This window comes from Cryptomeria japonica, chromosome 5 (assembly GCF_030272615.1).
Source record: "Cryptomeria japonica chromosome 5, Sugi_1.0, whole genome shotgun sequence".
NCBI classification, from domain to species: Eukaryota; Viridiplantae; Streptophyta; class Pinopsida; order Cupressales; family Cupressaceae; genus Cryptomeria; species Cryptomeria japonica.
The window spans coordinates 149,002,375-149,146,553 of NC_081409.1; positions in this window are offsets into that span (position 1 = coordinate 149,002,375).

Below are 144,179 nucleotides of genomic sequence, written 5' to 3' on the forward strand. Positions count from 1 at the left end.
TTAATCTTCCTTATGTTAGTTCAATCTTCTTCATACTGGGTGACACACTTCTATCGGTAGCCTGCAATACCGGTTGACATAAATGATAACTCAATGCCAACAATCTCCCCCTTTGGCATTGATGTCAACATTGTCTATTATGGTTTCTCTCCCCCTTTGACAACAATGGCAAAGGGAACTTTAGTCTAACACCAATAATCTCTTTCTTGACTACAGCCGGTTAGGACACAATCTCCCCCTATGTCCATGCTTCATGATTCATGAGTCATAAGGTAGTAACAATGGTTGACTCCCCCTGAATCATACATCCTCCTATGCATTTAAGTGTTGCCAGATGGTGGGACAACTCGCATATTTTGTCTCAACTACTCAAATGAGCCCAAAGGAAGTGGTTTGGTAAATATGTGAGCAATCTGCTCACCAGTTGGAACATATTCTTCTATGACCTCCTTGTTTGCTATCTTCTCCCTCAAGAAGTGATACTTGATTGCAATGTGTTTTTTGCCTGAGTGCATTACTGGATTCTTGGAGATGTTCATTGCACTTGAGTTATCACACCGGATTGGAATAGGTTTCAGTATCTCCACCTGTATGTCTTTCAGTGTCGACTTCATCCATAAAACTTATGAACAACATGTAGCAGCTGCTATATACTCTGCCTCATCGGTAGATATTGACACTGAATCTTGATTCTTATTGTGCCATGATACTAATCGGTCTCCTAAGTAGAAAGAACCTCCACTTGTACTCTTCAAATCATCAATAATTCCTGCCCAATTTGCATCAGTATAAGCCTGCAAAGAAAAGTCTCCTTTCTTTGGATTCCATAGGACATAGCTAATAATTTCTTGCAGATACCTAAAGATTCTTGTGATTGCATTTAAGTGAGTCTATTTAGGAGCAACTTGGAAGCTTGCAACCATGCAAACTACTTGTACAATATCTGATCTAGATTCTATTAGATATAATAGACTACCAATCATAGACCTATACAGTGTTTGCTCAACTTTAGGTGACTCATCTAGTTTTCTAAACTTACAACCGGTAACCATGGGAGTACTGACTGGTTTGATGTCCTCCAATTGAAATTTCTTTAGCATGTCTTTCCCATACTTGGTTTGGGAGATAGCAATTCCTTTCTCCTACTGTGATATCTACAAACCAATAAAATAGGACAACTCACCCAGCATGGATATTTCAAACTCTGTCTTCATTTGATCTACAAATTCTTGGCACATGATATCCCTTTCTCCACCAAATATGATATCATCCACATACACAACAACTATGATCACATGGTCTCAATTAACCTTGATGTATAGGTTGCTCTCTGTAGTCCCTTTCTAGAATCCTTGCTCCTTTAGGTGTTTGTCTAACCAGGAACCATGCTCTAGGAACCTGCTTAAAACCATACAAAGCTTTCTTTAACTAGCATACAAAACTCTCATATTCATGCAACAAGTACCCTTCTAGTTGTTCCATATACACCTCTTATTCAACATTATCATTGAGAAAGACAAATTTTACATCCATCTGATACACTTTATATCCCTTTTAGGCTAAGAAGGCTAAAAACATTTGTATTGCCTCTAACCTAGCAACCAGTGCAAAGGTTTCTTCGAAGTCAATACCTTCAACTTGAACATACCCTTTGCAAACTAACCTTTCTTTATGTTGGATTATCTTGCCTTCTTCATTCATATTATTCTGGTAGACCCATTTGGTACCTATGACATTCTTGTCTGCTGGTCTAGGAACAAGTTCCCAAGTCTGATTTTTCTCAATTTGTGCCAACTCTTCATCCATGGCATCTACCCACTTCTCATTTTTGCTAGCATCATCAAAAATTTTGGGCTCTACTTCAGTCATGAGGGATAAATTTACCTACTCACTTTCTCAAGATAATCTCCTTCTGGTCTGCACACCTTCATTCCTATCTCTTATGATATGTTCTTTTGGATGATTCTTTTGCACATACCGGTTGGGGATCTTGTTTAGTGCATCTTTTACCAGTCCATTTACAGATTGTTCTTCATATTCAACATCTGAATCATCAATGTAAGGTGTCGGTGTAGATTTTCCTCTATGTGAGTCTTCATCTATTCTCACATTTATACTCTCAACCACCTTTCTCAATATCTTGTTTTATCATTTGTAGGATTTACTATTGGTTGAGTATCCCAAGAAGATTCCTTCATCACTCCGGGAATCAAAACTTCCCAATCCATCAGCATCTCTCTTGATGAAACACTTACTTCAAAACACTCTGAAGTGCTTGAGTGATGGTTTTTTTCATACCATAACTCATAAGGAGTCATTCTACTGTTCACTCTTAACTGTACTTGGTTTAATGTGTAGACTGCAATATGAACTTCTTCCTTCCAATATATATCTGATATGTTGGCCTCATTCAACATTGTCTTAGCCATCTCCTTCACTATCCTATTTTTCCTTTCTAGCACCCCATTTTGCTGAGGTGTCCTTGCAGCTGACTACTATCTTCAAATTCCATGTCTCTCATAGCTGTCAACAAACTCATTGGAAGAAAATTCTCCACCCGAGTCTAATCTTAAGCATTTTATCGGGTACCCACTTTCATTTTCTACCATTTTCTTGAAAATATTGAATCTCTCAAATACTTGTGACTTATCATGCAGGAAGGTTACCCAAGTCATTCTTGAGTAATCATCTATAAGCAACATCAAATACCTTTCACCGACCAATTCTCTTGTCCTTGTTGGCCCACATAAGTCTGTATGTATCAATTCCAAAGGTCTTGAGGTGTTATATTCCTTTGTCTTAAAGCTAACCTTTGCTTTCTTACCTCTGACACATTCATAACAGTATGTGCTTGCGGGTTTTATGATCCGAGGTATGTTTGTCACACACTAGTTCTTGCTTATCTTAACCAAATTATCAAAGTTCACATGGCCTAATCTTTGGTGCCACAACCAACTTTCATCAACCTATCCCATCATGCATTGGAACTCATAACATTCCTTCAGACTATAGACATTACCATGTTGTCTTTCCTTTTGCCACAACCTGACCAGTACTCTGTTTTCTTATCTACCAACCAGTAGAGTCAAATGTAAACTTGTACCCTTTCTCACACATTTGACTTACACTTGGCATGTTATGCTTCAGTCCTTCCACATAGTACACATCATGAGCCTTGAGCTTTCCATCAATACTCAATGTACCCCGACCTTTGATCTTGATGGAGGAATTGTCACCAAACCAAAATGAACCACCATTCCAATCATCAAGCTTGATGAACTTTTTCTTATCTCCAGTCATGTGATTTGAGAAACCACTATCAACTACCATAGATTCCTCCTTTCAACATGTAGAGCAGTCTGCACAATCATGCTAGACTCTGTCTTTTTTTTCTCCTTCTCTACCCAAAATTGTTTCTCTTCTTTCTTTTCCTCTCTAGTCACTTTATGTTCCGGTTTTATTTCTAACTTCTCATCTAGTACTATTTTCTTTTGCTTGCCAGTTCTCAGCTTACAATACCTTGCTATGTGACCAAATTTTTGACACATAACATTTACATTAGAAGTGTAATATGTACTCAAGGCATTCTTGTAGCACATTTACATATTACTCCTACATTCATAACTCTTGTGAAAAAAATCATTGCAATTATAACATGTGACATTTGTACTTTGTAATGCAGCAAATGAGTTTCTACTTTCAAAACTAGGGTTTTGATTCATCTTCCTACAATCTGCCATTTTATAACCAAATTTATTACACCGGTGACAATAACCATAGAAATTTGGAACATACTAGTTAGGTTGTCTTGAACCTACAAACAACTACCTCACTGGGGGTCTTCCTTTCATGCTGCTAACTCTGGTGAATCCTTTGTGATCAACACTTGCATTTCTCCTTGGATCTGCATGTCGGTACATTGAATATGGTCTTTGGTTCATTGATTGAATATACCAGTTTGTGTGGCAGTTTCTAGCAACATCTATATATGTGTCCTTGTTGGTATCCTTGCTTACCGTGAATGTCTTCTTCTCTTCACCTTCATTTGAAGAAGTGAATTGTATCTCCTTATCGGATGTGTCTTTGTTGTTTGAAATTTGACCTTCTTGAAAACCTAAGCCACTAGTATCTTTAGATTTCTTCTGTTTTCTCAACATCTTGTCCAGGGCTTCAGTGTTGCCTTCATATTTACTTCTCACTTTTATTTCTTCCTGACTTTTCTCTAATTCCTTCCAGAGTTTCACTATTTTTGCTTCCATATTTTGATGCTCCTTTTCCTTTTCAATCAGACCAGTACTAGTAACTTCACAGATCCTCTTGGCCTCTTCCAATTGAAGTTTTAGATCTACAATTGTTTTCTTGGATTCTTCAAGAGATTCTTCCAACATTTCTTATTCTTCCGTTGTATCCTTTTTCACCTACTTCAGATATCTTATTGTTTTCTTCAGCTCTTCCAAGGTGCTGATGAGATCTACTTCAAGATCTACTTCTCCTTCTTCAGGTACCGAAACCTCTTGAGCCATAAAAAGGTTTTCTTTGAATTTATCTTCACTGCAACAGTCATCTGAGGCACTTTCCTCATCTGTGGTATCATTTTCATGTGTGCAAAGACTGCTCTGATTTTGGTAGCCTCTTCTACCATACCAGTGGACATTCTTCTTCCTATCCTTACCATATGATCTACTACCACTTGATTGATCATATTTATTCTTATCACCATAGGGACATTTAGCAAAAAATGTCCAATCTTTCCATAGTTGAAACATTTCAAAGGCAGCTTGCCTTTGTATTCTCCTGAACCCATCTTGAGTCTTCTGACAAATTTTTCCATGATGTCATCAGAGTCTTCATTGGTTCCATCATGTGAAGACTCTTCTTTTCCTTTTCTTGATACTTTGAATGCATCTTCTTTCTTCACAGCCTCAGTACCAACAATCCTCATCTCATAAGCAGTTAGGGAGCCATACAACTCATCCATTATAAAGACTTTAAGATCTTATGCTTCTTCTATTGTTGATACCTTTGTATCATACTTAGACGTAAGAGATCTAAGTACTTTCTTCACTACCACCTCATCTTTTATTTCTTCTCCAAGCCCTCTAATGTTGTTTGTTGTTTCATCATTCCTTTGTAGATAGTAAGCAATCTTCTCTTCAACTCTCATCTTCAAACCCTCAAACTATTCTCTCAATGTCTGTAACTTGGCTTCCTTGACTTTAGCATCACCTTCAAATATCTTCTGCAACGTATCCCAAGTTTCTTTAGCAGAAGAGCAATACATGACTTTAACAAACTCATTATTAGATAACCCATTAAGAATGACATTTTTAGCTTTAGCATTGTTCTCATATTCTTTCTTATAATCTGGATCAGTAGGGGGATTATTAGGGACTGTATACCCATTCACAACTAACATCCATACATCACAGCCTAGAGAGGACAAATAGGTTTCCATTCTTCTACTAAAAAATGTATAGTTCACACCATCAAACATAGGGGCTTTTGAAGAGGTGAATTCATTTCTTGCCATTGTGAACACTTGACAGGATCTACCCAAGCTAGAGAATGCTTTGACAAAATAGTATACCTAGGCTCTGATATCAATTGTTGGACACAATGGATCACTAAGAGGGGGGTGAATCAATGAATTTACCACTTTTCTTCAATAGGGATATACCAATAATATATAAAACAAACTGAGTGCTAACCGGTAGATCAAATAGTGAAAACTAAGTGTGTGAAAGGATTTCCTATAAGATCAACATAGATCATACACAAGGATGCATCACACAACACCAGATATACGAGGAAAACCCAATGTGGGAAAAAACTCGGTGAGAATAGCTGTTGGATATCTTCCGCTCCAATCCAGCCTCACGATGTAAAAGATCTAATTACAATTTTAGGGCACCAACCCAAGGAGCATCAACCCCTGATTTATGAGCACTAGCCCCTGCATAATTTTTAGGCTACAACCTAAAGGAGCTACAACCCCTGCACTAAGCACCAACTCAGTAAAAACAATATAAAACTCAGTTATATAAATGAGATCCCTGTTGCAAAAGAAGTTTTACAACCTTACAATATTCTTCTCTGTCGGTTTCAACCTTACCAGTCTGTGTTTCCTCCACACACTCTGCAACTTTTCTTTGCTACTAATTCTAACTTTTCTAAGTCCCCTCTCACAATATCTTTTCAATTAAACTCACACTGATCACTCTTTATCAGATGTTGCTTCCTTCAGATTTTCACCTCTACATCCTATGCTAACTCTGTCGATTTGTTCCTTACACCTGTTTACCCTTCTTTTCCTTACAAGTAACGTCTTTACTCATAAACACTTCAATTTTTTTTCTCTTCAACTCTCAAACAACAATTTCACACTTACCTTCACTCTTTAGCAGCACCAGTCATAGTCTCAAGTCATCATATTTAATCTTGAGTTTTCCCGCCAAGAATCAATTCAAACTAAGGGCGGTTAGATTTTCCTTCTCCCAACCAAACCTTCATCATATTCGATCCAATCTACCTTGGATCAATCACCTATATTGGAGGAATGCATCTGTACGTGTTTTCCATCATCCAATGCATATTTGCTAAAGATAGCAATCCCGACCATGATTTTCGGCCTTGAAATTTGTCGACTCATTTATGACCCAGTTGTTTCCTTCTCAAGGTCCTCCTACAATCTGATTTCTTTGCTTTGATCTAGGTGCCAACAACTCCTTGATCTTTCTCTATCATTCATGCTTTCTCGAGCTGCATCAATCTGTTACTGACCCATGATTTGTGGTTGTTTCATTAATGTCGACTAACTATTCCAACAACCATGTCAATGGAAACTTTACCGACCTCTGCATGCTTGCCACCTCAGTTCCACATGGCATCACATTAGCATACACTCAGCTCACCCACAAGGTTAGTTTACACTTAAACATTCAACAAAACTCATACTAGCACAAGCCCTCACTAGTGAGACCTTCTCCTACTGCTAACCAATAGTGCACACTACACCGGTAACACAGACCTCCAGTGGTTTGTGATCTCTTCGTCCCTCTACTTCTTTAACACAAACATTATCACAAGCAAACAACCTACCTTTATATTGGTTACAACTTGACATGCCAACACTCAACTTCATATCACCTCTTACTAGTGATGCTACTGACAGTCGCAATACCTGCTTGTCTTCCACCATACTTGTTGATATACCTATATGTTAATTTTCCTTATGTTGATTCAATCTTCTTCATACCGAGTGACATACTTCTACCGATAGCCTACAATACCGGTTGATATCAATGACAACTCAATGCCAACACCCTTAGGAAAAATTTTATCAACTAAGTGTGCAAAAAAAAATTAACTTTATGACATACTCCCCCTTCGCACTTTCATGCTACTACAAAATTTTGACTCTCTACAAATTCTCCCTTTACTTTTACATACAAAATTTTGACTGACTCTTCAACTATTACTCCCCCTTTGAGCCAAACAAAGAAGTAAATACATGAAAGATAAATACATTTATATAAAAATTTCATCAAAATTGCATAACATATATAAATATAGGAGTTCAAAATTTTTTTACAATGCAATCTTAGAAAAATCATCACTAAAATGTCATTTCAATTGTGTCAAATCATAATGCTAGGTCTCCAAAATAGTGCCAGTTATCTCCACATGTGTCTTTATCTATCTAGCAAACTCCTCCATGGCATCTATGGTACTCATCTTTGGTGTTTCAAGGATAGCTTCAGATCTTTATAAGCTCTCTGCAAGATTTCCAACTTCGGTATCAGTTGTGTTTGTAATTCCTACAGTGATATGATCCTCTTAATCTGTTCATTTTCATAAGCTTTCAGCTTGTGCTGAAGTTCAACAACCATTTTTCCAAAATTGATAGCAGATTCATTAAGGGGATTGAATGACTCACTAAGAACTTCAAGTTCTTTCTCTACTTCCTCGTTTTTTTCAAATCAGCACAAAACAGTGAAAATTTAGAAATAGTTGAGAGTATTTTACCTTCGGTCTCAAGTCCTTCTATCAAATAGTCCTTATTTATAGTAAGAGCAACTTTCCTTTTATCAATTTCAGTCATTAATTGCTCAGTTCTTTTCTCCTTGTAATATTTCTCAACACTAATATAAGATGCATCCTCAAATGATTTCATCTGTTCTCTGGCATCATTAACAATTTGACCAAGCTTGTCAATAGGAGTAACAAAATTATCAATATCAGTTTCCTGTAGGAGACTAGATAAAATCTCAACATCAATATTTATTATTTATGCCTCCTTCTGCTGTTCTTTCATCCTCTTCTTCTTGGCCTAGGATTGCATGGTAGTTGGAATCTCCATCAACTCATTTGAGCTCAAATTGTCCATGTCTAGTAGTCCTTTGATGCTTATAGCATCATCATCATCTTCATCAACAATTTTCTTTTTAGAATTAAGTGACAAAGGTGTCACTTTAGGTTTAGCATCCTCTATTTTCTTTTCTTCAATCTTCTTTTCCTTTGTCTTCTTCTTTGCATCTTCAGGCTTATCTTCTGTCACTTCCTCTTTCTTTTCACTTTCCTTATCCTTTTCAATTTTCTGTACCAGTGGGGGATTTTATCAACAATTTGAGTCAACACCGGTGGCTCCTCATCTTTCTTTTCTTCATGTCCTTGTTCTTGTTCATGTTTCTCAGACATTTCAACATCATGTACATTTACATTATTAGTAGCATCAACATCATCATTATTACCGATATCATCATCATCAAGGATATTCATAGGTTTATTTTGTGTGTTCACCAGTTGATCATCCAACACAATTTCATTAGGCTCAAAAATCAGTTATTTTAACACCTTTCTGAAGATATTCAACTTCAAACCTTTCTAGCTCATCTTCCTTAACTTCTTCCTCTTTATATGGAATTAAACCTAGTACCTTTAGTCTCCTCATGGATTGATTGGGTCTCACCAATTAACATTCTTGTCAACCTTTTCTTTGACTTAAAAGATGACTTTGCCTTAGCAAAAATTTCATCTATCTCTTCCCTTGTATCTTTAGGTTGCAGATTTTTCATAAAATATTCAATAAATTCTCTATCTTGTCTCATGGCTAACTATCATCTAGCATCAATTATATTGTATAATAAATTTGGAATATTCCCTTGCAATTAAATAAGGGCCTTGTTGTGTTTATTCATCATGTAAACAATTGCATCTTCTATCTGCCTTTGTTCATCCTCACTAAACTTATCATAGAGTTTCTTCATACCAGTCAATACACCAAACTCTTTAATGTTTATTATTAAATTTTCAAGAGGTGTGAGATTGATTACCTGTTCCTTTGAAGATTTCATAGTTGAAGTACCAACACCCTTTGACCTTTTTTCATTGGCCCTTAGGGATTTCTTTTCTCCTTCGGACTCACTCTCTTCTTCATCAACATCTATCGGTTTTTGTGCTTGTTATTTTTTCCTTTTACCAGTCTTAACCGATATAGTAGGTGGTTCAGCAATCTTACCTTTTCTCCAAAACTGAATCTTTGTGTTAGACAACTCAGATAACCAGAGGACAATTGAGAGGGGGGGGTAAATTAGTTGTCAACAGATTATAGAACTTTAAGCATTCAAATCCTTATTACTAGAACAGATAAACTCAATACCGGAATGCATAAACTAAATACCAGAATAACTGACATAGGAATTAACCATAAACATAAATCAAAGAATGGTTACCATCCATCCAGAACACATGACACCAAGATTTGTACATGGAAAACCCAGTAAAGGGAAAAACCATGGTGGGAAGCCTACCCACAATTAGATAATACTTCTACAGTAAGTATGTGATTACAAAATGAGGGGATTGCACATGCAGGAAGGCCAATAGCCCAAATCACACTTCTCATTACAAAAGGAGCCTCACTGACTACAAAATAAATCCATACTACAATCTCGAAAGAAGAGTGAACTAAAAAGATAGCATCTCCTATGCCTAAGTACAGTTCTAGTTAAGCTCAGTACCATAGGTCTTATACCTCTCTTACCAACCAAATTTGATCAGCTATGATCGACCAAAAATCCTGCATATGAATACAACATTATTCACACAGGTAATCGCATAACCATCCCATAACCATAATATCATTACCATGATCTACAAAGAGATCTTACATCATATTTATACCAACTCGAGACCTAAAAAATTAGGTCAACCAACTAAAATATAATACAATAAATAAACCCGCAATCTAATGATCAACCAAGTTGGCCTAAGACCGAATCAATGAATCCATCTAGTAACACATTGGGATCACCCATCAACACGTTACATAACCCAATCCATAACCTAGATAGCACCGGATCCAAAATAGGTCGCAATAAACCAAATGCAACACCACCGATGAACAAGAACATGAATAAAAAAACTAACAACATCCTAAAATCCATCTAGAAGCTACACCAACACCACTTATCATGTGCATCAAAATATCTTCAACAAAGCTCTACCAGTATAACCCTTATCGGTGACCAAAAGGCTTACTAGAACAAATGATAGTATATGAGTCATCAAATCTTGAACCAACTAATTGTAATACACATCTGAATAGCATGAATGATAGATCCAAATCAATTCCACAAACCAAAGCATACCAAAGCATTATGGGATCAATATCATAATCCAACCACTCTACCAAAACCAACCAGAAATCGATAAACAACCAAAATAGTCGGTGTTGCCATCAATGACAAAACATCAATGTGACACATAATCAATTGCTCCAAATTACCAAAAATCTCCCCCTTTGGCATTGATGGTAATAGTAGATGTGAAAAATACCCAAGTGACAAGAAATGCCAAACAAGTCTCCCCCTATAGAAGACAACCAATAATCTCCCACAAAATGATATAGCAATGAAGCTCTGAACCAAACTCCCTTAATGAATATATCTCTCCCTTATGTTTTTCATAAGAATAACTCTCCCCCTTTGATATCAATGCCAAAGATCTAACATAAATATCAAAGAAAAATCATAAATCCTCTGATTCGTACAGCTGACTACACCCCTTGAGTAGTAGCACCACCACATCAATCCGAAATGAGTAATAGCTCTGATAATGCATACCGGATTGATGCCAATCAACATCACTCAAGTCTCTACCAGAGGGGCAGAAACCCCCAATCTATCTCTGAAGTACTCAATTGATTCTTTAGGCAAAGGTTTAGTGAATATGTCTACAATCTCCTCTTTAGTGTTCACATAAACTAGTCTGACTTCGTTTTCTTCTACCTTCTTCTTCAAAAAGTTATACTTGATAGATATGTGCTTTATCTTAGAATGAAATACCAGATTCTTTGATATATCAATAGTAGCAAAGTTATCGCAGTCATTAACTACCAGTTCATTACAATCCACCTTTATATCCTTCAACATTTTCTTCATCCATAGAACTTGTGTATAGTTAGTAGGAGCAACAACATACTCAGCTTCAATAGTAGATAAAGAGGTACATGACTGCTTTTTGTTGATCCATGAAATGAGTTCTTTCCAAGAAAGAAAGCTCCACTGAATATTCTCTTATGATCATCAACATCTCTAGCCCATTCTGCATATGTATATGCATATAATGTAAATTCATCATTTTTAGGATACCACAAACCATATTCACTTGTTCCCTTCAAATACCTGAAAAATCATTTTAACCGCACTCTGATGATTTTCTCTAGGATCACTCTGATATCTTGATATAATACAAACTATATTCATTATATCTAGTCTAGTCTAAGTCAGATATAAAAAACCTCCAATCGTAGACTTGTACCTTATAGGATTTACTGGTGTAGATACACCTTTCTTTGACAATTTCTCACTTGTAACCATCGGAATACCAACCAGTTTAGAATTTTCCATAACAAATTTCTTCAACAACTCCCTAGCATACTTAGTTTGACAGATGAAAATACTTTTATCAGTCTAATTAATTTGCAAATCTAAGAAAAAAATCATCTCCCCAATCATAGACATCTCAAATTCATTCTTCATATTGTTAGAGAATTCCATATACAACTTATCTTCACCTCCAAAAATAATAGCATCAATAAAGACTTCAATGATCAATATGTCATTATCATTGATCTTATAATATAAATTCCTGTAAGCATTACCTTTAGTGAAATCAAGCTTCAAAAGATATTTATCCAGTCTTCCATACCAAGCTCTAGGGGCTTGTTTCAATCCAAATAAAGATTTCTTTAATCTACAAACCATATTTTTGTCATCTGAAAGTGAAAATCCATTAGGTTGCTCAATATAAACTTCCTCTTCAAGATGTCTATTTAGAAATGCACACTTAACATCCATCTGATAAACCTTGTCATTTTAATGTGCAGCATAAGCAAGAAATAATCTCACAACTTCAATCCTAGCTACCGATGCAAAGGTTTCATCATAATTAATTCCTTCCTTTTGAGAATATCTTTTACAAACCAATCTAGCTTTATTCCTCACAATTTGTCCATCTTCATTCAATTTATTTTTAAAAACCCATTTAGTTCCAATAACATTCTTATTTTTAGGCCGGGGAACTAAAGTCCATGTGTTATTCTTTTCTATCTAATCTAATTCTTCTTCCATAGCTTTCATCCAATATTCATCTTTACAAGCTTCAATTACTGATGTTGGTTCATCTTGAGAAATTAAACATACCTCATTAACTTCCAACCTTCTTATTGTCATCACTCCTTTTCTTTTGTCTCCAATGATCTGATCTTCTTAATGATTCAACCTTACATACCTAGGAGTCTTCTGATTTTTTGTTCCTCTGTCCTTTTCTTCAGTTACTGTTGAATTTTCTAATACTGTTAGATTAACTAGTTCAACATTTCGTTTCAGTGTAGGTGCTACTGGTATAGTTATGATCATTTCCATTGTCGGTTCTCTCTCATAAGTTCTAATTTGACTTTTGTTCTTCTCATCCACCTTGACATTGTTCCTCTCCACAATTCTCTGCAATCTTTTGTTGTAACATCTATATCCTTTACTTTCATTAGAATAACCAAGAAATATTCCTTCATCACATCTAGGATCAAACTTTCCAATGGAATCATCTCTTTTGATATAGCATTTACTACCAACGATTCTAAAATAATTAACTATTGGTGTATGAACAAACCATAACTCATAAGGTGTCTTATCGGTATCTCCTTTGATATGAACTCTATTGAATGTATATACTGCCATGCTTATAGTTTCTCGCTAGTAGACATGAGGCAGATTAGCTTTCATCATCATAGTTCTAGCTACATCCAAGATAGTTTTGTTCTTCCTTTCTGCAACTCCATTTTGCTGAGGTGTTCAGGGTGCAAACAAGTGTCTCCTTATTCCATTCTCCTCACAATAGTTATTAAATTTACCGGATGTGAATTCTCCACCTTGATCTAACCTTAAGCATTTAATCTCCAATCTTGTCTCTGCCTCAACTTTAGCTTTAAAGATTTTAAACTTTTCAAATGCTTCAGACTTCTCCCTTAGAAAAGTAACCCACATCATTCTTGAATAGTCATCAATAATTAGCATGAAATATCTATCACCTTGAAATGTTTTGATTCTAGCAGGACCACACAAATCAGTATGAATAAGATCAAGAACATCATTAGATTTGTCTTGTATACTCTTAAAAGAAGTTCTGATTTGCTTTCCCATTTGACATTCCTTACATACCCGATTATAGGGCTTTACAATCTTAGGTATATCTCTAACTGCTTTAGTAGAACTGATCTTCATAATGCAATCACAATTCACATGACATAACCTCTTATGCCATATCCAACTCTCATTAATCTATGCAATCAAGCATGTCTTCTCACCAGATTTCAAATGAAAGATTTTACCTTTAGTCTGTATACTAGTTGCAATCTCCAATCCAGATCTGCTGATAATCTTGCATTTTCCATCCTTGAACTGTAATTGAAATCCCTTATCCACCAGTTGTCCTACACTCAAAATATTATGCCTTAAACCTTCAACATAATAAACATTATCAATGTTATTATTACCATCCAATGATATTGTTCCTCTTCCCTTAATTATGCATGCTTTGTCATCTCCAAATCTAACCAAACCACCATCAAATTCTTGCAAAGATAAGAACTTCCTTTTATCTCTAGTCATATGAGATGAACATCCACTATCAATTACCCATTCATTCTTGTATTCAATTTTAGAAGCAAGGGCCTTCTCTTCAGGTATGAGATCATCTTCCTTGATAGCCAAAAATACCCATTCCTTTCCATTGTCAAATCCACTAGCTGAATCTTGTGTCGGTTCATCATCAGAATGTGTCACACCTTCCTCATCAACAAAGTAGCATGATTTATCTTTGTTCCTCCTGTACTTATGCTTGTTTTGATAATCATGGTTAGGCCTAAAATATCTTCTATCTCTTTCTTCAAATCTTGAATTCCTTTCAGGACATCTAGATGCAAAATGACCTATCTTATTAAATGCAAAGCATTTAAAAGGTAATTTTACTTCATACTTACTTCCTTCCAGTCCTTTGGGTACTCTTCTAGCAAATAAGGCTTCAAGTTTCTCAAACTGTTCATCTTTTTTCTTCATCTCCTCTAGTTCCTTCACATATAAAGCTTTCCAATCACTCCTGCTAATAGATGATGTAGATGCATAAAAAGCAGGCTCAGATTTTACAGCTCCTGAAAGTCTGAATTCCTCAAGTTCAAAAGCAAATAACTTCCCAACCAAGGTATCCCTATTAACATAGGTGTTTTCCATAGTTCTTAGCTCATTAATTTTAGTAGTTTGTTAGATAGTTCAAATAACTGAAAGACAACTGAGAGGGTGGGTGAATCAGTTGTCTGAGATTACTAGAACCTTAAGCAATTAAAAATTTAATACCAGAACCCAAGAGATCAATATTGGAATTCATAAACCAAATACCAAAATAGCAGATAAACCAATTAAGTAAAAACGACAATCAAATAATAAATACCATCCACATGACACCAAGATTTGTAAGTTGAAAACCTGGTAAAGAGAAAAACCATAGTGGGAAGCCTACCCACAGTCAGATAATACTTCTGTAGTATTTATATGATTACAATTGAGGGGCCTACACTTGCAGGAAGGCCAAGAGCCTAGAGCACACTGCTCATCACAAAAGGAGTCTCACTGACTACATAAAAATCCAGACTACAATCCAGAGGAAAGAATAAACTGCAAAGATAGCATCTCCTATGCCTAAATACAGTTCCGGTTAAGCTCAATACCAAAGGACTAAATCCTCTTACATAAACCCAACTCAATCACCAATGATCGACCAAATCCTCTACCTGAATGATTATTACATTATTCACTCATTACATCCTCACATATGATCTACAATGAGATCTTACATCATATATATACAAACCCTCGACCACAAAAAATAAGGTCAACCACCAGACAATAAATCAATTACATAATTACAAAACATGGCATCTAGAGACCAAACACATAATATCCAACCCATAAGAGATCCTAGAAACACAATGAGAAGTCCAATCCACATGTTACATTAAGTTAGTCCATAACCTAAACAATACTGAGACCCAATTTAGGTCCACACACACTAAAGAAATGATCCCAATCAACCAAGTCTTGAACATGATCACCATCAGCATCCCGAATCTCCACTAGAAGTCACACCAACACCACTTATGCATATCAATAAATATCTTCAACAAAGATCTATCGGTGAAACCCTTGCCGAAACAATAAACCAAGCTTGCAACCATATAGGATAGCATCCGATCACCAGATCAAAACCAACTTACCGAACATGAATCTGAGTAGCATGAATAAGCCAATTCCATAAACCAAACATACCACAACATATCACATCATCATGATCTAATTCAACCAGAAACCAAGCAACTTACCCGGACGACAAGGATACCGGTAAAGCAGCCAAAATAACTAGTGTTAACATAAATGACAAAACATCAATGCAACACATAATCAATTCCTCCAAATGGCCAACAATATCCCCCTTTGGCATTGATGGCAACACTAGATGTGAAAAACATCCAAGTGCCAAGAAATGCCAAACAAGTCTCCCCCAATGGAAGACAACCAACAATCTCCCACACAAAGATATAGCAATGAAATTTTGAAGCAAATACTAAACTCCCCCTGTGATTGATATCTATGTAAAGCTCTATTTTTCACATATATCTCTCCCCCTTTGATATCAATGCTAGAAATCTGACAAAAATATCAAAGAAAAAAAAAAAACCACTAAATCACAAAGCTAAATACTCTCGCTGAGTAGTAGCATCCCCATATCAATCCAGAATGAATGATATCTTTGATTATGCATACTAGACTGATGCCAAATAGCATCAATCAGTTCTCTATCGGGGGGGAAGATACCCCTAATATGTTTCTGAGGTACTCAAATGATTCTTTAGGAAAAGGTTTAGTGAAAATATTTGCAATCTTCTCTTTAGTGTTCACATAAAGTTGTCTAACCTAATTTTCTTCCACCTTCTCCTTCAAAATGTTATACTTGATAGATATGTGTTTTTTCTTAGAGTGAAATACCATATTCTTTGATATGTCTATAGCAATAAAGTTATCACGGTGAAGAACTACCAGTCCAATGCAATGCACTTTAATATCCTTCAACATTTGCTTTATCCATAGAACCTATGTACAACTAGTAGCAACAACAACATACTCAGCTTTAGCAATAGATAAAGAAGTATATGATTGTTTCTTGCTGATCCATGAAACCAACTTCTTTCCAAGAAAGAAAGCTCCACCAGAAGTACTTTTCCATTCATCAACAACACCTGCCCAATCTGCATCTGTATATGCACATAAAGTAAAGTCATCATCCGTCGGGTACCATAAACTATATTCAGATGTACCTTGCAAGTATCTAAAAATTCTTTTCACCGCACTCTCATGATTTTCTCTAGGATCCCTTTGATATCTTGATGCAATGTAAACAACATTCATTAAATCAGGCCTCGTCTGAGTCAAATATAGTAGACCTCCAATAATATACTTGTATCTAGTAGGATTTACCAGTGCAGATTCATCTTTCCTTGACAATTTCTCACTTGTAACCATAGGAGTACTTATCGGTTTAGAGTCTACCATACCAAATTTCTTTAATAATTCCTTAGCATACTTAGTTTGATAGATGAAAATACCTTTGTTAGTCTGAGTAATCTGTAAACCTAAGAAAAGTTTCATTTCCCCAATCATACATTTCAAATTCTTTCTGAATATTCTTAGAAAATTTCATGCACAACTTATCTTCACCTCCAAAATGATGTGATCAACAAAAACTTCAATAATCAATATATCATCATCGGTGACTTTATAATATAGATTACTATCAACATTACCTTTAGTGAAACCAAGCTTCAAAAGATATTTATCTAACCTTGCATACCAAGCTCTAGGTGCCTGTTTCAATCCATATAAGGCTTTCTTTAATTTGCAAACTATGTTTGTATCAAATAAAAGTGAAAAACCCTCGGGTTGCTCAATATAGACTTCCTCATCAAGATCTCCATTCAAAAAGACACACTTAACATCCATTTGATAAACCTTGCAGTTTTTATGTGCAGTATGGGCAAGAAATAATCTTATAGCTTCAATCCTAAGTACAGGTGCAAAAGTTTCACCATAATCAATTCCTTCTTTCTGAGAATATCTTTTACAAACCAATCTAGCTTTATTCCTCACAACTTGTCCATCTTAATTTAACTTATTCCTAAAAACCCATTTAGTGTTGGTATTATGGATTTGTTGCATTGATTTTGTCATTGAGGTCAACACTTGTGAACACTTAATAGCACTGAAGATCTTTGGTTATGTTCACCGGCATGTTTAGTGACTTATGCACAGTCACCGGTATTTGGTTCACCGACAGGTTATATTGTTCACCAGCACTGAGAATGATCTATTATCATCTAGATATTACTTTGTTATGTCAAAAATATTGTTTGGACACTTGGTTTTGGTGATTTGGCTATTAGTCTAATCGAGTTTGCATATTTGTTGTTACTGGCAAATTGGTCTAGGTTATGGACCGGCAAGCATTATCTATTCCAGATCAGCACGACACGTTATGGAGATGTTTTATTGATTGGTTATTATTGTAAATGCATTGAGCCAACATGATGCATTGCATATTGATTCATTTGTAATTGATTTAATTGTAATATTCTTAGTGAACCGACCTATACATTTGGTCTTAGGTTTTGGTATATATGTAAAATCTCATTTGTGAGTTTAATGTAGAATAGAGAAGGTGTGAAAAAGGATTGTAATAGGGTATATGTGAATATAAGTAGAGCTATATATGCAGACATCATTTGAAGATTCAAGGAAGGTATGAAGAAGACAATCAGAACTTAACCAGTACTGAATCCAGCATATGAAGATGCTATTTTTTGCAGTACATTATCATTGGATTTAACTATCCGATTGTAGTCAGTGTGACTCCCATTTTGTGATTAAGCAGTGAGCTCTAGGCAGTTGGCCTTTTTGCATGTGTAGACCCCATTTGTACACACATACTATCTGTAGTAGTATCATTTGATTATGTAAGGTTTCCCATCGTGGTTTTTCCCCTTACAGGGTTTCCATGTACAAATATTTGTGTTATGTGTTATGGATGTTATTTGTCTTTCTGTTTCATGCATTAAACTTTACCGATACTGTTATTAACTGTTAAACTGTCAACAAGCATTAAGTTTGGTTTACCGATATTATGCATTAAGTTTGGTTAAGTTATATTTGGGTTGAAATTAATTGACAACTAATTCAACCCCCCCCCCTCTCAGTTGCCTCCGGGTCCTAACATTTAGTTCCAATAACATTCTTATTTTTAGGTTGGGGAACTAAAGTCCATGTGTTATTCTTTTCTATCTGTTCTAATTCTTCTTCCATAGCTTTCATCCAACATTCATCTTTACATGCTTCAAAAACTGATACCGATTCAACTTGAGAAATTAAACATACCTCATTAGTTGCCAATCTCCTTCTTGTCATCACTCCATTTTTTTTATCCCCAATGATTTGATCTTTTGAATGATTCATCCTCACATACCTAGGAGTCTTTTGATTCTCTATTCCTCTTCCTAGTTCTTTAGTTACTATTGAATTTTATGATACTTCCAGAGTAACTGGTTCAACATTCTCTTTCAGTAAAGGTGTTACCAATTTAGTTATGATCATTTCCACTGCCAGTTCTTTCTCATAAACTCTGATTTAACTTTTATTCAACTTAGCACTCTCCACAATTCTCTACAATCTCTTGTTATAACATCTATATGCCTTGCTTTCATTAGAATAAGCAAGAAATATTCCTCCATCACATCTAGGATCAAATTCTCCAATGATATCATCTCTCCTGATATAACAATTACTACCAAAGATTTTGAAATTCTTAACTGTAGGTGTATTGCCAAACCATAATTCATAAGGTGTCTTACCGGTTTCTCCTTTGATATGAACTCTATTGAATGTATAGACTGATGTGCTCACTGCTTCTCTCCAGTAGATATGAGGTAGATTAGCTTCCATCATCATGGTTCTAGTAGCATCCAAGATAGTTATGTTCTTCCTTTCCACAAATCCATTTTACTGAAGTGTCTAGGGAGCAAAAAATTATCTCCTTATTCCATGCTTCTCACAAAAGTTATTAAACTCACTAGATGTGAATTCTCCACCATGATCTGACCTTAAACATTTAATCTTTAATCCTATCTCAGTCTTAACTTTAGCTTTAAATATTTTAAACTTTTTAAAAGCCTCATATTTCTCCCTTAGAAAAGTAACCCACGTCATTCTAGAATAATCATCAATAATTTGCATAAAATATCTATAACCTTGAGAAAATTTAACTCTAGAAGGGCCACACAGATCAGTATGAATAAGATCAAGAACATCATTATATTGTCTTGTATAATCTTAAAAGAGGTTTTGTCCTATTTTCTCATTTGACATTCTTTACATACTGGATTATAGGGCTTCACAATCTTAGGTATATCTCTAATTGCCTTAGTTGAACTGATCTTTCAATGCAATCAAAATTCACATGACATAGCCTTTTATGCCATAGCCAACTCTCATCAATTTCTCCAATCAAACATGTCTTGTCATTAGAATTCAAATGAAATATATTACCTTTTGTCTGAGTATAGGTTGCAATCTCCAAACCAGATCTATTAATGATTTTGCATTTTCCATCCTTGAATTGTAATTGAAATCCCTTATCCACCAATTGTCCTACACTCAAAAGATTATGCCTCAAATATTCAACATAATAAACACTATCAATATTGTTCTTACCATCTAATGATACAGTTCCTTTTCCCTTGATCATACATGTTTTGTCATCTCCAAATCTAACCAAACCGCCATCAAATTCTTGCAAAGATAGAAACTATGAGGCCCTAACCTGACTCAGTCTAGCATTTCAGTGATTTTTATGTTGCGGCTATTATGGATGCTTTATTTTTATGCATTATGGATTTAGAACTTATATGATTCCATGATTTGGATAACATTTATATATGTTGATGCTTCATTTATATGCTTTATGATATAGAACTATACATGATTTTTGAATAGGATGAATTTGTGATGATATATGTCGTTATTGGATTTGCAAGACTTTACTATGATGATAGAAATAGGATGTATGTTTTATGTGTGGATCAAAATGATGAGAATTATGATAATTGCTTATGTGGATTTGTTGGATATAAGGTGTATTGATTTGATTAAGTGTATATTGGTTGTAGAGTGTTTGATGTGTATTCTTATTCATGTGTTTTATATTATATGAGGTTATTTGAAATTACTAATGTGTAATTGAGATGCGCAGGAAAATTATCCATGTGACCATGGAAATATTATGGAGAACCAAACTTAGACCTATGCGCGTTCGTAAAACCAGGGTTTGTCTATTTGGAGAGACAACACCCCGTTTGTACTGTATTTTATTCGTGAAAGTGATTGTTGCATGAATGTTAAATTGGATTTTGTTTATTTGTGGAAATCCAACAAGAGACAAGATTTCATGTATAATTTTGTAAAAGTATTTTCTTTGTGTCACTTGACACGTGTTGATTTATGTTTGAGTTTTTAAATTTGTCTCTTGGAGGGAGTTGTTTAACTACAACTTTTTCAATTAATTTAATGTGAATCCATAATTGCCTTGGGAAAAGAATCTTTGGGATGGTCAACTTAAGTTTGACCCGAAAATTAACTTCAGATGGGTTTAAAAAGGGTTAAATGGACACCTAGGGGTAGTTTAATAGGGTTTCCTAAAGCCCATAAGGTATACCTAAGGGTTAGGAGTAATTTTAGGCATGTGCCAACTCTCATGTGACCATTTAGACACCCTAAAAAAGGGACTTTTCTAAGTTGTGCGAAAATTGAAATTAGAAGGATCATCTAAGTTGTAAACTTTCCTTTTGGATGTGAGATCCCTTTCCCATTTTCTCCTACCTTTCCTTTTTAGTTTTAGAAACTGGAGAGAACTCTCACTAGGGTCTTCTTAAGCAAGAATGAGAGATTTTGTGGGTAATCACCCACTCTCCATTTTTGGAGACAAGGAATTTTGAAAGGAAAAAGATAGATTTTGAATTAAGAATTTGGCTAAGTGAAGAAAGGAAAGACTTGTGGAATTGGGCTGCTCATCCTCAACAAAAATAGCATACCCTTGGGCAGTTGAAGGTTGATTTCACCTTACTTGTAATGTGTTTTCATATTGAATGTTATATTGAAAGAATATCTTGTGTAAAAAGTCTAGTTTTCTTGCATGTTTTCCCTTCGAAAATTATTGTGTTTTATGTTTTACTTTTGTATGGCATTTTATGTGCTTTGCGAGTAATCAAGGCCTCCTACTCTTGGGAGAGAGGATGGTCTTGTGGGTGGTAGAAGTGACAGCCCTCGAGTGAGAGGCTCTCGTTATGAGAGTGATCGCAAGGGATTTTATGTGACCCTTGCTGCATGGCTTGTTTATGCATTTCGGGGTCATAAGGAGGGAAATAAGGCATGAATGCCTTGGGGGGGCATAAGGATGTGGGGTTGTTATACTTATGATGTATTTAGTTTGCCATGAGGTGGCTTTATGTTTTACCATACTTGCAGTCTCCTCAGGGTACTTGGTCCACTACCACCCTTGAAAAGACATCACAATGTGTGGTGCAGTGTAGCCCTGGGTTGGGAATGTGTTTGTGGTTGTTTTCCCCTTGTTTACTGTGTTTGCATGTGTGTAATCCTATCTAGGGTTTGGTTCTCCAAGCTCGGGGGTGGCTACTAGTTAGCCTGCACTCCATGGTCATAGCCTATGTTTTATTTGTAGGTTGTTGGAAGAAAGGAAAGAGGACAAGTAGAGGTTGCTGGTTTTATTTGTTACAAAAAAGATTTGAGAATGGAAAGTTTATGTTTTTATGTTGCAGCAATGTAATAGGTAATTATGTCATATCTATTTTTTTGAAAAAGAAATGTATCAAATGTTTTTAAGATCCTCATTTAATAGAAATGAGAGATCCATTTGTATTAAAGGTTATATCGTATTTTAAATGTACTTTAAAGAGATGAAATATTGTATTATGCTATACTGTAGAAAAGAAATGAATATTTCTAGATTTAGTTCCTAAAGTTTTGAAATTAATTCTTTGTTGAGTATTTAATATTTCGAAAAGCAAGATATTTATTTTATTCTTTTATCCTTATAAAATTAAATAGGAAAATAATGCAATAGTTTAGCATGCAAGTGGAAGGCTGGGAACAAACAATTAGATCTGTTTATGGAAGTGCAATCTTAGTTTATTTAAATATGTGATTTTTTTTTAATTGCAGAAAATAAAGTCTAAAGTTAAAATAACCATCTCTATAGTTTTAATTTAATAATTTCTAGATAAATAAAGTTGTTGTTAGAGTTTATTTAAATATTGTCATTCATTTATATGCAAAAAATAAAATCTAGGGTTAAACAGATTATTGGAAAATAAATAATTTCTAGATCTAAATAGTTGCGTTTTAAATTTATATACTTATGTCAATTTTAATTACTTGGAGAAGGTAAATCTAAGGAATCAACAAACTATCTTATTTAAATTTTAGCTGCTTGGCATTTAAATTAAAAAGATGTATATACATTTATTAAAATCTGAAGCCTTTGATTTATTTGTTAAAATGGATTTCAAATATACAGAATAACAACATAGATTTTCAAGATTGCTCTAAATTTAATACATAGCTAAATTATAGGTATTTAAATATATATATATATATATAAACAAATTTATATTCATTTATTTAAGTTTAAATGAATTCATTTTTTTTCTTTTCTAAAAATATACTTATATATTTATATAATATATATTTTTATTAATCTAAGCATTTTTTTTTTAAATATTAAAAAATAAATAAATAAACCGAAGGGCTAGGGCTCGGGCCGAACCCACTGTGCGAAGCACAGTGACCGATAGGAAAGCCAAACCATTGTGGTTTGCATAGTGACGACGTGACCTACAACTGCCATTGTGGGAGACCACAGTGGACGGCGCCACTGTGGCGTCCATAGTGGACTGCTCGAGGGTTGCCACTGTGGGCGGCCACAGTGGTCGCCGCCACTGTGGAAACCCACAGTGAATGGCACCTCCGTGAACGCTGCCGCCCACCTTCGCCCTTTGCTGCCATGGCCGTTGCCCACCTGTCGCCATTGCAACCTTTGCCCTCGCCCTAAGACATGGTCACCGCTCCACTGAGAGATCAGTTCGGCCCCCTGCATAACACCATATAAAAAATAAAAATAAAATAAAACCCTAGCCCGGCTAGGGCTAGGGTAGTATAAAGAATAAGTAAATTATAAAATATGGGGTATTTTATAATACAAATTCCTAGTTAGGGTTTGCATGGTTTTGTTTTTATAAATTTGGGGAAATTGTTATTATATATATATATATAGAAAGTTTGTGAATATAAAAGAATAAGGTAAATTTTAGATTTAAATATTTTATTTAGTGTTTGTAAATTTTAGATGACTTAATATAATCAAGTGGACAAATATTGATTTTTAATCAACCTAAGGGTATTTAAAACAAAAAAAGAATGAAGTTGAGATTTAATTATTATACTTGGATATAGGTTTTTGGGATTAAACCTTATAGGACGATTTTCGTCATGGACTTAATTGAACCTTAGTTAATTTAATTTAAGCACTTTTTAATTATGAATTAAAATGAATTTTCGATAAATTATAACTATATGCCGGGACTATTTTAATTAGTTTCTAAAATCAATTAATGGCTATTGAAGATTAATTTTGTCTGCACCAATTAATTGATTAAATTAGTTGATTGATTAAAATCGAGACAATAAAACTATTCATTTAGTATTTCACTTTTAATTTTAAATTTTAAATTATTTTTGAAAATTTGAGTTAGTAGATTAAGTTAACTTTAAACATAGTTAAGACAAAACAAGTTAGAGCATTTCTTTGCTAATTTAATGTTTTAAGTTGTGATTTTAAAAAAAAATTATCCCGTTCTTGCCCAAAATTATGGGCATGACAGAAACTTCCTTTTATCTCTTGTCATATGATGTGAACATCCATTGTCAATCACCCATTCATCCTTATCTTCAACTTTAGCAGCACATACCTTCTCTTCAGGTATATTCTCTTCCAGTACCAAAACATCTTCTTTGATAGCTAGGAACAACCATTCCTTTTCAATGCTGGAACTACTAGCAAAGTCTTGTGTTGGTTCATCATCAAAATCAGTCACACCTTCCTCATCCACTAAGTAGCATGATTTGTCTATGTCTTTCCTACTTAAAAGATCTTCTAGATCTTTTTTCAAATCTTGAATTCCTTTTAGGACATCTAGATGCAGAATGACCTATCTTATTACATGCAAAATATTTACAAGGTATTTTTCCTGCATACTTACTTCCTACAGGTCCTTTAGGTACTCTTCTAGCAAATAGGGCTTCAAGTTGCTCAAATTTTTCATCTTCTCTCTTCATATCATCCAATTCCCTTGCATACAAATCTTTTCAATCTTTCTTGCTGGTTGATGATGTAGATGCATGAAAAGAAGGTTCAGACTTCACAGTGATGGTATGATGAAAGAATAAGTATCTGATAGAATACTAAGAGGGGGGAGTGAATCTGTACACTAAAAAACTGATACAAAATTCCCAAACTCAACCTCATTCAAATAAAGTAATCATATCTCATTCAAGATCAATATTCATAAGAATACTTGACATCAACCAGTTTAACTGTTATGACAACTGTAACAGTAAACAACTTCAATCTTGTGAATATCAATGATACTTAATCATAACTCAACAGATTCATCTCTCAATGCTTCTACTTAACATGCCTTATCAGAGATTAACTAAATCAACAAATAAGATCACAACCACAAAAGAATTCACCACTTGACACAAATGTTTATACGTGGAAAACCCAAATAGGTAAAAACCACGGTGAGATGAGACTCACAAGGATAGCTATCTAAACTCTTTTGAAGTTTGCCCTGTTAGGAGCCATATCCTATTAGAGCTTTACAATAAGTCATGTTAAGAACTAATTCTGGTTAGGAATCACCCGGTTAAGGGATTTTACAAATATCCCTTGTTAGAAGAACAATACCTTGTTAAGAGTAACCTCGTTGGAGGATTTAAGAATCCAAGCTAATGGACTACCTTGTTAAAGGATTTTATGAGTAACCAAGCTTGTTAGAGCTTACCCGATTAAGGGATTTAACTTCTGTTGTAATTGTTAGAAAACAATAGTTTTGTTGATCTATCTGAATAGCACTACTTTTTCTTGATTAGATCCTTCTATAACCTTCAGTCTGCCTTCACTCAAAGTGTAGATCCATTCACCGGTTTGGCAACTACACACTCAACAGGTTTTTTACCAACCTTGCCAACAACCTTAACACACAACTTCATCGACCTTAAATAGAAATCAATTAGGTCGGTAACACAACAAAAACCTAATTCTCATCATCGAGATTACAAACAAGTTTGTACAATCTTGATCGTTAGAAATCATGACAATCTCTTCACATTCTTCAAGACAATTTCAATCGCTCCATGATCACTACTCTATTGGACTTTGTAACTCATCACACGTTGTGCATTAGATGCAATCCACTTTGCTGCTTCCATAGACAAGAACAAATGCGCCAAAACAATTTGAATATCTCCTTAATCAAATGATCACACGTGTCTCCATCATTACTCCTTATCAGATAATAAACCATCAAACTTGGTTGGTTAGGGTTTAACAACTGATAGGGTTTATCAGTTACATTACATAGAAAGGTTTAACCATTTTACACCAGTTCAACTCACAAACTTAACATACAGGTTTACAACATCTTCCACAAATCTCTTCTTACCGGTTACTAGCCAATATCAAAAACAACAATATCAGCAATAACATGAATACCATTTAACGATTCAATTGACAACAATGACAACATATCATTAATGCAATCTTGATGCAAAATACCAACAAACTCAAAAAGTGAACACACAGCTCCAGAAGCTCCAAATTCTTCAAGCTCAAAAGCAAATAGTTTCCCAACCAAGGTGTTGGGACTCATTAAAATTGAGTCAATTTTAGAGGCCCATTTCAAAATTTTTCTCTACATGTTAGAAAAGTACCTAAATGAGTCAGTTTGAATGGCCTAGTTAGAGAGGGTAAAGTGGAGCCAGTTGATTTTCAAGGGGTAACGCTTGGGATTCATGTCCTACACCTTTCATTTGGCCTATGCAGTGATGTGAAACTTTTAGAATTCAGTTTCGATAAGTTTACAAGGTACCCATTTCAAGGGTTGAGCTGAAAGTGCATTTTAGGTGCAAATGCAGATTTTACCAAGTAGCCTTCTTTGAGCATTTATATATTTTGTCCTGTTGATCATCATGAAGAAATTCAAATTGGATTGAATTTTATGTATAAAAGTGTGCCTCTGTGCAAAATTTCAAGTCTTCATGAATCCATTTGCTTAGTTTTCAAAGCCAAATCAGTTTGCAGTTTGTGTGGTTTGACAAGTCCCTGTTTCAGCGCCTAGTCGGAGCCCTATTTCGCATAAGTGTAGAAGTTGCCTCAGTGAGTGTTATACTAGAATTTTCATTCTTGGTTGTTGTTGGTATAAATGATGAGCCATGTTTCAAATTTCAAGCCTCTACCAATCCGTTTAGTCAGCTTTCAAAAGGGTTCATTGAGTCATCATTTTTAGTGATCCGTAATTTCAGTGCTATATCAGTTAATGTAGCCATTTTCATGAGCGTGCCATTTGCACCCAGTCAGACTTTTGATCCAACTGAGAATTCAAAGATTTAATATGTACTTCAAGGTACCTATGTTTCAAATTTGAAGGTCTACGGAGGTTGTTTGATATTTTTGAGAAAGGCATCATGTGTTGCCAGAACATTGACTTCATCAAGTCCGCAGTGTCGACAAAGCCAATTGGTCATTTTCGGCAATTAATATCTCTTCACTCGGGACTCGTCTTGAAAAACCGTTTGGTAGAGTTCATGCTTGTATATCAGAGTACACGTCTGTCATATGGCGAGGTCCAGAAAGGTGTTTTGACCGCTTTGAAAATTACGTCTTCGCAATTAAATGCGAAAATGTGGAGTAATTGCCTGAAGGTTGCAAAATTCAGTTTGATGATCCGAAAACAATGCCGATCATTTCTAGAGGTGTGTTTAAGGTTCCTGAAGCATTTCAGAGGTCAATTGCATAAAAACAAAACAAAAATTAGTCGGACCTACTTTGGGGCCCGACCTGACTTGTTGCTTCACGATGTTGTTTGAATCAAGGTTTAACAATATAGCTCAAATGAAGGAGATCATTGTCATATCGATTTTCATGGTCTATAAAGACATGAATGATGTGCATTGGGTTCTCTCTATTGTCATGATTTCATTCCTATCTGGGGTTTTGAATCTTAGGTCTGCATTGTTTGTATTCCATTGATCGGGTGTTATATCTCCACGAGCCAATTCACAATCCCTAAGAACCATTAAACAAAAGCTATAATATATAGAAGAGATAGTGAAAGTCTAATGATTGTTGAGATTGTGTAGTCATTTTGGATGAGAGCAGTCCATGATTGTATATCTAGAAAAATAGTTCATGATAGAGAATAATGGACAAGGATTGTGCACATTACTCATTATATGAGTTCACTGTCAAAAGAGTAGAATCATCATCACAGTTACAGCAACCAAATCCTACACCTCACGTGACCCTGTCAGATCCTCTAATTGGAATTATGTGAATACCTTTCTGAACAGCTGCTTGGATTTATAAGGATTTGGGTTACAAGGCTTATAAAATTCGGTCTATTGAAGATTTGTCAAATCCATTTTATCCATGTAGTTTGGTGTAACTTAGGTGTGTTGGCTATCAACTTAGGAAGAGAGTGATCTCATCAATTCCTTGTTCAAACTCTGCAGGTATCCTCCCTCTGCGTGGCAGTTTGAAATGGGTTAATTTAGAAGTTCAACGCACCTCTTGCCAAAGACTCCCCTACGTGGTAATAGAAGAGGGCAAGGAATCATTTAAATCTTTGAAAAAAGGCATGGTAGCAGCTACAATTAGTAATGATCCTCTGTGTGGTATGAAGGTTTGGAAGACTGTTAGAAGCCCCAGCAGATGATTGAAAACCAGTCAATGCCTCCCTTAGACGTGACATGTGGTAAGTGGGAAACCCACGTGAGGTGCAGGCCAAGTGATGCCTTTGTTGGGGAGAGTGGGGAGGTAAAAACAAATCGCATTTGGCAGGTGTAGTACCTTTGACCTCCACATTTCCTTTCTGGTAGCATGGCATATTGAAGGCGTTGGAAGCATGTTTCAAAACAAATGCAGCTTTTGCAAAATCGTTTCACCCCTCCAATCTCCTTCTGCATCCTCCCTTCCTCCATGTGGTGTTGTGGGAAATGATTCAGTAACTGCAGTCCATCCTCTGCGATGTGCCAATGAAATGGCATTAAAATGTTCAAAGGTAGATTTCCCCCATTTTGGTGTGGTGTGGTGGAGGTTCAAAAACCCAAGCAAATGCTATGGCATGCATCCTCTCTTTCCTCACATGCTAGGGATTGGGCGTTGAAGTTTGCAGAGGCTACAAACTCCTTGGCAAAAGAATGGCACCATTAAAACTCTCAGGAAAAACTTTGAAAATGTAGTCCCAGGCTTGATGTATTATCCCACATTCACTGGGAAGTGAACTTTTCTAATGTTTATAACCAAAACCATACACATCTAATATGTCAAAGCCATCAAGGCTTTTGACGGATGGTGCCTGTTGGGTGCCCAAGCGGACCCCACGTGCATGGGCATGGATCCCAATGCGATCAAAAGAGCTGACAGATGGCAACAAGTGGACCCCAAATAGGCACAGTTCTCGAGGCGAGCGAAATTTTGCAGAGGAGTGAGTTGAAGACCCTGTAGATTCGAAAGATCGGACGGCTCGTGCGACTTCACAAAGGGGAGATTCATGCGATTTAAGGTCTACGAAATGGCGAAAGCCAGGTGGTGCATAGGTGGCAGTATGACATGGCGGTCTAGCAGGTGGGTCCCGTCCCAGTGGCGCATAGGTGGTGGTGACGTGCCGCACACATGGCATATAGGTGGATAGACAAGTGGCAATGACAAAGCAAACACATGACAGTGATGAGGTGTCATCCTGGGTGGTGCCCAGTGGATCCCATCAGCCAATCAAGTACCACCACGTGGCAAGGCGTCAGGCTAAAAAGGAGGCCAAAAATCAAAATTAAAATCAGTTAAATGTATAGTGCAAACTATATTTAAAAAATGAAAAATTTAAATGATTGTGCACACATACATGATTAATTCGCCCAAAGGTCCATTTTTGGTCAAAATGGCAAGTATTATATATTGCCGAAAAGCTCTCGAGATGAGGAATGTAGTTATGAAGTTTGTTTTAACAAAGATTGGATCTTTTGAGAGCAGTTTCCATGAGAAAGAAGAAGAAAGTGAATTCAGTTGGAAAAGAGACACTTGACAATTTCAGTTGCAGACCTAATTTGTTCCCTCTTCCTTCTTATTCCAATTTCTTCTCAGTTGTAAGGGTTCCAGAAATTTAGAGAATGGCTCCATTTTTTCATGGTTTCCAATTTTGAGTATTCTTGAAGATTGTACAGGGCAGGGCTTTCCTTTCAGTAATGGAGTTCAATTCTTTGCTATATGTGTTCTTAGTTGTAGGTTCTTGTGTATGTAAGGCATGCACAAATTCATACATAATTTGTCTCTGAAATGTAATCTCATTTTATTCAAATATGATTCTTAAGGAGGATCAAGTTGGTCATGAGCAGCTATGTCTGTGAGTGTAATGTTTGTTTGTAGGTAATGTTCAAGGAAGATTTTAAACTCTATGAGCAAACATTAATAAAACAAGGTTTATGTTTCTGGATCTGATATTTTCTGTGGATGAGCTGAGTAATGCATTTATGCAAGGCATTAAATGCAGGAATACTTAAGAATTAAGATGGATCTATAGTAAGTTTTCATCTATAGTTTGGTTTGTGACTCTATAGCCCTTAGATAAGGCACAGATCTGCAATTAAGGGGATTCTCAAACCAATAAAAAATCCAATGAGAATATCTTTAGTTTATGTTATGTTTTGAAATGTTTCATATATCTTATGCTCAAACATAGATGAGTTTTATGTGTAGATCTAGCCTATCTATAGTAACCCACTTGTTGTTGAGCCCTGGTGAGATCTATCTGCTTCTGTTGATGTTGTCATAGGTGTGTAATGAGTTTAATTTTAAGCATCAAAGGTGCACCTGCCTAGGTTTTGCAAAGCCTGAAGAGTAGAAAGATTCATATCCTTGTCATGTTGTCCAAGCCCTGAGGTTCTTCATAGATTGAATTGGCTACTTCATAGATCAATTGTAGGTGTACTTGGGTTAATCAATTTTGATGAACAACAAAAATGGTGACTCTGCTGGGGAAGTGTTGTAATAATTCATGTTGAATCGAATCGCATGAGTCTAGCAAAAAATCATTTGGGGAAGAGTCTTAGAAGTTTAGAAATCTGAAAGTCATTTTCAGATTTGAAAGTGTGTATCCTGGAAAGTCTTATTGCTTTGAAATTTAAAATATTATGTGACTCTATTGTGTGTGGTGAGACCCAGAGATCTGAAAGTGTTCAGAGTGAAGATCAGTGGTTAAGTTTTATTCCTCTTCAGGGAGGTGGCGACTCTATAAGAATGAACCTGAGATTTGGAGGAGATCTTCAAATTTCCAGTCAGAAGTGAAGTGAACAGTAGTAGCAATTTTTTCTCTAGGTATTCCTCAAAGTATTAATGAGACAATTCATGTTCCTTATGAGGTGAAAAAGTCATCGCTAAAAGGAAAAGAAGTTTACAGTATGCATACTTCATGTTTTTGAAATAAATTTCAGTTAAATGATCAAAGAAGTATGTAGTTCTGAAGTTAAAGACTACAAGGTTTTAAAAGAATTTATAAAACAGTAAGATGCATGATAATGGTTCAGTGAATGCTATAAAACTGATGGATCCAGATGTAGTTCCTAGATCCAAGAATCCTTTGTCAAATCTGACAGAGATCAATAGAGAAATTATAATATGTCTTCAAATGATCCAAGAGAGATTTGTCTGGTTGTTAAAAACGAAAGTAGGGACAAGAAAAAAAGAAGAATCATCATATGTTTTTTATGGAAGATTTTTAGCTGCATCAAATGAGCTTTCAGCTAATGCTAGACCCCATGAGTTTGTTTTGATTGAGTTATTCTTAGAGCTTTATGAGCTTGACTCAGTTAATTGGTCTACTGCCTTCAGAGAAGAATGTGTTGAATGTATTAAAGAATGGATAGATAAGATTGAAAGAATTCAATCTAAAAATATACACAAGATTAAAAATAATGAAGGAGATGAGCCCCTTAGTGGATGTACCTCCTATGATGCTGAATGTGATTATTCTCAGTATGATAGTTTAGATGCGTATTAAGAGCGAGAAGAAATTTGTGAGAACAGAAATTGTTCAACTAATCATGAGCCCGTTGAGGTTTTAGATGCTAATGATGTAGATCATCTTGTTGTTGATTTCAATCCACAAAATGTTGGCAAACAAAGTTGTGAAACTATGTTGCAACATGTAGCAACACATTATGAGCAACATGATAAAGGATATGATGCAGATACAAGTTGTTGTGATGATGAAATAAATGAGCATAGAGACATGAGCACTACAAATCCAATACCTTTATCAGTTGGGGACAATGTTTACAGCTCAAAGGCTGAAGCCAGAGAAGATGAAAATGAAAAAGGTTCACTATGTAGTGAGAAAATTTCAGAACTCTTAGCTACTGATTTTCAAAGATATGGATTCAAAAATGTGCCCAATCTTTCATACCCATTTAGTATATGTTTTGATACTGATGATGTTTTTGAGGGTGTAAAAAATGATACATATGGTGTTGATTCTCTTCCTATGTTTGATAGACAAAATGATAATGCATATATGGTTGATAGGTATGGTGATGTAGATTCATATGTTGATATGAACTCTAGCTTTGATATGCATTATATGGATCTACCTTTTCAAAGACATGATAGATCTGAGGTATTTTTCTCAAATTTGCAAGGAGGAAATGAACCATTGGCAAGTAAAAATCATGTATTTTCATGTGTGCAAAATGCTAATAGTTTTTGTGATCAGCAAGTTGAAGTGCAGTCATGTTATGAAGAAGTTTTCCTCTCTAGTTTGCAGGATATTATTGTAAAAGAGTATTTATTATTTCAGCAAACTAGCAATAAGGATCTGTATGATATTCCCAACTTTCAGAGGGAGTCAGATTACTTCTCATTTCAGCGGAGAAGTAATGGTAAAAAATATGGCACTCTTTGGTCACCTAGTGACCAATCCTCTTAGCATGTGTTTGATTTTTAGAGATATCATGACTATGAACATGTTGCTGATTATGTTTTACATGCCTAGCTGATCAGAAGTAGAAGTGTTTCTAATCAGGCAGATTGGAATGATGATCTCAACTTACCTCCGGTTTGTGGAAAAGAGAATCATGTCTTTGACAGAGGTAAAAGTTGATTTCAGTTTTGATGGCTCCGGGCCATTTATAAGTTGTATATTTTGTACAATTGCTTTGCTTTAGTTGTGTGGCTTTCAATAAATGCCCTACTATTTGGGTAGAATAAGGAAGCCTTGTTTTAGAGAAGAGAAGAGAATGATCCATTTTTTGGTGGTCTGCTTAAACATAGATATTTGGATTCTTGTGTTGATATTGTAATCAACCATACCCAGTCAGAGCCACCATTGGGACTCATTAAAATTGAGTCAAGTTTAGAGGCCCATTTCAAAATTTTGCTCTGCATGTCAGAAAAGTACCTAAATGAGTCAGTTTGAATGGCCTAGTTAGAGAGGGTAAAGTGGAGCCAGTTAATTTTCAAGGGGTAAGGCTCAGGATTCATGTCCTAAACCTTTCATTTGGCCTATGCAGTGATGTGCAACTTTCAGAATTCAGTTTGGATAAGTTTACAAGGTACCCAATTCAAGGGGTGAGCTAAAAGTGCATTTTAGGTGCAAATGTAGATTTTACCAAGTAGCCTACTTTGAGAGTTTATATATTTTGCCCTATTGATCATCATGACGAAATTAAAAATGGATTGCATTTTATGGATAAAAGTGTGCCTCCATCCAAAATTTCAAGTCTTCATGAATCCATCTGCTTATTTTTCAAAGCCAAATCAGTTTGTAGTTTGTGTGGTTTAGCAAGTCCCTGTTTTAGCGCCTAGTCAGTGCCCTGTTTCGCATAAGTGTAGAAGTTGCCTCAGTGAGTGTTATACCAGAATGTTTATTCCAGGCTATTGTTGGTATAAATGATGAGTCATGTTTCAAATTTCAAGCCTCTACCAATCCATTTAGTCGGTTTTCAAAAGGGTTCATTGAGTCATCGTTTTCAGTGATCCGTACTTTCAGTGCTATATCAGTTAATATAGCCATTTTCATGAGCGTGCCATTTGCACCCAGTCAGACTTTTGATCCAACTGAGAATTCAAAGATTTAATATGTACTTCAAGGTACCTATGTTTCAAATTTAAGGGTCTACGGAGGTCATTTGATATTTTTGAGAAAGGCATCATGTGTTGCCAGAACATTGACTTCATCAGGTCCGCAATATCGACAAAGCCAGTTCGTCATTTTCAGCAATTAATATCTCTTCACTCGGGACTCATCTTGAAAAAAAGTTTGGTAGAGTTCATGCTTGTATATCAGAGTACACATCTGTCAGATGGCGAGGTCCAGAAAGGTGTTTTGACCACTTTGAAAATTACGTCTTCGCGATTAAATGCAAAAATGTGGAGTAATTGCCTGAAGGTTGCAAAATTCAGTCTGCTGATCCGAAAATGATGCCGATCATTTCTAGAGGTGTGTTTAAGGTTCCTAAAGCATTTCAGAGGTCAGTTCCATAAAAACAAAAAAAAAATTAGTCGAACCTACTTTGGGGCCCGACCTGACTTGTTGCTTCACGATGTTTTTTGAATCAAGGTTTAACAATATAGCTCAAATGAAGGAGACCATTGTCATATTGATTTTCATGGTCTATAAAGACATGAATGATGTGCATTGGGTGCTCTCTATTGTCATGACTTCATTCCTATCTAGGGTTTTGAATCCTAGGTCTGCATTGTTTGTATTCCATTGATCGTGTGTTATATCTCTAAGAGCCAATTCATAGTCCCTAAGAACCATCAAACAAAAGCTATAATATATAGAAGAGATAGTGAAAGTCTAATGATTGTTGAGATTATGTAGTCATTTTGGATGAGAGCGGTCCATGACTATATATCTAGAAAAATAGTTCATGATAGAGAATAATGGACAAGGATCGTGCACATTACTCATTATATGAGTTCACTGTCAAAAGAGTAGAATCGTCATTGTAGTTACAACAACCAAATCCTACACCCCGCGTGACCCTGTCAGATCCTCCAATTGGAATTATGCAAATACCTTTCTGAACAACTGCTTGGATTTATAAGGATTTGGGTTACAAGGCTTATAAAATTCGGTCTATTGAAGATTTGTCAAATCCATTTTATCCATGTAGTTTGGTGCAACTTATGTGTGTTGGCTATCAACTTAGGAAGAGAACAATCTCATCAATTCCTTGTTCAAACTCTACAGGTGTCTCCCTCTGCATTGCAGTTTGAATCAGGTTAATTTAGAAGTTCAACACACCTCTTGCCAAAGACTCCCCTACGTGGTAATAGAAGAGGGAAAGGAATCATTTAAATCTTTGAACAAAGGCATGGTAGCAGCTGCAATTAGCAATGATCCTCTATGTGGTATGAAGGTTTGGAAGACTGTTAGAAGCTCCAGCAAATAATTGAAAACCAGTCAATGCCTCCCTCAGACATGACATGTGGTAAGTGGGAAACCCACGTGAGGTGCAGGCCAAGTGATGCCTTTGCTGGGGAGAGTGGGGAGGTAAAAATAAATCGCATTTGGCAGGTGTGGTGCCTTCGACCTCCACATTTCCTTGCTGCCAGTGTGGCATATTGAAGGCATTGGAAGCATGTTTCAAAATAATGGCAGCTTTCGCAGAATCGTTTCACCCCTCCAATCTCCTTTTGCATCCTCCCTTCCTCCTTGTGGTGTTGTGGGAAATGATTCAGTAACAGCAGTCCATCCTCTGCGATGTGCCAGTGAAATGGCATTAAAATGTTCAAAGGTAAATTTCCCCCATTTTTGTGTGGCGTGGTGGAGGTTCAAAAACCCAAGCAAATGCTATGGCATGCATCCTCTCTTTCCTCACGTGCTAGGGATTTGGCATTGAAGTCTGCAGATGCTTTGAACTCCTTGGCAAAAGAATGGCGCCATTAAAACTCTCAAGCAAAACCTTGAAAATGTAGTCCCAGGCTTGATGTATTATCCCACATTCACTGGGAAGTGAACTTTTCTAATGTTTATAACCAAAACCTTACACATCTAATATGTCAAAGTGATCAAGGCTTTTGACGGATGGTGCCCATTGGGCGCTGATGGGATGGGGTTTGGGATAGACTAGCCTAGTCTATGCTCTTGGATCCTTTCCTTGGATCACCAGGTGTCCCAACCACACCATAGTGTCTTTAGGACTTCCCTTGCTTGTGGAATCCCCTGACCTTGCCCAATCCACCCACCAACAAGTTGAAAAACTACTCCTAAGGTCTCACGTACTCATGAGATTCAAGAACCCTTACTTAGGCTTATAAGGATTTGGCTTGCTCCACACCTTCCTAGGTCTTAGCAAGGATAGGTCAGGTCTAATACAAGGTTTTTCCACCCATTCATGTACCTCCAAGAGGTTTCAAGCTTCCTACCCCTTACCAATTTCACAATTTTGTCTTTTGCCTACCAAACAGGGCTACAAGGATTGTGACCAATGAGGCCTCCTACCCGGTCCTTTAGGGCTCCCCCTTGCAAATGATGCACTTGCTTGTAAAACTTCCTAAAATACCTGCTATTCATTTGGCAAGGACTCAAGGATTTTTCAGGTTTTAGGCCTCCATGTGTCTGTACACTACCCTAAGTGGATTTTAAGGGTTTTAAGGGTTTTTGAAGAGGGTTTTTAGGCCTGCCAGGGTCACAATGTAGGTTTGGTGCTCTTGCCACCTTGTCTAGATTGGTGGAAGCTCCTCCTTCACACTAATGGTTCTTTACTCACCCCTCTACAACTCTTCCAAAGGGTGCCTCCTCCTCTGACCTTCCTTACTCTCCAAGACCTCTGCATCTTAACCCTTCCTAGCCGGGCACTGTTCAGTCTCGCCTAGGAGTGGGTCTTTAGATGGACTCCTTACATTTTCAAGGGCCCTTCTTGCTGTGAAGTATAGTATAGGGTCTGTACTCCCATTCCCCATGTTTTCATGGTGATTCCACAATGGGGACTTGAGTTATCAACCCATTTTCTCAAAACAGTCCAAAACTGGATAGTGAGAAGGCAATTTACAAAGTATTTACAAACACACCTCACTTACAAATCAAAACCTAATATAAATTCTTAAAATGAAAGTGAATACACCAAACAAGACACTCCACACAATTTTGCATGAGAATCAATCCATTAACAATCTTCCTTTACTCCATTGGTGCCGACTGGCAACAAAATTGCAGTCACAGTCAAGTCACTTTGCTTGGGTCGTACAACATCTGACATCCAACCCATTAACTTAGGGTATGAAACTACTTATACTACCCTTTCCTTGGTCTATGTTCCCATATTAGGGTTTTCCACGCTAACCTAAGGATTTTGACCTCTAGGTGGAAAAAGTTGCTTGACAACTTTTAAAAGTTGTCATGCAACTTTTGAGCAACTTTCTCAATGTTGCTTTTCCTAACTCCTAGGCCCACATTGGGCTAACCTAAGGACACCATCATGCTATCAAGGACCCCTAAACACCCCAAAGACAAACATACCCTCTATTTTCAAGAAAATCTCAATCTTGACTTATGACCCTAAGACCTTAACTAGGACCCTAACTAGGACCAATGAGCACATGGCTCTTTATTTTATATACAATGGCCTCATAAAGAAGCAAGAACAAAATCAAAAACAAATGGTGTGATCCCTTTGAAGGGTTCTCCTGCACCATACTCCCCCTCTGCAACAAGCTAAGGAATTAGGGGAGTGAGAAGAGCCGGATCAATGCCAATCTTCTTGAACTTGCTCTCCTCCACCCAAGTAGCTTCAGAAACAGGTTGGCCTACCCATTTCACCAAATGCTCCATGTAGACCTGGTGTCTAGTAGACTTCTTCACCCTTGACTCCAAAATCTCCTCTGCTATAGGCTGCTTCACTTGAGGTAAGACATTCACATCCAAGTCTTGTAGTACCTTGGCTTGGTTCTCAGTATGCCCTTCTATCTCACCCTTGTACATGATCAGATCAGGAACATTGAAGACTGGTGAAATGGCTAAATCTAAAGGAAGTTCAACCTTATAGGCATTCTCACCATATTTTTCCAGAATTCTACAAGGTCCTACCCTCTTCATTTGTAGTTTAGTAGGCTTGCCACTTTGCATTCTAGCTTTGTTCAAATGGACCATCACATAGTCACCCACCTTGAACTGAACCTCTCTCCTTTTCTCATCCATTTTGGCCTTCAGTTTTTTAGTGAATTCAAGGATGGCTTTCTTAACCTGCTCTTGGACTTCCTTGATGGTTTGAGTGAAGTCCTCTGCTTGCCCACTCTTCATCTCCATAGAACCAAGTTCCCTGAGTTCACACACTCCTCTTGGATGTCTACCATAGACAACCTCAAATGGACTCTTTCTAGTGGTCCTATTCACACTATAATTATATGCATACTCTACTTGAGGAATGATTAGGTCCCATGTCTGCCCATACTCCTTAGTTAAACACCTCAACAAGTTGCCTAGCACCCTATTGATGACTTCAGTTTGACCATCAGTTTGTGGATGGTAAGCTGAGCTAAATGAGAGATTAGTTCCAAGTCTCCTCCATAATGTTTGCCAAAAATGGCCCATGAACTTGTTGTCCCTATATAAAATAATGCTTAAAGGGAGTCCATGAATCCTAACAATCTCCTTAAAGAAGAGATGTGCAAGATAGCTAGCATCATGTGTAGTTTTACATGGAATGAAATAGCTCATCTTGGAAAATCTATCTACTACCACATAGATGTTGTCCATACTTGTCTTTGTCTTGGGAAGTCCTACTACAAATTCCATGCTTATACATTCCCAAGGCCTATTTGGGACCGGCAATGGTTGATAGAGACCAACATTGCTTGATCCTCCTTTTGCTCTTTGGCACACACCACATTGTTCTACATATCTTTTCACATCTCTTGGCAACTTTGGCCAATAGTAGTACCTCTATACTAAATCCAAGGTTTTGTCGACTCCAAAGTGTCCACTTAAACTACCATTGTGTTTCTCTTGGATGAGGTTTTCCCTCATGGATCCTCTTGGCACACACAACTGATTACCTGTGAACAAGAGACCATTTTGGAGAGTGTAATCTACATAGTCACCATGGAAATGGTTCTCAAACTCCTTGCAAACCTTGTAAGCTGATGAGAAGTCTTCATCTCCTTCATAGAGGTCTTTGAAACCTTCTATTCCTATGCTCTGCAACTGTAGTTCTTGAACTGTCAACAAATTCCTACTTAAAGCATCTGCCACCTTGTTGAGTTGCCCCTTCATATGCTTGATGGTGAAGGTGAAGGATTGGAGGTATTCCATCCATTTCAAATGTCTATTGCTAAGCTTCTCTTGGGTGTTAATGTAACTCAAAGCCTGGTTGTTTGTGAACACCACAAATTCCCTTGGAAGTAGGTAATGCCTCCATTTCTTAAGAGACTGCACTAATGCATACAACTCTAGGTCATAGGCTGAGTACTTCTTCTTTGCTTCATTGAGATTGTCACTGAAAAATGCCACAGGTCTTCCCTCTTGACTCAATACACCACCTACTACAATTCCACTTGCATCACACTCCAATGTGAATAGCTTGTCAAAAGTAGGTAGGAGTAGGATAGGTTTTGTGGCTACTTCTTGCTTCAATAATTGAAATGCTTTGTCAGCCTGCTCAATCCATTTAAACTTAGTTTTAAGGCCTCCTTTTATGGTGTCAAGGACTGGTGCACATATGCCACTGAAGTTCCTCACAAACTTTCTATAGAATTGGGCTAAACCATGGAAACTCCTAACTTCAGTCCCTATTCTAGGTTCAAGCCAATTCAAGATTGCCTCCACTTTGCTTGAATCCATCTTCAAGGCTCCCCTAGACAACACAAATCCTAAGTAGACCAGCTCTTGCTTCAAGAAGTCACACTTCTCTAGGTTGATGGATAACTTCTCCTCATGCAACCTCTCTAAGACTAACCTCAAATGCTCAAGGTGCTCCTCTTTGGTTCTGCTATAGATGAGAATGTCATCTAGATACACCACTACAAACCTGCCTGTGAAGTCTTTCAACACCTCATTCATCAACCTCATGAAGGTGCTTGGGGCATTGGTGAGTCCAAATGGCATCACAAGCCATTCATACAATCCCTCTATGGTCTTGAAAGCAGTCTTCCACTCATCTCCCTCCTTAATTCTAATTTGGTGATAACCACTTTTAAGGTCCAACTTAGTAAAATACATAGAACCTCCTAAACAGTCCATCAAATCCTCTATTCTAGGAATAGGAAACCTATACCTTATGGTGATCCTATTGATTGCCCTTGAGTCAGTGCAAAGTCACCACTTGCCTCCCTTCTTTGATGCTAGCACTATCAGGACTGTACATGGGTTGATGCTCTTCTTAATTAGTCCTTGTTCCAATAACTTCTGCACTTGCCTTGCCGCCTCCTTGTTTTGATCAGGTGTGAGCTTATATGCAGCTTTGTTGGGTAGGGATGCACCAGGAACAAAGTCTATTTGATGGCCTATAGACCTTCTTGGTGGGAGTGTTGCAGGTGCTCCATCACTCACTATGTCCTTATACTCTTGCAACATTTGCTTCACCTCCTTGGGTACTTTTGCCTGCAACTTGTCTTCTTCCTCCTTTGGCTTCACAAAGATGGCACACTTCACTATCTCCTCCTCATGTAGCAAGTGTAAGAACTATTTACCAGTAGCCAATAAGACACTAGGTGTTCTTGAAGTTCCCTCTTCATTCTCTGTCAAGGACTGAATCTTGAAAGTCTTGATATCCTTCTTAAAGGAAATGGAGTTCTCCTCTCCATCATAGATTACCTTCCTATCAAATTGCCATGGTCTAGCTAACAATAGGTGACAGGCATCCATGGGTAACACATCACAAAGGATCTTATCCTTGTATCCTCCAATAGAGAACTCTACCCAAGTCTGTTCATTGACAAGCACACTCTGCTCATGATTCAACCATGTCACCTTATATGGGTTAGTGTGGGGTATCCTTGTGAGTTTCAACTTCTTGGTTGCCTCCTCTGATATTATGTTATCAATTGACCCTGAATCAACTATCACCTTGCAAACTTTACCAAGGATCTTGCATCTCACCCTAAACAATGCTCTCCTATGCTTAGCCTCATTCTTGATTGGTTGTCTTATCAAGACCCCATTGAACATTAGATTTTCTCCAATCTCTGATTCAATATGGTCCACCTCAGGTGTCTTACTGCTTGAAGAGTCTTCATGTGCATAAGCAACCCTCTTTCCACTGTTTGATGATGTAGGCTTGTCAGGGCATCTATAGGCTGGGTGTCCCAATTGCCCACAGTTGTAACATTTCATAGTTGCAAAGTAGGAGTTACCCCTACCGGTACCTCTACCCCTACTTGGACCACCTTGTGCACCTCTTCCTCTAGAATGGCCCCCTCTAAGATTGGCTTCACTGCTATGCTCAGTCAACTTGGCTTCTCCTTGGTTCCTTTGCTCATTTGCCTTGCTTTGGTAACCACCTCAGTGATTCATTTGTTCTCTACCTCTGCCTCTACCCCTGTTATTAGAGTCTCCTTTCCTTTTGTTTCTCTCTTCCACCTTGACAGCAAGCTGATGACATTTTTGAACAGTAGTAGGAGTCCATAGGCTTATCTCCTCTTGAATGTTCCACTTTAGGATGCTTAGATACGTAGCCACCTTAATAGATTCATCTTCTTGGACTTTGGATCTAAGACAAAGCTTTTGAAATTCTTCGATGTAGGAGGTCACATCAAGGTCTTTTTGCTTCAATCCCTATATCTTCTTATGAAGTTGGACTTCATAATCCTCTGGTAAGTAGTTCTCTTTGATCTTTCTCACCATGGCCTTCCAATTGGCAATAGGTAGCTTCCCCATGCTAACTCTCTCTTCTTGCAAATACTTCCACCATGTTAAAGCTGCTCCCCTTAATCTTGATTTGGCAACCTTAACCTTTTGAGCCTTTGTCACTCCCTCACACTCAAAGTGGTTTTCCATACCCTCAATCCATTCCATGACAGTGTCAATGCCCATCCTTCCAATGAAATGTGGAAATCCTTCAAAATCTTTGGTGTTCAAAGCCTTAATAGCCTTTACAAAAGGTTCTTCATTAAACAAGGGATCTGGTTCAGGTATAATGTCATCTATGTCAATGGTTTTCTTGCCTTTATCCTTGGTGTCTTCACCCCAAGGTCCTTGTGTCATCTGATCCACCACTTCCTGCAGCTTATCCCTTATCTCACTCATAGCTTCTTGAAGGAGTCTATTCTTCTCCTTCTGCTCTTCTACCTCCCTAGCCAGCTCTGCATTGGTGACCATTATGCTTTCCCCTATTGATTCACCAGAGTATAGAGACATACATGGTCCACCAAATCTTTAACTTGCTCTGATACCAATCTGATGGGATGGGGTTTGGGATAGACTAGCCTAGTCTATGCTCTTGGATCCTTTCCTTGGATCACCAAGTGTCCCAACCACACCATAGTGTCTTTAGGACTTCCCTTGCTTGTGGAATCCCCTGACCTTGCCCAATCCACCCACCAACAAGTTGAAAAACTACTCCTAAGGTCTCACGTACTCATGAGATTCAAGAACCCTTACTTATGCTTATAAGGATTTGGCTTGCTCCACACCTTCCTAGGTCTTAGCAAGGATAGGTTAGGTCTAATACAAGGTTTTTCCACCCATTCATGTACCCCCAAGAGGTTTCAAGCTTCCTACCCCTTACCAATTTCACAATTTTGTCTTTTGCCTACCAAATAGGGCTACATGGATTGTGACCAATTAGGCCTCCTACCCGGTCCTTTAGGGCTCCCCCTTGCAAACGATGCACTTGCCTGTGAAACTTCCTAAAATACCTACTATTCATTTGGCAAGAACTCAAGGATTTTTTAGGTTTTAGGCCTCCATGTGTCCGTACACTACCCTAAGTGGATTTTAAGGGTTTTAAGGGTTTTTGAAGAGGGTTTTTAGGCCTACTAGGGTCATAGTGTAGGTTTGGTGCTCTTGCCACCTTGTCTAGATTGGTGGAAACTCCTCCTTCACACCAATGGTGCTTCACTCACCCCTCTACAACTCTTCCAAAGGGTGCCTCCTCCTCTGACCTTCCTTGCTCTCCAAGACCTCTGCAACTTAACCCTTCCTAGTTGGGCACTGTTCAGTCTCGCCTAGGAGTTGGTATTTAGATGGCCTCCTTGCATTTTCAAGGGCCTTGCTTGCTATGAAGTATAGTACAGGGTCTGTACTCCCATTCCCCATGGTTTCATGGTGATTCGACAATGGGGAATGGAGTTATGAACCCATTTTCTCAAAATAGTCCAAAACTGGACAGTGAGAAGGCAATTTACAAAGTATTTACAAACACACCTCACTTACAAATCAAAACCTAATCTAAATGCTTAAAATGAAATTTAATACACCAAAAAAGACACTCCACATAGTTTTGCATGAGAATCAATCCATTAACAATCTTCCTTTACTTCATTGGTGCCGACTGGCAACAAAATTGCAATCACAGTCAAGTCACTTTGCTTGGGCCGTACAACATCTGACATCCAACCCATTAACTTATGGTTTGCAACTACTTATACTACCCTTTCCTCAGTTTGTGTGCCCATATTAGGGTTTTCCACACTAACCTAAGCATTTTTGACCTCTAGGTGGAAAAAGTTGCTTGACAACTTTTAAAACTTGTCATGCAACTTTTGAGCAACTTTCTCAATCTTTCTTTTCTTGACTCCTAGGCCCACATTGGGCTAACCTAAGGACACCATCATGCTATGAAGGACCCCTAAACACCCCAAAGACACACATACCCTCTATTTTCAAGAAAATCTTATTCTTGACTTGTGACCCTAAGATCTCAACTAGGACCAATGAGCACATGGCTCTTTAGTTTATATACAATGGCTTCATAAAGAAGCAAGAACACAATCAGAAACAAATGGTGGGAGCCCTTTGAAGGGTGCTGCTGCACCAGGCACCCAAGAGAACCCCACGGGCATGGGTGTGGATCCCAATGTGACCAAAAGAGGTTGATAGATGGTAACAGGTGGACCCCACGTAGGCACGGTTCTTGAGATGGGTGAAACTTTGTAGAGAAGGAGCGAGTTAAAGACCCTGTAGCTTCAAAAGATCAGATGGCTCGCACGACTTCGCAAAGGGGAGATGCACGCGAGTTAAGGTCTGCAAAATGGCAAAAGCCAGGTGGTGCACAAGTGGTAGTATGACATGGCGGTCCAGTAGGTGGGTCCCATCCTAGTGGCGCATAGGTGGCGGTGACATGGTGCACACATGGCGTACAGGTGGAAAGACAAGTGGCAGTGACAAAGCAGGCACATGGCGGTGATGAGGTGTCATCCCGGGTGGCACCCATTGGATCCCATCAGCTAATTAGGTACCACCACATGGCAAGGCGTCAGGCCAAAAAGGAGGCCAAAAATCAAAATTAAAATCAGTTAAATGTATAGTGTAAACTATATTTAAAAAATGAAAAATTTAAATGATTGTGCACACATACATGGTTAATTTGCCTAGAGGTCCATTTTTGGTCAAAATAGCAAGTATTATATATTGCCGGAAAGCTCTCAAGATGAGGAATGCAGTTATGAAGTTTTTTTCAACAAAGATTAGATATTTTGAGAGAAGTTTCCATAGGAAAGAAGAAGAAAGTGAATTCAGTTGGAAAAGAGACACTTGGCAATTTCAGTTGCAAACCTAATTTGTTCCCTCTTCCTTCTTATTCCAATTTCTTCTCAGCTGTAAGGGTTCCAGAAATTAGGAGAATGGCTCCATTTTTTCGTTGTTTCCAATTTTGAGTATTCTTGAAGATTGTACAAGGCAGGGCTTTCCTTTCAGTAATGGAGTTCAATTCTTTGCTATAGGTGTTCTTAGTTGTAGGTTCTTGTGTATGTAAGGCATGCACAAATTCGTATATAATTTGTCTCTGAAATGTAATCTCATTTTATTCAAATCTGATTCTTAAGGAGGATCAAGTTGGTCATGAGCAGCTATGTCTGTGAATGTAATGTTGGTTTCTAGGTAATCTTCAAGGAAGATTTTAAACTCTGTGAGCAAACATTAATGAAACAAGGTTTATGTTTTTGGATCTGATATTTTCTGTGGATGAGCTAAGTAATGCATTTATGCAAGACATTAAATGCAGGAATACTTAAGAATTAAGATGGATTTGTAGTAAGTTTTCATCTATAGTTTGATTTGTGACTCTGTAGCCCTTGGATAAGGCATTGATCCTGCAATTAAGGGGATTCTCAAACCAATCAAAAATCCAATGATACTATCTTTAGTTTATGTTATGTTTTGAAATGTTTCATATATCTCATACTCAAACATAGTTGAGTTTTATGTGTAGATCTAGCCTATCTGTAGTAACCCACTTGTTGTTGAGCCCTGGTGAGATCTATCTGCTTCTGTTGATTTTGTCATAGGTGTGTAATGAGTTTAATTTTAAGAATCAAAGGTACAGCCGCCTAGGTTTTGTAGAGCCTAAAGAGTAGAAGGATTCATATCCTTGTCATGTTGTCCATGCCCTGAGGTTCTTCATAGATTGAATTGGCTACTTCATAGATCAATTTTAGGTGTACTTGGGTTAATCAATTTTGATGAACAACACAAGGCATCTCTATTGTCAGAAGTATTGGCCATTATTCTCAACTCATTAATTGCAGTAGCCTTTGTATATGCCTAAAAATGGTCTGAAGATAAGTAATTAAATAAGTAATTATTTAATTAATCTCTTTTCCCAATTTAATTGAATTCACTAAACAGTTTGATTAAATTCCCCCTTTCATCTACTTATTAATAAATGTAAGGATTTTTTTAATAGGTTCATTTTCATAATTTCCTTTCATTAATTAATTCCCCCCCATCAAATTCATTTCTTCTAAATTTCCTAATTAATTAAAACAAATCAATAATGAGTTGATGGAATTAATTAGCCTTTTCCTATTATTTTAATTTTTAAATTCAAATTCTTCTAACCTAACCATCCCTCTAACCTAACCCATTTCATCTAACCTTGGGTTTACTTAACCCCATCTTATCTTGCAAATCCTAACCACCATGTCCCCTTTCCTTGGACACTTTGCTCTCTTATGAGAAAAGCTTCTTGACACTTGTCACCATAGAGATGGAAAATGTTCCCTTTCATCCAACCTTTCTAGAAGCTTCTTGACACTTGTCACCATAGAGATGGCAAATGTTCCCTTTCATCCAACCTCTTTTCCAACCTCCTCCAATTTCACCATCGATATCTTCAGGCTTAATCTTGATCATTGATTCCTACCACCTCACCCCTGGCCTTGGAAATCCTATAAATAGACCCCATTTTGGAGCAATAATCATCCCATCTCATTTGCATTTTATGCATTTTTACTATAGGCATATGCAAGCTTAGTTATTATTTGAGCATTTCTTATCATAACTTAATTGCATCATTTTAGCATATTTTCTAGCATAATCATGGAAGCATGTAGTTTAATCATTATCATTGCTAGCTTAAATGCGTCATTTATCATTTATATCCTCCATCTAGGTGTAGTCAAGTCACCGAAATTTGCTTAACCAGATCTGAGAGCAAAATTCATACTCGCATTTACTAGGATGCAATAGATCGCTTAGCTATGGTTTTATCTTTCTTTGCTTTAAATTCATTAACCATGCTTGTAATGATCTATTGAGTGTTTTGTATTGTAGCTGCAAGTACACTTCATAGGCACGACATTTTGGCACCCACCGTGGGGCCCAAAATCATCATTTTTGGCCTCTCAAGCTTCATCAACACTCATCTTTGCTTAGGACAGAATCAGAAACTCGTACGAACTCCTTTATGATCCAAGATGACAATCCATCTTGATTCATATGATCTTCTGAATTGTCATACGAGCTTTTTTCTTCATTCGCACAAGATTTAAACTTTTGTCATACGAGCTGGTAAATCATGTCGTAAGAGTTTCTGCCTCTGTGTTTTTAAATAGACTACATTTTAGGGTTTTTTAGGTTTTAATCCGAGCTTTACTAATCCTAATCCTGACTTGTTTGTGAGATTTTTGGCAGCCTAACTCTTTTTTGCATAATGATTATCGAAGATACGCTTGACAAAGACCAAATTCAAAATACATCATGATTAATAATGGATCTATTTTGTAGATTGCCTAAAAGAATTCAACAAAACTTTGTGTATTTCTTAAAGTTTTTTTAGGCACACTTATATTTTTCTAAAGGAATGAACAATCACATAATTTGTGTTTTTGATATAATTTGTGTTTTTGATGATAGGCGAGTATGCTCTCACCTTTCTTAGGTGATCTGAAATCTAGACTCATCTTTTGCTTTCATTAGTGCATTTCTTTAGCGGGCCTACCCTCCTGAGGAGCTAATAACTATTAAAGCCATTACGACTGATGAGAGGGGAAAGACCTAAGTGAGAATGGCTAATGTCAACTAATCCAACCCACTATAAAATAAATGTGATTTGATGAAAATCAAGTCAACAGAAGTGCTCAGGAATAGATCTCTTCCGTACCTTCGGGTATATCAAACCTTGGCTTTCAAGGCCGGGAGACCTCTTAATTGAGTTTATACCTCGATGCGCTGAACGGATCCCTTACTAGTGCCAATTAAATTAGAAGCTACCCAATTCACCTCCAAAAGGGTGATAATCTTTGTGCAAGAGAGATAGTAACTCTCCCAAGATACTTGCCATATCATGCCCTCATTAGCATTTGGAGTCGGATAATATGGCATTGAGAATCCATTGCGTGAGACTCAGTGGTTGTATTGTGATTAGGTATTGGGTGTGTACCTAAGTTTGCAAGAAAATTTTATTGTACAAACTGGTGATTTGTCGTAGTACTGAGTATTATTTGTCGTAGGAGTAATCTATTTTATCATATGGATCATAAAAGTTTGTCGTACGGGCCTATTCTTTTGCACATGAAAATCTCAGTTTATCATGTGGGCTTGTATCTTTTGTCGTTTGGGGCTATATAGTCTATCCTACAAGTCTCTGTTTCTGCCAGTCCAGAGCTGTGTCTTGCATGCATTTTTCAAATTTGTCATTTTTTCTTGATCAATTTGCAGTAATCATAAGCATCTATTCTCTGTCATTTTGTGCTTGGATTGTCTCCTTGGTTCGCTTGGTCAAGTTATCATTCATCAAAATCAAACTTTAGAACATAAACACCTCAAGATTTTCAAGTGGTCACCCTCAACAAGTTCAACATCTAAACATCTTAAAGTGCATTATCACCCTATTTGATAAACTGATCATTCAAACATAGTTTCTCATTAGGATCTATCATCCTTTATCATGAAACTGAAACATTTGGTTAGAATAATCTTGTCCCACATCGTAGGATATATCGTTCCTACTAGACTTGGTTGTTATCAAATCATCATCATTACACTCCGAAACCAAAGATCAAAAAACTTGCAAACTTTTAAACACTTCAACCATCTTTTCGTGTTATATCACTGTATCATATTTACATTGACAATTGATCACTTATCAAAACAACTTTTGGACAATTAAACCCCTAAAACGGAAACAGAAACATTTGAAATAGCTGAAAATCATATCAACATGACATACCAAAGCAAAACACAAGAAGAAGACATAATAAGCCAACATATCAAAGCAATCAAACAAGTTCAAAATCAAAATCCAACTATGTTAAAAGCTCACAAGGATTCAAATACATCTCAAAAGAAAGGTGGCTCTTTTATGCAACTCTTAAAGATATCCCTAAAGGACTTGGCTAAAGAAGATCAAAATCACACACCTATGTCTAGCAAAGGATCATCTCCCAATAATCAAATTGACTCTCCAAAGGGATTTAATCCTACACCTCCTGAAAAACTTACATGAATTTTCCATAGCATCCTCACCAAAGAATACACCCAAAGATGAAGTTCCTCAAGGGATATCCATAATTGCCATCAAACCTATTTCAGAGGATCCTATTCAAAGCTCATCTCCTTCATATGCAAGTATTAATTCATAGCAATATCCCCATAGCGCTTCCTTGTAAATTGAAGTCCTCATTCGTAGAATGCTTGTTAAATGTGTCCTAATAGATGGGGGAGCTGGCTTGAACATCAGCTCTTTGAGTCTTGTCTATGCTTTGGGTTATTCAGAAGATGTAGTTGATCCCTTGAAAAAGATCACATTCAAAGCATATGGTGAAGAAGAACATCCCTCTAAAGAAATTGTGGTATTACCCCTCAGAGTGGGAGCTTTGCAAAAAGACATAGCATGCCAAGTTCTAGACTTGGACCTACCATACAACATACTCTTGGGAAGACCATGGATACATGACATACAACCTGTTACATCAACATATCATCAATGTCTAAAGTTTCCCTACAATGGGCAGGAAATCATTATCTCAGCAGACTCAAATCCATTGCAGTGTTGTAGTAATCTAAAATCAGCTCAAGAGGTCATAGTTTCACATAATAAAGAGGTAGCATATTCAAGCACACAATCCAAAGAACAATTATTTGCATCAATTTTGTCAAACATGGAAAAACAAATGCAGCTAAAAGATTGAGGGAATGGAGAATATTTACTATCAGAGAAAAAAAAACAAGAGCAACTTCAAATTAAAAGGGAAGAAGAAGAAGATGTAGGAATCAATATAGTTCACACGTATGCAGGACAAACGTTAGGAACTAGCCCACTTGAAACAAAATCACATTCAGTTGATATAGACTTAATCGAGGACAATCAGGAGCTACTTGTGAGAGGTCATTCTAACGAGAGTATCATTCTAGACATGGAAATACATATTGAAAGCTCTAACATCTCTATCATGACCCCTAATATCTTTGACATAATCCAACATAACGATCCTTTATCCTTAATTCATCCTGAACCTATGAACTGGGAAAATGAAGAACACGCGGCCATTGATACCTTACCTAATGACCATGCCATATCCTTTATATCTTAATGTAATCAAACCCGCAACAACTTTCACCAAGGATTCTGCTAACGTATCTTTGAGTCAAGTGGGTGCCAAATCTCGTAGTTGCAAAAGTGAAAATAAAGAAACCAATATCAGGTCTAATGTTGAAAACCATTTATTGGCAACATTAGATCAGGAAAAAGTAAAAAAAAAAAAAAAAGGACACATCTAATGGCGAAAACCTCCTTGAGGCGCTGAAAGATGGGAGATTTGACACCTTACCTAAATTTTATCAAGAGAGGTCATAGATCCTAATAGAACTAGCAGAGGCAGTTACCATTGGCACAATTGATCTATATCTAGCAACTTCTCTATCAAAACTAGCAAGCAAAAATATTTGGAACCCTTTAAAGCATGGCAAATCAACTTTACCTGGTCATATACAGACATTCTAGGGTTTGATCCATATCTTACAATACATCACCTGAATATTAGTCCAAGAGAAAGCATCAATAATGAAACACATGGATCAGGAGCAGGCATTCTATTTATCACACCACAAGGTCATACAATCCCAAAAGCATACAAATTAAGTTTTCCATGCACCAGCAACACAACAAAATATGAAGCTTTGGTTACAGGTATCAAAATGGCTATAGAATAGAATATTACACAACTTCAAGTCTTTGGAGACTCTCAGCTAGTTATCAATCAAATTAATGATGACTATCAAATAAAGGACGAAAAATTAATGCCTTGTAAAAATATGGTTGATGATATCAACAAATACTTTGTAGAAATAACTTTTCAGCAAATTCCAAGAAATGACAACAAAGCAGCAGATGCCATGGCTACACTTGCTTCTCTCCTTCAGACACAGGAAAATAAATAACATTATGAATTCCTAGTGGAAGAGTTGTTTTACCCTAGTCATAATTATCCCAATTCCCAAACTATATGTCACCTTTTTAGGCATGATTCCTCCCACTACGACCAAACTTACACATACCTGAAAGATAACACCCTACCTCCCGACTTATCGAAGAACCAAAAGAGAAACTTTATTCACCAATGCCTCCATTTTACTCTTGTCAAGGATACCCTATTTAAACGAGGTCTAGACAGTACTCTTTTAAGATGTCTTGAACAAGAAGAATCTGAGAAGGCCTTAGATGAAGTCCATAATGGCATTTGTGGCACTCATTCAAGTGGTCTTACCCTTTCGAAAAAACTCATACGCTCGGGCTATTATTGGCCGAATATGGAACAAGATTCTTTTTAGATAGCTAGAACATGCAAACAATGTCAGATCCATGGGAATTCGATTCGTGCACCAGCACAAGAACTTCATGCTCTAGAAACATCTTGGCCTTTTTGCCAATGGGGTCTTGATCTAGTAGGAAAGATAAACTCTTCTTCATCTAATGATCAAAAATTCATCCTTGTAGCTATAGAATATTTCACAAAATGGATTTAGGCAGTACCTCTCTAAATATCATAGGAAAACAAATTATTGCATTTATCTTGAATTATATCATCTGTCGCTACGGAATACCAATGACCATTATCACTGATAATGGGCGACCATTCAAGAATCAAGATGTACAAGAACTATGTGAGAAATTCAAGATCCAACACAGATTCTCCACACCCTACTATCCACAAGGGAATGGGCAAGCAAAAGTCTCAAATAAAACTATTTTGAAAATCCTCAAAAAGACAGTGAATGATGCTGGAAGAGATTGGCATAATTTGAACCCTTCTCTATGGGCCTACCATACCAGTATCCGCACACCAACAGGTGCCACACATTTCTCTCTTGTTTATGGTTTAGAAGAAATATTTCCAATAGAAGTAGAGATACCTTCTCTACTAGTATCATTAAAAGGTCTCATCCCAGATGAAGAACAACGAGTATCTAGATTACAAGAGTTAGAAATGATTAATGAATGAAGACAAAATGCCTTTGATCATTTAAAGGTATATCAACAAAGAATGTGCCAGAGCTATAATCACAGGGTCAAACCACAAATTTTCAAGTACGAGAACTAGTACTAAAAAAAAATCCACACAACTAGGCAGATCGAGAAAAGAAAGGAAAGTTTGAACCAAACTAGTTAGGTCCATTTGTGATCATAGCAGTATTTGGGTCGAGAGCATACCAACTATCAACACAAGACGAAGATCAGCTTGAAGAACCCATCAATAGCATGCATCTGAAGAATTTTTATGTCTGAAAAAGAAGAAAAATAAAAAATAGTGAAAAAGCAAAAAAAAATCAAAAACTGTGAAAAACCAAAAAAAAAACACTGAAAAAGTAGAAAATCCAAAAAAAATAAATCAAATATGATAAAAAGTGCAATAAAAACAGACGGTGAAAACCTGGCAAACAAGCGCTATCTGTCTACTAGCTCTTCCATCTATTAGTTCATGCATCTTTTTGCTTGCATTCATTTTCCATCAGCGCTATCCTTATCCATCATAAAGCTTTGTACATACGTAGGCATCCCGGGTGGCTTCTCGCCATGGTTTCAATCATTGGGTATATCATAACGAATTTGTTTCTAGGCTTGGGGAAAAATCCTGCACTTAGCCGGGGGCAAAACTTTTGATCAATTATGAGCTTAATAAAACAATTAGAACAACCGTTAGACAACTTTTATCAAGCGAAAACTGAAACATATCCAACATTAAACACGAGATCAAATTATCAACCATCAAACTATCACAAAATTCAGTCTAAGCACATCACACACTTTTCAATGGATGATATCTTTTGGATAATGATTTTAACATGATTGTTCAACTTTACTATATTGTTTTTTCCCTATCATGATTTTTGAGTGACTCCAAGATGTCTTTGACTAGAGGAACAAGGAAGAAACATGATATTTTTATTGTCTACTGTCTGAAAATTAATCATTAATATGTGCAAATTTGTCTCAGGACATGATCATCGGAGTATCATCGAACACATTTTTGATTTGCGTATTAAAATGGTTAATATTGCCTGTTTTACGCGAGCAACACTCAAGTCATCTTGGTTTAATTATACCTCAATGCTTGTGCTAACTTGCCATATCAAAATCCAGGAAAGTAGTGCTCAGGTCATCATGTTTAATTATACCATCGATGTTTGCACTCACTTCCCACATTTTAAAAATCTCAATGATGACAAACACGCAATAATCCAGTGACTGGTCCGCTCGTAGCTTTGCATTTAGCTTGCATTTCATTCTTGAATGGGATCCCACATGCTCCTCTTATCCAAGGTTAAATCTATCGCAGGAATCATCAAGGTATCATCATAAGTCTATAAATCAAACTGATGACTCATATCTCTCTAGATATTGTCGACCCATCAAAAATATTATGCTTCCCTCTCAATAGAACCAACATCAGCATATCTAAATCTTTCTGCAACTGGATATCAACAAATTGTCAGTTCTTTATACAATTAGTCTTATCAATTCTATCAATCAATCACATCTAAATTGATTTTCTCATGTCTTATACAGGATGTATCTTTCCTGAAACCAGACGTTCTGATCATGTCTTATGCAGGATATATCGTTCCTGAAACTAGATGCTTTGATCATCTTTGTCTTATATAGGAGGTGTCATTCCTGAAACCAAACTGAATCTTGATCTTATCAATCTAACCAATCAAGCTTTATCAATAATCAAGAACTACATCACCATAATGGTAGAACTCGCATTTTTATCAAACATAGTTGCAGACATCAAATCATTTCCAATTAGGATATCAATTTCACAAAAGATCCAAAAACTCCAAAGATCAATTATCTCAATTGATCTCCCGAGGGGGCATCATCGCATCGCAATCTATCAATCAAAAGTGGGGGCATCCTATCGAACCAATATCATCATCAAAATGAGATTATTCTTTGAATCAATGCGTCATCACACCTCGCTTCAAAGAGGGGCAAAATGTATACACCTAAAAATGGTCTGAAGATAATTAATTAAATAAGCAATTATTTAATTAATCCCCTTCCTAATTTAATTGAATTCACTAAGCAATTTGATTAAATTCTCCCTCTCATCTACTTATTAATAAATCTAAGGATTTTTTTAATAGGTTCATTTTCATAATTACCTTTGATTAATTAATTCTCCCCCCCCATCAAATTCATTTCTTCTAAATTTCCTAATTAATTAAAACAAATCAATAATGAGTTGTTGGAATTAATTAGCCTTTTCCTATTATTTGAATTTTTAAATTCAAATTGTCCTAACCTAACTTTCCCTCTAACCTAACCCATTCCATCTTACCTTGGGTTTAATTAACCCCATCTTAGCTTCCACATCCTAACCACCATGTCCCCTTTCCTTGGACACTTTGCTCTCTTATGAGCAAAGCTTCTTGACACTTGTCACCATAGAGATGGTAAATGTTCCCTTTCATCCAACCTCTTTCTGAACCTCCTCTAATTTCACCATTGATATCTTCAGACTTAATATTGACCATTGATTCCTACCACCTCACCCCTGGCCTTGGAAATCCTATAAATAGACCCCATTTTGGAGCAATAATCATCCCATCTCATTTGCATTTCAGACATTGTTACTATAGGCATATGCAAGCTTAGTTTATCATTTGAGCATTTGTTATCATAGCTTAATTGCATCATTTTAGCATATTTTCTAGCATAATCATGGAATCATGTAGTTTAATCATTATCATTGCTCAGCTTAAATGCGTCATTTATCATTTAAATCCTCCATCTAGGTTTAGTCAAGTCACTGGAATTTGCCTAACCAAATCTGAGAGCAAAATTCATACTCACATTTACTAGGAGGCGATAGATTGCTTAGCTATGGTTTTATCTTTCTTTTCTTTAAATTCACTAACCATGCTTGTAATGATCTATTGAGTGTTTTGTGTTGTAGTTGCAAGTACACTTCATTCGCATGACATTTTGGCACCCACCATGGGGCCATAATCATCATTTTTGGCCTCTCAAGCTTCATCAACACTCATCTTTGCTCGGGACATAATCAGAAACTTGTACGAGTTCCTTTGTAGCCTTGTACGAACTCCTTTATGATTCGGGATGACAATCCATCCTGATTCGTACGAGCTTTTGAATTTCTATATGAGCTAGTAAATCATGTCGTACGAGTTTCTGCCTCTGTGTTTTTATATAGACTGCATTTTAGGGTTTTCAGGTTTTAATCTGAGCTTTACTAATGCTAATCCTGACTTGTTTGTGAGATTTTTGGTAGCCTAACTCTTTTCTGTAGGATGATTATCGAAGATATGCTTGTCAAAGACCAAATTCAAAACACATCATGATTACTAATGGATATATTTTGTAGATTGCCTAAAAGAATTCAACAAAACGTGTATTTCTTTAAAAAAATTAGGACAAACTTATCTTTTGCTAAAGGAATGAACAATCATGTATTTCATGTTTTTGATTATAGGGGAGTATGCTTTCACCTTTCTTAGGTGATCAGAAAGCTAGACTCATCTTTTTCTTTCATTAGTGCATTTTGTTAGCTGGCCTGCCCTCCCGAGGAGCTAATAACTCTTAAAGCCATTACGGCCGGTGAGAGGGGAACGACCTGTTGGCATATGCACACTCCAATGAGACATTGTAGGTGATTGAAAGTTTTGTCATTGATGGCAATCTTACAATCCTATGACACTGGCAAGGCATTCCACCGGCACTAGCAAGATCAGACTCTACACCGACACTCAGACCACTGGCACTGGCAGTGAAAGGAAGCATACCGGCACAAAAGCTAACGGGAATTTTAGTGTTAATATATCTTGTTTATTATTGAAAAATCATTGTAATTCGACTTGGCAAGTTGTAAAATGACTCTTATATAAGAGAGATCATTGAAGAACATTTTATAATAGAAAGAGGAATGTAATTAGGTGAAATAAGGCAGACCTATTATGCGAATTATAGGTTAAGGGTTTATGTAAGAAGCAGAGCAGAAATCGGTACTAGATCTGGCATTATAGATGCTATTTTGAAGCAGTACAAGACACTGGATTTATATAATCCATTTTTTAAGTCAGTGAGACTTCCATTTTGTAATTGAGCAGTGAGCTCTAGGCACTTGGCCTTCCTGCATGTGCAGGCCCCTCTTGTAGTAGTAATATTCTCTTATTGGCCAGTAAGTGAATATTGTGGGTCACAAATCCCACCAAGGTTTTTCCCACACCGGGTTTCCTCATTAAAATATTGTGTTATGGTGTGTTTTTCATGTGGTTGCTTTTATCTCTGTTTATTGCATTACTTGTTGTTTACCGGTACACAGTATTAATATGCTCTACATGTTTTAAGTTAAGAAAATCTTATAACAAGTTAGATACTGATTCACCCCCCCCTCTTAGTATCTGTGGGAATCCTAACAATTGGTATCAAAGCTTGGTCCTCTATTTTCAAAAGCCTAACAGCTTGAGGAAGATCTTGACACCGGTAGAGATGGAAAACTTGATGAAGCGACTTGAAGGAGCTTAGCTTGAGGAAGATCTTGACACCGGTAGAGATGGAAAACTTGATGAAGCAACTTGAAGGAGCTCTCTCAAACTATGATGCAAAAAAATTGAAAAATATCAAACTTGAAGATGATCTAAAGGCTGCTCGGGATATCATTCAAGCACTTCAAGAAAATCTTACTATTTCAAGAAACAAGAGAAGAGAACTTTGTGAAAAGATGCAAAATGAGAATGATGAAAACGAAACTCTTAGTGATCAGATGAATAAGATGAAGCAAAAGAACATGACAACAAAGAATGAGACGCAGGATATGACTATGAGATTCTGTAAAGAAATTGAAGATAGAAAGAAGAATGAAGAAGACTTGACTAGAAGACTGAATGATGTTGTAACTGAAAACTCAAGATTCAATTATGAAAATGATATGTTGAAAATAGATCTAATGCATGCACAAAATGACTCAAATGAACTCGTGAGACAAAAAGGTATCTTGGAAGGAGAACTGGCTGCTGCAAATCAACATAAAGAAAAATTCAAGAAAAGCTTAGAAGAACTTGGTGACTTGTTGAAAAATCATAAACCTAATGGTGACACTAATGGTCTTGGCTTTGAAACTAGCGAAAGCTCTGGTACTGCAAACACACAAGATCATGGCAAACCGGTAAGACAACCTACTGCTTTTAAAATTAATGGAAAATGCTTTAACTGTAACAAGTATGGTCATAGAGAAAATCAATGTAGATCTAGAAATTATCAGAATACCAATGCACCCACTGGTCAATGTTCAAAATGCAACAAAGTTGGTCATAACTCTGAGAATTACAGAATGAATGTGAAATGTTATGTTTGTGGAAGAAATGGACACTTATCTAATCAATGTAGAACACAAACTGACATAGGTTATGGAAAGGCTATTCAGAAAAATAATGTGACTTGTTATGCTTGTAACAAGATTGGACATATTACAAAATTCTACAGAAGCAAGGCACCACTAGTAGACAACAAAGGTCCTAGTTTGAAAGGAGAAGAAAAAGTTGAAGAAGTTAAGCAGGAATTCTCAAAACAATGGATCAGGAAATCAGAACTGAATGGTGTTGAGAATACTCCTCCACCAGTAGAACCAAGCAACACTTCACCGACAGAACAGAGTAGCACTCCATCGGCAAGAGTCTCTTCATCAAATTGAAGAAATTTCTTTGAGGGTTTGGCAATCAATGAGACATATGCTATTATTCCCTCAGTTGATGGTAAGAAGTTGAAATTACTTCTATACTGGTAGTTATGTTAAGTGATTACTTAACTGGCATGCATTAAATGTGGTAGTCGGAAAATTAACATTATAAATTAGTGTTTTTGGCTCCATTTCACTTCACCGAGCATTCAAACATTCGAAGAGCATGAAATTTCCAAAGCTAAGGCATTTCGAGCAAAGAGGCAAGACATTTCAGCAATCAATCTTTCCAAAGGCAAAAAAAGGTATTTATAATCATGGCATCCTCCTCTATACCTGAATTCATAGAAAACCCTACTATAGTAGAGGTAACCAAATGCCCTAGGCCCATATTTCAGCTAGTTCCCGAGATAGCTAAAAAGGATGATAATGTTGGTGCATTTTCCCAAATCCCAAAAGGAGTTGTTTTTGCAGAAGACCCTAGAATTTATATCCATTTCCATATAGAAGAATTAGGAGATGAAGAAATCAAAAACATGTACAAGACTGTCATATGTGATGACTCTGGAAATGTAAAACCTGAACATAAAATTGTTGAAACCCTAGGATTCACTGAGATCCTCTGCATTCCAGACTTTCCTAAGGAAGTTATTAGGATAGTATTGAGCAGGGTACATGGTGAATTTTTTTGGCTAGATTCAATTCATAAAATTACCAAGGAAGTTGTGAAAGCTGTAATAGGGTTACCTTCCACCGGTAACAGACCAGACAAGACAAAGAAGGTCTCAAATGACCTGGTAATGAACCTAACAGGTGCAACATCTGACAAAAGGTCCTTAAGGGTAAATGATGTAACTGACATAAATGTGAGAATCATTAGCATGATTTTAGGTTACAAAACAACACATGCAAACAGACTTAACTGAGTCTCCAGTTTATGCATAAAAAGTGCACATGATATGGTAAATGAGAATGTGAAAATTGATGTATGTGAATGGTTAAAGGATGAATTGATTGACAATTTAGGGAAGATCAAGAAGGATGAGTAAGGAACATTTAGATTTGGCAACTTACTTGTATGCTTAATGCTACACATAACCAAACAGGTGCTTGGTATAGGTATCAAGAACCTTGGATTTGACATACCGGTAGGGAAACAGTTATCAGACTTGTTCAACAACATGGGTGAAAGCAAACAAAAGAATATTGGTGAGTATTTTCAAGCACTAAAGGCCAGAATGAACAGAAGAGTCAGACTATCACAGGAAATTGTTAACAAATACAAAGATGATATATGTTTTGTGATTAAAAAGGATGAGATTTGGATGGAAGCAGTTATCCCAAGAACAATTTGGGTTACTAAGATGGGTTATGAGACCGATGATCACATCATTGAAACATATGCAAAAGCCCTTCTGTAAGCACCCAAGGAACCTAAGGAAGAGGTATTTGGTAGTGCTGAGACCATTGAAAGCCAAATTCAATCTAAGAAGAGAGTAAAGAAAGTTGAAGCAACTGTGAGAAGAGGTTCAAGGTAGGCTAAGGCTATCAAAGAAGATGTACTAAAACAAATTGGTATCACTAAAGATGAGTTACAGGCACAACAACTAGAAACTCACCTTTCACCGGTAGCAACTTCTTCAGAAAGTGACATGCCAGCTAAATTTAAAATAGTTGTAAGGAAAAGACAACCTTCACCAGTATCCACACCTTCACCTAGAAGAACCAGGAAAAAACAACAGGCAGTGAGGCCCCCGGTCAAGAAATCTACTCCTAAGAAGAAAAAGTTGACACCAAAGAAAAGGACTCAACAAAATATTTCTCCAATTGACAGACTGTTGGATGAAATCATAGAAGAAGGAAAACTTAAAAACATCAACAAACTATATGACTCACTATCAGTTGATGATAAAGAAAAGGTTGAAAATAGTGTTATTTTACACTTGGATATCTACAAAAAAGTTCTTGATGCAAGTTGTAGATGAACTACCTGATGAACTATTCAAGAGATTGGAAGCAAGAAGACAATCTGTTGTAGAACTTGACAAGAAAATTGAAGTTGAAAAATTACTTGTTGTTTACCCAGTTAACTCACCGAAGGAGATAGATGATCTAATTGCAGAAGCCAACCGGTTAGTATTTTCTACTACACACCGACATATTGCACTAATGGTTGGAAGAGTAAATGAGGTTGTAGAAGAAACTGAAAATGCATGGGATATATTCCTTGTTGACAAGGAAAAATAGGAAGAATACAGAAACCCTAAACCAATAAAAGTATATCAGAAAGATAAGGAAAAAGTTAAAGGAAAGGTTGGTGGTCCTCCAAGCATCAAAATAAGAGATAACTTATCCCCACCGCCTCTGGTTACTCCACCGTTAACAACAACTAAAGATCCACCGATAGATGAGAATATGGATATAGAGGATACAAATCCTAATCCTGAGGTCTTATACACAGTTGATGTTGATACTCAAAAGGTCAACATTATGATAGACAAGGACACAATCGGTAACACAGATATGGCTAGTGAGCCACCGGTAGCTGACAACATTGATAACACTGAAGGTAAACTGACAGATGGGAAAATAGAGACTCTGATAGATCAACAAACAGAGAGACACGTAGAGCAACAGGTTCATGTGGAAACAGTGCCACCGGCAACAAGAGAACAACAAAAACCTTTGCTTAAGTCAATGGAAACATAGACTGACCTACCAGAGGTCACTGCAAGTAGGGATATTGCTCCCACTGGTAGAATTCAACATGTTAGCTCTTCAACTGAAGGATTTAAATCAACAAATGTAACTGAAGTTATTTTGGACTCCATTAAGAAAATAACAGATTGCAGTTCACAGGCATACAAAGCTATAGATGACACAATTCTAGTTTTGAAGATGATAGCTCCAAAATACAATGTAGATAATAAGGATTCATGGAGCCAACTTGATACTTTGTCTAAGTACATTACTCACAACATAGTGACAGTTGAACAAATAAAGGAGGAAGCATTCAAACAAAGGTTAGAAAAGGAAAAATGGAAATTCTTTGAGGAACAAATAAAGAAGTGTACAATGCAGTTTGACACACTCCTACCGGAACTGTGCAGCACACTCAAGGAGTTCAAAACTTTGTACAAAGACACTTGTAAGACAAGCTTTTTAACAGTTGACATAGATAAGAAAATGAGCAAGATACAAGAAGAAATAAATAAACTTGCTGACAATTTTATTAATTCATCTGATTCATTATCAGTTTTTGTGCAAAAGATAACTAGTTTTGAGGAAGAATTATTGAAGCTAGAGAGAGAAAAGGAGAGAATAATAAACAAGGCTAAGAATCTGAGACTAAGACTAAGTCCAAGATTGGACTATCTAGCATCCCTGAGGAAGGAAATATCTGAGGCACTAGTACAAGGATAGAAAACACCGACAGAGCATATGCAACACCTCATCGGTACAGTTCAAAGAACAGAGGTAGCAATAAAAGACAATAAGAAGTTTTTGGAAAGGATAAATTTGGTTTTGGCGGATCTTTTTCAAATTGTAACCACCCAGTTACAAGGTTGAGACAGAAAACTACAACTCTATTGACACTTTGACAACCTTTGTCATTGATGCCAAAGGGGGAGTAGTAGTATGAAAAAATAATTAGCAAAAGACTTATCTGCTCAAGTGGAGCTCACATATTTTTGGTACACAATTTTTTTGGATTACAAGTTTTGGAATTTTCTCATGAGTGTTGCCATCAATGCCAAAGGGGGAGATTGTTGGCATATGCACACTCCAATGAGACATTGTAGGTGATTGAAGGTTTTGTCATTGATGGCAACCTTACAATCCTATGACACCAACAAGGCATTCCATCAGCACTAGCAAGATCAGACTCTACACCGGCACTCAGACCATTAGCACCGACAATGAAAAGAAGCATACCAACACAAAAGCCGATAGGAATTTTATTGTTAATATATTTGGTTTATTATTGAAAAATCATTGTAAGCTGACTTGGGAAGTTGTAAAATGACTCTTATATAAGAGAGATCATTGTATGACATTTTTGTTGGTGTAAATAATTATTCATCTTGGATATTATTACACCTTACTTAAGTTTACTTAGGTACATGCATTTCATAGTAGTTTGGTTATGAGACACTTGGGTGTTTGTGCCACATTGGGATAGTGTGTGTAGGAGAATTTCCACCTTTTATGGTGTGATCTTGTTGTTACACTCCACATTCAGTGGGTGATCCACCTCATGTAGAATATTATATTGTTTCTCCTACCTACCCACACCTATTTCCTACCTACCCTTGTTTCTTATTGATCCGCATGTCATGTTTGTGTGCTCACATATCCATATAGCCTTGCCTATATAAGGAGGCTCATATCCATTGTATGTAACGATCGATTAATGATCCAGTTGATCAGTATTTTCATCTTGATAGAATACAGTTTATTTCTATCATATATTTTGTCTCTCTTATTTATGATTTCTATTGCCTCTTGATCTTAGCAAAATCTCACATGGTATCAAAGCCATTAGAGTGTCATTGATTTGCTAATTGAGAGAAATTTGATGCTATTTGGGGTTGTGTATTGTGGAGTTTTCTATTGCAGGTTATTATTGAAGCTTGATGGGTCAAATCTGAGGTTACCATTGGATTGAGGAGGACCAACAAAGTCAATTTTGCCTTTTGTTTCATCCAAATCAAACTTCGAAGGCCAAATCTAGAGGTATTTGAAGTTTGACACTGTGGCGGAAATTTTCCAGAAATTATAATTTTGCAGGCATTTTTCAAATAGCGATATCTCACTCATCCGGACTCATTTTTTCGAGCAATTTTTTTTGTTTTGGGGTAGAATTCTGTGTTCTGTATAGTGGTCCAAGAGTTTTCTAATTTTTGGATACAAGGTTTGCGGAAATCGTTAAATCCCAATTTTTACAACTTTGGAGGCTTCATTTGGGCTCATATGGGCTCCTTTTCAAGTGCCGTTTTTCTTGAAAGTGCATTTTTTTTCATCTACTTTCATAATCTGCCATCTGTTTGCAATGATTTTAAGTAGAAATAGTACTTTCAGTATTTGGCCATTTTTAGCATATTTGGTACTTGCATTTTGCTTGGATCTCAATTTAGATCACTAGCAGTATTTGTTGAAGTCTCTTAGATCTCATTTTGAGAAGTTGTAAATTGAAATTAGAAGTTCACTTTTCCTTGTTTTGCAAGTGGCCCATTGTATAGACACTAAGTATAAAGTGCCAAAATCACCATTTTGGGGGGATTTCTTGATTGAGTATTTTGGGGGGGTGTCTTGTGTGATTGTGCCTCTCTCTATCTTGTATTTTTTCATTTTGGTGCTATGGGTTCTCCTAAATTTCCACTTTTAACTCCTCATAATTATGCATCATGGAAGATTAAGGCATGGAGAAAACTAATGGAAAAAGGACTCATTCATTATGTAAATGAAACTATAACATCACCACCTGATCCTAATGCTCAAATTGAATGGCTTACTAAGAATGCTATGGCACTTGGAACTCTTAGAAAGTATGTATCAAATGACCTCATTTTTCACATTGATAAGTGTACAACAATTAAAGAGGCTTGAGATATTTTTAAGAAATTGTATGGTCAAGTTGATGAGATTAAGGGCTACAAGCTTGATAGTGAACTCACAACTTTAGATCCCAAGGATTTTGATACAATCCAAGATTATGTCACAAAAGCAATTGAATTAAGAGCAAAGCTAAAGGATTGTGGAATTGACAAAAATGATGCTCAATTGGTTTATAACTTGTTGGACAAGCTTCCTTCAGAGTATGCAGCCTTTGTATCGAGCTTTCACACCCATAGGTTAGCTCAAGGTTCCTCATACACTTCTCCCTCATTTGATTCATTCACGGAGATGTTGATACTTGAGCAATCTCAATTGACCACGATGGGGATTCTCAAATCTTCAAAGTCAAAAGCTTTGGTGGCTAACAAAGGGAATCAAAGTAATCAAGGAAAAGGCAAGAATCAAAAGCAACCTAAGTCTAAACCACAACAAGATGGAGCACAATCTTCCTCTCCACAACAAGGTGATTCACCATTCTCACCTAAGAGGAAATCATATAAGGACAATCTTTTTTGTGGATATTGCAAGAAGTCGGGACATGATGAACATCATTGTTATAAGAAGGATATTGATGAGTTGAAGAATCTTCTTGAGAAGAATAGATTCAACCTACCATCTAGAATGTCTACATCGGCTTCTTCTTCCAAGGATAAAGGAAAGGATCACTCTTTTGGGACAGATAAAGGAAAGGGACAAGCTCTTTGTGCTACTACAAGTCATGATTCAGGGAGATGGCTTCTAGATTTAGGGGCTTCTCATCATATGGCATCTTCATAGTCTATGTTTTCTACATTTGAGCCTTGCCACATGCCACATATTTTGATGGGCAATCATACATACATAAATGTGATTGGGAAAGGATCTATTGCCATTGGGGATAACTCCTTCAATGATGTGTTGTGTGTACCCCACTTGACAAATAATCTTCTTTCCATCTATCAAATCACACATGGGGCAACTAGGAAAACTGTGGAGTTCACACCTGATTCAGTTATCATTAGAGACTTGGAGAGTGGAGCTATCATTGTGACTGGGGTGGTTGATCATGCATCTCGGTTGTACTCTTTTTCAGATTTTGGTCCTATTGATAAGGTTGGTTCTTCCTATGTTGATGATTCAGATTTTGAGGAGAACTTTGGGCATTTGAACTTGGGGATTCTCACATGTGACCCCATTCTTGAGCCTTTCATTTCATCTCCTTCTATTGATATCACACCACCTATTGCACCTGATGATGCAGCTAGTGCGACAATTTTGCCTTCTTATGATTCAGTGCAGCAGGATATTTCATGTCTTCCAGCTTCAGTTGATTGGGATGCCTACTTGACAGACATTGCAGATTTGTTTGTGGACTCCTACATTGCAAATTTGGGAGACACCATTGATGAAATTCATCTTCTCTTTGATGAAGATTATCCTTCTTTGATTGTTGTGAGGGATCACTTTGACCCTCTTGTGCATTCTCTACATGATCAATCTTTAGAGGTTGACATGATTGTGGATACTTTTGTACAACACTTGGAGGAGGTCTCTTTATCTTTTGAGGAGACATATGAGTCTTTGGATATTGTTCTACATTCATCTCCACTAGATCTTGGAGTGCCTTTTTTAGTAGTGTGGCACAGTTTACCACCTTTGGAGGGGGTACCTTTTAGCATCGACATGGGGACACTTGAGCAATTTTCAGAGATTTCATTCATCATGAGGTTTTTTCATATATCTTCCATTCGTGGTTGGGGAAACTTCATGGATACACCTTTAGTTTTGTTTCTTCCTAAAGGGAGGAACATGGTTCGACATTCATGGAGCAGTTTCTTCATTCATCTTCGAGCTTCTATCATATGTGCAAATTCCACATTGAGGGGGGGCTTCCTAGTCTCTCTTCTTCTTCTCTCATATGGGGGGGACTTTTTCCTCATGGGGTTTTGTCCTTCACATACTTCTATGAGAGTTCTTTGTATCTAGTTCTCATCTCTCTTTTGGTGGAGGGTTTTTTCCCATTGGGTTTTTCTCTCTTTCCCTGCTTTGTGAGAGATTTCCTTGCATTGGTTTTCATGCATTTGCATTTGTACATGGGTACCTAACATGGCCTCGTAGTCGGGACCCATCTTGCATTTCTTAGTTGCATTGTAGACTTAAGTGCCCTAAGTTGCACTTAAGGGGGGGTGTTGGTGTAAATAATTATTCATCTTGGATATTATTACACCTTACTTAAGTTTACTTAGGTACATGTATTTCATAGTAGTTTGGTTATGAGACACTTGGGTGTTTGTGCCACATTGGGATAGTGTGTGTAGGAGAATTTCCACCTTTTATGGTGTGATCTTGTTGTTACACTCCACATTTAGTGGGTGATCCACCTCATGTGGAATATTATATTGCTTCTCCTACCTACCCACACCTATTTCCTACCTACCCTTGTTTCTTATTGAGCCACATGTCATGTTTGTGTGCTCACATATCCATATAGCCTTGCCTATATAAGGAGGCTGATATTCATTGTATGTAACGATCTATTGATGATCCAGTTGATCAGTATCTTCATCTTGATAGAATACAGTTTATTTCTATCATATATTTTGTCTCTCTTATTTGTGCTTTCCATTGCCTCTTGATCTTGGCAAAATCTCACAATTTTATAATAGAAAGAGGAATGTAATTAGGCGAAATAAGGCAGACCTATTATGCAAATTATAGGTTAAGGTTTTATGTAAGTGTTGGCATATGGACACTCCAATGAGACATTGTGTGTGATTGAAGGTTTTGTCATTGATGGCAACCTTGCAATCCTATGGCACCGGCAAGACATTATACCGGCAAAGCATTACACAGGCAACCTTGCAATCCTATGGCACCGGCAAGACACTATACCAACAAAGCATTACACAGGCAACCTTGCAATCCTATGGCACCGGCAAGACACTATACCGGAAAAGTATTACTCAAATAGAACAGTGCTCCCGCATCAACAAAATCAATCTACACCGGCACCGGCATAGAAGATGTACACTGACACAGAAGGAAATATGTATACCAGCACAGAGGCCGACAGGATTTTTGATATGTAATATTTTGTTTATCATTGTAAGCCGACTTGGCAAATTGTAAAATGACTCTTGTATATAAAAGAGATCATTGTAGGCATTTGTAGGATATGGATAGAATGTAATAAATAAATTATAAGGCAGACCTAATGTGTGAATTGTAGGTCAAGGGTATATGTAAAGAATAGAGCAAGAACCGGTACTGAATCTGGCATTGAAGATGCTATTGTAAAGTAGTACAGAATATTGGATTTGTGTAAATCCTCATTGTAAGTCAGTGTGACTTCTTATTGAGCAGTGAGCTCTAGGCAGTTGGCCTTCCTGCATGTGCAAGCCCCTATTGTAAGTAATATTCTCTTATTGGCCATTAAGTGAATATTGTGGGTCACAAATCCCATCGAGGTTTTTCCCATAGTGGGTTTCCTCGTTAAACATCTTGTGTTATGGTGTTGTTTTCATGTGGATGCTTTTGATTCTGTTATTTGCATTAATTCTTGCATACTGGTATACTGTTACTTTATATTCTACATATTTAGTTTTAAGAAAATTTCATAACCGATCAGATACTGATTCACCCCTGCCCCCTCTCAGCATCTGTGGGAACCCTAACAATTGGTATCAGAGCCTAGTCCTCTATTTTCAAAAGCCTAACAGCTTGAGGAAGATCTTGACACCAGTAAAGATGGAAAATCTGATGAAGCAACTTGAAGGAGCTCTTACTGACTATGATGCAGAGAAGCTGAAAAATATCAAATTCGAAGATGATTTAAAAGCAGCTCAGGACATTATTCAGGCACTTCAAGAAAATCTTACTGTTACAAGAAACAAGAGAAGAGAGCTTTGTGAAAAATTGCAAAATAAAAATGATGAAAAGGAATCACTAAATGATATGATAAGCAAATTGAAACAAGAGATCATGACAACAAAAAATGAAATGCAGGATATGACTATGAGATTCTGCAAAGAGATTGAAGACAGAAAGAGGAATGAAGAAGAATTGACCAGAAGAATAAGTGATGCAGCAAATGAGAACACAAGACTTAGCTATGAAAATGATATGTTGAAGACAGATCTGATGCACACTCAAAATGACTCGAATGAACTAATGAGACAAAAAGAGATCTTGGAAAGGGAATTGGAAACTGCAAATCAACACAAAGAAAAATTCAAGAAAAGCTCAGAAGAACTTGGTACCTTATTGAAGAATCAAAAACCCAAAGGTGACACTTCTGGAGTTGGATTTGAAGTTAGAGAAAGCTCCGGTACTACAAATACCCAGGATCAAAGCAAACCGGTAAGAACCTCTAATACTTACAAATTCAATGGAAAATGCTTTAACTGTAATAAATATGGTCATAGGGCAAATGAATGTAGATCTAGGAATTATCAGAACATCAATCCTCCCACCAGTCAATGCACCAAATGCAACAAAATTGGTCATAACTCTGAAAATTGCAGAATGAATGTAAGATGTTATGTTTGTGGAAGATTTGGTCATTTATAAAATAAATGCAGAACACAAACCGGCATAGGTTATGGGAAAGCTATTCAGAAAAATAATGTAACTTGTTATGCATGTAACAAGATTGGTCATATTGCTAAATTCTGTAGAAGTAAAGGTACACCAGTAGATAACAAAAGCACTGGCTTGAAAGGTAAAGAAAATGTTGAAGAGGTTAAGCAAGAATTTTCAAAACAATGGATTAGAAAAGGTGATCTAAATATTGGGGTTACTTCTCCACTAGTAGAACCAACAAATGCTTCACCAGCAAGACAATATGATGCTCCACCGGCAGGACAGAGCAATGCTCCATTGGCAGGATGTTCTTCATCAAAATGAAGAAAATTATCTTGAGGGTTTGGCAATTTAATGACACATGTTCTATTATTCCCTTGGTTAGAGAAAAAAAAATTGAAAATCCTTCATTACCGGCAAATAAAGTTGAGTTAATACATTGCCGACAAACAATTAATGTGGTAGGTGGTAGAAAAGACTTTATAAAATAAGGTTTTTGGCTCCATTTCATTTCACCGTGAATTCAAAGTTTCAGAGAGCGCGAAGATTTCCGAGCTAAGGCATTCCGAGCAAAGAGGCAAAGCACTTCAGCAATCAATCCATCCAAAGGCAGAAAAAGGTATTTATCATCATGGCATCCTCCTCTGCACCTGAATTCATAGCAAACCCTACAGTAGTCGAGGTTATAAAATGACCTAGGCCCATGTTTGAGCTAGTTCCCGAGGTAGCTAAGAAAGATGACAACATAGGTGCTTTTTCCCAAATTCCAAAGGGTGTTGTTTATGCAGAAGACCCTAGAATGTATATTCATTGCAACATAGAAGAATTAGGTGATGAAGAAATCAAAAACATGTACAAATCTGTTATATGTGACAATGCCAGAAATGTGAAACCTGAACATAAAATTATTGAAACCCTAGGATTCACTGAAATCCTCTGCATTCCTGAATTTCCCAAGGAAGTGATTAGGATAGTTCTTAGTAGGGTACATGGCTCATTCTTTTGGCTTGACTCAGTGCACAAAATTACAAAGGTAGTTGTGAAAGCAATAACAGGGTTACCTTCCACCAATACCAGACCCGACAAAACCAAGAAGGTCTCCAATGACCTAGTAATGAAATTAACTGGTGCAACATCTGACAAAAGATCATTGAGGGTTAATGATGTGATCGATACAAATGTGAGATTCATTAGCATGATTCTAGGTTACAAAGCAACTCATGCAAATACGCTTAACTCTATTTCTAGTTTATGCATAAAGAGTGCTCATGACATAGTTAAGAACAATGTAAAAATTGATATCTGTGAATGGTTAAAAGATGAGTTAATTGATAACTTAGGAAAAATCAAGAAGGATAAGAAAGGAACCTTTAGATTTGGAAATTTGCTTGTATGCTTAATGCTACATATAACCAAATAGGCTCCCAGTATAGGCAACAAGGATTTTGGATTTGACATACCGGTAGGAAAACAATTGTCTGACTTATTCAACAACATGGGTGAAAACAAAGAAAAGAATATCCATGAGTATTTTCAAGCACTAAAGGTCAAAATGAATAAGAGGATCGGACTATCACAGGAAACTGTCAACAAATATAAGGATGACATATGTTTTGTAATCAAAAAGGATGAGATCTGGATGGAAGCAGTCATCCCAAGAACAATCTGGGTTACAGAAATGGGGTATGAAGCAGATGACCACATAGTGGAAACTTATGCCAAAGCACTTCTGGAAGCCCCCCATGAACCAAAGGAAGAAGTATTTGGTAGTGCTGAGCACATTGAAAGTCAAATTCAATCTAAAAAGAGAGTAAAGAAAGTTGAGGCATCTATGAGGAAAGGAAGCAGGCAAGCAAAAGCCTTAAAAGATGATGTATTAAAGAAAACCGGCATAACAGAAGAAGAGTTGGCAGCCCAACAGCCTAAAACTCATCTATCACCGGTTGATACCTCCTCAGAAGGAGATATGCCAGCAACTTTCAAAAGAGTTGTTAGGAAAAGAGACCCCTCACCAGTATCCACTCCTTCACCTAGAAGGACAAGACAGAAGCAACAAGCTGTAAGGTCTCCAGTCAAGAAAGCCACACCTAAGAAAAAGCTGACCCCCAAGAAGAAGAAGAAGACAGACACTGACTTGGCCCCTTTTGACATATTACTGAATGAAATCATAGAGGAACGTAAATTGAAAAGTATAGGGAAAATCTATGACACCCTATCAGAAGATGAGAAAGGACAAATTGAGGAAAGTGTTATACTACACATGGACATGTATAAAAAGTTTTTGATGCAAGTCCTAAATGAAATTCCTGATGAATTATATAAAAGACTTGAGGCCAGAAGACAAGGAATAATTGAGTTGGCTAAGAAAATAAAAATAGAGAAATTACTTGCAATATACCCGGCCAACTCACCTAAGGAAATTGATGATTTGATAGCTCAAGCCAACTGGACAGTCTTTTCCACTACACATCGGCAAATATCATTAATGGCAGGTAGAGTTACTGAAGTTTCAACTAAAATAGAAGATGGTTGGGATAGATTCTTGGTTGAAAAAGAAAAACAAGAAGAATATATGAATCCCAAGCCCATTCTGGTATATCAAAAGGACAAAGGAAAAGGTAAAGTTGGTGGACCGCCAAGTATCAAGATTAGAGACAACTTACCCCCACCTCCTTTAAATACTCAACCGGTAAAAATAACTGCAGAAGATCAACCGGCAACTGAGAGCATGGACACAGAGGATAACAATCCTAATCCTGAAGTCCTATATACTGTGAATGTTGATACTCAAAAAATCAACATAGTGGTAGATAAGGATACCACAGATAAATCTGATAATAAAGAGCAACCGGCAGTAGATTCAGAGAAAAAGATGGAAGTTGGAACACAAACAGAGCAACCAATAGAGCTAAAGGGTCTAGAACAGATGCCACCAATAAGAAATGATGCAAGAAAAACTATGGAGACAAAAACAGACCTACCAGAGGTCAATACCAAGATGGTCCCTTCCACCGGCACTCAGTTTACTGGGTCACCATCAAATGTAACAGAGGTATTGCCCGAATCTATCAAGAAAATAACTGATTATAGCTCACAAGCCTATAAAGCAATAGATGATTCGATTCTAGTTTTGAAATTAATAGCTCCAAATTGTAATATAGCCAACAAAGATTCTTTAGGCGAGTTGGATACACTTTGTAAATATATTTCTGGAAATTTTGAGCAAACAAAGGTAGAAACTGTAAAGGAAAGTGTAGAAAAAGAGAAACAGAAATTCTTTGAGGAAGGATCAAAGAAGTGTAATAGGGAATTTGACACACTTCTACCGGAACTGTGCAATTTATTGAAAGAGTACAAAACTTTGTATAAAGACACCTGTAAGATAAACTTTTTGACCACGGATGTAGACAAAAAGATGAGCAAGGTATAGGAAGAGATCAATAAACTTGCTGATAATTTTGTTAACTCGCCCGATATATTATCAGTTTTTGAGGAAAAGATAACAAATTTTGAGGAAGAATTGCTCAAATTAGAAAGAGAGAAAGAGAAAATAATAAACAAGGCAAAATTTTTGAGATCTAAACTAAGTCCAAGATTGGACTATTTAGCATCTTTGCGTAAGGAAATCTCAAAGGCACTAACACAAGATAGAAAAACACCGGCAGAGCACTTGCAGCATCTCACCGGTACAGTACACAGAACTGAGATAGCAATAAAGGAGAGCAAGAAGTTCATGGATGGTATAAACTTAATTTTGGGAGATATTATTCAATTAATAGCTACCCAACTACAAGGTTGAGGTTATGTATTGGTACAACTACAAATCTACTAACCTTTGTCAGTGATGCCAAAGGGGGAGTAGTAGATGAGAAAAATCAAAACATAGGGATCACATGCTCAAGGGGAGTCCTCATATTTTTGGTAACATTTTTTTGGTATACACATTTTTGGATATCTTTTTGAAATTTCTCATGAGTGTTGCCATCAATGCCAAAGGGGGAGATTGTAGGCATATGGACACTCCAATGAGACATTGTGTGTGATTGAAGGTTTTGTCATTGATGGCAACCTTGCAATCCTATGGCACCGGCAAGACATTATATCGGCAAAGCATTACATAGGCAACCTTGCGATCCTATGGCACCGGCAAGACACTATACTGGCAAAGCATTACACAGGCAACCTTGCAATCCTATGGCACTGGCAAGACACTATACCGGCAAAGCATTACTCAAACAGAACAGTGCTCTGGTATCAACAAAATCAATCTACACCGGCACCGGCATAGAAGATGTACATCGGCACAGAAGATGTACATCGGCACAGAAGATGTACATCGGCACAGAAGGAAATATGTATACTGGCACAGAGGCCGACAGGATTTTTGATATGTAATATTTTGTTTATCATTGTAAGCCAACTTGGCAAATTGTAAAATGACTCTTGTATATAAAAGAGATCATTGTAGGCATTTGTAGGATATGGATAGAATGTAATAAATAAATTATAAGGTAGACCTAATGTGCGAATTGTAGGTCAAGGGTATATGTAAAGAACAGAGCAAGAACCGGTACTAAATCTGGAATTGAAGATGCTATTGTAAAGCAGTACAGAATATTGGATTTGTGTAAATCCTCATTGTAAGTCAGTGTGACTTCTTATTGAGCAGTGAGCTCTAGGCAGTTGGCCTTCCTGCATGTGCAGGCCCCTATTGTAAGTAATATTCTCTTATTGGCCAATAAGTGAATATTGTGGGTCACAAATCCCATCGAGGTTTTTCCCACACCGGGTTTCCTCATTAAACATCTTGTGTTATGGTGTTCTTTTCATGTGGATGCTTTTGATTCTGTTATTTGCATTAATTCTTGCATACCGGTATACTGTTACTTTATATTCTGCATATTCAGTTTTAAGAAAATTTCATAACCGGTCAGATAATGATTCACCCCCCCCTCTCAGTATTTGTGGGAACCCTAACAGTAAGAAGCAGAGCAGAAACCGGTACTGGATCTAGCATTATAGATGCTATTTTGAAGCAATACAAGACACTAGATTTATATAATCGATTTTGTAAGTCAGTGAGACTTCCATTTTGTAATTGAGCAATGAGCTCTAGGCACTTGGCCTTCCTGCATGTGCAGGCCCCTCTTGTAGCAGTAATATTCTCTTATTGGCCAGTAAGTGAATATTGTGGGTCACAAATCCCACTGAGGTTTTTCCCACACCGGGTTTCCTCGTTAAAATATTGTGTTATGGTGTGATTTTCATGTGGTTGCTTTTGTCTCTATTTATTGCATTACTTTCTGTTTACCGGTGCACAGTATTCATATGCTCTACATGTTTTAAGTTAAGAAAATCTTATAACCGGTTAGATACTAATTCACACCACCCCCCCTCTCAGTATCTGTGGGAATACTAACACGACCTAATTGCGAATAGCTAATGCCAAGTAATCCAACCCACTATAAAATAAATGTGATTTGATGAAAATCAAGTCAATGACAGTTCTCGGGAATAGCTCTACTCCATACCTTCAAGTATATCAAATCTTGGTTTTCAAGGCTGAGAGACCTCTTAATTGAGTTTATACCTCAACGTGCCAAACAGATCCCTTACTAGTGCCAGTTAAATTAGAAGCTACCTGATTCACCTCTGAAAGGGTGAATAATCTTTGTGCAAGAGAGATAGTGTTAGGATTCCCAAAGATACTGAGAGGGGGGTGAATCAGTATCTAACCGGTTAATGGATTTTTAAACTTATTAAATGAATTCCATGCCAAAATAGTGTACCAGTAAACCAGAAATAATGTAGTAAATAAGATCAATAAACACAACATAGAAAGCACACCATAACACAATATTTTTAACGAGCAAACCCGGTGTGGGAAAAACCTCAGTGGGATTTGTGACCCACAATATTCGCTCATTGGCCAATACGTGAATATTACTGATACAATAGGGGCCTGCACATGCAAGAAGGCCAATTACCTAAAGCTCACTACTTAAATACAAAAAGGGAAGTCTCACTAACTTATAAAAATGGATTATGTAAATCCAATATCATGTACTACTTCGGTTCAGCATATGCTATGCCAGGTTCAGTACCGGTTTAAGTTCATATGATTTCCATAAACCTTATTCCAAAATCTGCCTTAATATTCACATCTACCTATTACATTTCTTTCATGTATTTCTCGCTTCTTACAAATGATTTACAAGATCTCATACTTATATGAGTCCTAATACAATTCTCCTTGTCGGCTTACAAAAATATTTTACAATTAAATAAAAAATACAATAAACAAAATCCTGTCACCCAGGGTGCCGGTAAACATCTTTGTCGGTGCTGGTGTCGGTGTCGATGTCTGTGCCTATGTCCGTGTCTGTCGATGCCATAGGATTGTAAGGTTGTGATCAATGATAATACCTTCAATCACCTACAATTTCTCATTTGAGTGTTCATTTGCCAACAATCTCCCCGTTTGGCATTGATGGCAACACTCATGAGAAAAGCCATAATTGTATCCAAAATGTGTTGACCAAAAGTCTTACCCAAACTGTCAAAACTGTGTTACCAAAATTGTGTGCTCCAAAACTGTGTACTCCCCTTGAGCAGATGATCTCTTTTGTCTTACTCCTTTTTCTCATCCTCTACTACTCCCCCTTTGGCATCAATGACAAATGTTGTCATTCAATGTCAATTGATTGTAGTTCCTATCTTGATCCTTGTAACCGATTGGTTACAATCTGATATAACTCCACTAATCCAAAATTTAGGCTGTTATAGAATCTCTCATTGTCCTTTAGTGTTGCTTCTGTCCTCTAGATTGTACCGGTGAGTATGTGCATTTGTTCTTCCAGTGTCTTAAGTCCTAAAACAAGAGCCTCATAAATATCTTTTCTCAAAGAGATGAGGATATCTAGTTTAGGACCTAGTCTACATTTTAGTTCCTTTGCCTTAAACTTTAATCTCTCTTTATCTTTTTCAAGTTTTTCAATTTTCTCTTCAAAGCCGGTAATTTCTTGTTCTAATACCAATATGGAGTCTAATGAACCTATTAAATTATCAGCAATGTCATTGAGTTCCTTTTGAGCTCTACTGATCTCTTTATCTATATCCTCTGTCAAAATGTTTGTCTTACATGTATCTCTCTACAATTTCTTGAAGTCCAAAATTGTCTTTCCTAGTGCCAGTAATAGTGTATCTATATGTTCCTTACTCTTCTTTACTGTCTCCTCAAGGAATTTTTCCTTCTCTTTATTCATTTTCTCTCTAAAATTTTCCTCATTGATTTGATCAATTGTTAGAAGATTGCCAGTTATGTACTTAGACAATGTGTCTAATTGGCCTAAAGAATCTTTATTCTCTATGTTACACTTGGGTGCACTCATCTTCAAAGTTGGTATGGTGTCATCAATTGCCTTATATGCAAGTGCATTGCAATCAGTTATTTTCTTAATTGAATCAAGCAATACCTCTATTACATTGATTGGCCAGAATTCTGTCAGTGAAGAATCAAATGATTGACCAACTATCTTAACAATCTATAATCCACCAGTGTGAGGAACCTCTTTGCTTATGGTGACCTCTGGTAGATCAGTTTGAGTCTGCATTTCTACAATAAAGGGTTTAGGTTTCTCAGCTGATGTCGGTGGCACAGTCTCTGTCTAAAATTTTAGCTCATCCTTCTTCTCTTCTGATTTCTCAGTATGTACCTCAGTCTATTTCTCAAAGCTTTCCACTGCCGATTTTTCTGATTGTGACTTTGTGTTTTCTACCAGTTTCTCTGTGTTTACCTCTGAAATGTCTACAATATATTTTTCATTGCTATCAGTTGTCGGTTGCTTAGTAGATACATCAGTATGTATACTAGTGGTATCTGCCTTTCCTGTACCCGGGGAATCAGTTGCCTATTTAGTTTGTTGTTCAGACCCAATTTCAATGTTTCCAACTGTATCCTCAACATTTGTCTCAACTATAGTGTCTTCTACCGGTGGCTCAGTTGTCACATCTCTCCTCTCACTTGATTCCTTATCAACCACAATGTTGACTTCTTGTGTGTCAATAATCAATGTATAAAACACCTCAAAATCAGGATTTGTGTCCTCATGTCTTGTCTCCATACTCTCTGTTGTCGGTGGTGTATCAACATTTTGTTCTAGTGGAGTATCAGAAGGAGGTGGGGGTAAGTTATATGTCACCTTTATACTCAGAGGACCACCTACCTTACCTTTGCCCTTATCTTTGTCCTTTTGGTAGACTTTAAAGGTCTTTGGTCTCTTAAGCTCTTCTTGTTTCTCTTTCTCAACAAAGAATATATCCCACTTGTCTGTAGTTTCTTCTGATATCTCATTAACTCTGCCAGCCATTAGTGCTACATGTTGGTGACCGGTTAAAAATATTGTCTGATTAGCTTCACTTATCAATTCATCAATTTCTTCTGTTGAATTCACTGGGTGAACTGCAAGTAGTTTCTCTACCTTCATCTTTTTGTCCAATTCAACAATTGCTACTCTCTTTGCTTCTAACCTTCTATACAACTCATTGGGTAAATCATCTACAACCTCAATCAAAAATTTCTTGTAGATATCCAAGTGTAGGATAACACTGTTTTCTATGCTTTCCTTTTCAACACTGTTAAAAGTATCATACAACTTGCTAATTTTTGATAAGTTACCATTTTTCAGTTATCTCATTCAAAAGGTTGTCAAGTGGAGGAACAACTTGTTTTTCTTTTCTTTTCTTTGGTGTTAACTTCTTTGCTGGAGACCTAACTGTCTGTTGTTTCTATCTTGTTCTCTTAGGTGTAGGAGCGGGTACCAATGAAGGTTTCCTTTTCCTTACTACCCTTTTAAACTCTGCCAATATTTTACTGTCAGAGGAGGTAGCAACTGGTGAAAGATGTGTTTTAAGTTGTAATCCTTCCAAGTCACTCTCCTTAATACCAATTTTATTCAATATGTCTTCCTTGATTGCTTTAACCTGCCTTGTTCCTTTTCTAACTATTTGTTCAGTTTTCTTTATTCTTTTTTATGACTGAATGTTGCTTTCAATTGTTTCCGCATTTCCAAATATTTTCTCTATTGGTTCTTTAGGGGCTTGTATCTTTTGTCATTTGGGGCTATATAGTCTATCCTACAAGTCTCTGTTTTTGCTAGTCAAGAGCTATGTCTTGCATGCATTTTTCAAATTTGTCATTTCTGCTTGATCAATTTGCAATAATCATAAGCATTTGTTCTCTGTCATTCTGTGCTTGGATTGTCTCCTTGTTTCACTTGGTCAAGTTATCATCCATCAAAATCAGACTTTAGAACATAAATACCTCAATATTTTCAAGTTCTCACCCTCAACAAGTTCAAGATCTAAACATCTCAAAGTGCATTATCACCCTATTTGATAAATTGATCACTCAAACATAGTTTCTCATCAGGATCTATCATCTTTTATCATGAAATTGAAATGTTTGGTCAGAATAATCCTGTCCCACATCGTAGGATATACCATTCCTACTGGACTTGGTTTTTATCAAATCATCATCATTGCACTCCAAAATCGAAGATTGAAAAACTTGCAAACTTTGAAACACTTGAACCATCTTTTCATGTTATATCGCTCTATCACATTTACATTGACAATTGATCACTTATCAAAACAACTTTTGGACAATCGAACCCTTGAAACTGAAACTGAAACATTTGAAATAGCTGAAAATCATATCAACATGACATACCAAAGCAAAACACAAGAAGAAGACATAATAATCCAACATATCAAAGCAATCAAACAAGTTCAAAATCAAGGTCCAACTATGTTAAAATCTCACAAGGATTCACATACATCTCAAAAGAAAGGTGGCTCTTTTATGCAACTCTTAAAGATATCCCTAAAGGATTTCGCTAAATAAGATCAAAATCGCGCACCTATGTCTAGCAAAGGATTATCCCCCCATAAGCAAATTGACTCTCCAAAGGCATTTAATCCTACACCTCCTAAAAACTTACAAGAATTTTCCATAGCATCCTCACCAAAGAATACACCCAAAGATGAAGTTCCCCAAGGGATATCTATAATTATCATCAAACCTATTTCAGAGGATCCTATTAAAATCTCATCTCATTCATATCCAAGCATTAATTAATTGCAACATCCCCATAACGCTTCCTTGCAACTTGAAGTCCTCATTCATAGAATGCTCGTTAAAAATGTCCTAATAGATGGGGGAGCTGGCTTGAATATCTGCTCTTTGAGTCTTGTCTATGCTTTGGGTTATTCAGAAGATGTAGTTGATCCCTTGAAAAAGATCACATTCAAAGCATATGGTGAAGAAGAACATCCCTCTAAAGGAATTGTGGTATTACCCCTCAGAGTGGGACCTTTGCAAAAAGACACAGCATGCCAAGTTCTAGACTTGATCTACCATACAACATACTCTTGGGAAGACCATGGATACATGATATATAGGTTGATACATCAACATATCATCAGTGTCTAAATTTTCCCTACAATGGGTAGGAGATCACAATCTTAGTAGACTCAAATCTATTGCAGTGTTGTAGTAATCTGAAATCAGCTCAAGAGGTCATAGTTTCACATAATAAAGAGGCAGCATATTAAAGCACACAATCCAAAGAACAATTATTTGCATCAATTTTGTCAAACATGGAAAAAACATTCAGCTAAAACATCGAGTGAACAAAGAATATTTACTATCAGAGAAAAACAAACAAGAGCAACTTCAAATTGAAAGGGAAGAAGAAGCAGATGTAGGAGTCGATATAGTTCACACATATGTAGGACAAACATTAGGAACTAGCCCACTTGAATCAAAATCACATTGGGTTGATATGGACTTAATCGAGGATAATCAGGAGCTACTTGCGAGAGGTCATTCTAACAAGAGTATCATTCTAGACATGGAAATACATATTGAAAGCTCTGACATCTCTGTCCTGACCCCTAATATCTTTGACATAATCCAACATGAGGATCCTTTATCCTTAGTTCATCCTCAACCTACAAACTGGGAAATGAAGAACATACGGCCATTGATACCTTACCTAATGACCATGCCATATCCTTATATCTTAATGAAATCAAACCCACAACAAGTTTCACCAAGGATTCTGCTAACGTATCTTTGAGTCAAGTTGGTGACAAATCTCCTAGTCACAAAAGTGAAAATAAAGAAACCAATATCAAGTCTAATGCTGAAAACCATTTATGGCAACATCAGATCAGGAAAAAGTAAAAAAAAAGACACATGTAATGGCGAAAACCTCCTTGAGGCACCGAAAGATGGGAGATTTGAAACCTTACTTGAATTTTATCAAGAGAGGTCATCTATCCTAATAGAACCAGCAGAGGAAGTTACCATTGGCACAACTGATCTATATCCAGCAACTTCTCTATCAAAACTAGCAAGGCAAAAATATTTGGAACCCTTTAAAGGATGGGAAATCAACTTTACCTGGACATATATAGACATTATAGGGTTTGATCCATATCTTACAATACATCACCCGAATATCAGTCCAGGAGAAAGAATCAATAATGAAACACAACATGGATTAGGAGCAAGCATTCTATTCATCACACCATAAGGTCATACAATCCCAAAAGCATACAAATTAAGTTTTCCATGCACCAAAAACACAGCAAAACATGAATCTTTGGTTACAGGTATCAAAATGGTTATAGAATGGAATATTACACAACTTCAAGTCTTTGGAGACTCTCAACTCATTATCAATCAAATTAATGATGACTTTCAAACAAAGGCTAAAAAATTAATGCCTTATAAAAAGATGGTTGATGATATCGAGAAGTACTTTGTAGAAATAACTTTTTCATCAAATTCCAAGAAATGACAAAAAAGCAGCAGATGCCATGGCTACACTTGCTTCTCTCCATCAGACATAGGAAAATCAACAGCGTTATGAATTCCTGGTGGAAGAGTTGTTTTACCTTGCCCATAATTATCCTGATTCCCAAACTATATGTCACCTTTTTGGGCATGATTCCTCCCGCAATGGCCAAACTTATACATACCTGAAAGATAACACCCTACCTCCCGACTTATTGAAGAACCAAAAGAGAAACTTTATTCGCCAATCCTCCCATTTTACTCTCATCATGGATACCTTGTTTAAACAAGGTCTAGATGGTACTCTTTTAAAATGTCTCGAACAAGAAGAATCTAAGAAGGCCTTACTTGAAGTCCATAATGACATTTGTGGCACTCATTCAAGTGGTCTTACCCTTTCAAAAAAACTCATACGCTTGGGCTATTATTGGCCGACTATGGAACGAGATTCTTTTTAGATAGCTAGAACATGCAAACAATGTCAGATCCATGGGAATTTGATTCATGCACCAGCACAAGAACTTCATGCTCTAGCAACATCTTGGCCTTTTTGCCAATGGGGTCTTGATATAGTAGGAAATATAAATCCTTCTTCATCTAATGGTCATAAATTCATCCTTGTAGCTACAGAATATTTTGCAAAATGGATTCAGGTAATACCTCTCATAAATATCATAGGAAAACAAATTGTTGCATTTATCTTGAATTATATCATCTGTCACTACAAAGTACCAATGACCATTATCACTGATAATGGGCGACCATTCAAGAATCAAGATGTACAAGATCTATGTGAGAAATTCAACATCCAACATAGATTCTCCACACCCTACTATCCATAAGGGAATGGGCAAGCAGAAGAATCAAACAAAACTATTTTGAAAATCCTCAAAAAGACAGTGAATGATGTTGGAAGAGATTGGCATATTCAATTGAACCCTACTCTATGGGCCTACCATACCAATATCCGCACACCAATAGGTGCCACACCTTTCTCTCTTGTTTATGGTTCAAAAGCAATACTACCAATAGAAGTAGAGATAACTTCTCTACTAGTATCATTAAAAGGTCTCATCCCAGATGAAGAACAACAAGTATCTAGATTACAAGAGTTAGAATTGATCCATGAATGAAGACAAAATGCCTTTGATCATTTAAAGGTATATCAGCAAAGAATGTGTCGGAGCTATAATCACAGGCTCAAACCACAAATTTTCAAGTAGGGGAACTAGTACTAAAAGAAAATCCACACAACCAGGCAAATCGAGAAAAGAAAGGAAAGTTTGAACCAAACTGGTTAGGTCCATTTGTGATCACAACAGTATTTGGGTCAGGAGCATATCAGCTATCAACACAATACAGAGATCAGCTTGAAGAACCCATCAATAGCATGCATCTGAAGAAGTTTTATGTCTGAAAAAAAAAACAAAAAAAAAACAGTGAAACAACAGAAAATCCAAAAAAAAAAAAATCAAATATGAGAAAAAGTGCAATAAAAACAGACGATGAAAACTTGGCAAACAGGCGCTATCTATCTTCTAGCTCTTCCATCTAATAATTCATGCATCTTTCCACTTGCATTCATTTTCCATCGGTGCTATCCTTATACATCATAAAGCTTTGTACATATGCAAGCATCCCGGGTGGCTTCTCGCCATGGTTTGGATCATTGGGTATATCATAACAAATTTGTTTCTTTGCTTGGGGCAAAATCCTGCACTTAGCTGGGGGCAAAACTTTTGATCAATTCTGAGCTTAATCAAATAGGTAGAACAACAGTTAGACAAATTTTATCAAGCGAAAACTGAAACATATCCAACATTGAACATGAGATCAAATTATCAACCATCAAACTATCACAAAGTCAGTCTACTATCTGAAAAATTAATCATTAATATGTGCAAATTTTTCTCAAGACATGATCATCGGAGTATCATCGAAGACATTTCTAATTTGCCTATTAAAATGGTTAATACTGCCTATTTTACGCAAGCAACACTTAGGTCATCTTGGTTTAATTATACCTTAATGGTTGTGCTAACTTGCCATATCAAAATCCAGGAAAGCAGTGCTCAAGTCATCATGTCTAATTATACTATCGATGTTTGCACTCACTTCCCACATTTTAAAAAGCTCAATGATGACAAATACACAATAATCCAGTGATTGGTCCGCTCGTACCTTTGCATTTAGCTTGCATTTCATTCTTACATGGGATCCTATATGGTCCCCTTATCCAAGGTTAAATCTATCGCAGGAATCATCAAGGTATCATCACAAGTGTATAAATTAGACTAATGACTCATATCTCTCCAGATATTGTCGATCCAGGGAAAATCTTATGCTACCCTCTCAACAGAACCAACATCAGCATATCTAAATCTTTCTGCAACTGGATATCAACAAATTGACAGTTCTTTATACAATCAATCTTATCAATTCTATCAATCAATCACATCTAAATCGATTTTCTCATCTCTTCTACAGGATGTATCTTTCCTGAAACCAAACGTTCTGATCATGTCTTATGCAGGATATATCGTTCTTGAAACCAAACGCTTTGATCATCTTTGTCTTATACAGGAGGTGTCATTCCTGAAACCAGATTGAATCTTGATCTTATCAATATAACCAATCAAGCTTTATCAATAATCAAGAACTACATCACCATAATGGTAGAAATCACATTTTTATCAAACACAGTTGCAGACATCAAATCATTACCAATCGGGATATCAATTTCTTAAAAGATCCAAAAACTCCAAAGATCAATTATCTCAATTGATCTCCTGAGGGGGCATCATCGTATTGCAATCTATTAATCAAGAGTTGGGGCATCCTGTCGAACTAATATCATCATCAAAATGAGATTATTCTCTGAATCAACGCCTCACCACACCTTGCTTCAAAGAGGGGCAAAATGTATACACCTAAAAATGGTCTGAAGATAATTAATTAAATAAGCAATTATTTAATTAATCCCCTTTCCCAATTTAATTTAATTCACTAAGCAATTTGATTAAATTCCCCCTTTCATCTACTTATTAATAAATCTAAGGATTTATTTAATAGGTTCATTTTCATAATTCCCTTTGATTAATTAATTCAAATTAATTAATTCCCCCCCATCAAATTCATTTCTTCTAAATTTCCTAATTAATTAAAACAAATCAATAATGAGTTGTTGGAATTAATTAGCTTTTTCCTATTATTTAAATTTTTAAATTCAAATTCTCCTAACCTAACTTTCTCTCTAACCTAACCCATTCCATCTAACCTTGGGTTTAATTAACCCCATCTTAGCTTGCACATTCTAACCACCATGTCCCCTTTCCTTGGACACTTTGCTCTCTTATGAGCAAATCTTCTTGACACTTGTCACCATAGAGATGGCAAATGTTCTCTTTCATCCAGCCTCTTTTCCAACCTCCTCCAATTTCACCATTGATAACTTCAGACTTAATCTTGACCATTGATTCCTGCCACCTTACCCCTGGCCTTGGAAATCCTATAAATAGACCCCATTTTGGAGCAATAATCATCACATCTCATTTTCATTTTAGGTATTGTTACTATAGGCATATTCAAGTTTAGTTTACCATTTGAGTATTTGTTATCATAGCTTAATTGCAACATTTTAGCATATTTTCTAGCATAATCATGGAATCATGTAGTTTAATCATTATCATTGCTAGCTTAAAGGCATCATTTATCATTTAAATCCTCCATCTAGGTGTAGTCAAGTCACTTGAATTTTCCTAACCAGATCTGAGAGCAAAATTCATACTCGCATTTACTAGGAGGTGATAGATCGCTTATCTATAGTTTTATCTTTCTTTGCTTTAAATTCATTAACCATGCTTGTAATGATCTATTGAGTGTTTTGTGTTGCAGCTATAGGCACACTTCACAGGCATGACAACCTTCATCTTATAAGCCAGTGGTAAAGCTCTCAAAACTTTAGAAACTATCTCATCTTCACTCAAAGTTCCACCACAACTTTGAATTCCCATAACAATCTCATTTACCCTTTCCATGAATGCAGTAATCCTTTTATCTTCTTCCATCTTCAATTTTTCATATCTCACCTAGTAACCATCAAGTTTAGCAATCTTAACAGTAGGGTCACCTTCATTAAGAGTCTCCAACTTGTCCCATATAGCCTTTGTTGATGATTTGTCATTTAATCCCATTATTTGTTGATCAAAAAGTGAACACAAGAGGGCTTCTCTTGCTCAACAATCATTCTCAAGCTCCTTATCCAATTTTACCAGAGGAGGATTGCTAGATACTCGATTATAAGGTGTCACACCATTCTCTATGATTTCCCAAATTTCCTTACCAAGACATCTCAGATGAGTCTCCATCTGAATCTTCCATACTCTGTAATTTGTTCCATCAAGCCTAGGAATATCTCTCTGAAAGATAGTAGCAAATGAACTAGATGAACTTGAACTATTAGTCGCTATAGGATCTTCCTCAAGCGGTTAAGCTTCTAGAGAGAGGACTAGAGCTCTAATACCAATTGTTAAATATTTCAAATAACCAAAAGACAACTGAGGGGGTGGGTGAATCAATTGTCTCAGATTACCAGAACCTTAAGCAATTAAAACTTTAATACCGAAACCCAAAAGATAAATACCGGTATGCATAAAACAAATATCAAAATAGCAGATAAACCAATTAAGCATAAACAACAATCAAAGAAGAAATACCATCCGCATGACACCAAGATTTGTACATGGAAAACCTGGTAAAGGGAAAAACCATGGTGGGAAGCCTAGCCACAGTCAGATAATACTTTTGCATTCATTATGTGATTACAATTGAGGGGCCTACACTTGCAGGAAGGCCAATAGCCTAGAGCACACTGCTCATCACAAAAGGAGTCTCATTGACTACATAAAAATCCAAACTACAATTTGGAGGAAAGAATGAACTGCAAAGATAGTATCTCCTATGCCTGAATATAGTTTTTGTTAAGCTCGATACCGAAGGAATTAAAGCTCCAACATAAACCCAACTTGATCACCAATGATCTACAATGAGATCTTACATCATATATATACAAACCCTCAGCCACAAACAATAAGGTCGGCCACCAGAAAATAAATCAATTACATAATTACAAAACATGTCAGCCAGAGACCAAATGAATAATATCCAACCCATAAGACATCCCAGAAACACATCAAAAATTCCAATCCACATGATACATTAAGCTGGTCCATAACCTAGACAATACCGAGACCCAATTTAGGTCCACACATGCTAAAGCAATGATCCCAATCAACCAAGTCTTGAACATGATCACCATTAGCATCCCAAATCTCCACTAGAATCCGCACCAATACCACTTATGCATATCATCAAAGATCTTCAACAAAGCTCTGCCAATGAAACCCTCACCAGAAGAACAAACCAAGATTGCCAGCATACAGGATAGCATCCGATCACCAGATCAAAACCAACTGACTGAACATGAATCTGATTAGCATGATTAAGACAATTCCATAACCCAAACATATCGGAGCATACCGGATCATCATGATCTAATCCAACTAGAAACCAAGCAACTTACTGGGACCAGAAGGATACCAGTAAAGCAGCCAAACTAGCTAGTGTTGACATCAATGACAAAACATCAATGCAACACATAATCAATTCCTTCAAATGGCCAACATATCCTTCATCTTATAAGCTGGTGGCAAAGCTCTTAGTACTTTAGAAACTATTTCATCTTCTCTCAGAGATCCACCAAAACATTGAATTCCCATAACAAAATCATTAACTCTATCCATAAAGAAACAATCCTTTCATCTTCTTCCATCTTCAAGTTCTCATACCTCACCCGGTAACCATCAAGTTTAGCAATTTTAATAGTAGGGTCACCTTCATTCAGAGTCTCCAATTTGTCCCATATAGCCTTTGCAGTTGATTTGTCGGTTAATCCCATAATTTGCTGATCAAAAAGTGCACACAAAAGGGCTTCTGTAACTCTACAATCATTTTCAATGTCCTTATCCAAGCCTTCCAGAGGAGGATTTCCAGATGTTGGATTAAAAGGTGTAAAACCTTTCTCGGTGATCTCCCAAATCTCCTTGATAAGACATCTGAGATGAGTCTCCATCTGAATCTTCCATACTCTATAATTTGTTCCATCAAGCCTAGGATTTTCTCTCTGAAAAACAACTGCAGATGTATTTGATGAACTTGAACTATTAGATACCATAGGATCTTCCTCAAGTGGTTAAGATTCTATAGAGAGGACCAAGCTCTAATACCAATTGTTAGACATCTCAGATAACCAGAGGAAAACTGAGAGGGGGGGTGATTCAGTTGTCAACAGACTATAAAACTTTAAACATTCAAATCCTTATTACCAAAACACAAACTCAATACTGGAATGCATAAACCAAATACCAAAATAACTGATACAGGAATTAATCATAAACATAAATCATAGAATAGTTACCATCCATCCAAAACACATGACACCAAGATTTGTATGTGGAAAACCCGGTAAAGGGAAAAACCATGGTGGGAAGCCTACCCACAGTCAGATAATACTTCTGCAGTAAGTATGTGATTACAAAATGAGGGGCATGCACATGTAGGAAAGTCAACAGCCTAGAGCGCACTGCTCATTACAAAAGGAGCCTCACTAACTACAAAATAAATCCATACTACAATCCAAAAAGAAGAGTGAACTACAAAGATAGCATCTCCTATGCTTGAGTACAATTTTGGTTAAGCTTAGTATCAAAGGTCTTAATCCTCTCTTACCAACCAAATTCGATCACCTATGATCGACCAAAACTCCTGCATATTATTAAAACATTATTCACACAGGTAATCGCATAACCATCCCATAACCATAATCCCATTACCATGATCTAAAAAGAGATCTTACATCATATTTATACCAGCTCGAGACCTAAACAATTAGGTCGGCCACCTAAAAGATAATACAATAAATAAACCCGCAATCCAATGATCAACCAAGTTGGCGTAAGACTAAAGCAACATAATCCAATCAATGAATCCATTTGGTAATACATCGGGATCACCCATCAACACATTACATAAGTTGGTTCATAACCTAGATAGCACCGGACCCAAAATAGGCCGCCATAAACCAAATGCAACACCACTGATTAACAGGAACATGAACAAGATAACAAACAACATCTCGAGAGCCATCTAGAAGTTGCACCAACACCACTTATCACATTCATAAAAATATCAATAAAGCTCTATCAGTATAACCCTTACCGATGACCAAAAGGCTTACTAGAACAAATGATAGTATATGAGTCATCAAATCCCAAACCAACTGATCATGATATGCATCTAAATTGCATGAATGATAGATCCAAATCAATTCCACAAAAGAAAGCATACTGGATCAATATCATAATCCAAACACTCTACTAGAACCAGCCGAAAACCAGTAAACAACCAAAATAGTCGGTGTTTCCATCAATGACAAAACATCAATACAAGAAATTAATCAATTACTCCAAATTGCTAGCTTCTTTGATGGTTTCTCCTTCTTTTTTGCTAATATTTTCTCCTTCTTTGTTTCTATTGGTTTCTCCTTCTTTGTTCCTACTGGTTTCTCCTTCTTAACAGCTATTGGTTTTTGTCTCTCTACAACTTTCTCCTTTCCAGCTCTTGTCTTTACACCGGTGGGGATACCAGTTGGTGCACTTGAAGTTTTGGCCTATTGAGCAGCATGTCTTTCTCTTACTTCAGCTATGACTTCCTTTGTGAATGCTTCTTGCTCTACAAATACTTCAACTTCTTTTCTAACATTCTTTGCAATTACCAGACTGTTAAAAATGGTCAACGCTTGCGGAGTCATACTTTAACATTTGCGCATCGCCTCTTTTTAGTTTTTTGCGTCGCATTAACATTTCTCCTATGTCACGCACTTGGTTTTTATCATTTGCGAGCATCGAGTCGTTCTTCTACATTCTTCATTCATCTCGCCTTTGAATTTGGTCTTGTCGACAACAATCTTCAATCATGATTTTGGTCGATCTTATCCTATTACATCAATGTGTGTGCTCATTTGTCATCATTTTGGACATCGTCAATCCTAATTAGGGTTTTTTCCTCTTATCAATCTTGTCATCTGGTGATTGATTTATCATCAATCCTTATCATTTCAATCTTGTCGTTTTAACGATCAATTTGTCATCGATCGTTGTCATGTTCGATCTTGTCATTTTGCGATCGATTTGTCATCGATCGTGGTCATTTCCAATATTGTCGTTTTGCAATCTATTTTGTCATCGATTCTTGTCCTCTTGTCAATCTTGTCATTTTGCGATCGATTTGTCATCGATCGTTGTCTGTCTCAATTATGTCAATTTGGATCAATTTGTCATTGTTCCTCGTTAATTGGCGCATTTTCTCAATTAAATCATTTATCACATTGGTCATTTATCAATTCAAAATCATGATCGATATCAATTATCTTCAATCAAGACCTAATTGTCATTCTCGCATTGCTAATTCGTCTTCTAGGGTTTTATGATTTAATCATTTAACCTTGTGTGTCATTTCTTCCTCTAGGATTAATAAATTGTTTATTTATCCTAAGTCTTCTCATCGCAATTAAATGTTCATTTAATTGGCTAATTATTCCTCTTTGTGAATGAATTAATTAATAAATGAAAAATTATTAATTAATTCACTAATTTCCTAATTTTCATCATTTTCCTAATTCTTAATTTCCTAATTCCTCTTTTTCTAATTTTTCTAATTTCTTAATTCCTAATTTCAATTTCCTCCTATTTCTCTCCTAAATTCATGGGAATGACATAGAAATTTGTCATAATTTGTCATAATTGACAATCAATCAATTCTTGACATAGAAATTTGTCATAATTTGTCATAGATTGTCATAAAATCCTTGCATAGCAATTTGTCACACATGTCATAATTTTGCTATTCTTGATTTGAATTTCCATTCGAATCATTATCATGCTAATTTGATCTTTTTCTCCAATTTCTCTATAAATTGGATGAATTTCTTCAATCAAATGCCCTAATCAGATTATCGAATTTCTAGTCACTTTGTCAAATCACGCTTCGAGTACTCTTGAGCAATCATCTTATTTACTTGCTTTCATATCATGATCATGCACTAGTAGGTGAGATCCACACCAAAACTATTTGGAGAAGAAAGAAGGACAATGGAGCCGCATGAAGGAAGCATTTAGATCTACATCTGGTTTGCATAATCTTTTTGAATGTTTCAATTTTCATGTCTCTATTGAGTGTGTTAGGATTGATCATGGCAATTTTCTTTCGTGATTGAGCTAATGATTAATGTTTATATTTGCTTTGATGATTTCTGATTTCCTACCTGACATTAATTGGTGAACCTGACGTGAACACTAACCATCTAACCCCTTTACTGTGTCTTTGAGTGCTTCTGAGTTAATTTGCAGGCCAAAAAACCCAAAAATAGGGTAGTGCAGGGTTTTCTGGGGACTTCTACGCCTGTGTTATGCATTTTGCGCCTGTGTAAATGCATTCTGCACTTGTGTAAAAAAAAAAAAAAAAAAACTGCGCTTGTGTAAGGTAACCAGCGCCTGTGTTATGAGTTCTGCGCCTGTGTCATGAGTTCTGCGCCTGTGTAAAGTCCAGAACAGAGGTAAAAAGACAGTGTTTTGCTTAAAAATTTGTTTTGTTTTTGCATTTAGTTTTCTATTTTTTGGTTTTTAGCACTAATTATCTGTGCAGCATCTTGGCATATGCATGGCAAAGACAACAAATGAAATTACTAACATGTTTTATGCAGAATCGATAGTCGAAGAATAAACACCTCAAACTTCTAACTTGGGTTTTGCAGGTTGCCTTGGAGAAACAACTAAACTTGGTGTTTGCAGTTAATTTTTAGGCACCTAGTGATTTCTAAATAGGATGGAATGAATCTATGCTTGATTTGATTGTTGAGTGTGACATTGGAGTAGGAGAGTATGCTCTCATCCTTCTTAGGGTGATCAGAAATCCAGATCTTCGATACCATGCTCGTGTCTTTGATTGTGTGTCTCCTTTAGAGGGCCTTCCTTCCCGACCATTTGCTTTTGCAAGCAAGTGATAATCGTGAGAAGAGAACGACCCAAAGTGAGTACGGCTAGAATACCTTGGCATTCTAACTCACTATAAACAAATACCTGATGGGCAAAAGCTTTGAAGGAAGCGTTATGTGGGAATTGCAGTTACTTGGGAAGTGATGACCCTTGAACTCTTTCTCATATCAACATCTAAGTAGGACCTCACAGTCTAAATCATGCTTGCACGACTACATTTGTTTGGTATCTTGATGGGCTTAATGTCTCAATCACGCTTGCATGACATCAAGGAGTAACGCTTAACAGAAATCCTTACTAAACACCTTGTTTTTAGAGGCCAAAAACCCTTCTAGTTGCTTGAGAAGGACAAGTTCGGATACTTGGAAGAGATACTAAGTTCGCCATGGGGAGATTTCCATGGGGACTGATGCTTGGCTGCCCTGAGAAGTGAGTGCCGTGGAGGGGAGCCCGTGGGGTCAAGCATCTATGTATTCTCCTTGAATCCCATAATGAGTCTACCTCTCAAGTACCTAATGTCCTTGCCTACCATAAGAAATGTGGGAATGAGCATGATTGTCTTGAGTCTAAGTTGAAATATCTTGTCTTATTTGTTTGTCAAAAGTTTAATTGCATCTCATTTCAAAAGCAAGACAAATTGATTCAAAACGAAGGTTAAACAGAGCATTTCATCCAACAAACTTCAAAACACTTTCAAACATGGTTGTCAAACATTGTTCAAAATCTTGTCTCAACATTCATTTCACTTAGATTTAGGTTCATCTTAGGTTTGCATTTTGCAAAGTCATTGCCAAGTACCAAGGTTAGGTTCCACCTAGGTCATACTCCTTTGCATATCAATAAGAGTCATCCATTTGCATGTGTCCTCTTGCATTAAAGTCATACCATTGTCATACATTCATATTTGCATACCCTAGGTCTCTTCATTAAGTTTAGGTCATTATCATATCATATTACGGTTATTTGCATAGTGATTGTCCCTTTGCATATAGTGTCAAAAATAGGTTTTGTCATTCTTGAGTAATCCAAATCTTTGATAAACCCTAAGTCATTGTTAGGAAGTCTAGACCTTATCAAACCTTTTTCTCTTTATGTCATTATTGTCATTTGGTCAAACCTAGCTTAGTATCCAAGCGTATTAGGGGAGACATTGTCATTTTGTCCTTTTGTCACTTGGTCCTTTTGTCCTTTGAGGTCTAGACATCATTTCAATTTCCTAAGGGTCTCTTTTTAGATTTGCATTCCAAAAAGTTTGTCAAAATCTTGAAAAACAAACAAAAACATAGGTTGCATTCTTGCCATAGATTGCATTCTCATTCATTTAGTTTGCATTTAGTTGCATATCATACATTATCCTTGAAAAATTCCAAAAATATTGCATTTGCATAGTGACATGTCTATTGAAACAAGGTTCCAAGCACCAATGATGCAACAAAGTTTGACATATCAACCGACAAGGCAATCACAATTATATCCAACCCAACAACAAGGCAATATCGATCAAACTTATCATAATAATGTAAATGTCCAAATACAAAAACTAGAGGAGAAACTAGCTCAAGAAGAGGAGATATTGGAACAAAGAGTGAAAAACATTGAGAAGAATAGATCACAAATGTCCAAAGTGTTTTGAAAATTTCCAGGTCAAAATCCAAAGATTGAGCCAATTGATGTAAGATCTCTTCTTGAATGATCAGACATACCAGCTCTCCTCTCACAAATAGAGATGATGAAACAATTTCAAGAAAAGAGACAACATCAATTTCAACATTATGTGCCTCCACAACAAGAACAAGAAGGTGTTTACTATCAATCAGATTTTCAATTAATACAACCAATGGTTCAACCAATTGTTCAACATATACAACCAACACTACTAATGGTCCAATTTCAACAATATGTCGAACCAACTATACAATGTCAACAAATAGTTCAACCAATGGTGGAATATCAATGTCAACAACCACAATCAAACATTCAAAAACAAAGGTTGTAGCACACACCAACCCAAGTTTCAAACATGTCAGAACAATTGAACCAAGCCCAATATCAAAACAAGATATCAAACCAAAAACAAGTTCAAATTCTAGATACAACTATGTCAAAACCTCGAAAGAAAGGTGGCTTTATTGCAAGGCTCTTAAGGAAATTACCAAGTGAGTTCTTTGAGGAAGATCAAGATAATACAATTATGTCTAGCAATGCCTCATCCCCTTGCAAGCAAATTGACTCTCCAGTGGCATCTATCCCTACACCTCTAGAAGTTTCACAAGAACCTTCCATATTGTCCTCATCAAACAATACACCCAAGGATGAAATTACCCAAGGGCTATCCATAATTGATTGCTAAGATAATCCAATTCATGATGCACATCCTTGTCTTTTATCAGAAATACAAGACCCAATGCCACCATGCACTTTATTGCCATTACCTATTTTAGAGGACCCCATTCGAAGTCCCTCTTCCTCATGTTCAAGCATTGATTCCTTTCCAGAATCCATCACAAATGTTCAAAGTGCATTTCCTTCATGCCAAAACATTGAGCCCTTGTAAGAATCCCCCATGCATATCCAAAGTCTAACCTCATGTCAAGAGGATATTTTAGAGCATGAAGAAACGTGTCTTGAAATAGATCAAGATCAAGATCCTAAAACCTTATCATCCTATCCAATTGTTGACCAGGACCCCATGTTCCTAGACACTCATGATGATTCCCCTATTCTTGTCCATCCTATCCAAAGTCCTATTGACACTCCATTCCCCGAGCAAGATCAAGATAGCCCAGTCCATCCAATCCCAAATGATCCCCTTCCATTTCATGAAAAAAATGTCCTTTCAAATCCCATTGACATTCCACTTCCTAAGAAAAATCAAGATATCCCTTCCATCCTTTCCGATGATCCCATTAAAAGTCAAGAGCAAAGCACCTTTAAAGAGGATTCCAATGATCTTCCTCCTTGTCAAGATCAAATTATTCCTTCAGATCCTCCACAAGATCCACTTGTTCCTCCATCTCCACATCCTAATCCAGCATATACACTCCAAGGTCTCATTTCTTTTGATGATCCCATTATTTCTCCCATTCCATCTCTTGAAGAGCCTATCATTGAACCATGTCCACTACACAATCCTAGTCCCCCTCATGATCCTAATCCCACTCATGATTCTAACATGTCAGTGCAAGATGTTCATGAACCCTCGACATGCATAATGGGTTCTTCCACTTTGGTGCAATCCGATCCACTTCAAGATCTCATTATTTCTCTCATATCATATCCACCTCATAATGGACTCGCATCTTCTTCTCAAAGAAAAGAGTATCCTATAAGTCAAGATATTCATAAAGGCAAAGGAGTAGACCTTCACGAGAAAGAACCCCTCCATATCAAAGAAGATCTTAAGGGTCATGTCTACACAACTCACTCTCAAGACGTTGGTATCCCTCCATCAAAATCAAAACATACACCTTCCCCATCATACCTTCCATCCATCTTATGTCCTTATATCCCTTCGTCCTCTATGCAAGGTCAGCAAAGGCATACATCCTTGAGTAAATTTCATCAATCCAAAATAAGTCCACTTCATTCCTATCCATCCATGCATTCCTTTCCCCCTCCAAGCAATTTGGATGCCAAGTATAAAAGTCATAAGTCTAGAAATCCACGTGTATTCAAGGATCAACATGTCCAATCTAATCAACATGTCAAAGCAAAGAAAAAGAAATATCCAAAAGGTCACAAAGGCCCATTGCTCAAAAACAAAATTTAAAATCTATATGGGTTCCTAAATCCCTTGTGCAAGCAATGCACTCCAAGGAACCACAAAAGCATGAAAAATCAAAAACCATGTGGATCCCTAAGCGGCTCCTTGAAGCACAAAAGCCTAAAGAAACATCCAACTTGGCATCCAAAATTTCTATTCCTCCATCACCTTCTTCATCCATTTTGGGCCCTTATGTCCCAAAATCCCAAGCCTTTCCTCCATCCAAATCTCACAATCTGAGATCCGTCTTTCCTCCATTAGTCCATCACCCCTCAAGGTGTGTGCCAATGTCAATCTTGCCAACATTTCCGTCCACTGAAGCCCAATTCTTCCAATACCCTATCCATTATCCAATGCATATTTTCCATCCTTCGATCCCTTTGATCCCATCCTTTGCATAAATCCTCGCCTTAGTTTCATCTTATTTTCCATGTCCTTATCCTACCAACGTCTTTGAGCATACTTTTAAAGGTCATGGTCCATTTTTTTCAAGGCTACTATCCAAAAAAAAAGACGCTTGAGTCCTTCTTCCATCCCCTATCATGTGTCCATCTTCTATTGAAAAATCCAAAAAAAAAAAGAAAAAGACAAAAGAAAAAAAGTAAAGCAAAAATAATTTGTCCACTGGTGAAAACCTGGCAAACAGGCCCCTTGGGCAAGTACCATGATGAAAACCTAGCAAACAGGCGTCATGTGTAATCTATGAACTTCTTGCACACCACACTTGGGGGTAGGTTTTATCCTATCATATCCTTTTGTCCTTCATTGTTCCATTATCCTATCGAACCCATGTCATACTCCTTCATATCCTATTGCCCTTCCTTATCCTATCATACCATGTCATACTCCTTCATGTCCTATTACCCTTCCTTGTCCTATCATCCCTCATGTTCATTTTCCCTTTCCACCTTTGATCTTGACAAGGCTGAGGATCATCATGAGCATCATGCATCTTGTTTGCAGCTTTTAGTCCATCATAGCTTTTGGTCATTTATCCATTTGCTTATTACAACCTTTCATCCATATTCCCTATCTTATTGCAACTTTCTGCCACTATCCCTTAGCCAATCCCGACCTTCAGTCCATGTCCCTTATCCATTCTTGATCTTGCTTATCCTATCCATATCTTATCACTATCCATACACTCTTTTTCATTCCTTGATCTTGATCTAACATAAGGACGCAAAATTTAAACATGGTTTCAAAAACCTCTTGACATGTCCCTCATGCCATGTCACTTCTTTACATTGTCATATCTAGTCTCTTGTCCCATCACGCCATAGCCCTTGAAAATTGCATCCGCATTGTCTCCATGATAAAAGGCCTTTGTCTTCCCTCTATCCACCAACATTTTAGCAAGCCTATTTATTCACCTGTCATATTCCTCTCCTTGCTAGACACTGGGGGCAAAAATCCATAAAAAATTGAAAAATGTCCTGAAAAGATCATAAAAATTGAAAAATGTCCTAAAAAAATACAAAAAAATCAAATAATGTCCTGAAAAAAATCTCTTAAAAATCGAAAAATGTCCTGAAAAAAATCCCTAAAAAGTCATATAAAGTCCTGAAAAAATGAATACAAAAAAAAAAAAATTGTAAAAAAAAAATCCAAAAAAACAAACATTTTGTCAATAAATATCCCCTTTGTGCATTGACAGATCACTGAGCATCCCTCCAATGACATGCAATCACACATTGTTCTTTAATGCAATCATGCGTTAATAGATGAACTTTTTCAATCAAACCAGACATTCAAACTGATCACAATTGTCTTCTCAATCGAACGTCAACATCAAAATCATTTGTCCTTGTCTCTACTATCATGGGTCTTATACAGGGTGTGGTATACTCGAAACCAGACTGTGTCCTGTCTTAGACGGGGTATCACATGTCCTGAAACCAGACAGCATGATCGTCCTCTCAGCACTTTCAACTTTTGACAATGAAGATCAAGATGTTTGTTTGATTTGTTGGAATTTGTGCATCTTATCTTTTTACTGATTTATCTTTGGCTTTGATCATGTTCCTATGTTGCTCGATGATGTCACTGAGTGATTTAGAGTGACCGGGATGGATCATGGTCCTTTTCTTTTTTATTGTGATTGTTGTTTTTATGTGATGTGTCTGTCTTTTGCAAAAAGAGTTGCATTTCAGCTCTGGCCTTCAATGCCATGATGCTACGCATCCGTTTTGCTACATTAAAATAAAGGTTCTCACCTACAAAGTGCATTACTGAAAGCAAGTTTTTCTTCATCTCTACTTATCATCTGTCTAATTTTTGCTTACTAACATTTCTTCCGTCAGTCTTGGCAGTCCGTTTGATCCTATCATTTTCTGTCATTCTTATCGATCAATTGGCCTCTTTTCTGGACGTTTCCGGCCAATTCCTCGAGGGGGCATCCATATGTCATTATTATTGTCTGGGGCATTTTCATTATTGTTCTTTGAAACAACGCTTAGAATCACATTGTCTCAAAGAGGGGTAAAATGTAGACACCTAAAAATGGTCAACGCTTGTGGAGTCATACTTTAACATTTGCGCATTGCCTCATTTTAGTTTTTTGCGTCGCATTAACATTTCTCCTATGTCAGGCACTTGGTTTTTATCATTTGCGAGCATTGAGTCATTCTTCTACGTTCTTCATTCATCTCGCCTTCAAATTTGGTCTTGTCGACAACAATCTTCAATCATGATTTTGGTCAATCTTATCCTATTGCATCAATGTGCGTGCTCATTTGTCATCATTTTGGACATCGTCAATCCTAATTAGGGTTTTGTCCTCTTATCAATCTTGTCATCTGGCGATCGATTTATCATCAATCCTTATCATTTTCAATCTTGTCGTTTTAATGATCGATTTGTCATCGATCGTTGTCATGTTCGATCTTGTCATTTTGCGATCGATTTGTCATCGATCGTGGTCATTTCCAATATTGTCATTTTGCAGTCTATTTTGTCATCGATTCTTGTCCTCTTGTCAATCTTGTCATTTTGCGATCGATTTGTCATCGACCGTTGTCTGTCTCAATTATGTCAATTTGGATCAATTTGTCATTGTTCCTCGTCAATTGGCGCATTTTCTCAATTAAATCATTTATCACATTGGTCATTTATCAGTTCAAAATCATGATCAATATCAATTATCTTCAATCAAGACCTAATTGTCATTATCGCATTGCTAATTCATCTTCTAGGGTTTTATGATTTAATCATTTAACCTTGTGTGTCATTTCTTCCTCTAGGATTAATAAATTGTTTATTTATCCTAAGTCTTCTCATCGCAATTAAATGTTCATTTAATTGGCTAATTATTCCTCTTTGTGAATGAATTAATTAATAAATGAAAAATTATTAATTAATTCACTAATTTCCTAATTTTCATCATTTTCCTAATTCTTAATTTCCTAATTCCTCTTTTTCTAATTTTTCTAATTTCTTAATTCCTAATTTCAATTTCCTCCTATTTCTCTCCTAAATTCATGGGAATGACATAGAAATTTGTCATAATTTGTCATAATTGACAATCAGTCAATTCTTGACATAGAAATTTGTCATAATTTGTCATAGATTGTCATAAAATCCTTGCATAGCAATTTGTCATACACATGTCATAATTTTGCTATTCTTGATTTGAATTTCCATTCGAATCATTATCATGCTAATTTGATCTTTTTCTCCAATTTCTCTATAAATTGGATGAATTTCTTCAATCAAATGCCCTAATCAGATTATCGAATTTCTAATCACTTTGTCAAATCACGCTTCGAGTACTCTTGAGCAATCATCTTATTTACTTGCTTTCATATCATGATCATGCACTAGTAGGTGAGATCCACAACAAAACTATTTGGAGAAGAAAGAAGGACAATGGAGCCACATGAAGGAAGCATTTAGATCTACATCTGGTTTGCATAATCTTTTTGAATGTTTCAATTTTCATGTCTCTATTGAGTGTGTTAGGATTGATCATGGCAATTTGCTTTCATGATTGAGCTAATGATTAATGTTTATATTTTCTTTGATGATTTTCGATTTTCTACCTCACAAACATCAATACAAGAAATAATCAATTACTCCAAATTGCTAGCATCTTTGATGGTTTCTCCTTCTTTTTTGCTACTAGTTTCTCCTTCTTTGTTTCTATTGGTTTCTCCTTCTTTGTTCCTACTGGTTTCTCCTTCTTAATAGTTGTTGGTTTTTGTTTCTCTACAACTTTCTCCTTTCCAGCACTTGTCTTTACACCGGTGGGGGTACCAGTTGGTGCACTTGAAGTTTTGGCCTATTGAGCAGCATGTCTTTCTCTTACTTCAGCAATGACTTCCTTTTTGAATGCTTCTTGCTCTACAAATGCTTCAACTTCTTTTCTAACATTCTTTGCAATTACCGAACTGTTAAGTTCTGAATGCACTTGAAGGGATTTCTCTTTGTAAGTGCCAAAATATATTGTTGTTGTATCTACTAGTTGAGCAAGCAAATGATCAGCACATACAATTAGAATATCTTTGTCCACTTCATATCCCATGGGAATAACCCATGTAGTCCAGGGCACAAATGCCTCCATCATGCAAGTATCTATCTCAACCTTAAAGAAAATTGTGTTTTCATATCGATTGACAACCTCTGCCGGTATCTTTTCCCTTGCATGCATTTTCTTCTGAAAGTCTTTAAAATATCCCCATGAAATCTTGTCAAAACCATTACCAAGCATTCTTATGCTATTATTTATTTGTACCAATGCTAGAGTGCCATCTATCCATTGGATATCACCAATATCAGGGAAACATTTATGAAAATAAAAGGATGGACCAAGAACTAGTTTCCCAAACTTAAACCTTAACCTCTTATCCTTCTTGATGGATTCTAGGTTCAACATCAATTGACTCCCCAACACCTCCGACAAGTCAAAATAAACATCCTCTTTTATCATTCGGTGAGTAGTGTGAATAGCAGTAGCAAGGATGTTGTTCATCCTCCTAAAGTAATAGATCAGGTAACCGATCGCCATAGAAGCATATTTTACTGTTGGATCATTCATATTATTCATTGTCATTGCTCTTCCATCCCATTTAGAACTTGTTAAATTTTCTGCATCATTCTTAGGAATGGATCTGAGTACAGGAACCTCATTAGTGGCACAAAATTTAGTGATTGTGTGAATAGATTCCTTAGAAATCTTATGTGGTCGGTCAAGCCACATAAACTGGTCATGAATTTTGCTAAGCACATATCTCACAAGTTCATCATCAAAATCATTAATGAAATTTAGGGCATGGTGAAACCCTTTCTTGGTAACCCTTCTGAATTGTTCCTTTATCACTCTGTTCTTATCACACAATGCTTTATACTAATAAAAAATAACAGCAATACCAAGTGCTGGCATTATACACTCATGAGAATAGTTGATGTTGTCATTAATGGCAACCAACTGGTAACATGGTTCATAGGTGATGGGATGGGGTATGGGATAGACTAGCCTAGTCTATGCTCCTGGATCCTTTCCTTGGATCACCTAGTGTTCTCTACACACCCTAGGGTCTCTAGGACTTCCCTTTCCTTGAGGAATCCCCTGACCATGCCCAATCCACCCACCAATGAGTTGCAATGCTGCTCCTAAGGTCTCACCTACTCATGAGACTCAAAACCCCTTACTATGGTTAATAAGGGCTAATCTTGTTCCACACTTTCCTAGGTCTTAGCAAGGTTAATTCAGGTCTTAAACCATGTTTTGCATCCCTCCATGTGCCCCCAAGAAGTTGCTACCTTCAACCTTCCTACCGATTTCACTGTTTTGTATTTTTGCTTACAAAACAGGGCTAAGAGGATTAGGACCAATTAGGCCTCCTAACTGGTCTTCTAGGGCTCCCTCTCACAAACAATGCACAAACAACCCTAACTCCCAAAATGGACTACCATTCAATTGGCAAGAGCTCAAGGATTTTCTAGGTTTTGGCCCTCCAAGTGGTCGTACAGTGCCTAGGGCGAATTTTGGGGTTTTAAAGGGTTTTGTGAGGGTTTAGTGGTCTGCCTGGGTCACAGTGAGTGTTTTGTGTGTTAGCCACCTTTTTTGGATTGGTGGAGGATCCTCCTTCACACCAATGATGCTTCTAACACTCCTCTACACCTCCTCCAAAGGATGTACTCTCCTTTGTCCAACCTTGCTCTCCAAGACCTCTGCAATCTAACCTCTCCTAACCGGGCACTATCTAGTCTCGCCTAGGAGTGGGTCTTTGCTTGGCCTTCCTACATTTTTAAGGGCCCTGCTTGTTTTTTAGTATGGTACAAGGTTTTAACTCTCATTCCCCATGGTTTCATGATGGTTCCACAACGGGGAATGGAGCTATGTAGCCATTTACACAATCCTGTCCAAAACTGGACAGTAAGAAGACAATTTACAAACTATTTACAAACACACTCAATCTGCAAATAAAAACCTAAACTAATTGCTTGAAATGAAATTATTTACACCATGGAAAACATTCCACATAGTTTTGGACGTTTCTCAATCCATTAACTTGCTTCTTTTCTTCATTCAAACTGACTGGTAACAATTTTACAGTCTGATCTTTTTGCTAGGGTCGTACAAAGTCTGACATCCAACCCATTCATTTAGGGTTTACAAGTACTTATACTACCTATACCTCAGTCATTATGCCAAAATTAGGGCTCTCCATGCTCAACAAGGGTCTATGACCATTTTGGGTGGAAAAGTTGCTTGACAACTTTTAAAAGTTGTCATGCAACTTTTGCATCTTTTGAGCAACTTTGCCATTGTTGCTTTTCATGACTCCTAAGCCTATTTCGGGCTATCCTAAGGACATCAACATGACAATAAGGCCTAACACACACTCCAGGCACACTCAACCTCTCCTGCACAAGAAATCACAACAAACACTAAGGACCTACAACTAGGACCTAGTCTAACACACATGAGCTCATGGCTCTTATTCATGTACAATGGCTTCATAGGAAGCATAACACCAACAAAACAAGAAGGAGGGAGAGCTTGAAAGGGTGATCCTGCACCCTACTCCCCCCTCTACACATAGCTAAGAAAAAGAAGAAGGGATGAGAGCCGGGTCTATTCCAAGTGTCTTGAACTTGCTCTCCTCCACCCATGTAGCTTCAGAAACTGGTTGATCTACCCATTTCACTAAGTGCTCCATGTAGACCCGGTGTCTGGTAGACTTCTTCACTCTTGATTCCAAGATCCCCTCTACTATAGGCTTCCTCACCTGTGGTAAGACATTAACATCAAGGTCTTGTAGTACCTTGGCTTGGTTCTCAGTCTGCCCTACTATCTCACCCTTGTACATGATCAGGTCAGCTACATTAAAGACTGGTGATATAGCTAAATCTGGAGGTAGGTCAACTTTGTAGGCATTCTTACCATATTGCGACAGGATTCTACAAGGTCCTACCCTTCTCGTCTGTAGTTTGGTAGGCTTACCTCCTTGCATCCTAGCTTTGCTCAAATGGACCATCACATAGTCACCCACCTTGAACTGAACTTCTCTCCTTTTCTCATCCACTTTGGCTTTTAGTTTTTGAGTGGATTCAAGGATGGCCTTCTTAACCTACTCTTGATCTTCCTTTATGGTTTGAGTGAAGTCTTCTACTTGCCCACTCTTCATTTCCAAACTACCAAGGTTTCTCAACTCACATACTCCTCTTGGATGTCTGCCATAGACAACCTCAAAAGGACATCTCCCTATGGTTCTATTCACACTGTCATTATATGCATACTCTACTTGAGAAATGATTAGGTCCCATGTTTGGCCATACTCCTTAGTTAAACACCTCAACAAGTTACCTAACACCCTATTGATGACTTCAGTCTGACCATCTGTTTGTGGATGGTAAGCTGAGCTAAATGACAAGTTGGTTCCTAGTCTCCTCCATAATATTTGCCAAAAATGACCCATGAACTTGTTGTCCCTATCTGAAACAATGCTTAAAGGGAGTCCATGAATCCTAACAATCTCTTTGAAGAAGAGATGTGCAACATAGCTTGCATCATGTGTAGTCTTACATGGAATAAAATGACTCATCTTGGAAAATCTATCTACTACCACATTGATGTTGTCCATACCTATTTTAGTCTTGGGAATTCCTACTACAAATTCCATTCTTATACATTCCCAAGGTCTATTAGGGACCGATAATGGTTGATATAAACCGGCATTGCTTGATCCACCTTTTTCTCTTTGGCATACACCACACTGTTCTACATATCTTTTCACATCCCTTGACAACTTTGGCCAATAGTAGTACCTCTGTACTAAATCCAAGGTTTTGTTAACTCCAAAGTGTCCACTTAAACTGCCATTATGTTTCTCTTGGATGAGGTTCTCCCTCATGGATCCCCTAGGTACACACAACTGGTTACCCTTGAACAAGAGACCATTTTGGAGAGTGTAATCTTCATACTCACCATGGAAATGGTTCTCAAACTCTTTGCAAACCTTGTAAGCTGTTGAGAAGTCTTCATCTCCTTCATAGAGGTCTTTGAAATCTTCTATTCCTATGCTCTACAATTGTAGTTCTTGAACTGTCAACAACTTCCTGCTTAATGCATATGCCACCTTATTAAGCTGCCCCTTCTTATGCTTGATGGTGAAGGTGAAGGATTGGAGGTATTCCATTCATTTCTGATGCCTATTTCTGAGCTTCTCTTGAGTGTTTATGTAACTCAATGCCTGGTTGTCTGTGAACACTACAAATTCTTTTGTGAGTAGGTAATGCCTCCATTTCTTTAGAGACTGCACTAATGCATACAACTCTAGGTCATAAGCTGAGTACTTCTTCTTTGCCTCATTAAGCTTCTCACTGAAAAATGCCATAGGTCTTCCCTCTTGACTCAATACACCACCTACTATAATTCCACTTGCATCACACTCCAAAGTGAATAGCTTATCAAACGTAGGTAGGAGAAGGATAGGTTTTGTGGCTACTTCTTAATTCAACATTTGAAATGCTTTGTCTGCCTGCTCAGTCCATTCAAACTTAGTTCCTCACAAATTTCCTATAGAATTGAGCTAATCCATGGAAACTTCTTACTTCAGTCCCTGTTTTAGGTGCATGCCAATTCAAGATTGCCTCCACTTTGTTTGGATCCATCTTCAAGGTTCCTTTAGACACCACAAATCCTAAGTAAACTAGCTCTTGCTTCAAGAAGTCACACTTCTCAAGGTTGATGGATAACTTCTCCTCATGCAACCTCTCTAAAACTAACCTCAAATGCTCAAGGTTCTCTTCCTTTGTTCTACTATAGATGAGAATGTCATCTAGGTACACTACCACAAATCTGCATGTGAAGTCTTTTAACACCTCATTCATCAACCTCATGAAGGTTCTTGGAGCATTAGTAAGCCCAAATGGCATCACAAGCCACTCATACAATCCATCTGTGGTTTTAAAAGCAGTCTTCCACTCATCACCCTCCTTAATTCTTATCTGGTGATAACCACTTTTAAGGTCAAGCTTGGTAAAATACATAGCCCCTCCTAAACATTCCATTAGATCCTCTATTCTAGGAATAGGAAACCTATACCTTATGGTAATCCTATTAACTGCTCTTGAGTCAGTGCAAAGTCTCCACTTACCTCCTTTTTTTGATGCTAGCACTACCGAGACTGCACATGGGCTGATGCTCTTCTTAATTAGTCCTTGTTCCAATAACTCCTGCACTTGCCTTGCTACTTCCTTATTCTGATCAGGTGTGAGCTTATATGTAGCCTTGTTAGGTAAGGATGCACCAGGAACAAAGTCTATTTGATGGCTTATAGACCTTCTAGGTGGGAGTGTTGCAGGTGTTCCATCACTCACTATATCCTTATACTCTTGCAACATTTGCTTCACCTCCTTGGGTATTTCTGCCTGCAACTTGTCTGCTTCCTCCTTTGGTTTCACAAAGATGGCACACTTCACTATCTCCTCCTCATGTAGCAAATTTAAGAACTCTTTACCAGTAGCCATTAAAACACTAGGTGTTTTTGAAGTGCCCTCTTCATCCTATGTCAAAGATTGAATCTTGAAGGTCTTGCTATCCCTCTTAAATGATGTGGAGTTCTCCTCTCCATCAATGATCACCTTCCTATCAAATCACCAGGGTCTTCCTAGAAATAAGTGATATGCATCCATAGGTAACACATCACAAAGGATCTTATCCTTATATCCTCCAATAGAAAACTCTACCCAAGTGTGTTCATTGACTAGCACACTTTGTATTTTGTTCAACCAAGTCACCTTGTAAGGATTGGTGTGGGGTATTCTTGTGAGTTTCAACTTCCTAACTGCCTCTTCTGAGATGATGTTGTCAGTTGAGCCTGTATCAACTATCACCTTGCACACTTTACCAAGAACTTTGCATCTCACCCTAAACAATGCTCTCCTATGTTTGGGTTCCTCCTTAACCGGCTGTCTGATCAAAATCCTATTGAACATCAAATTCTCACCAACTTTTGATTCAATCTGGTCCACATCTGGTGTCTTGCTGCTTGAAGAGTCTTCTTGTGCATAAACAACCCTCTTTCCATTGTTTGATGTGGTAGGCTTGTCAGGGCATCTATATGCTGGGTGTCCCAATTGTCCACAATTGTAACATTTCATAGTTGCAAAATAGGAGTTACCTCTACTGGTACCTCTACCCCTATTTGGACCACCTTGTGCACCTCTTCCTATGGAATGTCCTCCTCTAAGATTGGTTTCACTATCATGCTCAGTCAACTTGGCTTCTCCTTGGTTCCTCTGCTCATTTGTCTTGCTTTTGGTAACCACCTTGGTGATTCACTTGTTCTCTACCTCTGCCTCTACCCCTATTATTGGAGTCTCCTTTCCTTTTGTTCCTCTCTTCTACCTTGACAGCAAGTTGATGACATTTCTAAACAGTGGTAGGAGTCCATAGGCTTATCTCCTCTTGAATGTTCCACTTTAGGCTGCTTAGATACCTAGCCACCTTAATAGATTCATCTTCTTGAACTTTAGATCTAAGACATAGCTTTTGAAACTCTTCAGTGTAGGAGGTTACATCAAGATCTTTTTGCTTCAATCCTTGTCTCTTCTTATGAAGTTGGACTTCATAATCCTCTGGTAAGTAGTTCTCCTTAATCTTACACACCATGGCTTTCCAATTTACAATAGGTAGCTTCCCCATGCCAACCCTTTCTTCTTGCAGGTACTTCCACCATGTCAAAGTTGCTCCCCTTAATCTTGATTTGGCAACTTTAACCTTCTAAGCCTCTGTCACTCCTTCACACTCAAAGTGGTTTTCCATACCCTCAATCCATTCCATAACAGTGTCTATGTCCATTCTTCCACTGAAATGTGGCAATCCTTCAAAAGCTTTGGTGTTCAAAGCCTTAATAAACTTCACAAAAGGTTCTTCATTGAACAAGGGATCTAGTTTAGGGATTATGTCGTCTATGTCTATAGTTCTCTTGCCTTTACCCTTGGTGTCTTCATCCCAAGGTCCACGTGTCCTCTGATCCACCACTTCCTGTAGTTTATCCCTTATCTCACTCATAGCTACTTCAAGGAGTCTATTCTTCTCCTTTTGCTCTTCTACTTCTCTAGCTAGCTCTGCATTAGTAACCATTCTGCTCTCCCCTACTGATTCACCAGTATATAGAGACATACATAGTCCTCCAAGTTTTTAACTTGCCTCTGATAGCAATCTGATGGGATGGGGTATGGGATAGACTATCCTAGTCTATGCTCCTGGATCCTTTCCTTGGATCACCTGGTGTTCTCTACACACCCTAGGGTCTCTAGGACTTCCCTTTGCTTGAGGAATCCCCTGACCATGCCCAATCCACCCACCAATGAGTTGCAATGCTGCTCCTAAGGTCTCACCTACTCATGAGACTCAAAACCCCTTACTATGGCTAATAAGGGCTAATCTTGTTTCACACTTTACCACATCTTAGAAAGGTTAAATTAGGTCTTAAACCATGTTTTGCATCCCTCCATGTGCCCCCAAGAAGTTGCTACCTTCAACCTTCCTACCGATTTCATTGTTTTGTATTTTTGCTTACAAAACAGGGCTACAAGGATTAGGACCAATTAGGCCTCCTAACCGGTCTTCTAGGGCTCCCTCTCACAAATGATGCACAAACAACCCTAACTCCCAAAATGGACTGCCATTCAATTGGCAAGGGCTCAAGGATTTTCTAGGTTTTGGGCCTCCAAGTGGTCGTACAGTGCCTAGGGCGAATTTTGGGGTTTTTGAGGGTTTTGTGAGGGTTTAGTGGTCTGTCTGGGTCACAGTGAGTGTTTTGTGTGTTAGCCACCTTTTTTGGATTGGTGGAGGCTCCTCCTTCACACCAATTATTCTTCTAACACTCCTCTACACCTCCTCCAAAGGATGTACTCTCCTCTATCCAACCTTGCTCTCCAAGACCTCTGCAATCTAACCTCTCCTAACCGGGCACTATCTAGTCTCGCCTAGGAGTGGGTCTTTGCTTGGCCTTCCTACATTTTTAAGGGCCCTTCTTGTTTATCAGTATGGTACAAGGTCTGCACTCTCATTCCCCATGGTTTCATGGTGGTTCCACAACGGGGAATGGAGTTATGCAGCCATTTACACAATCCTGTCCAAAACTGGACATTAAGAAGACAATTTACAGACTATTTACAAACACACTCAATCTGCAAATAAAAACCTAAACTAATTGCTTGAAATGAAAGTATTTACACCATGGAAAACATTCCACATAGTTTTGGGTGTTTCTCAATCCATTAACTTGCTTCTTTTCTTCATTCAAATTGACTAGTAACAATTTTACAGTCTCAGTCTGATCTTTTTGCTAGGGTCATACAAAGTCTGACATCCAACCCATTCATTTAGGGTTTCAAGTACTTATACTACCTGTAGTCACATAAATCTGTCCACTTAATTAAATGAATACTTAGTATTTATTTGATTATTTAACCATCAATTAATAATTAATTAAATTAATATTTAATTAATTCATCTTAACCCTATTCTCCTATTAATTAAATAAATTATTCAATTTATTTGATTTAAATTCACTTAACCAAATTCAGACCATTAATTAAATAAATAAATCATATTTATTTAATTAAATCTTCTCTCACATTTAAATAAATTAATATTTATTTAAAACCCCCAAAATCCCACCTCTCACATTTAAATAAATAAATCATTTATTTAAATCACCTTTATCCTCCACCCACTTGCATTTTCCTACAAATGCAAATTGCACAATTATTTTAAATAAATAATTTATTTAAATCACCTTTATCCTCCACCCACTTGTATTTTCCTACAAAAGCAAGTTGCACAACTATTTTAAATAAATTATTTATTTAAAATCCTATTTATCCTCACCCACTTGAAACCTTTAATGGTTTCCCTTAAAGTAGTCAAACTTGATGGCTTTAAAGTCTTCAAACTTGATGGCTTCCTTCTATAGTCTTCTTAAGACTTTAATGGTTTTCCTTAAAGTCTTCAAGCCTTTAATGGTTTCCCTCAAAGTCTTCAAGCATTTTAAATGCTTTATCTTCTTTTTCTCATTTAAATAAATTAATATTTATTTAAATATTTATCCAAATTCAACTTACACCATTTAATTGAAATAAATGATTTTATTTTAATTGAAAATACCAAAATTTCTCCCACTTGCATTTTCCTACAAAATCCACTTGTATGCCTAAACCCCTTCTAGATTCTTCTAAACCCTTCCTAATTAGCCTAATCCATCCCCTAAATATTGTCACATTCCTAAGCAAATTGGAGTCACTTCTCAAAGACTCCAAAGTCTTTGAAAAACAATTAATGCTTTGTGTGTTCAACAAATTAACCCTCAAAGTCTTGGATAACCTTTGAAAGCTTTCAACCTTCAACCACTTAATCCCCAAAGTCTCCAATAACCATTAATGGTTAATTCAACCCTCCCACATGGTTAAAACATTTGTTTTGACTCAACCTCTACCCAACCCAAAGGTCTCATCAGGCCATTAATGCTTTGACCATGATTATCTCTTAAACATTTGCACAAAGGTTTATCCTTGGATTAACTATTAATCCAGTGGGTAATCTTAATTTAGACTTGACCCTTGCCTTCTAGATAACCATGAGGTCTTCTCAGGCCTTTAATGCCTCCAACCTCCTCTCTCAACCCAATCCTATGTTGACACTTGTCACCATTTTATTGGTGCCAATTGTGCACATGGATCCCCAACTTTCAAACTTGGCCCTTGATTAAACCATTCAATCTTAACCCTTCATTTCCCCATTTCTTCTATAAATAGAACCCTTCTCCTCAAGCAAAGAGAAGCATTTTAGAGTATTGTTGTTATACTGGCATTAGCATAGAGCTTTTTCATAGCATCACTATCTACTCTAGCATAGTATTTAGCTTTTCATTTCATATTTGAAGCTTAGTATTAAATCTCAATCCTCCATAAGCATCCATAGTGCAAAAAGCTGCTGAGAGCTACACTCATTTGGGACTTGGAGAGGAGAGGAACAAGGGAGGAGCAACTATGAGCATCTTGATTAGCTATTTCATTTTATGTTTATATGCTTTCTATTTCATGCTTAATATCTCTCTTGATATGCCTGTTTAGGATAATCTTTTGTTGCTAACACTAACGTTTGTTTCTTGTGCTCTTGTGTGTGTTGCCATCAAACAGATTTTCTAATCCTTTTTGCAGAGCATCATTTGGTGAACCCGACGTGAATCAATTTTTTTTTTTAACCAATAACATGTTTGAATGTTGAAAATGTCACACAGGTTGCGATTTTGACACTGTTTTGGTGCGTTTGGCATTATTTTGGCGCTATTCCCCCTGTTTCAGTGCTTTTCCCTTCTCTGTCTTTCCCTTTCTTTTAATACGTTTGTGTTAAATAGTGCCTCTGTTCAAACGCAGACTAGCGCTATTGTAACAAAACGTTGTACAAATCACTTTGTAACCAAAAAAAAATAAAAATTTAGGCTTGTAGAAGCCCACCAAATAGGCAGATTTTACTAACTATTTTTCTCTTTTGTGCAGATTTAAATTAGATTAAAGAGTAGATTTATATTTTTTTACTAACTTGTTTTTGAAGTTGGTTTTAAAAATGAATTCACTTTTTATTTTGGTTTAAAATTAACTTCACATTTCAAATTTGGGCTTTTGAAAAAGAATCACACATTTGTTTGGGGCTATTAAAAAGAATTTCATTGTTCAAAGGTAAAAAGAACCACAAACTTATACAAAAACAACTTTATTTTTTTTGCAAGTTAGAAAACAAACTTCGTTTTGGTGCTTAAAATCAACAAGGCAAATTTTATTTCTTGCATCAAGATAAAACTCACAATCCACACTTCCATTTTTGGTGCAAATAAAATTCACAATCAACTTGTCTCATTTTCAAAGCAATTTTACTTCATGCAAACGTGTTTTTCATTAAGTTGACCAGGATTTTCAAATTCTAGTTTACTCAAACAATTGCCTTTGAAAATTAAAAAGAACACCATGATTGTTGGAGCAACATCTCCAAATAGTTAGATCACATTGCAATGATAGATTAAAAAGAACAAGTGTTTTTCGTGCTTGGCACACTTGTGCAAAGAGTTGGTCGAGTGGTCATACCTCTAACACACACTATCCTCTCCCTTGGCTCTCGTGGTCCTAGGTGCAAGAGAAAAGTGTTAGTAACACTCAAATTTTATCTTTTTAAGAGAGGCCTGCCAAGGGATCGATACTCTTGGGAACGACCTCGAGCGGTAAATCCTTCGAGCCGCTATAGAAATCAGGTGAGAGCGAAAGCTGTAGCCTTGGGTATAGCTGTTCCTACAGTGTAACTGGCCGAAAGGACAAATGGGCCCCACCACCAGTTACAAGGCTCTTAAGTGAGTCACTGCAGAATGAACTTATGTCCAAAAACATCGAACATGACTAAACACCTTTAAGTAGTAGCCCACCTGTTCTATTGATTGAGGATATTTGAGGTATAATTTAGTGCAAGAGCATAGATGGTTTTGCTCCCAAGATACTCACCATACATATTTCCTTGAGTAGAAACATAGCTTTTTGAAAAGTCACTTGTGACTTGATAAAAGTGGTGACTCCCCCATCATAGGGATCATCTATTTGTTATGCTCGTGCAAGACTTAGTATATCACATCCTTACCTGCCACGGCGGGATTCATAAGGTATGTAGTACCAAAGTCGAAGAAATATCAAGATGTGGGCTAAATTTATCACAACTGGCCATTTGACCTTAGGGATAAAAAGTGTTTGAAGTGTGTTCGTTTTACAGACCTAGTGCGAATTGAGCCGACTTCAGGCTTTGGAATTACACCTTAAAATAAATCTAAAGGAAGGGTCAAAAACAAGTCCAAGGATTGGGTTGATCTAGACCCATACTCATTTGTGCCTTTTGAGGCAACATTCTTGTGTTTGTGTGCTTGCTTTGTTTTCTTGTCAAAGAAAAATCAGAAAATCAATCCCAAAAACAAAGTATTCATCCAACATTTCTCAAAAACAACCAAAAGTACCAAAAACAAAGTGCAAAACAACAAAGAGACAAATTTTATGACCATTCTTCACATCTTGCGAAAGAAGAAGTGTCATCAGAATATCACCTTGAAAAGGAGACCACTAAGCTCAAAGGCTTTGATCAAAAGGAGGAAATTCTTCTATCTCAATAGACAAATTTTTGTCTCACATAGAGTCTTTCTACATCGCATGCGTCTATACCTTCAAGAAAAAAAAAAAAAACGAGTTTGATTCAGAATCATTGAACCGCAGAGCTTTTATGCAATATAGAGCTCTGAGTTATCACAAAAATCAAGGAGGAAAGATTAATCCCAACTTCTTTCCAAACATCTGTATCACCTACAACACAGCTCGAGAAGTGCCACCAACGCCTGAAAGGGAAGAGATAGAGTTTGTCCCGTTTGTAACACAAAGTTTTTATTGAAAGTTGAAAACATTTTCATCCATCATCCCACTCATACATCATCACTTCATCATCAATCCATCCCAACTCTCAAAACATTAAGAGGTTCTTGTCCCACGATTCCTTTTTAGATATTGCTTGAAATCAAACACATCACATCACTTTTAGATTGTTTCTACATCTAGGATAAGCTCATCCTAAGAGACACATCTACGCAGGTTAAAACTAGTTCATGAGTGAATCCTCTCATTACTAGGTAGTCAAAATCTATAACACATCTCAGATTTCTCTACACCTTATCACATCCAAACTCATCAAAACAAACAAGCAATTCAAAGAAAGAATTCTGGTTACATTTACCTTTAGAGTGCTAGAGATCTACAATCCACTAATCATCCATCTTTCATTGAACAACTCATCATCATCTTCAATCAACTTCAACACAAACTTGCAAACAAAATGGCTCAAACCCGATCGCGATCAAGGCAACGAGAAATAGAAATTGAGGAAGAAGAGGACAACCTCAATGAATTTCAAGAAGCACTTGGAGGAAATGTAAATGATGAAAACCCAAGTAGTCCCACTCCTTCAACAATCGAAAGGGTTCAGCATAACCCTCACTTTAATAGATTATTTGATGAAATTCTCAGGAGCAATGCGGATGCTCACTTCTTAAGACTTGCTCAAGAAGGAGCCAAACTCCCCTCAGACTTTGATCTTGCCCAATTAAGACAAGCATCAGAAAGACAAAGTCACCATGAGGAGGAAAGGCGTAGAGATCCCATCAGATATAACATCCCTCGAGGTAACCCACCACCTCCTCCTCCAAATGAAATGGAGATGTTGCGGCAACAAGTTGCGAATCTCGCCCAACAACTTCATAGTGGTGTTAAGACCAACCAATTTTCACTTAACGACATCTGTCCCTATCCGTTTGATAGGAATCTTTATATGCCACCCTTTCCACGCGGGTTTGAAACACCCAAATTTGAAAAATATAGAGGAAAGGGGGATCCCCGTGATCATGTCCGAGAATTTCATTCTGCTTGTCTTGAAGTAGCTTATGAGGACACATACCTAATGCGCCTTTTTCCCCAAAGCTTGGGAGGAACAACCACATCATGGTTTTCCCGACTACCAGGTGGCATAAGAACATTTGAGGAACTCATCCAGAAGTTCCTATCTCATTACTCTTATAATATTGAACGCGACATCACCATGGCTGATCTATGCAACACCAAACAAAAACCAGGTGAATTATTCTCAGTATTCCTGCAACGATGGCGCCAAATGTCTAGCAGACGTTCTCTTCAGTTACCTGAACGAGAACTAGTGGAAATTTTCATTTCCAACTTAAACGAAGAAATGGAATTTCACCTGGATGTCAAAGACACAGACTCCTTTAACGATATGATCACCAAGGGTATAAAATGTGAAAGGGCACTCATCAAGAAAGGACTCATCAAAATCTTTAATGAACCAAAAGATGGTCCTCGCCCGCGCTTCAATAGTGATAAACCAAACTTCTGGAACAAGAATAAAAATATCGTCAACGATGGGGTTGTGGATGCCCGAACTATCCAAAATGCACAACCTGTGGTTCGATTTGCAGGACAAAATCCTCCACCTCAAAATAACACAAATGTTCCTCCTAATCAAGGTCGCATCACATCTCATGATGAACCAAGACCTCGTCCACAAAAACAAAAACGCACATACACTCCCTTAGGGGAACCCATTGAAACGGTGATGCGACAACTCATTTCTCAGAATTTGATCACTCTACCTAAGTTATCAAATTATGAGCCTCAGGTCAAACCAGTATGGTGGAGAGATACTGAACACTGTGAGTTCCATCAAGGAAGAGGACACAAGACAAGTAATTGTCACCGATTGAAAGATCTCATTCAAGATCTTATTGATCGAGGAGAAATTGAGATTGAAGGACATGATCCAAAAACAACCAATAATGATCATCAGATGTTCAAAAATCCACTTCCATCGCAAGATCAAAGGGGTCCTTCCACTTCCCGGCGAGGCACTGATACCACTGATTATACGCAGGCTGCGTATAACTACACTGTAAATCACCTGTATGATGCCAGTGAACAAATTGCAACCATAACCTTCAAAAATCCCACCTCAAATTGCAATGTTGTTACACGTCGTGGCAAGGTCACCATCAAGGCAGCTCCACAAGGCACCACCTCCAATCCAAAGCAGTACAATCTTGTGGAACAATTAGACAAAACGCCTGCGCTCATATCCATTTTAGAACTATTACGCCTATCGCCATCTCATAAAACAATCTTGGATCACGCACTCCAAGAGGCGTCAGTCCCTGCAAACCTAAACACAGACCAATTTCAAGCCATGGTTGGAACTCTAAAGTCATCACCTTGTCTCACTTTTTCCGAAAGTGACAACTCTTCGTTCCAACAACCTCATAACGCCTCACTCCACATTGAAGGCTTTGTCAACCAACACAGGATCAAGCGAGTCTTGATAGATAATGGAGCAGGCCTAAACATCTGTACACTACAGTTGGTCACAGCATTGGGATATGCAATAGAATCAGTGGATCCTCGCAAGAAGATCACCATCAAGGCCTATGATGATGCAGAGCGTTCATCCAAAGGAGCGGTGGTGCTACCAATCCGAGTGGGCCCTGTGGTAAAACACATAATTTGTCAGGTTCTGGACCTTCCTCTGCCATATAATCTATTATTAGGGAGACCTTGGATACATGCCATGCAAGCCGTTCCATCTACCTACCATCAATGTATCAAGTTCCCACATAACGGTGCAGAGATCACAATCCTGGGCGACGCAAATCCCTTTGCATTTTGCCATAATATCAGCCATCAACCAGAGATTACTGTTCCTAATAATAGGGAAGCCATTTCCTCCACATCATATGTAAATCCCACCTCTCTTGCTAGTTCAAACACCCCTATACCCAAGCAAGAAAAGCTTAAGATGAAAGTCGCAGAGGAAGGTCCTGGAGAATACAACTTGAGTCAGCTCTTTTGTGTGGGACAAATGCCCACTTCTCCTAGAACACATGGTAAACCACAACAGTTACTCCAGCAACCACTAATCACGCCTGCATGTGCCTTAACGCCTTTCATCCTTGGAAAGAGTCAAGAGGAAGAGACGCAAGATGAGGACCTAGCGGAATGGATCTATAAAGATCCCATCACCACTGACAAACCGCAAGTTACACTTCCTACGGAACAGTATGGCAAAGGCCTCCTCATTATGCAAAGAATGGGATATGATGGTCAGAGTGCTTTGAGATACTACAAACAAGGACGACATGAACCTCTGCTACCAGAATTAAAGCCCAAAGGTAATACAGGCCTAGGCTTTGAAAAAGAGATCCTTCCTAAACTCAGATTCAAAGGCAAACCCAGCAAACCATTTTGCCCACCTACTGCAAAGAGGACACCTTTCATAATCAAAGCACCATCAAAAACTATCCCCACTGCCCCATCGAGGCTCACAAACCCACCGCAACCATCTACAATACCAACCATCCCACCAAACGAACCAGTAATCCCATCAGCAACACCATTTGTAGCAACAACTGTATCAGAACCCGCAGCAGCATCTATGGCACCAGCCATTCCAATAGAAACCACTAAGTCACCATTGCCGATACTTCCAGTAACAAATCCTTTAATCCCCATCATGGTTCCTGCAGCACCGATCACCTCAAAGGTACATAAACCAATCACGCCTGTCGTGTTTAACTCCAAAGACATCCCAGTATGGTATAGTAATCGGATGCTGGAGAGTGATTCAGAGACTGACTCACATGAGTGGGAATTCGATTCAGTGCAACTTAAAACTTCAGATGAGGAAGACACATCACCACCTCCACCACGCAAAGACATCCCTGTTTACGGAGAAGCACAGATAAAGACCACTTGGGTACCTGAGCTGGAAACATCTTCCACAGACCCTACGTCTCATCCTACGCCGGATTCTGACAGGGAGAGTACCATCAACGACCTTCACCACACTGTCTTAACCCTCACTAATACATCTCCCGCACTTAACCTGATCGATGACGTAATGCCCATTATCCACCCTGAACTCATCGAATGGAACCAACCAAATCCCCCATGTCTTGACCTCTTCCAAAACGATGAGGCTATCATTGACTTTTTGGAATTAAGGGATAATCTACCAAGCGGGGATCACAAAGCTGGATTCGCCATTCAACTTAATAGCGCAGCATACTTCAGGGCAGATGCCAAACCCTTCAGCTGCAAAAATATAACAATAAAACATGGATCTTCCAGTGAAAACCACACTGTGGCACTGTTTGATCCCACAAAAGTAAAAAGAAAGAGCGTATCCAACGGTGAAAACCTCTCTGAGGCGCCTGAGGATGAAGGGTTTGACATTCTCCCTGCTAGTACACAACAGGAACGATCAACGATTCTTATTGAGGAAACTAAAGAATACAATGTGGGGACTCCTGAAAACCCTCATATCATACATCTGGCATCTCTTCTCACTCCAGAGGAACAGCCTCAATTCATAGAGTTCTTCCAGCAGCGTCAGATCAACTTTGCATGGTCATATGCAGACATGCCTGGGCTTGATCCTGATTTAGTCATGCATCATCTCACAGTAGCAAAAGGAGCCAAACCTGTCAAGCAGAAGCTTCGTAAGATGCATCCTCAGATTGTCGTGCTAGTCAAAACAGAACTCAAGAAACTCCTGGATGTTGGTTTCATTAGACCAATTGATTATGCAGAATGGATCTCCAATATTGTGCCTGTCGGCAAACCAAAAGGGGGCATCCGCATTTGTACTGACTTCAGAGATCTGAATAAGGCATGTCCTAAGGATGACTTCCCTCTACCAAATATCGACATCATAGTAGATTTGACAGCAGGACATGCCATGCTTTCACTCATGGATGGCTTTTCAGGATACAATCAAATAAAGATCGCACCAGAGGACCAACATAAGACAGCCTTCACATGTCCATGGGGCACATACTGCTGGAATGTAATGCCTTTTGGTCTAAAGAATGCAGGAGCGACCTATCAAAGAGCAATGACCACCATCTTCCATGACATGATGCATACTATAATGGAAGATTATGTGGATGATTTACTAGCAAAATCACTTACTAGAGAAGGACATCTTCACATCTTAGATAAAATATTTGATAGACTGGAACAATACCATGTTCGACTCAACCCAAAGAAATGTGTCTTCGGAGTGACCTCCGGGAAGCTTCTAGGATACATTGTCTCAAGCAAAGGCATTGAGGTCGATCCAGCAAAGGTTAAAACAATCATGGACATGCCACCTCCAAAGAATATCAGTCAGCTAAGAACACTACAAGGACGACTTCAATCTATCCGCAGATTCATTGCACAATTGGCTGATAAGTGTCACCCATTCACACACCTGCTACACAAGAACATCTGCTTTCAGTGGGATGACAGATGCCAGCAAGCATTTCAGGCGCTTAAAGACTATCTCATAAATCCACCATTGCTGATGCCACCAGATCCAAGTAGACCGTTGTTACTTTATATCTCAGCGACAAGTACAGCATTAGGTGTATTACTGGCACAACATAATGCAGAAGGAAAAGAGTGTGCTATTTACTACATCTCTCGCACACTGGTGGGCTATGAACTCAATTACACACCTATTGAGCGAGCTTGCCTAGCAGTAATCTTGGCAGCCACTAAACTGAGGCACTATCTGTTAACACACAAGGTGCAACTCATTGCAAAGATTGATCCACTCAAGTACTTACTTAACAAAGCAGCATTGACAGGTCGCTTAGCTAAATGGGTAATGATTCTAAGTGAATTTGACATTGAGTATGTGGACCGTAAAGCTATCAAAGGTCAAGTTATTGCAGATCAGTTGGCCGATGCACCACTCATAGGCGATCATCCCCTCATTTCCAATTTTCCAGATGAAGAGATATTCATGCTCACAGAAGTACAACCATGGAAGCTATATTTTGATGGTTCATACACTAGGCACGGCTCGGGGGCAGGCATTCTGTTTATCACACCTCAAGGTGATAGCATCCCGAAGTCTTACAGGCTCACATTTCCATGCACAAACAACATAGCAGAGTATGAGGCCTTGATCACAGGACTCAGGTTAGCCGTACAATGGAAATTAAAAGAACTGCAAGTATATGGCGATTCCCAACTAGTCATTCGACAAGCAACAGATGAGTATCAGACCAAAGATGATAAACTCATGCCATACAAGCAAATGGTGGACAATCTAAAGACATCATTTACTACTATCACTTTTGAGCAGATACCAAGAGATCAGAATCGAGCTGCTGACGCCATGGCTACCATCGCATCTCTCTTAGATCTTCCACAGAATTCAACACGCTACGAGTTCTTGGTAGAACAGCTTTGGATTCCCGCTTATGATATCCCCGAATCCGACATGATATGTCACCTTGTCGGTTCTGAATCCCCATGGTACGGTGAGTTCTACACCTATCTTCGCGATCATACCCTTCCTCCCAACCAATCAAATAACCAACGTAAAACCTTCATTCGCCAAACTGCTCGATATACCATTATTGCCGAAACCCTATACCGACGCAGTCTTGATGGTACTCTCCTTCGATGTCTAGAACAAGGTGAGATAACAAAGGCTTTGGAAGAGGTACATGAAGGAATTTGCGGGACTCACTCAAGTGGTCCATCACTAGCCAAGAAGATCATGCGAGCTGGATACTATTGGCCATCTATGGAAAAGGATTCCTACTACTTTGTCAGGAAGTGCAAAAAATGTCAAGTTCATGGCGACCTAATACATGCACCAGCTCAAGAACTGCAACCAATCACAACACCATGGCCTTTTTGTCAATGGGGTCTTGATCTTGTGGGTAAAATCCATCCATCTTCGTCCAATGGCCATAAATTCATTATTACCGCCACTGAATATTTCACCAAGTGGATCGAAGCTGTTCCACTTACCCAAGTCACCGGCAAGCAGATCGCCTCATTCATCCTCAATTACATCATCTACCGGTATGGTGTGCCCATGTCCATTGTCACAGATAACGGTCTTCCTTTCAAAAATCAGGATGTCCGTGAGCTTTGTGATAAATTTCATATCCAACACCGCTTTTCCACTCCCTATTACCCACAAGGCAATGGTCAGGCCGAAGCATCCAATAAAAACATATTGAGGATCCTAAAGAAGACAGTCAATGATGCCGGTCGTAATTGGCATGTTCAATTGAATCCAGCATTATGGGCATATCGAACTAGCATTCGAACCCCTACAGGTGCAACTCCTTATTCATTGGTCTATGGTACAGAAGCTATCTTGCCTATTGAGGTCGAGATACCATCATTAAGGGTTTCCTTGCACAATCTCATTGATGATGAAGCATACAGAGTATCTCGTCTTCAGGACTTAGAGTTACTAGATGAGAAGCGACAAGCTGCATACAACCATCTCAAAGCCTATCAGCAGCGCATGAGTAGAAGCTACAATCACCGAGTTAGACCTCGTACATTTGAGGTAGGTGATCTTGTTCTTCGAGAGAATCCTCGCAACCAACCAAACAGAGAACATCAAGGCAAGTTTGAATCAAATTGGCTAGGCCCATATGTTGTCACTGCTGTATTTGGGTCCGGGGCATATCAGTTGGCTACATCAGAAGGAGAACCGCTTGCAGATCCAATCAACAGCATGCACCTCAAACGGTTTTATACCTAAGCTGTACAGAGCATCCGGGTCCCCTGCATACTAGAAAATACCAAAAACATTCAGAAAATGTCCTGAAGAAAATACAAAAACATTCAAAAAAGTAAAGAAAAATCATGCATCCAAACGGTGAACAACCACTCCGATGGCACCTTGGGTAAGTGCGATGGTGAAAACCTGGCAAACAGGCGCCACTCGTAAAGGCAATGGCTCTAGTATCTTTCAGGCTCATTGCGATCACATTCATGGACACATACATCCATCCATCCAAACCATGGCTTGTTATTTGATCTGCAATTAAGAAAATACTCCATGCGTCTAGCATCCCACCTTTTCATAGTCAGGTCTACAAACTAGGGGGCAATACCCTTACCCTCGTGAAGGAAGTGGATTCTACATTGTCTCATATGATTCATTACGCTCTTCATTCAGGCAATCATCAGAAAATATCAAAAACATTAAAAAATGACTCTCAAAATACCAAAAACATTCAAAAAAATTTCACAAAATCCAAAAAACATCGGAAAACCCATCAAAAATCACACAAAAACATGGCAACACCTTGTACATATTTATCCGATCAGATACAAAATAAACATTGACAAAATACTCACACAATGACCACTTACCAAACGACCACACAATCCACATCAACAAATCAGAAACTGTCTTTAAAAACAAGGATGCATCCTTCCTTATCAAAAACAAAGACAAGATGACGTTTTCTTTGACAAGAAAATTATGTTAAGCTATCAAATACTTGGTTGATTTGTGAGTACAAATCGTTCGTTTATCTGTATCAGGATCTTTCAGCATGGTTTTGTATCGTTTGCGCATTATTTCCGATGAAGTTCTGGGGCATGTACTAATGGTGTCTACGTGGGAAGTTCACTAGGCTACGTGATCTTATGCCAAATGCAATAATAGATCACTACGGCTTGCTGACTACAGCGTATATCTCGACCATATGAGCATGAACCATTACCAAGGATCCATATTCTTTTATTCTTTATGTATATACTATTTGTTTACAGGTACAATGCTCATTCTTTGGTTCCTCCTCATCCAATTTGGATAAAGGTTTTTATCTCTTATTACGGTATGCACTTGTCTCAGGATATGATCAGCCTAAGATCAAGGAGGACGTTCCAAGTCATGCATGAAAGGAGATAATCCTTATCTGTTCCGCAAGCAATACTCAGGTCAACTTGATCCATTATATCAAGTTGCTTGTATTAACTTGCTATATCAAAATCCATGTAAGAAAGACTCTGGTCATCTTGAATCTTTATGTCAAGTTGCTTGTATTTTCTTACAACATTTTAAAGCTCAATGATGAAAAATAATGCACCATGGATCATCATTCCATCTCATTTGTATATATTGCATTCCGTTGCATTCCATCCATCCATACATTCATAAATAGCTGCATATCATTCATACATAGTAATGACAATGGATACTCTATTTTCTTCTTCTTCCATAGGAATGTAATAGGTCCTCCATTTCTTCTATCTAACATTGAACCCCCCCCACCCTCCCCATCTCGATAATCACCATCACATACCCTACATCATGTCCCAATCAACCTAATCAAGCCACGTTCATCACCATCCATCTCTAAATAGGAGGGATTGTGTTTCCTATCCTAAGTCATCCAATAAGTCAAGAAAGTTACTCTATCTGCACAGATACATCGTCTCACACACACCTAGACTATCAACAGATACTCTGATCAAGTATCTTCGGGTCTCAACAGGTAATCGATTATGATAATCCTAGACTACATCAGGCATTTATCACAATGACCTAGTCTCAACGGGGTTGCCATGATTTCCCACAACCATCCATCACACGCACACACTATCAATTGATCAACCAATCAAACACAATCCAACGGACAATTACATCAATTGTCTACGTCTCAACGAGTATTTTGCTTCATATACCTTGACTTCATCGGACAATTACATCAATTGTCTAAGTCACCATCAGGTCACTTTGATTCACTTACTCAGACTTTATCATGTTCAAGCGACCAACTGACATCAACTGTCACGCTTTGACTTGACCGGGGCAATTAAACCGATTGCACCAGATTGTCCAACCAATTTTGATCAATTGTATAGCATCAATCAAAACCCCACACTACATCTGCTATGTATCTCTTGCATGACCTCAGGGTACTCGCTGGCTTGTTGTTTCTTCATATTCACTCCATTTTCTCCCATTCTTTCATCATTAGTTCTAATTTCTTCTATTCTACATCCCCTCCACTTTTCATTCTTTTTCGAGAGATCGCCCGATTTTTCAAAAAAAATTCGGCCCATCTCTCGAGGGGGCATACCACCCATTAAATTTACATTTTATGGGGCATTTCTTCACACCTATTTTTCTTTCTTTGAAACGACGCGATAAACTGCACCGTCTCAAAGAGGGGCAAATGTAGTCACATAAATCTGTCCACTTAATTAAATGAATACTTAGTATTTATTTGATTATTTAACCATCAATTAATAATTAATTAAATTAATATTTAATTAATTCATCTTAACCCTATTCTCCTATTAATTAAATAAATTATTCAATTTATTTGATTTAAATTCACTTAACCAAATTCAGACCATTAATTAAATAAATAAATCATATTTATTTAATTAAATCTTCTCTCACATTTAAATAAATTAATATTTATTTAAAACCCCCAAAATCCCACCTCTCACATTTAAATAAATAAATCATTTATTTAAATCACCTTTATCCTCCACCCACTTGCATTTTCCTACAAATGCAAATTGCACAATTATTTTAAATAAATAATTTATTTAAATCACCTTTATCCTCCACCCACTTGTATTTTCCTACAAAAGCAAGTTGCACAACTATTTTAAATAAATTATTTATTTAAAATCCTATTTATCCTCACCCACTTGAAACCTTTAATGGTTTCCCTTAAAGTAGTCAAACTTGATGGCTTTAAAGTCTTCAAACTTGATGGCTTCCTTCTATAGTCTTCTTAAGACTTTAATGGTTTTCCTTAAAGTCTTCAAGCCTTTAATGGTTTCCCTCAAAGTCTTCAAGCATTTTAAATGCTTTATCTTCTTTTTCTCATTTAAATAAATTAATATTTATTTAAATATTTATCCAAATTCAACTTACACCATTTAATTGAAATAAATGATTTTATTTTAATTGAAAATACCAAAATTTCTCCCACTTGCATTTTCCTACAAAATCCACTTGTATGCCTAAACCCCTTCTAGATTCTTCTAAACCCTTCCTAATTAGCCTAATCCATCCCCTAAATATTGTCACATTCCTAAGCAAATTGGAGTCACTTCTCAAAGACTCCAAAGTCTTTGAAAAACAATTAATGCTTTGTGTGTTCAACAAATTAACCCTCAAAGTCTTGGATAACCTTTGAAAGCTTTCAACCTTCAACCACTTAATCCCCAAAGTCTCCAATAACCATTAATGGTTAATTCAACCCTCCCACATGGTTAAAACATTTGTTTTGACTCAACCTCTACCCAACCCAAAGGTCTCATCAGGCCATTAATGCTTTGACCATGATTATCTCTTAAACATTTGCACAAAGGTTTATCCTTGGATTAACTATTAATCCAGTGGGTAATCTTAATTTAGACTTGACCCTTGCCTTCTAGATAACCATGAGGTCTTCTCAGGCCTTTAATGCCTCCAACCTCCTCTCTCAACCCAATCCTATGTTGACACTTGTCACCATTTTATTGGTGCCAATTGTGCACATGGATCCCCAACTTTCAAACTTGGCCCTTGATTAAACCATTCAATCTTAACCCTTCATTTCCCCATTTCTTCTATAAATAGAACCCTTCTCCTCAAGCAAAGAGAAGCATTTTAGAGTATTGTTGTTATACTGGCATTAGCATAGAGCTTTTTCATAGCATCACTATCTACTCTAGCATAGTATTTAGCTTTTCATTTCATATTTGAAGCTTAGTATTAAATCTCAATCCTCCATAAGCATCCATAGTGCAAAAAGCTGCTGAGAGCTACACTCATTTGAGACTTGGAGAGGAGAGGAACAAGGGAGGAGCAACTATGAGCATCTTGATTAGCTATTTCATTTTATGTTTATATGCTTTCTATTTCATGCTTAATATCTCTCTTGATATGCCTGTTTAGGATAATCTTTTGTTGCTAACACTAACGTTTGTTTCTTGTGCTCTTGTGTGTGTTGCCATCAAACAGATTTTCTAATCCTTTTTGCAGAGCATCACTACCTATACCTCAGTTGGTGTGCCAAAATTAAGGCTCTCCATGCGCAAAAAGGGTCTATGACCATTTTGGGTGGAAAAGTTGCTTGACAACTTTTAAAAGTTGTCATGCAACTTTTGCATCTTTTGAGCAACTTTTCCATTGTTGCTTTTCATGACTCCTAAGCCTATTTTGGGCTATCCTAAGTACATAAACATGCCAATAAGGCCTAACACACACTCTAGGCACACTCAACCTCTCCTGCACAAGAAATCACAACAAACACTAAGGACCTACAACTAGGACCTAGTCTAACACACATGAGCTCATGGCTCTTATTCATGTACAATGGCTTCATAAGAAGCATAACACCAACAAAACAAGGAGGGAGAGCTTGAAAGGGTGTTCCTACACCAATAGGTTACACTGGCAATAGACATCATCTACCGACACCAGCAAGTACTACAAGTTTATTCACACTAGCATCCAGTCTACATCGAGAATAGATCACACCAGCACTCTAAGCCAACATGGAAATAATATTGTTTTATATTGTAATTATATTTTATAGCCGACATGATGTATTGTAAAGACTCATATATGTATGAGATCTTGTAGGTCATTTTAAAAGGTAATTAGGTATATAGGTAAGTGAATAACTGTATATGCATTTTGATGTAATTATCCTATGACCGAATAAGAGTAGAGAAAAGAGAATCAAGGTTTATGGTAGAGGTATCTTAAAGAGCTTAAACCAATACTGAATCCTGTTGGTATTTTGGTATGGTTTTGTCATTGATTTCAACACCTGCTAAATACACCTACTTTGGAGATCCAGCAACATTCACCGACAATCAGTAAACTGTTCAAACAATCACCAGTATATGGTTAACCAGCAGGATATAATGTTCACTGGTACCTGCAATGACATGGAAGACACTTGGTAATGTCAAAGACATCATGTGGACACTTTTCCTTGAAGTAATATCATTGGTATATTCTTATTTGCATATTTTCTTTTACCGGCAAATAGGTCCAGGTTATCTAGGGTTACACCGACAGGTTTATCTTTTCCAGATCAGCATGGCATGCTATGGAGATTATTTATTATTGTTATAAAAGCATTAAGCCAACATGTTCAATCGGTTATTGCATCGGATATTGTATTATTTGTAAAATGTTTTATTGTGATATCTTGTAGAGCCGACCTACTAAAATTGGTCTTAGGGTATGGTATAAATGTAAGATCTTATTTGTAAGATCAAATGTGGAATGCGAAAAAGATTTAAGGAAGGATATATGTGAGATCAAGCAGAGATATACATGAAGACATCATTTGAAGGTGAAGTTAGGTTTTTGTAGAAGCATATCAGCATTACACCGGTACTAAATCCAGCATATGAAGATGCTATTTTTTGTAGTACATTCTCATTGGATTTAACCATCCAACTTTAGTCATTGTGACTCCCATTTGTGTTTGAGCAGTGAGCTCTAGGCTGTTGGCCTTTCTGCATGTGCAGACCCCTCTTTGTACACTTACTATCTGCAGTAGTACCATCTGATTGTGGGTAAGGTTTCCCACCATGGTTTTTTCCCTTACAGGGTTTCCACGTACAAATATTTGTGTCATGTGTTGTGGTTGACTTTGTGCTTATGTTTCATGCATTAATTCTTACCGGTACAGCATTTCCTGTTAACACTGTTTACCGGCACATTTAACTGTCTTACCGGTATTAAGCATTAAGTTGGTTACTAAGATTTTGGTTTGAATTTATTAGACAACTGATTCACCCCCCCCCCCTCTCAGTTGTCCTCGGGACCTACAATTGGTATCAGAGCCTAGTCCTCTTTTTTGCAGAAGTTTAACAACTTGAGGAGATCCAATGTCTACTAATTATTTCAGAAAGGATAGTCCTAAACTTGATGGAACCAACTATGGAATATGGAAAATCAGAATGGAGACACATCTGAATTGCATTGGTAAAGACATTTGGGAAGTCACTAAGAATGGTTATACTGATGCTATAGCTGGTCAGCCTACTCCTATTACTTTAGCTAAAGATGAAGAAAATGATTGCAAAGCAAGAGAAGCACTTTTGAGCGCATTATCAGATCAACAAATCATGGGATTATCAGATAGATCTACTACAAAAGCTATTTGGGATCATTTGGAAACACTGAATGAAGGGGATTCCATAGTCAAAATTGCAAAAATTGAAAGCTTTCGAGTCAGGTATGAACATCTGAAAATGGAAGAAGATGAAAGAATTTCTGCTTTTATGGAAAGAGTAAATGAAATTGTTTTAGGTATCAAATGTTGTGGAGGAACCTTGAGTGAAGATGAGATTGTTTCAAAAATCTTAAGAGGTTTGCCACTGGCATATAAAATGAAGGTTACTGTTATTAATGAATTCAGAACAATGCCTAATACATTAGTAACTAGGGATACATTGATTGGAAAACTTTCAGCTTTTGAAATTGAGGAATTTGGTCCTGTTGCTACTATAAAAACTGATTTGGCCTTCAAAGCATCAACATCATCTGCTCCATCTTTTGACAAATCGGACTGGAGAGCCTTTTATGCAAGAGAACTTGAAGAAACCAGGAAGGAGAATGAAGAGCTTGAAGAACTTGAAGCACTATTTGCAAGGAAAATGCCAAAAGGTCCAATTGGAAGTAAGTATGAAGGTAAAGCACCCTTTAAATGTTTCAACTGCAATAAGATTGGTCATATGGCTTCAAGATGCCCTGATAGACATGCTAGACTAAGAGAAGAAGCTAGAAGGACATAGAAACCTAATCCTGAATATCAGAGATACAGATTTAAGAAAAACAAAGATAAATCTTGTTACATTGTTGATGAAGGTGTGACTGATGATTCTGATGAGGATCTAGCAGACAATAGATGGGTCTTTGTTGCTATAACAGAAGATCAACTGATACCTATTGCTCAACTGGTAGAACAAGCCCTAGCAGCTAAAGTTGAATCAAAGGATGAATGGATTATTGACTCAGGATGCTCACATCACATGACTAGAGACAAAGGCAAATTCTTGAACTTTCAAGAATACAATGGAGGTTTAGTAAGATTCAGAGATGACAAAGCCTGTTCAATCAAAGGTAAGGGTTCAATATCTCTTGATGGTAAACATAACACTGACAATGTTTACGATGTTGAAGGATTCAAACATAATCTTTTAAGTGTTGGTCAATTAGTTGAGAAAGGTTTTCAGTTACAATTTAAAAATGGAAAATGCAAAATCATGAATAGAACTGGTTTGGAAATTGCAACCAGTAATCAGACTAGAGGTAATATCTTTCATTTGAATAACAGTGAAAAGGCATGCTTAATTGTACATATAGATGAAAGTTGGCTATGGCATAAAAGACTATGTCATGTAAATTTTGATTGCATGGTAAAAATCAGTACTTCTAAGGCAGTTAGAGATCTACCTAAAATTATGAAACCTCATAATACAATTTGCAAGGAATGTCAATTTGGAAAACAAGTTAAAACTAGTTTCAAAAGTATTCCAGAAAAATCCAATAATGCTCTTGATTTAATTCACACTGATTTATGTGGTCCGGCTAGAACTAAAAGCTTACAAGGTGATAGATATTTCATGCTAATTATTGATGATTATTCTAGAATGTGTTGGGTTACTTTTCTTAGGGAAAAATGAGAAGCACTTGGGAAGTTCAAACTATTCAAAGCAATGGTTGAAAATGAAACCGGTAAGAAAATTAAATGTTTAAGATCAGATCAAGGAGGAGAATTCGCATCAAGAGATTTTAATACATTCTGTGAAGTAAATGGAATCAAAAGACAGTTATCAGCACCTCAAACACCACAACATAATGGAGTTGTTGAAAGGAAAAATAGAACTATTTTGGATGCAACAAGAAGTATGTTATCAGAAGCAAATCTACCACATGTGTACTGGAGAGAGGCAGTAAGCACTGCTGTCTATACATTCAACAAAGTTCACATCAAAGGTGAAACCAGTAAAACCCCTCATGAACTATGGTTTGGTAATGCTCCTACTCTTAAGTATTTCATAATTTTTGGAAGTAAATGTTATATTAGAAGAGATGAGTATATTGGCAAGTTTGATCCTAGAAGTGATGAAGGAATATATCTTGGTTATTCATCTAAGAGTAAAGCTTATAGATGCTTTCATAAAAGATTACAGAAAATTGTTGAGAGTACAAATGTAAAGATTGATGAACAATTCAGAGGAACTTCAAGGTATATAGACTCTGAACTGGTAACCAAAATTATGACAAATGAACCAACACTAAATCCACCAGTACAGAATGATGATCTAGTTACTCCGGTATCATCAGAGGATACTGTAGCGTCATAAATTGTATGCACTTGCTAGGGTGGTACAATTTCACACCTAGTTTAGCACCCGCCTTGGTGCATTTTGCATTTTACATTACATTTCCCCTTTAGCACTTAATTAATTAAATTAATTAGGTCTAAGGTTCTATTTTATCATCTCCCATATCATAAAGTTGGGCCCTTTCATTAAAGTGTGCCATTTTCATTTTATTCCTCCTATACATCATTTAATCAAAAACCCTAATTAGGTCCTATTTTGAACTTGGGGGCTTGATTTCGGGGGTCAAAACATCTTGAAATCACCTGTAACTTCGGGATTCTCTCTAAAATCATCATATCCGACAGTCCTAAAAATTTGGTGAAAAGTTGTCGGGACCATGGCGCCCAGAGTGCAACATGGTCTCGGACATTTTTCCCGAAATTTTAGGAGCGCGATCCAATCATAAAATAAAGCTTAACCCCAAGAAATTGGTGGGAGATTCAATCTCTAAGTCGGCCTAAAGTTGAAATTAAGACCTAGGGTTTCATACATAAGAGCTCTCTTTCTTCATTTGAAAGGATCCGAATTTTGGTTTCAAGGACCTTCTAGGTAGCGAAAGAGCAGATCTTTGAAGACTTCAACAACATTCAACATCCTTCCATCAAGCATTCATCAATTTCATTCATTTGGGGCTTGGGAGACATTGAAGAACAATAGGAGATTACCGACTGAAGATTGGCTTGTACTCCTCCCTTAAGGGTTGGGTATGATTTCATGTTGTTTTCATGTCTTTGCATAAGCTTTAATATATCCTTTATTCATGCTTTAGATCACTTTGCATCTTGATTTAGAGCATTTACATTATCATTTACAAGCAATTAGGTTTTACTTTCTAGGTTGCTCTAGTTTGCTTTCTTGCATTTAAGTACCTTGCACACACACTAGGTCTGCACACACAATACATTTTACAATACAACTTGGCTATTCGTGGAGGTGGAAATCACCGAAGCGGGGGTTTGACTAAGGCAAAACCCTATATAGCCGCCCACCATACCTTTTCAGATATAAGTGCAGGTTTCGAAATTCGGACGACGCCGCAAGTTACAGATCCGGAAGAAGCAGACGGAGACCGAACTTCACACCAAATCTCAGAGCAAAAGACCAGGACAGGGGCGTGGGGCACCCTGGTCCTACCAGGACAGGGGCGCTGGGCGCCCTGGTCCCTGGGAAAGGGGCGCTGGGCGCCCTGGTCCTCCTGACAGACAGCATTTTCAGCATTTTTGACAGCTTTTTCCAGAGTGCAAAACAACAGTTTTTGGAGCAGTTTCAGGGGCAGAATCAGGACCGTGGCACCCACTCCCCCGTCCCGAACATTTTCAGTCAGATTTTAACTCTGGGTACGCATTTGCATTCTTGTCTTATCCTTGTATTTACAGCTTTCCATTATTTAAGTTCAATTCTGCAATCTCGTTATTAGTTCATACTTGCACTTTGGGGTTAGGGATTGAACTTGCATCATTTCATCTTTCAATTGCAACAAAGGAAAAGAAATCCTAATAGGTAGCCCCTGGCTCTCTCTTCCACAAGAAGAAGTAGCCAATTGTGTGATACCTCTAGGCTCTTTCGTATTCCACAAGTGTGTGGTTGAAAGTGAGATTAGGGCATGTTTGCTTAGTGTCACTTTTTCTCCCACACGGATACCATAGTAATTGAAGAACAACAACAGACTAAGACACCCTAGTATGTAAGACTGAATCATTTTGAAGATCAGATAATTGGAAGCAAATTTAAAGGAGTCATGACAAGAGGAAGATTGGCAAATGAATAAGTATGTCTTATTTCTCAAATTGAACCATTATCTATCAATGAGGCATGTGAAGATAAATTTTGGATTAAAGCTATGGAAGAAGAATTAGGACAAATTGAGAAAAATAATACTTGGACATTAGTTCCCCGGCCTGAAAATAAAAATGTAATTGGAACCAAATGGGTATTTAGAAACAAACTCAATGAAGATGGTAAGGTTGTCAGGAATAAAGCAAGACTAGTGTGTAAGGGATATTCTCAGAAAGAAGGAGTTGATTACAATGAATCCTTTGCACCGGTAGCCAAAACTGAGGTAGTTAGATTATTCTTGGCCTTTGCAGCTCACAAAGATTACAAAGTTTATCAAATGGATATTAAATGTGCATTTTTTAATGGAGATCTTGAAGAGGAAGTCTATATTGAACAACCTGATGGATTTTCTTTGACAGGATAACAATGATATGGTTTGCAGATTAAGAAAAGCTCTGTATGGACTAAAACAAGCTCCAAGAGCCTGGTATGCAAGATTGGATAAGTATCTTTTAAAAATTGGTTTTACTAAAGGAAATGCAGATAGCAATTTATATTACAAAGTAACTAATGATGACATTTTGATTATGGAAGTATTTGTTGATGATATAATCTTTGGAGGAGAAGATGGATTATGCAAAGAATTTTCTCTTAAAATGCAGCATGAATTTGAAATGTCTATGATTGGAGAAATAAAATTCTTTTTAGGATTGCAGATTTTACAGACTGATAAAGGCATATGTTTGAGTCAATCTAAGTACTTGAAAGAACTACTCAAGAAATTTGGGATGGAGAACTCTAAACCGGTAAGCACATCTATGACTACAAATGACAAATTATCTCAAAGGGATGAATCTACACCTATTAATCCAACTAGATACAAATCTATGATAGGAGGTTTACTGTATTTGACACAAACCAGACCTGATATTATGAATGCAGTATGTATAGTTTCTAGATTTCAGAGTAATCCCAAGGAAAATCATGAATCAGCAGTAAAAAGGATTTTCTAGTACTTACAAGGCACAACAAATCTTGGATTATGGTATCCTAAAGATGAAAATTTTGATCTATATGCATACACAGATGCAAATTGGGCAGGAGATGTGGATGATAGAAAGAGCACCACTGGAGGAGCATTCTTTCTTGGAAAGAGATTAGTTTCTTGGTTAAGTAAGAAACAGAGTTGTACATCTTTATCAACAGTAGAATCAGAATATGTTGCAGCAGCAACAAACTATACACAGGTACTTTGGCTTAAGCAAATGTTGAAAGACATAAAGGTAAAATGCAAAGAACCTATTACTATATATTGTGATAACACTGGAGCAATTGATATATCTAAGAATCCAGTATTACATTCTAAAACAAAACATGTTTCTATCAAACTGAATTTTCTAAGGGAAAAAGTTGAAGAAAAGGAAATAAAACTGGTTTATGTGAATACTAAAGAACAGCTTGCAGATATTTTTACAAAACCTTTGCCTAAGGAAACTTTTGAGTATCTCAGAGATCAGCTCGGAGTCTTACCTCCACCGGTAGAGACTTAGACAGTTGATGATTGTCATCAACCGACATAATTAAATGGACAAATCTTTTATTCCTATATTTGAGGAGGGAGCTACTTCTCAGGGGGAGTAGTTGGTATATTGAATTGGTTGGTATTTTGTATGAACTTGACCTTTTTGTGACTTTGGCATTTGATGTCAAAGGGGGACAGATATATGGAAAAACATTAAGGAAAAATATATGGAAAAATGCATTATCTTTTTGAGGAGAGATTGGTATTGTAAATAAATCTTTGTATAAACACATATTACTCCTAGGGGGAGAATTGGTTTTTGTACTTGGCATTTCAATTTTGGCACTTTGATGGTTTTTCCATCTTGTGTTGCCATCAATGCCAAAGGGGGAGATTGTTGGTATTTTGGTATGGTTTTGTCATTGATGTCAACACCTGCTAAATACACCTACTTTGGAGATCCAGCAACATTCACCGGCAATCAGTAAACTATTCAAACAATCACCGGTATATGGCTAACTGGCAGGATATAATGTTCACCGGTACCTGCAATGACATGGAAGACACTTGGTAATGTTGAAGACATCATGTGGACACTTTTCCTTGAAGTAATATCATTGGTATATTCTTATTTGCATATTTGCTTTTACCGGCAAATAGGTCCAGGTTATCTAGGGTTACACCGACAGGTTTATCTTTTCCAGATCAGCATGGCATGCTATGGAGATGATTTATTATTGTTATAAAAGCATTAAGCCGACATGTTCAATCGGTTATTGCATCGGATATTGTATTATTTGTAAAATGTTTTATTGTGATATCTTGTAGAGCTGACCTACTAAAATTGGTCTTAGGGTATGGTATAAATGTAAGATTTTATTTGTAAGATCAAATGTGGAATGTGAAAAAGATTTAAGGATATATGTGAGATCAAGCAGAGATATACACGAAGACATCATTTGAAGGTGAAGTTAGGTTTTTGTAGAAGCATATCAGCATTACACCGGTACTGAATCCAGCATATGAAGATGCTATTTTTTGCAGTACATTCTCATTGGATTTAACCATCCAACTGTAGTCAGTGTGACTCCCATTTGTGTTTGAGCAGTGAGCTCTAGGCTGTTGGCCTTTCTGCATGTGCAGACCCCTCTTTGTACACTTACTATCTGCAGTAGTATCATCTGATTGTGGGTAAGGTTTCCCACCGTGGTTTTTCCCCTTACAGGGTTTCCATGTACAAATATTTGTGTCATGTGTTGTGGTTGAGTTTGTGCTTATGTTTCATGCATTAATTCTTACCGATACAGCACTTCCTGTTAACACTGTTTACCGGCACATTTAACTGTCTTACCGGTATTAAGCATTAAGTTGGTTAATAAAATTTTGGTTTAAACTTATTAGACAACTGATTCACCCTCCCCCCCTCTCAGTTGTCCCTGAGACCTACAAATCCAGCATTGCATATCCTATTTTGAGCAGTACAATTTCATTGGATTTAACCATCCAATTGTAGTCAGTGAGACTCCTTTTTGTGATTGAGCAGTGAGCTCTAGGCTGTTGGCCTTCCTGCATGTGAAGGCCCCTATTGTATAAGTAATATTTTTTCATATTGGCTAGTGAGTAAATATTGTGGGTCACAAATCCCATCGAGGTTTTTCCCCTTCTGAGTTTCCTCGCCAAAAATATCTGTGTTATGGTGTGCATTGATGGTTATACTTTTGTTTCTCTTTATTGCACTATTATTTGTTTACCAGTATACTAATTTGGGTTATAAAGCTGCAAACAAGTTTAAACCTCTTGTTTACCAATTAGACACCAATTCCCCCCCCCCCCTCTCAGTGTCTTTGGGACTGATCAAGTATCTAACACCAAGATCCTCTAGTTTGCAATGATAAAATGATCTAACATCTTCAACATGTAAGACACCATAAGGAACTCTGAATAGGGCTCCGACGGGATCAATTGCCTCAGACTTAAATGGGTTCCTCTTAAATTTGGGATGGGGTCTATCAGTAACATCAACTAGATGAGGGGTGTACATCTTCAATGATTCAAATAGATAAGAAGATAACAGGATTTCTAGATAAATACATTTTACCACTTCTACACTAGGGTTCCAAACACCATCAAATCTTTCTCACCAATTGTCGATCACAAATCACACCAGATCACTTCAAATCTTTGTCGATATTGTAGACACAAACTCTACTTTTCTCTATTAGCTCTTCATGTGCTCACAAGATTTGAATGTGACAAATAACATTCAAAAAGTTCCTTTTATTTGCCCATTATCTACCGCATAAAATGTCATTATCAGTAAAACCCTAAAATATCTTCCAACATACTACATGTTCTCATAACACATCAAACCTATTGGTTTGATCATAAAATCACTTCACAATATCATAATGCATCAAAGTATATAGATTTAACATACCTCATGGTCTTTGAGACAGTTTTGAAATAGATCTAACATTAAGCTCCCCTAAAGCTTTTTAACAGTTTAGTTTGTCGATGAAGGGTTCTCCACACTAGGTGAAGAAATAGGGTCTTCAGATGGTTTCTCTTCAGTTTTCTCATCATCCTTATTTTTCCATATTCTATTCATTTCATCTCTAGTCTCCTCCACATCAAATTTCATCTTCGCTTTTCGGTCAATAGATTGATTTACCGGTTTTTTCACCTTTGCTCTGCAAAACTTTGCAATATGTCCCAGTTTATGACAATGATAACAAGCCATACCAGATTCTCTCCAAGGTCTAGCATTGCCTCTTCCAGTTCTTCTTCTGCAGTTCATATCTACATGACTGTAGTTATGACAAATTGTGCAAACCATATTCATCCTTTTTTTCCATCTCATAAGGGCTAGACTGGTTATCATAGAGTCTCTTCCAGTTAGGACTTCTCTGATCATTAAAGGTTCTTTGCCAACCACCACTAGACCTCTGACTCATGTGAGGTGCCAGATTATTTGCTTCATACCTACACTCAATAGCTCTATGTCCATGCATGTTGTAAGTGTAACAATAACCATTAAAGGTTCTAGGATTATATCCTTGATATGTATTAGGTCTATAACCATTAGTAATATCAGATCTGATTCTAAAAACATTAGCAGTATGTCCTGGTTGTTGGCTTTTGGCATTATAACAGACAAGGAGAGATTGTTGGCATTTCAATAAGGATATTGAGAAGGTTGTTGATGATTATGGATAAAACTGATTAAGGATGTTTTACTGTCTTAATATTATTATTTTGTCATTGATGTCAAGAAATTGAAATTCTAATTCAGTATGATGTTGCCATAGCTTGAGAAGTATGATTTGAAGAGTATAAAGAAGTCGGTAAAAGACACATAAAGAATATGATGAATAAGGGGAGGAATAAGTTATTCAATGGGCAACTATTACCGAGTTAGACAATGATGAGATCATGATGTTTAGATTGTTTTGATATCATACATATGTTATTGATTGTAAGGATAATACTATACTATGTTACCGAGCAAAGAACCTAGTCGGTAAACCCTAAGGTTATCTCTATCGGTTAATGAAGGCAGAATGTCTACCGAGTGAAGTTTAGTATTTACCGAGTTGCAACAAAGTAATAACAAAATGCATTGAATGAATAAAAGCATTATTTAATGAAGGAAGCTGATGAGCTAGCTATGATTAAATGATTGGTATGCCATGAATGAAGTTTGTTAAAGAATCTATGGCAAAGCAAAATCGGCAGGAAGATCTACAGCTCAGATTGAACCGCAATACACTAGCACAAGTTCCAAGAAATGTATGCAAGCTCCTAGGTTGGGTAAAACATTTTCAGATCGAAGGATACATTGAACCTGGTCAAGTTTGAAGATCTGATGGCTATGATTGATCATGGGAAATATGATCAAGGAGATTAAGCGGTTAAGCTATTATTTATAAATAAGGAACTGTTGATAAACAATGTATGTGGGCAAGTGTATGCACAAGGATGCTACATAGTGATTACCGAGCACAGAAGCTTGAAGACATGTTTTGAATAACAAAATATAGAGCCCAGTAGATGGACAAGATTAGTTCTGTGTCTATATTGTATTGAGCAAATAAGAATCTACTTTAGCATTTTAGATGTGAAGTTGTAGATAGATTTTTATTATTGTTATTTTGTAAAGTGACAGAAAATCTCTTAACCGAGTGGACTTAATAGTCTTATTTATAAAACCCTCTAGCAAGGTGACATTCTGATTGAGTGTTTGAAATCCTTTAACAAGGTCACTTCTAACAAGGTGAAGATCCTAATAGATCTGAGGGAAATCCCTTAACCGGGTCACATCTAGCAATGTGTTTGTAATCTTTAATAGGATTTTCTTTTAACCGAGCATACTCTAGAAGAGTATATTTCTTAGTGGGTCCGAAATCCCACAGTGGTTTTTCCCTATTTGGGTTTCCACGTTAAATCTGGTGTTATGAGTGTTATGATGTTTATATGCTTTTGAGTTTGCATGTTTAGTAGTTTTGGTTATATTACTGATGTATAGGTTACCGAGGTTGAATCTGATGTTTTTATGGAAGATTAAGTTTGTATGATTCACCCCCCCCCCCTCTCATCTTATTAGTTTGGCATCTGTACTTAACATTAAGTATCAAGACTATCACTGGTTTATGACAGTTGAAACAAACAAGCTTATAGGATTTCTTACCAGTGGGTTTCTGAATCTTAGGCGCAAATTTACCTTCATGCATGTTGTCCTTTGTACCTGAAGGCTCACCTTTCTCAAATGTATTGTAACCCAATCCAGTTGTATCATCGGTCATCCTTTGAGATTAGATCTATTCATCAAGCACGGTATAAGGTTTGTTAAACTTTGTAAGCTTCTCATTAGCATCAACAAGTTCTTGTGTAAGGTCTTCATTACTTTTCATAAGAGTATCTCTAAGAGATATTTCCATATCAATGCTTCTTTTATTTCTTCTTTTTATTCTTTTTCGTCATTCCAATGTGCATATAGAGTGTCATTTTCCTAATTTATCTTAAAGATGTCATGTTCTTTCTCTTTGATCTTGTCTTCTATTTCCCTCCTTGCTTCAAGTTCCTAACTCATCCAGATGGTTAGGGCTTCTAGCTCTCTCTTCAAGTTAGTCTTCTCATCATTTAGTTTCTCCACCTCACCAACCAATGCACCTATGTTTGCTTCATCAGAAGAACTGCTCTCAGAAAACTCCAACAGTTGTTCAGTTAGTTCTCTTCTCTTAGCAAGTGAAGCTTTATACTTGCCTCTCAATGTTTCTAGGGGTTCTTTAGTTTCTGCAAGTTTATTAAACATCTCTCTATAACTCATATCCCCCATGTCTGCCTTAGAAATCCTTCTCAAGCAATTAAACCTCCAAGAAGTTTGTCTTTGATACCAATTGATAAACTTGTAAGGCAGTGAGAGGGGGGTGAATCAGTGCAAATAAAAACATATGAATCTGATCACCAACTTAAACAACTTAAAACTTAACAAGCTTAAGAGGAATATCACCACATAAGCTAATGCCCAATAAAACAATTTCCACATAACATAAGAAATTTATATGTGGAAACCCAAAAGGGAAAAACTATAGTGGGAGTTACCCACAAGATTCACTATCTGTAGAATAGAAATCTTGATCGGTTAAGGTCTTACAAATATACCCTGTTAGGAGCAGACCTAGTTAGGAGTCACCCGGTTAAGGGATTTAAATTATTAGCCATGTTAGGATCTTTGACCTATTAGGATCAACCTCGCAAGAGGATTTAAGACTCTGATATAGAGCTACCCGGTTAAGGGATTTATAATGTAAGGCCTGTTAGGACCTACCCGGTTAAGGGATTTTGTTGATGTAACTATTAGGATAACAATAGTTCAAATGATCTTCATATAACACCTCTATGTTTGATAAGATCCACTTCAGATCCTCAAAAATTCAACAACACATCAATACAAAGCTTCACTAATCACCACACAATCAGAATCTCAATATTCACCTTCAATCTCATCAACATACACATATCTATCTCATAACTCGTCACACGTTTTATAGACATCAACTTAGTCGGCCACAACCTTGGAACAATTTCCTAGGTTCAATGAATCTAGACAAACTAACATTGCATGTCGAACTTGTGTCGGCCATCGACATAACAAACCAAAAATAAAACAAAACTTGTGTCATTTTACTGATTTAAGTGACTTTATCACTACCAGTTAAGTGTTCATTAGAATTTTTGCTCTGTACATCAAATATCGCTTGTCCGGTTGAATCGACCAATGTGATCAAGAACATAGCTCCAAATACCTATCTCCATCATTTCTTTAAAACCTCATCATCCAACTCTTCATCAATCGCCCGTATCGATTGCATGAATGCAACTCTATTTTTTGTTTACTGGTTGGAGTCCTAATTACCGGTTCTCTGTTAAACTATTTTTTGTACCGGTTAAACCTTACCGGTTGGCTTCCAAGACTTAGATGACTACAAAAACGTTGTTGCCATCAATGACAATACTAGTCTTAGTCATCAAACATGAATCTCAATCTCTTCATCACATTCACCAATCAATCATTTATCGATTCAGTCAAATGCCTACAATTGCAGTGGTAATTCATTATGCTTGTGGATGTTTTTGGATCATGTGCCTTTTGTGATGGTGGTCCGCATTGATCGTTGTGTGCGTAATTGATTATTTTCTTTGATATCTTAGTGTTCTTCATATTTGTGATCGTCCAAATGGTTGTAGCGTGTTACGGATGTTCGATGCATAATTCTTGGAGGTGTTTCACATTTGAGGTGTGTGATATGGGTTTGTGCTATGTCTTAGCCGACATTGCTTGGTCTGCATTTTATTTTGTAGAGTGTCTGGTTATATTTTTATAATTAGGTGATGAGTGTTGAGCCAACCTTGATAAGGTTGATGTCATGTATAAATAAATGTCATTTATTTGTAATTGAGTGCGGCGTATGGATGATAATTAGAATTTATGTGTGTTGAATGTATACATCTTTAAGGGGCAGAGAAGAAGTGTGAAAAGAAGAAAGTTGTTATTGTTGCAAGGTGTGTACCCTTGTCTTCTTGTGTTGTGTAGCATAGCGCTCGGGTTTGTGACATGGCTTTACTACCTCTTGTGGATTCTATAAGTCTATTGGTTGTATCTAGCATTAATAGGTCCATCTTTTGGTGCAACGTCAACCGCACTTGTAACAAGTGGTATCAGAGCTTGGTCACAAGTTAAAACCCCTCGCTTGCGCTAGGGAGAGGATTGTTGCAAGGTGTGTGCCCTTGTTCTCCTAGTGTTGTGCAGTGCAACACTCGAGTTTGTGACATGGCTTAACCTCCTCATATGGATTTTGTAAGTCTAGTGGTTGTATCGAGCATTAACAAGTCGATCTTTTGGTGCAACGACAACCACACTTGTAACAATTATGTGCTTAACCGGCATTGTAACTGGGCATTAAGGAGATGCTATTTTCTCATTTCATGATCTTCCTGATGTAATCCAAATCTGTTTGTAAGATAATGAGTCTTCCCTGGGTTGTATCCCTTTCTTGTTTTTAAGCAGTGAGCTCTAGGCAATGTGTCTGAATGCATGTGCATTCCCCATTGTAATATTTCATATACTTCTAATAGGGTATCATCATATTGTAGGTAGGTTCCCACTATGGTTTTTCCCTTGAACAGGTTTTCCATGTCAAAAATCTTGGTGTTATGTGTGTTCTTGATGTGTTTCTAATTTATGCTTTTATGCCTAATTATCATATTTGAGAATAAGTTTGATTTGTGTAAGGTTGTGAGACAACTTATTCACTCACCCCCTCTTATTTGTCTATCGATTATCAAAGATATTTCATCAGTGGCATCTTGAGTTGATCCACCTACAATTCTAGTTGAAATTTCTTGGAAACATAGTCTTCCATTTTTTTTCTCTTGCACCTTTTGGTTTTGCCACATGGCATCTCCCAATTCCTTTCTTCTTTAAAACATCCCTAGGCTTCCACCTTGTTTCCAGATGATATTCTACATGCAACATTGTGAGATTTCTTTGCTTTTCTCTTAGAAATATTGTGCCTTAGACATGTGGCATGCAAGTGAAACTTTTAGAGCCTTCCCCTTTTCCTTTTTTTCAAAACCCCATGACACAAACATGTGGCACTTTTCATTGGAGTGCTCCTTAAAATATAATGGCTTTATTGATAGTGCATGAGACCACCACATAGATCACTCATGCATCTTTGTAAAAAAGAAGGGTCCCATTCTTACTAGAAATTGTGTCGTGCCACCACATGGCTCAGTTTCAGATCATTTTGAATGCCTAAAAAATTAAGACCTATGAACTACAAAAACAAATGCTAAAGTAAAAGAATGAGTTGTGAAGCATCCCAAGAATTCAAAATGAATAAAATGAGCTTTGTCCTTCAACCTCTATGATGAAATATAAAATTTTGGTGACTCGTGGGGAGCTTCTTCTTGCAAAGGCCTCACAAACATCAAAATCTCTAGTTCTACATCAAAAATAATTAGCCAAAAAAAGCTACAAGACACAACTCTGAAAGCACAAATTGCAAAGGCACTCAATTTTCTTCAGATGACTGAATCTACAACTACAAGACCTCAAAGGCTTGATCTAAATCAATCATCTCTTTAAATGAGATGTTAGTTAAAATAGTCAAAGCAACTTCCATGTAAAATTTGAGTTGTGCCAAGGGGTGTAAAATTTGTTCAACCTATGCAACACTGGGGGTCAAGTTCAAAGCTTATAGGGAAGACTAATCATGTTGATTATTTTCTAACAACTATTTCATTTGATCTTTGGTCAAAATTGTCCCATCCAGAAGAAAAAGTGATGAGAGCCCTAGTTGAATGAATTGTTTGATTGGACCCATCATATGCTTCATAGTCAACTTAAGGGCTTCAAGACATCCTTTCTCTTGAGAGAAACTACATTACACTTAATGAGTTCATTGGTGCTTCCGGCTGGCTACCTTCTATCATTGATTCCAACAACTACTGAAACATTATCTATCACAATATATAGTTTTTCAATAAGTAATTTTGACTTGGAAACATTCAAGGTAATTCTCTACAAAATTTGCTCGATTGTTGAGCCTACATTGGCACTCCATTTTTTAGCATCTGTAATGAATTGGAGGTTCATTCATTATGAAGAAACAATATCTTTGATCTTGTCCCAATAGGAGATGTATAATTGTTGGAACGCAGGGAGAAAATTGGATTGTGGGGTAGGATTGGTAAATGTAGCCTGCAATTGTTGAATCTACAAATCTTTATCTTTACTTCCTCCTACAATTTATTTATTCTCTCCAAAGAGATTGAATTCTCTTAGCGCACTTGTGCCTATTATTGATCCTGTAATTGTAGAGTAGATTCCATAGTTTTCTTAGCCCATTTTTTTACATCTATCAAGACTTGAGATTCTTTGAGATCCTTTTGAAATTATGCCTCTTTATATTGTAGCTCTTTATCCTTCTAGACTTGAATTCTTATGGCATCTGAGAGATCTTGTTGGATTTTGTTTATCTCTGCATTTTTGCACCCAGCTAAACTTTGAACAATTATTTTGTTGTTTTCTTAGTACTTGCTTGATCCTATGCTTGAGTTATTTGCTTGAGTATTCTGCCTTGCTCTGTTTTTTATTCTATTAGAGCTAGTGTTGTGCATTGTGAGCATCTAAGAGAGCCTTTTAGGCTTGTGCCAATTCTTGTTCTTTAGATTGCAACTTCATGTCAACATCTTTCTAAATTATTTTTTATTGGTATCAATCTTAACCAAGGAATCACTAAGCTCAATTTGTAGTTTAACCTTCTCTGCCTACTCTCCCTAGAGGACCACTAAAATATTATGTTGTTGTTCCTTCCAAAGGTAAGCTATGTCTGCATATTTTCCCATATATTTTTCCCTCAACCTCTTGACTACTTCTTTAATGTCCTGGAATTATTTTTCTTATTTATCCAATCATTGGATCAACTTTAGGAAATTAGTGGTGACCACCCTTTGTGTCTCTTCCATAGATTTCACTTTATCTAGAGGGTGGGCTAGACTCATGTCAATCCCAATAGCATGTGTCATGTAATTTTTAGACTGCATTTGGCCTTGGGGCTTGATGACCTTAAGAACCTTTTATGAAATTGTTATGAACCAACAGTTTTCATCAAAGAGTGTTTCCATTCTTAAAGAATCTGATTTTCATCATCCTTTATTTTCATCTTTTGATATCTCGCCATTTGAGCTTTCTTTGTTGCATCTTCTTGACTTTCTATCTTAGTTGGCGATAATATATATTGTCCTACAAAGGGGATGGAATCGGGGAGGCCAAAAGGAATAGGACTATTAAAGTTCCCATTTATGAAACCATGGTGGAAGGCTTTGGAAAGTTGAGGGTTGATGGAGAAAAGGGAAAAATGCTATGTATAACTCACACTTTGATTAGGTTGAAAGGAATGGAATACAGAGAGGGAGAGTGAATCAGTATTCCCATAGATATATTTTTTTTCCCCAAACTTTAATCTTCCATAGAGATATCAATATTCATCAAACAAACTTAACAGATATAAAATAGAAAATGATGAATAAACATGAAGAGCATAACCAAAAAACAAACATCAAATTTTATCCATGGAAAACCAAATGGGAAAACCCATAGAGAGTGTTAACTCTCAGGAGAATATAACTAATTATATGGTGTTTATAAAAGGTTGCTAGATTACAATAGTGGCTCACTGCCAAACTACTCACTACAACAGAAAAGGTTGAACTAAAAAGGATTGCATCTCCAAATGCATGTGATCAGTTCAACGATTAAGCTCAAATTACAATTTACAAACTCTTACAATAAATCCTATTAAAGATATCTGTACAACTATCCTCCAACAGATCCGATGAAGGACTAATACACTATGCAAAATTGTCTATCTTCATTGTCTGCAACTCACACTTCACACACTACTACCTTTGCTGCTAACTCTCTTTCGCATATCTCATGAACTCCCTCAATCTCTTTCTCACACGCCTTCATTCCATACCATTGTCATAACTCATGGTACTACATATGTATATATATAGAAGAGGGAACAAATACAAAATATTGTGTTGGCGAAGCCCAACACATTAGCAAGGAACTCATGTTGGTCTCCGCAAGATATCTACATGCTTCCCTTTACATACCTCATTTTCCAATGCATAAGTTGAGATTATTGGAGTGGGGCACGGTCATCTAAACCTAAGAATACTAACCCATTATAACAAACTTAAGCATAATATCTCCAACTATGGACTCCATGTGTACCAAGGATACCGCAACATGAAACTCAAAGAGATACTACTGATATGATCAAAACAGCTAATATTGGGACACATAACTAATACCAGGATCAATGAGAACTCAAAATTCTAGAACAAGAATCTTCTAGAGATTACTACATTATATTACCTCCATCTTACCACATCATAACGTCTATCCATAATATCAACATCTATCCATAGCAAAATAACTACACATATTGACTACATTCAACATCCAAACCAATATCTAGGCCAATTTGGGCTACATATATTATCTGGTCCAAATAGGATAGTTGATTTGACATCAATGATAACAGTATCAACAATGTTCACACAAGTCTAATAATCTCCCCCTTTGTCATTGATGGCAAAACATAACTGTGTACAACTCCCCCTTACTCATGCAACTCCTCAAATCCAAGAAATCACATTCCTTTCTCCCCCTTTTGACATCAAGGACAAAGGATGTCTTTGATGAAAAAAGAATGAAAAGAAAAACGAAGAAAAACATAATATATACAGCTGCAAAAATGTCAAAACTTGAACATCACACAAGAACCTTCAGGTACTCTTTTTCAGAAAGATTAACTTGTGTAGCTAGGAAATGTGGAAATCATCAAAGCAAATAGATATTAAACTAGTTCAATCACAAAACCAGATTGCAATGATAACAAAACCTACAAACATTCAATAAAGATATGGAAATAAAACATTCAAATCAAATGCAAACCATCGCAAACGTGAATGTCTCCTCCATAATTATCCATTGTCCTTCTTTCTCCTTCAAATGGCTTTGTTTTGTGGATCTCACCTACAAGTGCATAAGCATAATATGAAAGCAAGATTGACAAGACAAGATGGTAGCGTAAGGATACTAGAAGCGTGATTGATTCAGCCAGGGATCAGGGACCTTGATTGAAGAAATTCATCCAATTTATAGACAAATTGGAGAAAAGATCAGATTAGCATGAAAGTGATTCGAATGGAAATTCAAATCAAGAATAGCAAAATTATGACATGTGTATGACAAATTGCTATGCAAGGATTTATGACAATTTATGACAAATTGCTATGCAAGGATTTATGACAAGAATTTGAAATAGAAATAGACATTTAGGAATTCGGGAGAAATTAGAAAATTAGGAAATTGATGCAAATTAGGTAAATTAATTAATAATTTCTCATTCATTAATTAATTTACAAAAATAGGAGGAATTAATTAGCCAATTAAATAAACATTTAATTGTGACAAGAAGACTTAGGATAAATAAATAAATCATTTATCCTAAAGAGAAAATGGAGAGAAAATGACAAACAAGGTTAAATGAATAAATCATGAAACCCTAGAAGATAAATTAGAAATGCAAGGATGACAATTAGGTTTTGATGTAAGATTGATTTGATGTCGATTCGATCATGATTTTGAATTGATAAATGATTTGATTGATAAATGCACCAATTGACGAGGAACAATGACAAATTGATCCAAATTGACGTAATTGAGAAAGACGATGATCGATGACAAATTGATCACAAAATGACAAGATTGAAAATGACAATGATTGATGACAAATCAATCCCAAAATGACGAGATTGAAAATGACAACGATTGATGACAAATCAATCGAAAATGACGAGATTGAAAATGACAATGATCAATGACAAATCGATCACAAAATGACAAGATTGAAAAGAGGACAACGATCGATGACAAATCGATCGCAAAATGACAAGATTGATAAGAGAACAAAACCCTAATTAGGATTGACGATGTCCAAAATGATGACAAATGAGCACGCACATTGATGCGATGGGATAAGATTGACCAAAATCATGACTGAAGATTGTTATCGACAAGACCAAATTCGAAAGAAAGACAACTAAAAAATGCAGAAGAAGGACTCGATGCTCGCAAATAATAAAGACCAAGTGCGTGACATAGGAGAAATGTTAATGCGAAGCAAAAACCCTAAAATAAGGCAATGCGCAAATGTTAAAGTACGATTCTGCAAGCGTTGACCATTTTTAGACGTCTACATTTTGCCCCTCTTTGAGACAATGCAATATTAAGCGTTGTTTCAAAGAACAATAATGAAAATGCCCCAGACACTGACAATGACATATGCATTCCCCCTCGAGGAATTGGCCGGAAACATCCAAAAAAGAGGCCAATTGATCAATAAGAATGATAGAACATGATAGGAGCAAACAGACTGAAAATCGGAGATCGGATATACAAATGACAAGCAATTGAAGGTGCAAAAGACCGCAACCAACATGAGATGGAGAGAGTGCACGTCCATCTATGCACTGACAAAGATCTATAAATGAGACAAAGAGAGTGAAAATTGCTCATTTGCACTAGCCCAAGAAGAGGATTTGTTGCTCTGGAATCTGGAAACGGACACTTGCAGAGAGATGGCGAACATTCCAATGGTAGATCACCTCGGAGAACGTGTATGCACCTACAGACGACCAGACGACGCGGGAGTAGCGATATGTATCTCAAAAACCCATATTGTCAATTTTATGAATTTTGATCACTTGCAGGACATTGCGGGGCCCACAGAAAATGCAGAAAGTGACTTCTGCGCCTGTGTGAGCGCATCCTGTGCTTGTGCAGGGTAACCTGCACTTGTGTAGGGTACATAGGCATAGGTTGTCACTACACAGGCACAGGACTTAGCACACAGGCACAGTTGTGCATGGGGAACCCTAATTTGGCCAAAAACAGCTTCCGAATGATCCGAAAAGGGGGGATAAGAATAGGATAGGTCAAAATAGATGAAAAACACCCTGATTTGGACATGA